A 144,179-nucleotide genomic window follows, 5' to 3' on the forward strand; every position below is an offset into this window, starting at 1 on the left:
CTCGTGACGATGCACTTGGACAGGATTGCTGTTGTACTTCTCCTCAGCAGCCTGCAGATGGCAGCAGAGCCTTTTCATCTCCTGTTGACTATTGCAATTCTCTCTTCACTCTTTTCAACAAGTCACCACTCTTTTGAGACTTCAGACGTTACAAAATGCAGCTGCCAGACTTTAGACCGCTGCACCCAGAACAGTCCAAGTCACCCCCCTTTGATCCAGTCGTCATTGGCTTCCAGTCAAATTCTGCATAGAGTTGAAGATTTTAGTCCTGCCTTTCCGTGCTTTGCATAGTGGGGCCCCTCACTACATCACTGACGTGTTATGCCCCTACTCTTCAGTTGCATGGTGGGGCCCCTCAGTACATCCCAGACTTGTTATGTCCCTACTCTTCAGTTGCGTGGTGGGGCCCCTCTGTACATCACTGACTTGTTATGCCCCTACTCTTCAGTTGCATGGTGGGGTCCCACAGTACATCACTGACTTGTTATGTTCCTACTCTTCAGTTGCGTGGTGGGGCCCCTCAGTACATCACTGACTTGATACGCCCCTACTCTTCAGTTGCATGGTGGGGTCCCACAGTACATCACTGACTTGTTATGTCCCTACTCTTCAGTTGCGTGGTGGGGCCCCTCAGTACATCACTGACTTGTTATGCCCTTACTCTTCAGTTGCATGGTGGGGCCCCTCAGTACATCACTGACTTGTTATGCCCTACTCTTCAGTTGCATGGTGGGGCCCCTCAGTACATCACTGGCGTGTTATGCCCCTACTCTTCAGTTGCATGGTGGGGCCCCTCAGTACATCCCAGACTTGTTATGTCCCTACTCTTCAGTTGCATGGTGGGGCCCCTCAGTACATCACTGACTTGATACGCCCCTACTCTCCAGTTGCATGGTGGGGTCCCACAGTACATCACTGACTTGTTATGCTCCTACTCTTCAGTTGCGTGGTGGGGCCCCTCAGTACATCACTGACTTGATACGCCCCTACTCTTCAGTTGCATGGTGGAGTCCCACAGTACATTACTGACTTGTTATGTCCCTACTCTTCAGTTGCGTGGTGGGGCCCCTCAGTACATCACTGACTTGTTATGCCCCTACTCTTCAGTTGCATGGTGGGGCCCCTCAGTACCTCACTGACTTGTTATTCCCCTACTCTTCAGTTGCATGGTGGGGCCCCTCAGTACATCCCTGACTTGTTATGCACCTACTCTTCAGCTGCGTGATGGGGCCCCTCAGTACATCACTGACTTGGTATGTCCCTACTCTTTAATTGCATGGTGGGGCCGCTCAGTACATCACTGACTTGTTATGGCCCTACTCTTCAGGGTCTTCAGGCCAGGGTCTTCTAAAGATCTAAAAACTCACTTTAAAAGCCGTGGAAACCTGGCATTCCAGGTTACAGTATATCTCCCAGACTCTGAGACAACTTGCACCAGTTCTTGCGTGATCTTGACTGTGTTGACACTTTTAAGAAGCATCTGAAAAGTTCTCTATTTAGTAAAGCTTTTAGTTAATGCACCTATTAACTTTCATTTTTAATCCACGTTGTATCCTTTTTATGATGTTACCCCTGTTGTTTTCATTGAATTGTTGTTTTACTTCACCTATGTTCTCTACAGCGCTTTGTCATTGTATCTGTGAAAAGCGCTTTATAAATAACATTTACTTACTTACTTTTAAATTATAACTATGTACATACAGCTTTCATTCGTAACATTAACAGTTTATTATATCTGCTGCCATCAATAATTCAAGATGTACTAATTAGGTTCTCAATCTGTCAAAATATGATCATAGCAGCAATCCACCCACCCATCCATCAAGATCATAAGCAAAGAGCATGATTATTGCTGGCAGTGGCAGAAGTAGCTTTAATAGCGCCCAAGACAAAGCCCCTTACCCCTTTTAAAAGTGTCTACGTTTTAACCACCACTAATTGACTGGACCGAGGGTACACACCATGTCTTCGTCAATTCTGCCCTGTGAAGGCAAACATAATGGGCATGCCACAAACAACTACTGCCTACAGGATTTTGCAACGTTGCCATTGCGCTAAATCTAATAAAAATGGTCCTTGCTTCATACAATTAGGTGGGGGAAATAGTACATTTTTAGATGCATCGCAATTTGATCATGGACAATTATAAATCCGATTAGTTAAACATCAGATAAAATTTGGCTGGCTGTAGCGAGCCACCTCACCGAGAGATCCGAACAGCTCCTTTATTTATAATCCAGTTTTGCACACACATTTCCATGAATTTAATAAATGTAATGTAAATTAATTTAACTGTTTTTTTAATACAAATGTACTGTACTTAAAGTTGCAAATGATAAACGCTTATTTAGTGAAAGGAAAATAATCAATTTACATCAAATAAATATGCATCAATAATCCATTTTTAATGGAATGGTAGCTTCTGAATCGTAATTGAAGGATACCACCTTCCCTCTTTACAATGACTGAGATGTAGGCTTGAGATTTCAATCTCCTAAGGCAGGGGTGGGCATTACGTCGATCGCGATCGACTGGTCGATCTCGGAGGGTGTGTCAGTCGATCTCAAGCCAGGCATTAAAAAATATACATAAAAATGAGCAATCATCAATCATACCAAGACTTCACTTTCGTCAGTTGTTTGACATTCTCGGCACCCAAGGATCTTGTGAGATGACGCTGGCTGCTGCGAGCTCATATTTAAGAAAAAAAATCACAAACAGGGCGGACGCAGAGAAACACATTTTATTTCTAGAGACTCCGTACCTACTGTCAAAACTCTAAAGACCGACTGCACAGTTCCTGTCTTCACCATAAAAGACCTGTTTCATCCTGCCTGTGCTAACAAAATAAGAGTCTCAGAAAGCTAGCATGCACAAGCTAGCAAGCTACGGAGTTTGATGCCAATGTATTTCTCCCCCACCCTCAGCGACCGCTTTCTCACTTGCTTGCCCACCCGCACACTCACTGACGTCACTCACCTGCTGCCAGACATTAAAGGGCCACACACATATGCTACTCTCACAACAAAGTGTTTAAAAACGAGTATGCAAGTTGGACAAATGAGATGACAAATCCAACCACTTTCCTGTGGTATTGGACAGAAAGGAGGACTTTTTTCCCCTCCATTTGAAAATGCGGAAGTTATCAGCACCACTGTCTAATTCCAATCAATGCAAGTCATCAGAATCAAATACACCAACTTATATTCTTGTCTTCATGAAAGAAAGGAATCTATGTGTGTTAAACATGCTTGTATTATCATTAAACACCATTAACTTGTTAGCAAAAATGTCTCTTTCATAAATAAATAAATATAAATTATAAATAGGAATGAGGTAGATCTCCTCGACTTGGTCAATTGAAAAGTAGCTCACCTGCAGAAAAAGTGTGAGCGCCCCTGTCCTAAGGTCTCCAATTGGTCTGGTTTTATCGATCTGTTAGCAATATTTGAATGTGGGGTGAGGCGGAACACAAATAATAAGGAATATTTGGGGCGGCAGGTCATCCAGAAACTCCACGGTTAACAATTGGAAGCCTGCTTATTCCATCCCAGACACTGATGTTGTCGTAGGATGACAAGGACTTTATGCCTGATAGCCAGCTGGCTGCTGACGCAGATCTTGCTTGCGATTAAGCCCCCGATGTTGAGCTGCAAGATTTTGGACAGTGATAGGCTGCAGGGAACATCTCTAGGTTTGTTACCTCCTGCTGCATGCTCCACCTGCACCTACTCAGTGGCCCAGTGGTTACAGTGTCCGCCCTGAGATGGGTAGGTTGTGAGTTCAAACCCCAGACGAATCATACCAAAGACTAAAAAAATGGGAGCCATTACCTCCCTGGTTGGCATTCAGCATCAAGGGTTGGAATTGGGGGTTAAGTCACCAAACATTATTCCCGGGCGTGGCCACTGGTGCTGCCCCCTGCTGCCTTCACCTCCCAGGGGGTGAACTAAGGGATGGGTCAAATGCAGAGGAAAAATTTCACCGCATCTGGTGTGTGTGTGACAATCATTGGTACTTTAACTTTACTTTATTGGATTTGCTAAATTACTTTAACCAGTCAAACGTCAGTGTAGCAAACTGGGCGGACTACAAATGGAACACGGAATGTCAGGAAAACTATTCCAGACTCCATGATCACATCCCTGAGGCCAGTACATCACCATATGTTTTCCCAGGCCTGCTTGAGTCAGGCTTAATCGCCTTTAGCTCAACTATGTGCAAATGAGGTATGGCTTCATCTGTGGCATGTGAGTGTGGTGCAGAGGAGCAGACTGCAGACCACACCATAAAATCCTGTCCCATTTACCGACATCCTAATGGGAATCGTGGTCTGGCAGCTGTGGACGCTAGCTTGGTCAGTTGGCTGTTAAACACTTGCCCAGCTTTATCAATCAATCAATGTTTATTTATGTAGCCCCAAATCACAAATGTCTCAAAGGACTGCACAAATCATTACGACTACAACATCCTCGGAAGAACCCACAAAAGGGCAAGGAAAACTCACACCCAGTGGGCAGAGAGAATTCACATCCAGTGGGACGCCAGTGACAATGCTGACTATGAGAAACCTTGGAGAGGACCTCAGATGTGGGCAACCCCCCCTCTCTAGTGGTTATATCTCTAATCAACATCTTTATCCAAACGAAGAAGACTGATGTTGTGTCACTGGGCAAGACACTTCACCCACCTTGCGTCAAGTGCCACCTACTGTGGTGGATGAAGGTTTAGTGGTAGTCAGATTGGAGCGAAATAGCATTCACGTTTTGTCAGTCTAACCCGGATAGCGGTGACTACGAATGTAGCTTACCACCACCAATTGTATGGAATGACTAAATTATGAATTTGCGTGTAAAGCGCTTTTGGTTTCTGGAAAAGGGGCTACATAAATACATTTAGTTATCATTATCATTATTATTATTACTACAGTATCTTTTTTCCCTCATCTTTGAGAATGCCACCGTAGACGACTGCCCGTGTGGCCACTATGTTATACAATTAGGGAAAATTAACAATCAACTAATTGGATTTTTTGTGAAATGCCTTGATAAAGCTAGGCTAAACTAAAGCTACACTCAGACTACGGATCAATTCCAATGTTTATACGAGTTTACTGTATAGGATTTTTTACAATAAGTATAAACAGTACAATACAGATTTTCTCAAATCTGCCCAAGGCCTATTTCGTTTGTGCTCATAAATCTTAACGCTTAGGTCACGGTTATTAGACCCATACGTCATCAAAAGGTGACACTTGTCACAACTATTTTGGGGGAAGTTGGGGAAAGGTTCTTTTAGATGCAGGCAAAATTCTTATTGTCATCCAAAAATGATTCAGCACATCAAATGGATGTCAGTGAAGCGGCTCAGGTCAATGTCCCACCATCTGACTCCTCACCCACTTGTTTGTTTGAAGACATGGCAGCAAGTGCTCCACAATCTGCCATAGCCAACATTTTTACACCCTTCCTATTTCATTTCCATCCATCCATCCATTTTCTATACTGCTTATCATCATTAGGGTGGCGGTTGAGTCAGAGCCTATTCCAGATGACTTCAGGCACCCAGTCTGGTCGCCAGCCAATCACAGGACACAAATGAACCAACAACCATTCACACTCCCATTCATGAAAATAGATTCTCCAATCAACCCAACATATGTTTGGCATGTCGGAACCCTACACAGATATGAGGCCCAATCGGACATTCAAATACTGCATGCTAATGAAAGAGAGGCCAGCCGATGTGGCCGAGCTGTGTGTACATTAGTAAACCTCACTCCCTGACCACCTCAGGAGCAGCGCTGGCATTTCGCTCGGTGGCCGAAGTAATATCACATTTTAACAAAAAGATGGGAATTGGCAACCATAACATGCAGTTTGAACATACCGTATTTCCTTGAATTGTCGCCGGGGCGTTATTAATTTAAAACCTCTTCTCCCTCCGGCGTTTACCAAAGGCATGCGGTAAAGGCAAGCATGCGCTAATTATTTTAAAACCTCTTCTCACTCCGGCACTTACCAAAGGCATGCGGTAAATGTAGGCCTGCGCTTATAAATTTGAGTGTTATTTTTGAGGATACCATCATGAAAAGCACATTTAATAAAAAAAAAAACGTTATTATGGTCTTACCTTTACTTATAAATGAAGTCCATGCGGAGCTCCTTCTGATCAAAAGCATCGATAACTTGTTTATAGAAGTCTTCCTTATCTTTCTTCCGTTTTAAAAGTCTCTCTGTCTCGATGGAGATCTTCCTTTTTTACCTCCTGCTTCGATTGAAAGTCCAGTTTAGAAAACTGTTTTATTTTAGATATGTAATCCTCCATGTTAAAAGTGCAAGCGAGAGGAAAAATAAACACACGCTGCTCACTCTTGCTGCTTGTTGTCACTTCTTCTGCAGCCAAGTAGTCGCATGAAGGATCACTAGCGCCCTCTACCACCAGGAGGCGAGAGTCATTTAATGACTCATATTTGACACAAGCAGCTACGGTATATTAATAAAACATAGCTGCTTACTGTTCTTTTTAGCATATTCAATAGTTTGGACCTTAAATCCTACTGAATAGCCCTTAATCTTCTTCCATTTATGCGATATAAAATTATTGAAATCAGCCTCCATTTTGAAAATGATGACTGATGCTAACTATTTTGCAAAACGAGTTTTACCCGGCAGTAATTCTAGGCAGGCGCATACTATATACATGGCGGCAATTCAAGGAAATACGGTAGCCTAATAGGCTGCCATCAACAGCGTCTCTGCTGGTTGCAGGCAAGTAAAGAGCTCCACAATTATTTATGCCTCAAATGATTCAGTAGTCAACGATCATATAAATATACTTATTACGACAATGCATTACATAGCACACTCATAAAGAGTTTAACTTAGAGATGTCCCGATCATGGGATCGGATAATGACCAATATTTTCCTGAAGGAACTCTCCTGCAGGAATCAATAAAGTACTATCTATCTATCCATCTATCTATGTATCTATGTATCTATGTATCTATCTATCCATCTATCTATCTATCTATCTATCTATCTATCTATCTATCTATCTATCTATCTATCTATCTATCTATCTATCCATCTATCTACCTATCCATCCATCCATCTATCTATCTATCTATCTATCTATCTATCTATCTATCTATCTATCTATCTATCTATCTATCTATCTATCTATCTATCTATCTATCTATCTATCTATCTATCTATCTATATTTGCCTTTTTATACTGATCAGCGATCGGTCAATGAGCAGCTAAGTCCCATCTTTGCTGCAGCTGTGTTTACATGGCCAAAGATTGTACTCACCAGAAAGATCCCTTCAAAATGGATGCACCCTCAGGGAGCCACAATTACATTTTCATATTCCTTGTGACACGCATACAGGAGCTAAGGGGAGGGTGCGTGTCTTGCCAGAACAGCTCAATATGAGAGCAAATTGAAATGAGGGCGCCGTCTATGTAGAGTGAGAAGCTACTTCTAATATACTAATCCTCGCCACCAAGTCAGAAAATAAACTGGGTTTCTTCCAATTAACATTATCACTGGAGGACTAGAGGAAAATTAATGGCTAAGCATAGTACACACACGCCGAGCAGGACGACACATAAAGCAAACGGCTAAAGCGTAAATGTAAAGAATGGGTGATCGATCCAGATGCCGATACCTAGTAAAGTGTCACTATATAAACAATACTAAACTAATTTGATTGATATATTTATTGTTCTTTTTATTACAAAATCAATCCAGTTTTGTTTTGTTTTTTATCAAATTCAGGGATTAAGTCTCTGGATACAGAGGGCAATACCCAAATTATTTGAATGGAGCCAATAGTCGATTTTGCTATTGTTAAAGGCATTCAGGCACTTTATACTGTTAAAAAAAATGTATATAGCATTTAATACCACATATTTAATACATCATCTGATTTACAACAATGCTAGCAAATTTCAATTTAATAGGACAGGCTTAATAATAATATGTTTACTTGCTATAAAACATTTTAGTTCTATAATCTTTGTCAAAGTATCGGATCAAGACTCAAAACTGGATCGGATCTGAGGCCAAAAATGTAGTAATGCGCCTTTCGTAGAAATAACTATTTGTTGGCAAAACCTAAATGCAACATAGATTGTTATAATTAAAATAGGTGTAAAACATCGATGGATGATTCGAAGGCAAACAGTTAAGTAGTATAAGTGCAGCTTGTTTATGTTATCTCGTGAATATTTATAATTAAAGCAAAAACCACCCATGCATGATGGACCTTTTCATTTACAGTACTACCCACTATGTGGCACTCAAGCCTCTTCCAGCAGGTACTTAATTACTACTTGAGGACACGGGGCCCTTAAGGAAGCATCACAGGTGGACATTTTCACACCTCGGGCCAAGAATGGTGAGAACAGAGGTTCTATTTTGGAGAGCCACTCACAAGGACGCAGGAATCTATATATCCAGCCTCGTTTTTGCTGTCCCTGTCATCTGAGAAAAGGAACCCTGACAGTATTTGGTCGCTGAATTGTGTAAGGTAAGAAGAAGAATTGAAATGATGGAGTTTGCGTACAAGATTTCAGATGACTGTTAAATGTATGCTCCGTGGTGTCTCGGGTGCATGTTTGACCTAAAGACAAAGTCATTGATTATTTTTGTGGAAAGGTTATCTTGCTGTCTCCTGTCACAGAGACACGGACAAAGAGCTGAAACTATGTCTGACACGTGAGTCTCATTATGTTGCATTCTAACATGGCTCACATTTGGAATGTCAATTGTCAAATATGTAACAAACAATTCTTGTTGTCTCTCAATGTCACCTCTTGTCTTACACGCTCAGGCCTTTGGTGAGTGCCATCATTTGGCAAAAATTTATGTTTGTGTTGTTAATTAGTCAAAACGTCCAAATAGGTCACTAAATTAGGCCTAGCATTGGACAATAGTGTTCCATGCACTGAAATTAGTCTGATTTCTCATATAGTTAGTTGTTTGTATTTTCACACCTACGTGTGAAGTCCAAGTGTCCATGCACTTTCTCTGATGTGACTATTGTGCCTCTCGTACACTGCTTATCTCCTTTAAGCCCGGTTAATTGATTTATTTCCTGGTTGACCTACCGTATTTGACGTCACACTAGGCCTCTGTGGCTTCCAACAAGTTAACAGCCGAGCTATGTTGTGATGTCCGCTGTAATATTGATACAGCTGACAAAGATTAGGTCTCTAATGGCTATGCTGATGTTAAATAGCAAACAGCATCAAGAAATGATCTTATATTGTGCTACCAACATGACGCTACACTGCAAAAAGTCAGTGTTCAAAACAAAGAAAACAAAAACAAAAATGAGGGGTATTTTACTTAACTAAGCAAAATTATCTGCCAATAGAACAAGAGAATTTGGCTTGTCAAGACTTTCCAAAACAAGTAAAATTAGCTAAATTGAATGAACCCAAAACTACCTTAAAATAAGTATATTCTCACTAATAATAAGTGCACTTTTCTTGGTATAAAAAAAAGAAACCTTTTTGCTCAATATGTTGAAAAATATTGTTAAATTAAGTAAATGCTAATGCCATTATCTTGACATAATGATATGCGCCCGGCATTACATTTCTTGAAACCGGCAAACTTCTACTAAAAACTGATTTATTGTTCTTACTGGAAAGACAACAAGGAAAGCGCTTGTTACTCTCGGGGTCTCCTAGCCGCTCAGGCAAATCATATGGTCTAATAATGCATTTTTCCATCGACAACATGACATCATCGCGCCACGTGCGTGCTCTTTCAGTCAATTAGTGCGCATATGTACAGGCAAAATGTCTTTAATTGTAATTTTAAAGAATTCATCTGAATGTGCATGAACTATTTCTGTTCAAAAATTTTAGAAATGTTAAATGTTTAAATAGTACCTGTCAGTTTGCTGTACTGTGCCAACTGTACTACTATACGAGTACGTATTTTCCATTGTTTCATTGAAAATAAAACAGCAAAGTCAATTTGGCTGTCATCTGTTTTAATTATGAGATACAGTTGTGTCAAAGTCATGATTTTCTTTCTTGCTTGAAATAAGAAATTATTACTTTAAAAAAGCAGTTATATACTTGTGAGTGTTGATGACACAGCTTTTCAATAGTTGATATTGTAGTTTCTGTGACAATGTGTCACTTCATTTCTGTTAGTTTTTCGTGTTTTTGTATTTACTTCCTGTTCAGTGCTCTTATTTTGTTGTATTTCCTGTTTTTATTCACGGAGCACTGTTTTTCTCTTTTCGTTGATTGGCAGCGGTTCACACCTGCTGTCAATCACACTAGTGTCTATTTATGTTTCACTCGAGCACTCCTCAGTGCTCGATGATAATATTATGTTGAGAACGTTTATCTGCACGACTGCTTTATGTTTGCTTTAGTTATTTTCTTATGTGTATTAAATTCCTCTTACCTTCACTCAACTCTCCTGGATTCTTGCATACTCGGGGACACACAACAGCAGACATGCGAGTTCCCAACAGTATCATCGAGCCAGAAAGTGTCCTCGCGAGAATCCCTGTCGGCAATCCTCAGCCGACGTTCTGGACCGCACAATTCCTGGAGGACTTGAAGGCCAAGTTTGTGCGGTCCCAGCCAACAGACGCGGACCCTCTCCCCGCGGCAACGCCACCGGCTTAGGCTCTCCGACCGGCGCGTCCCCCGCCGCCATCTTTCCTCTCGGCTCGACAGCTGGCTACGGCTCTCCGACCAGCACGTCCGCCACTTCCTGCATGCCTCGCGGCTCCCGCGGCAACGCTACCGGCTACGGCTCACCGACCGGCGCGTCCTCCGCCGCCATCCTTCCTCTCGGCAACGCTGCCGGCTGCGGCTCACCGACCGGCGCGTTCTCCGCCGCCATCCTTCCTCTCGGCAACGCTGCCGGCTACGGCTCACCGACCGGCGCGCCCGCCTCCTCCCTCACGTCTCGCGGCTCCTGCGGCTCCGTCGCCGACTGCGGCTCTCCGACCGGCACGTCCGCCGCCGCCATCCTTCCCGTCGTCTGCTGAGCTGCTTCTCCCTGCTCCTACGCAGCTTCCAGCGGCTGCTCTTTCTGCCAGCTCCCGCTCTCTTTTTTGGATCGCCGAGAGCTCCAGTGGAGCCAACAGTGAGGTCGCTTTTGTCCTCCTGCTGGGACTCGGCGCGGGACGTGTCTTCGTCCCTTTGTTCTGGCCTCCTCCCGCCCGTCCCTGGTTTTCCCACCGGGGGACTCCGACGAGCAGGCATGTCTTCCCGCAAGTGTGGACGGCTTCTGGCAGCCGCCTAGTGGAGGGGGGCCCACAATACACCGCGGTGCAGCCAGGCACACACCGCTGTCATCTTCGCAAGAGTCTCCCTCCACGGAGCCATCTACGTGCCTGGCGGGCTTTCGCACAGCTCCAACGCCGGTTCCACGCCTAGCCCCAACGCCGGCTCCACGCCTAGCCCCAACGCCGGCTCCACGCCTAGCCCCAACGCCGGCTCCACGCCAAGTTCCAACGCCGGCTCCACGCCAAGTTCCAACGCCGGCTCCACGCCAAGTTCCAACGCCGGCTCCACGCCGAGCTCCAACGCCGGCACTACGCACGGCTCCAACGCCGCCAAGAGCAGCACCACGCCGGGCTTCGTCACCGCCGGCATCCGCTACTCCTCGGCCGGCATTTGCTGCTCCTCGCCCGGCGTCATCTGCCGCTTTCACGCCGCCGATGACATCTGTCGCTTTCACGCCGCCGATGAAATCCGCCACTTTCACGCCGCCGATGACATCCGCCGCTTTCACGCCACCGATGACTTCCGCCGCTTTCACGCCACCGATGACATCCGCCGCTTTCATGCCGCCGATGACATCCGCCGCTTTCACGCCGCCAATGACATCCGCCGCTTTCACGCCGCCGATGACATCCGCCGCTTTCACGCCGCCGATGACATCCGCCGCTTCCATGCCGCCGATGACATCTGCCACTTCCACGCCGTTGATGACGCCTGCCACTACTCGCGGCGGTGCAGCCGAGGACACGCCGCTGTCATCATCCACGCCATCATCATTGTTGTCATCGTCGCCGCCTGCTCCAACGCCGGCATATGCTGCTCCTCAGCCGGCATTTGCTTCTCCTCGCTCGGCGTCTTCATCTGCCGTTTTCACGCCGCAGATGAAGCCAGCAGTTTTTACGCCGCCGGTGACGCCTGCGGTTTCCACGCCGCCGGTTACGTCTTCTGCTTCCCGGCCTGCTTCAGCGCGCCCGTCTCTACGTCGGCCGTGGATGTGGCCGTGCCCTGCGCACTCTCCTCTTTTTCGGCCAGTGATTTGGCCGTTCCCTGGCCGCCCGCCTCGCCAGTATGCGCCGCCGCCACCTGACTTTCCCTCGCTGGCTGCGGGGACACGAGGTTTGGCGACCCTCCACCAAATCCTCCCTCCACCCTCCCTTACATTTTGGACTTTTTTCCATTTTTTTTTTTCTTTCCCAGGGAACATCTGGTATCTGTTCCTTGAGGGGGAGGTCCTGTGACAATGTGTCACTTCATTTCTGTTAGTTTTTCGTGTTTTTGTATTTACTTCCTGTTCAGTGCTCTTATTTTGTTGTATTTCCTGTTTTTATTCACGGAGCACTGTTTTTCTCTTTTCGTTGATTGGCAGCCGTTCACACCTGCTGTCAATCACACTAGTGTCTATTTATGTTTCACTCGAGCACTCCTCAGTGCTCGATGATAATATTATGTTGAGAACGTTTATCTGCACGACTGCTTTTGTTATTTTCTTATGTGTATTAAATTCCTCTTACCTTCACTCAACTCTCCTGGATTCTTGCATACTTGGGGACACACAACTGCAGCCATGCGACATCCCAACAGTTTCAAGCAAGTTTTACTCAATATAGGCCATAAAATCTCAGCAACAAGCTGTAATATCTTACTGACATCATTTAGGACCAAAACCCCTTAAAACAAGTAAAACACTAACATAAAATCTGCTTAGTGAGAACAATTATCTTATCAGACAGAAAGTAAGCAAATATCACCCATATTTGAGATATTTAATGTTACTTAGATTTCAGTTTTTGTAGTGTACTACCAAGAATGTATCGAAGACCCACGGTAAAGTTTTTTCAAAGGAATGTTTGGACCAAGAAAACAAAACTTTTAAAAATCTGGGAGTTCATTCATAAGGCAGCAAAGGCTCTTAGAGTTGACGGAATGAATTTTAAATCCCAAGGAAAAGACCACTGATAGTGTTCCAGATGGACTTGGTTGATATTTGTCTGGACTATCTTGCCAGTTGTGTGGAATACAGAATTGTTGTTAATCAGTTTGGAAAAGCTGCGTGAATAAATTTGTGTATGCTTTATTATTCTCCTTGTAATACGTGCTTCATTTTCTTTCATATTTCCTTACCTTACTAAATAAATCTGTTCATTTTTTTCTACCATTGATGCACTTGAAAATGTTCTGTTCTTTTAATTTGAGAAGCAAATAACCAGTCTCATCGTCATTATAATTGTTGCTGTTTTTATTAAATGGTATCTGCTGCCAGATTATATCCTGCACTTTGAGGCTGATGCATGCCGACACAAAGGGTGCCCTCGGCCGCACACCCCCCTTTCAGAGATGCGGTTTCCAATCGTATTATCCAGGTGTGTAAGTCCGACTTTTCAAAAAACGAACAAGATCGGATAAAGGTGTTTCCATGGGCTGTAGGAGGCCTATTTAGAGCCGAACTGTTTGAGAAATCAGACTAATTTGGTGCATGGACATGTACTGACTGTTCCTGTTATGGTTTAAAACATGGATAACAGTACTTACAGTGTTAGTAAAAATATAACGGGCTATTTTCTTCTCCAGAAACCGCGAATCTCTGCATCTCGCAGACTGTTTTTGAAGGTAAGTCCTGTATTTTCTGTACTTTACACTCATGCAGATTTAAAGTGGCTATAGGGCCAGGGGTTGACTGACAGGATGTCATTTGTGTATTAGACCAAAATGATAAAGAAAGCTATGGTGATGCTTGAGAATGACAAGCAAATAAAAAAGGATGAGCGAGAGAGAATCCTGTCTGAGAGAGTGCCGGCGTTGGAGATGTCTGGCATGTCGGCGCAGGATTTGCAGGTATGAGGACCGGGAAATACAGTACAGACTATCTATTCATGTTTTACCATTCATTTTAAAGACAATTACATTTAAATACACCCCCAAAATTGTTTCATTTACAAAATGCAATGTGTTATACCACCATGATGTCACAATAGTTAAAGATTTAAAGGCTGTTCCAGGACTATTTTGAACATCAAAATATCTCAAATAAAAACAATAAATAACAAGAAGGTAAAATATTGCAGTATGGATAGTTTTCATCCATATCCCACAAGACTGCAATGGTTTAAAAGTCCAGAAACATATCAGACATATACAGTATGCTGCAATAAAAGTGTCAATTAATTGAATATAAGAGCCTCCTATAGTGGTCAGGCATGTGGTTAAAGCAGGGGTTCTTAATCTTTTTGACATCGGGGTCCCTACTTTTTCCACTGAAGAGGGGCCCAGTGTCCACTCAAACAGTAGCACTGAATTAGTCATCTTACTCTTGATCATAATTGTATTCAATAATTATATCTAACTTATTTACAGTTTACAACCGTGTTGAAAGATATAAAATAATTTAAAGTTATTTATTTAACACATAAACTTTAGGCTTGGGTCAGGCTGATTAGAAAAATGAAATACTAACCAAATGTATAAGAACGGACTTGCTGCAGAAGTAATTTTAAATACAAATATGTTGTTCTAAAATAAAACAACTAAATTAATAATGAATATGTGTCTTAACTAAATGGTTAAAAAAAATCAAAGTGCAAATGAAAATATAGCTTCGCCACTTTAGTTATAATTTTTGGGCTTAAGAAACTTTGATATTGTCCTTACTGCCACAAGTGGTGGAGGTGTGTATCGCTGCAGCCCTGCAGCCCATGCAGACCTCAGCTGAGATATATATATATATACACATACATATATATATATATATATATATATATATATATATATATATATATACACATACATACATACCTACCCTACCATATATATATATATATATATATATATATACAAACCCCTTTTCCATATGAGTTAGGAAATTACGTTAGATGTAAATATAAATGGAATACAATGCCAACGTAGTTGGGAAAGGGCATGTTCACCACTGTGTTACATCACATTTTCTTTTAACAACACTCAATAAACGTTTGGGAACTGAGGAATCTAATTGTTGAAGCTTTGAAAGTGGAATTCTTTCTCATTCTTGTTTTATGTAGAGCTTCAGTCGTTCAACAGTCCGGGGTCTCCGCTGTCGTATTTTACGCTTCATAATGCGCCACACATTTTCCATGGGAGACAGTTCTGGACTGCAGGCAGGCCAGGAAAGTACCTGCACTCTTTTTTGCAAAGCCACGCTGTTGTAACACGTGCTGAATGTGGCCTGGCATTGTCTTGCTGAAATAAGCAGGGGCGCTTAGATGGCAGCATATTTTGTTCCAAAACCTGTATGTACCTTTCAGCATTAATGATGCCTTCACAGATGTGTAAGTTACCCATGCCTTGGGCACTAATGCACCCCCATACCATCACAGATGCTGGCTTTTGGACTTTGCGTCGATAACAGTCTGGATGGTTCGCTTCCCCTTTGGTCCGGATGACACAATGTCGAATATTTCCGAAAAACAATTTGAAATGTGGACTCGTCAGACCACAGAACACTTTCCCACTTTGCATCAGTCCATCTTAGATGATCTCGGGCCCAGAGAAGCCGGCTGCGTTTCTGGATGTTGTTAATAAATGGCTTTCGCTTTGCATAGTAGAGCTTTAACTTGCGCTTACAGATGTAGCGACGACCTGTAGTTAGTGACAGTGGTTTTCTGAAGTGTTCCTGAGCCTATGTGGTGATATCCTTTAGAGATTGATGTTTGTTTTTGTTACAGTGCCGTCTGAGAGATCGAAGGTCACGGTCATTTAATGTTGGTTTCCGGCCATGCCGCTTACGTGGAGTGATTTCTCCAGATTCTCTGAACCTTTTGATGATATTATGTAGCGTAGATGTTGAAATCCCTAAATTTCTTGCAATTGCACTTTGAGAAACGTTGTTCTTAAACTGTTTGACTATTTGCTCACGCAGTTGTGGACAAAGGGGTGTACCTCGCCCCATCCTTTCTTGTGAAAGACTGAGCATTTTTTGGGAAGCTGTTTTTATAGCCAATCATGGCACCCACCTGTTCCCAAATAGCCTGCACACCTGTGGGATGTTCCCAATAAGTGTTTGACGAGCATTCCTCAACTTCATCAGTATTTATTGCCACCTTTCCCAACTTCTTGTCACGTGTTGCTGGCATCAAATTCTAAAGTTTATGATTATTTGCAGAAAAAAATGTTTATCAGTTTGAACATCAAATATGTTGTCTTTGTAGCATATTCAACTGAATATGGGTTGAAAATGATTTACAAATCATTGTATTCTGTTTATATTTACATCTAACACAATTTCCCAACTCATATGGAAACAGGGTTTGTATGTATATATATATATATATATATATATATATATATATATATATATATATGCTCCGTATGAAGACTTTTACACATTGACATGAACGCACATATCGATGCTGCTGTGGGCCCCGCCCTCATCTGAAACACTCACAGCTAGCTCTGACTTTGTGACATAGAAAAAAAATAGTTTGTAGTTTTAAACATATTTGTATAGTGTCTCATGTTTTTTTACTACTCAATTTTTGTAAATGTATCACGGCCAATTGCACTAATTGGATGACTACTTTATTATGTGCATGTGCTCTCCACCAGTGTCCTAAACAGATTGCTGCCCTGTGGGAAACATTGCAGTATTTGCTGTCGTAGCAGTTATAGCTATTACAACATTGGTTATTTTGCGACAATGTTGTGCAATATACCTGTTAACATATGACAATCTGGTCAAAGGTTTTCTCATTTCACTTTCTCATGCACTCCAAAACATTGTCAAAAGTTAAATAAAAAAATTCCTATATAAACAACGACAACCCCCTTTTCCATATGAGTTGGGAAATTGTGTTAGATGTAAATATACACAGAATACAATGATTTGCAAATCCTTTTCAACCCATATTCAGTTGAATATGCTACAAAGACAACATATTTGATGTTAAAACTGTTAAACATTTTTTTTTGCAAATAATCATTAACTTTAGAATTTGATGCCAGCAACACTTGACAAAGAAGTTGGGAAAGGTGGCAATAAATACTAATAAAGTTGAGGAATGCTCATCAAACACTTATTTGGAACATCCCACAGGTGTGCAGGCTAATTGGGAACAGGTGGGTGCCATGATTGGGTATAAAAGCAGCTTCCATGAAATGCTAAGTAATTCACAAACAAGGATGGGGTGAGGGTCACCACTTTGTAAGCAAATTGTCGAACAGTTTTAGAAAAACATTTCTCAACGAGCTATTGCAAGGAATTTAGGGATTTTACCATCTACGGTCCTTAAAATCATCAAAAAGTTCAGAGAATCTGAAGAAATCACTGCACATAAGTGATGATATTACGGCCCTTTGATCCCTCAGGCGGTACTGCATCGAAAACTGACATCAGTGTGTAAAGGATATCAGGACATGGGCTCAGGAACACTTCATAAAACTAATGTCAGTAACTACAGTTGGTCGCTACATCTGTAAGTGCAAGTTAAAACTCTACTCTGCAAAGCCAAACCCATTTATCAACAATATCCTGAAACGCCGCCGGCTTGGCTGGGCCCGAGCTCATCTAAGATGGACTGATGCAAAGTGGAAAAGTGTTCTGTGATCTGACGAGTCCACATTTAAAATTATATTTGGAAACAGAGGACATGGTGTCCCAAGGAACAAAGAGGAAAATAACCATTCGGATTGTTATAGGCGCAAAGTTGAAAAGCCAACACCTGTGATGGTATGGGGGTGTATTAGTGCCCAACGTATGGGTAACTTACACATCTGTGAAGGCACCATACAGGTTTTGGAACAACATATGTTGTCATCCAAGTAACGTTATCATAGACGCCCCTGCTTATTTTAGCAAGACAAGTGTTACAACAGCGTGGCTTCGTGAAAAAGAGTGCTGGTACTTTCCTGGCCCGCCTGCAGTCCAGACCTGTCTCCCATGGAAAATGTGTGGCGCATTATGAAGCGTAAAATACGACAGTAGAGACCCCGAACTGTTGAACGACTGAAGCTCTACATAAAACAAGAATGGTAAAGAATTCCACTTTCAAAGCTTCAACAATTAGTTTCCTCAGTTCCCAAACGTTTATTGAGTGTTGTTGAAAGAAAAGGTGATGTAACACAGTCGTGAACATGCCCTTTCCCAACTACTTTGGCACGTGTTGCGGCCATGAAATTCTAAGTTAATTATTATTTGCAAAAAAAATTAAAGTTTATGAGTGTGAACATCAAATATGTTGTCTTTGTAGCATATTCAACTGAATATGGGTTGAAAAGGATTTGCAAATCATTGTATTCCGTTTATATTTACATCCAACACAATTTCCCAACTCATATGGAAACGGGGTTTGTAATAGTTTTCAACTTAAAGTAACCTGTATATTTCTTATTAGTGACATTTTTACAGTGCTTCTGACGAAAAGGTCACTAAGCTAGCGGCGGCCTAAGACTTCCACTATTGTGTTTATGTTTACTGTACATAACATGTTTTTGGTTACCTACTATGTCTACAGAATCTTTGCAAAGAGCTGCACAAGAAGATTGATGTTGTTGATGAGGAACGTTACGACATTGGTTTAAAGGTGGCCAAAAGTGACACAGAGGTATGCTGCGTAACAATTTCTGATCAAATAATTGTTTTTAGCTTCCAAAAACTCTAACTCTTGTGAAAGTGTTTGCTGTATAAATATTTAGTCCAATTGTCTTGACAAGTATTGTTTATTTTTTGGGGGGCGGCGTGGCGCGGTTGGGAGAGTGGCCGTGCCAGCAACCCGAGGGTTCCTGGTTCAATCCCCACCTTCTACCAACCTCGTCATGGCTGTCGTGTCCTAGAGCAAGACACTTCACCCTTGCTCCTGATGCACTTTAAGTACCTTGAAGGTAGAAAAGTGCTATACAAGTATAACCCATTTACCATTTTGGGGCGCTGTTCAATTAAAGGTTAGGGATCTGTCTCAGAAGATCTATGAGTTGAAGGGTAAGATGAAGAGGCCAAACCTGAAGAGAGTGAGGGTGTCGGCAGATGCCATGCTGGGAGCGCTGCTGGGTGCCAAGGTCAAAGAGTCCGTGGACTTTAAGGCCAACCTCAAGACTGTGAAGAAAGAGGACGAGAAGGTGAGGCCGTTATTTTGTCTACTACAGAAACATCAGACAAACTACTGTCGGTAAAATGAAGGTGACATGATTTCATGATGATTTCTGTCATTGCAGAAAGAGGAAGTGACTGACTGGCGTAAGAACGTGGACGCCATGTCGGGCATGGAGGGCAGGAAGAAGCTGTTCAACGCCGGCCAGTAGACGTGTGGGCCTACGGTTTGCAGATGGAGACAATGAGTGGAGGAACTGCAGTTCACCTTATGAAGAACAGAAAAAACTCATGTATACAACATGCATGGTAGTTTTAAATAAGATGCATTAATTACTATGTACTGTAACCGCGCAACGTACAACTCAGCGGGGTATCAATTAAATTGTATTGTATAAGTCACGTTTAGTAGTTTTTAGTAACCTAAAAAATGTGACTATACCATGAAAAGTAAAAACATTTGAGTCCCGCCTTATGATGGAATGATAAAAAAGGCTGAATATTTGTGTTTGTCTTTATTTCAAGTATCCACTACAGTCAATATTGTACTGTACATTAGACCAACTACGTGATATTAATTATTTCACTAGAGCAATGGTGACTACAACCACAAAAATCAAATGAATAATTATACTACTAAGACTTAAAGGCCTACTGAAAGCCACTACTACCGACCACGCAGTCTGATAGTTTATATACAGTATCAATGATGAAATCTTAACATAGCAACACATGCCAATACGCGAAGTATCCTGTTGAAAACGTCACGGTATGATGACACGTATGATGACGCGTGCGCGTGACGTCACGGATTGTAGAAGACATTTTGTTCCAGCCCGATTCCAGTTATAAGTCGTCTGCTTAAATCGCATAATTACACAGTATTCTGGACATCTGTGTTGCTGAATCTTTTGCAATTTGTTCAATTAATAATGGAGACGTCAAAGAGGAAAGATGTAGGTGGAAAGCAATGTATTGCGGCTGCCTTTAGCAACACAAACACAGCCGGTGTTTCCTTGTTTACATTACCGAAAGAGGACTGTGAAGCTTTACTATGGAACAGAGCGGACAAGCAAACATGGTTCCCTACCACATGTCAACCGGCAGGATTCAGTGAGACAATTGTGGTTATAGCGTAGACATGAGCGGAGCTTGCGTCGTTCCTCGTGCACCTGTCAAAGAGGCAGCTGCGGACTCTCTTGCCTCTTCCGACAGGCCGCCCCCGAACGTGGGATGCTTCCACCGTGGAGGAAGGGGAAAAAAAGCTCAGCCCGGCCCCAACGGCCTCCTTCGCTTTGCCTCGTCGAGAAAGGTGGCTTCTCTCAGAAACACTGGCGGTCACCACACCCGTGGTCACACCCCTCTGATTTTCAGGTACGAGTACGACCATATAAATCTCACTAAAACACTAGTAACACTATAAGCAGATAAGGGATTTTCCAGAATTATCCTACTAAATGTGTCTAATAACATCTGAATCGCTCCCACTGCCCTTGTCTTTTTTTCTAGTCCTTCACTCTCACTTTCCTCATCCACAAATCTTTCATCCTTGCTCAAATTAATGGGGAAATTGTTGCTTTCTCGGTCCGGATCGCTTTTGCTGCTGGTGGCCATGATTGTAAACACTGTTCAGATGTGAGGAGCTCCACAACCCGTGACGTCACGCGCACATTGTCTGCTACTTCCGGTACAGGCGAGGCTTTTTTATTAGCGACCAAAAGTTGCGAACTTTATCGTGGATGTTCTCTACTAAAGCCTTTCAGCAAAAATATGGCAATATCGCGAAATGATCATGTATGACACATAGAATGGACCTGCTATCCCTCGTTTAAATAAGAGAATCTCATTTCAGTAGGCCTTTAAACATAAGTAAAGAAACATACACTAGTATCGCCATTTTCTTCATTCCTTCCCCTTACTGCTGAGGACAGCGGTACATAAACTTCTGTCTTTTCATCACATTTCTATCTCATAAAGCTTTAACAACACTTTGACAAAATTAATATTGAAAAAGTAGAAAGTTAATTTAAGTCAAGTAATGCCCTTAAATGCCGCTTGCTAGTCACCTTAGTTAACCTTACATATACGCGCCCTTTCCTCGTCCTCTTTTTCGTTGGTGCCTGCCGCCGTTTCATTATATGGGCAGGCGTCACTCATGGCACCGCCCATCCACGAAGACGTCCATTCTGATTGGCTTCCCGCAGCTGTCAATTACCAGCATCACACAGAAGCTTGCATGGCCGCCCAGACATTGTCAACATCACAATCCAAACATTTTCAACATCACAAGCCGCCGTCGCAGCAACATTCCGAGCGGCTTTAAAACCCACGAAGGGTGAGTCTCAGTCCGCTCTTCACCCTCTATGTTGCTATTTCGCACAAAGCTTTTCACGTGCATGCACGTTTGTTGTTTAAACTCCTGGGGGGGCTTTTCATAGCGTGGGGTGCAAACTAGTCGCCATATTCTCTAATATATTATGTTCTATCATTTTATGATACATTGTGACGGATGTAACTACATACCTGCTAACTCTATGTTCTAATAACATGGTCGTTGAAAATATAGCTTCATTTTCCAACGCGCAAATCTAATAATAGCAGCACTGTGGTGTTCATTTCCAAGCCCCTTTTTATATAACCTTTGACCTTTATCTTGCAGCGCTGACACCAAGGGGGCTCTCAATGGAGTTATGGCATGTAAAGCTGCTATAAACATGACAAATTATCACGTATATCTGACCAAAGTTATGTTAATACAGTGTATCAATCAATCCAAGTAGACTTATATAGCACTTAATCACAATGTCTCAAAGGGCTGCACAAGCCACAACTACATCCTCAGCTCAGAACCCACATCAGGGATCATAATGTGAAAGTCCAGTCCATTGGGATCCGCAGGGGATCGTCTTGCATGTAGACAAGTCGGGGGGGCCGAGACATCACCGACTGATGCATAAGGAGTGGTCTAGACTTGGAACAGCTGGCGCGTCATTTATGGAGGCTGATCCATGGTGTAAAGTATGTGTATACCAGGGGTGTCCAAAGTGCGGCCCGGTGGCCATTTTTTAACGGCCCAGTTTAAAAACACGATTGAAAAAAAAAATGAAAACATAAAAAGTGCAATGAATGAGCAAACAGGTGGAATGTAACAATAAAATGTTGCAATGTTTACTCGAATAACACAAAGCTGCCATGCAGGCTGTTTCTTTCTTTAAAAAATAATATTGAATCAAAATCTATGTCATTATGAATTATTGACCGATTCAAGCCTCCAAAAAAATCACATTAAATATTCCACTTTGAGATATTCTTTGGGGGAAATTTTGCATGTTTTGTGTTTCCCATATATAAACAACAATACAACTTATAAGTGACGGATGGATCTGAAGATGATCTCGAGATTATTGTGTTAAAAGTAAACAGTAAAAAAAAAAATAGAATTTATGTTTTTAAACACTTCAATGAGTAGGACCCTTTTTGACCCCAATAATTTTAATGTGATTTGTTTTTAAGTGTCCTTGCTCCAAAATTTAAAAAAATAAAATCAATGGTGTTATGAGTAATTGACCCTTTAAAGGCTCCAATTCTTATATAATATTAAATATTCCACTTGAAAGTTTTATTAGGTGAAAATATTGCATATTTTGTATTTTTCCATAAAAAACAGGGTTTTCTTTGACCAAAAAGCATACAACTTAAATCTTTAAAAATTGTATATTGACAGAATGACCTAATGTTGATCTAAAGATTTAAAACTTGAAAAATAATACAAATAATAATACTGAATAATGACACATTTTTAATATTTTTCTGCCCAGAATCCTATGGGGACTGAGTGGAGGCCTAAATGTCTATTTTTTATACATATATTGTATTGTTTTTTAAAATCAAAAGAATATCAAAATGGCCCTTGCTTGCTTTGATTTTTCAGTGTGCGGCCCTCAGTGAAAAAAGTTTGGACACCCCTAATGTATAGCTAAATATGTATATAAAAGTATATACAGTACAGGCGTAATATGATCAAACTTTCTTGTTCTTGTCAAAGGTCTAGCAGCCACAAACTGTAATCTTTTAATGCTAGACATAGGGAGACCCCAAAATAAAATGTTGCAGCAAGGAACGCATGAATAAAGATCTTAGCTAATTTTAGCAATCTTGCAGAGATGAAAGAAGGCTTTTTTAGTGACACTCTTAATGTGTTACTCACATGAGAGAGTCGGGTTGGAGATAATACCCAGAGTCTGTACCCACTCACTTTGTGTCACTGTTTGGTTGTCAAATGTTAAAGGCCTACTGAAAGCCACTACTACCGACCACGCAGTCTGATAGTTTATATATCAATGATGAAATATTAACATTGCAACACATGCCAATACGGCCTTTTTACTTTACTAAATTGCAATTTTAAATTTCCCGCAAAGTGTCGTGTTGTAAACGTCGCGGTTTGATGACGCGTGCTTTTGACGTCACCTGTTGTAGTGGACATTATTTTCCAGCCCGATCCAAGCTATAAGTAGTCTGCTTTAATCGCATAATACACAGTATTCTGGACATCTGTGTTGCTGAATCTTTTACAATTTGTTCAATTAATAATGGAGAAGTCAAAGTAGAAAGATGGAGGTGGGAAGCTTTTAGCCTTTAGCCACACAAACACAGCCGGTGTTTCCTTGTTTAAAAGGGAACATTATCACAATTTCTGAAGGGTTAAAACCAATAAAAATCAGTTCCCAGTGGCTTATTTTATTTTTCGAAGTTTTTCTCAAAATTTTACCCATTACGCAATATCACGAAAAACGGCTTCAAAGTGCCTGATTTACACCATCGCTATATCCACCTGTCTATTGTGTTGTGACGTCACTGCGTGAAGCCACCAAAAGCAAACATGTCAGATAGCACAGAAAGGTATGGCATAGTAGCTCGGATTCAGACTCGGATTTCAGCACCGTGAGCGATTCAACAGATTACGCATGTATTGAAATGGATGGTTGGAGTGTGGAAGCAGGTACCGAAAACGAAATCAAAGAAGAAAAAGAAGCTTTTGAGCCATATCACGGCAGACAGCGGCACAGGAGGAAGCACGGACGAATTTGGCGATCGCCTTCTAACCAACGATTGGTATGTGTTTGTTTGGCATTAAATGTGGGTGGAGGGAAAGGCTGGATGCAAATATAGCTACAAATGAGGCATAATGATGCAATATGTACATACTGCTAGCCTAAATAGCATGTTAGCATCAATTAGCTTGCAGTCACGCCGTGACCAAATATGTCTGATTAACACACTACACATAAGTCAATAACATCAACAAAACTCACCATTGGGATTTTGTTGACTTTATCGTTGGAAATGCATCTGCTTTGAGTGTCGCGGGATATCCACATATTCTTGCTATCTCTGTCGTAGCATAGCTCTCGTCTGTAAAGTGTGCAGAACAAACTAGGGACTTTCGCATCTTTCAACCACTGGGGCAACTTGAATCCATCTCTGTTTGTGTTGTTACACCCTCCGACAACACACCGACGAGGCATAATGTCTCCAAGGTACTGGAAAATAGTGGAAAAAATGGAAAATAACAGAGCTGATTTGACTTGGTGTGTGTAATGTGTTAGTCCTTCACTATCAATATCCTCATCCACAAATCTTTCATTTTCGCTCAAATTATTGGGGAAATTGTCGCTTTCTTGGTCCGAATCGCTCTAGCTTCTGGTGGCCATGATTGTAAACAATGTGAGAAGCTCTACAACCAGTGACGTCACGCGCACATTGCCTGCTACTTCTGGTACAGGCAAGGCTTTTTTATTAGCAACCAAAAGTTTCCAACTTCCGCCCGATTGTAGCTGAGATAGGCGCCAGCGACCCCAAAGGGAATAAGCGGTAGAAATGGATGGATGGATGGGAAGTTGCGAAATTTATCGTCGATGTTCTCTACTAAATCCTTTCAGCAAAAATATGGTAATATCGCGAAATGATCAAGTATGACACATAGAATGGACCTGCTATCCCCGTTTAAATAAGAACATCTAATTTTAGTAGGCCTTTAAGGTGGTATTATTAAATAGGTGTGTAATTGTTTGGTTGTCAAATGTTAAGGTGGTATTATTAAATAGGTGTATAATTGTTTAGTTGTCAAATGTTAAGGTGGTATTATTAAATAGGTGTATAATTGTTTAGTTGTCACATGTTAAGGTGGTATTATCAAATAGGTGTATGATTGTTTTATCGTCAAATGAAAAGGCAGTATTATTAAATAAGTGTGTAATTGTTTGGTTGTCAAATGTTAAGGTGGTGTTATTAAATAGGTGTGTCATTGTTTGGTTGTCAAACATTAAGGTGGTATTATTGAATAATAGTAGCAGGACCGATATTAAACATTTTTGTTTCCTCAGTGAAAAGGTCATTTTCCACCCTGTGTATTGTTGAGAATTTTTCACAGGTCTTGTTTTTAAGGTGTAGCATTGTTAAGTTGTGCACGTTATTGTGCAGGTTTGTGGTGCAGCAGATGTCCACGTACAGACTCTTGCTCCTGAGGCATGGCGAGGGGGCGTGGAACCGCGAGAACCGCTTTTGCAGCTGGGTGGACCAGAAGCTGAGCGAGGACGGCGTGAAGGAGGCCCGGGACTGCGGCAGACTCCTGAAGGAGCTGGGCTACAAGTTTGACGTGGTCTTCACCTCCATCCTCAGCCGCTCCATCCAGACGGCCTGGCTGGTGCTGGAAGCCATGGGCCAGGAGTGGGTCCCTGTGGTCAAGTCCTGGAGGCTCAACGAGCGCCACTACGGTGCCCTGATAGGCTTGAACCGGGGGGAAATGGCCCTCCAGCACGGCGAGGAGAAAGTCAAATTGTGGAGGAGGGGCTATGACATTACCCCGCCCCCCATAGAGGAGCAGCACCCGTACTTCCAGGAAATCTATAACGATCGCAGATACACCACCTGCGATGTGGAGAAGGAGAAGCTGCCCCGTGGCGAGAGCTTGAAGGAGGTGTTGCTCAGGCTGCTGCCATACTGGGAAGGCACGGTGGTGCCAGAAATACTGCGAGGAAGAACGCTGCTCATTTCCGCTCATGGAAACAGCTGCAGGGCCCTGCTCAAACACCTGGAAGGTACGCCGCCTCCCCTCATGCTGGGGGGGCCAGTTAGTGGATGCTAACACTTTTATTTAGCAACTTGCAAACTTGAAAAAAACAGTAATTGCACTTTTTTTCTCCATAATTTCCATTTGCGATTTGCGATCGCCGAGGATTCTGGGAGGTGTCGTTTATTTTCAGACCTGGTCAACACTAATGTGCCGGAAAAAAAACGACACACCCAAGTTTTTGTCAGGCGTCACGGTACTCAGCATTAAGGGTTGGAATTGCGTGTTAAATCACCAAAAAATATTCCTGGGCGCTGCCAACACTGCTGCTCACTGCTCCCCTCAGCTCCCAGGGGGTGATCAATGGTGATGGGTCAAACAAATGCAGAGAATAATTTCGCCACACCTAGTGTGTGTGTGACATTCATGGATACTTTAACTTTAATTATTGTGAAAACTTTGAAACCGAATGTGGAAAACCGTCACACATCTATGTTATAATGTTTAAAAATGTATAAATAATGGAATGGTATGCCCTGAATCATACTCAAATGGCGAGATGGCCAAAAATTCCCACCTTTAATAGACAGGGGTTACAGTATTTCCTTGAATTGCCGCTGGGGCGCTAATTATTTTAAAACCTCTTCTTACTCCGGTGCTTACCAAAGGCATGCAGTAAATTTAGGCATGTGCTTATAAATATGAGTGTGATGTAAGGATACCATCATGAAAAGCACATTTATTAAAAAAAAACGTTATTATGGTCTTACCTTTACTTATAAATGAAGTCCATGCGCAGGTCCTTCTGATCAAAAGCATTGACAACTTGTTTATAGAAGTCTTCCTTAACTTTCTTCAGTTTTAAAGGTCTCTCTGTCTCGATGGAGATCTTCCTTTATTACCTCCTGCTTTGATTGAAAGTCCAGTTTAGAAAACTGTTTTATTTTAGATATGTAATCCTCCATGTAAGAAGTGCAAGCGAGAGGAAAAAATAAACCATCGCTGCTCACTCTTTCTGCTTGTTGTCACTTCTTCTGCAGCCGAGTAGTCGCAAGAAGGATCACTAGCGCCCTCTACCACCAGGAGGCGGGAGTCATAATGACTCTTATTTGACACACGCAGCTACGGTATATTAATAAAACATAGCTGCTTACTGTTCTTTTTAGCATATTCAATAGCTTGGACCTTAAATCCTACTGAATAGCTCTTAATCTTCTTCCCTATATGCGATTTCGAATGATTGAAATCAGCCTCCTCCGTTTTGAAAATGACGACAGTTGAAGTGTCACTCGTGACGTGACGAATTTGACCCGGTGGAAATTCTAGGCATATGCTAATTATTTAGCAAAACGAGTTTGACCCGGCGGAAATCCTAGACATGCGCTATAAAAATAATATTTTACGAAACGAGTTTGACCCGGCAGTAATTCTAGGCAGGCGCATACTATATACAATTCAGGGAAATGGAGTAGCTTCTTTTTGCACTTGTATGACAGCTAACCTTGTTATTTAAAAGTTTGCCAATGCAGCTAACGAGCTCTTCGTCTTCTTACCCGATCACATCAGGAATATCGGACGAGGACATCGCCAGCGTGACTTTGCCCACGGGGATTCCCGTCTTGCTGGAGCTGGACAAAGACCTGCGGCCCGTGAAGGCTCGCCAGCTGCTGGGAGACCAAGAGAAGATCCAGGCTGCCATTAAAAAGGTGGAGGATCAGGGGAAAGCCAAGGCAAGCACTTGAAACGCACGCCAGACCTCCTGAAGTCACGCTTGTTACTGGAAAACTGTTGCTCTGACCTGCCACTGTGTGCAAGCTTCCTGTTGTTTGGTCTCTAAATGTGCTTTAGGTACTAAATCATCATTTATTTCATGTTGGATGTACCGCTAGTCGTGTGTAGATATGTTTTGTCATACACTTTACTGCTAGTCGTGTGTAGAAATGTTTTGTCATCCACTCTAAGTAGACACGTTTACATAGTCGTCATGCTGACAAAATCAAGTCTTAAGAGCAGACTTGTGATACGTCTGCTTGCCCGTGAACTCTGTTAGCTTTTCCTCAAATAGCCCACTGGAAGAAACGAACGCCACACCTCAAATAGACTCCTCAGGAAAATGGTGGTCCAATAACAGGCGGCTGTCATTATACCAAGTCAGACTGGCATCTGTAAAGCTGACACATCTCTTGAAGAGACAGAGCAGAGATTGCTGAGGACTATGTGAGAGTATTTGGATGACACTGTATGCATTTCCTTTGTACTTGAAAGTGGTTTGAATGTGTTCATATTGTTACTGCTTCTGATTGGAAGAATGAATATTATTTCTTTCCAAAGCCTTCAGCTTTTTTTCACCTTACGGTGCACACCTGTGCTCTTCAACGTGTTCCAATGTGCCTGGGGTCACAGGTCATGTTGTTATGGCACTTATTTGCTTGTATCTGTTACAAAAGGCCAAAAGTCCCTCCTGAGTCTGCAGATCTGCTGCTGCTGCTCCCACTCACATGGACCAGGGTAACACGGGATATTTCAAACATCTTCTCAAGACTTTAGTAGGAGATGGTGTAAAAAGTCAACATGTTTCACCACCAAAACAATGTGTGCTTTACCTTTTAGACCCCTCCAAAACAATCACTGTTACTTTGTCACTGATCTGAAGTGTCGTCCAAGACTAAATGTCAGCTTTTTGTGACCTAATTAAAGACATTTGATGGAAAATGGGCGTGTATCTATTGTTGCTTTGGTCGTTTTTATCCAGCACCATTTCATCCAATCTGAGCCATTTGCTTGTCAGAACTTCTCAAAAACATCTTTTGTCTGCTACAAATCCATCCATCCATCCATTTACCACTGCTTGTCCCTTTTTGGGGTCGTGGTGGTGAGGGGTGCTGGAGCCTATCTCAGCTGCATTCAGGCGGAAGGCGGCGTACACCCTGGACAAGTTTCCATATCATCACAGGGCCAACACAGATAGACAACATTCACACACTAGAGACCATTTAGTGTTGCCAATCAACCTATCCCCAGGTGCATGTCTTTGGAGGTGGGAGGGGCCTATCCCCAGGTGCATGTCTTTGGAGGTGGGAGGGTCCTATCCCTAGGTGCATGTCTTTGGAGGTGGGAGAGGCCTAACCCCAGGTGCATGTCTTTGGAGGTGGGAGGGGCCTAACCCCAGGTGCATGTCTTTGGAGGTGGGAGGGGCCTAACCCCAGGTGCATGTCTTTGGAGGTTGGAGGGGCCTATCCCCAGGTGCATGTATTTGGCGGTGGGAGGGACCTATCCCCAGGTGCATGTCTTTGGCGGTGGGAGGGGCCTATCCCCAGGTGCATGTCTTTGGTGGTGGGAGGGGCCTATCCCCAGGTTCATGTCTTTAGAGGTGGGAGGAAGCCGGAGTAGAACCCACGCAGTCACAGGGAGAACATGCAAACTCCACACAGAAAGATCCTGAGCCTAGGATTGAACCCAGTACTACTCAGGACCTTCGTATTGTGACGTACATACACTAACCCCTTTATCACCGTGCTGCCCCCGATCCAAATCAACCACTCCAAATTAGAATTGGCCCATTTCAGTTGGGCGATCAATGACTTTAAGTAAGCTATCAGTGATTACAGACTCAATGTCTATTTCAGGGAAAATTGTTGAAATAAATATTATCTTTGCCATAAAGCTTTATTCTTTTTTTCAACAAATGCCTATAAAGATGTGTGCATTAATCAAAGTTCCACTGTTTGTCACACGCAATGACTTCATTCAAGTAAAAGACGTTGAAGAATGTTCCTGAAGGACATTCTGATGGAGTCAACATCTAAAAAGATGCACACAGCAACCTATCATCTGCTAGCCAAGAATGTACCACACTGTACGGACCATAGGGCTCACTGGATTATAAGGCGCACTTATAACTTTTTTTCAAACTATCTTTTCTCATATATAAAGCGCATTTAAGGAGTTTTTTTTTTTTTTTTTTACATATACAATACTTCTTTGTGGTCTACATAACATGTAATGGTGCTTCTTTGCTCTAAATGTTGCATAGATGATGTTTTACTCACCATCTTCAACTCACTTTCTGACAGTCTCTCCAGGATGCGCCGTTTTGTGGGCGCTCTTATTTATGTGCCTCCACTTGGACAGCGTCAGCTTGGTTGTAGCGGTGTAGCGTGCAAGGACGGTAGTGGAAGAAGTCTCAAAAGATGGTGCTAACTGTTTTAATGACATTCAGACTTTACTTCAATCAATAACGGAGCAGCATCTCCTCATCTGTGGCTCACTAGTGCAACAACAACGCCCAAAATGTGTCTTGTGACCGAAACTCTCTAATAACTTTTTGGGTGAATCATGTAAAGTCACTAAGTTTTAGTGCTTTCATGGCGAGTTTACTGACAGATATAAGTAAGAACTTTACACTACTTTATGTAAATGGGAGCAAATGTTGTTCTTGAGAAAAATGCAGTTTTGTCACTTTACGATGTTTTGTGCCTTTATTGTGAAGAGCCCACTCTTATTCTGTTACTTCCTTTATTGCTGATGCTTGACTTCCTGCTGCCGTTCCATCTGACATCAACGGCATACTCACGTTACTCCAGGACTGGTAAAACATGCTGACACAGATATATTTATCATGTTCTATGTGAATATTTGTGAGAAGTTATCTCATTGTGCCTCATGTTTGTGTTGTCTATGTGTCACATTTAAGCAGAGTCACTAGGAGCTGTGTGTGGAAGCTAAGCTAACAAGCTGAGCAAACTTGGCGCCCTTGCAAGCAGAAGCAGGTAGGAGGAGACTAATAGTTGATTTATTTACAACAAGTGGTTCGTTTCATTTAAAACAAATGGGAAAATGTCATTATTTTTTATTTACTAAAAAAGATGTGTTCATAAGTTTAAAGGCCTACTGAAATGAGATTTTCTTATTTAAACGGGGATAGCAAGTCCATTCTATGTGTCATACTTGATCATGTCGCGATATTGCCATATTTTTGCTGAAAGGATTTAGTAGAGAACATCCACGATAAAGTTCGCAACTTTTGGTCGCTAATAAAAAAGCCTTGCCTGTACCGGAAGTAGCAGACGATGTGCGCGTGACGTCACAGGTTGTGGAGCTCCTCACATCTGAACATTGTTTACAATCATGGCCACCAGCAGCAAGAGCGATTCGGACCAAGAAAGCAACGATTTCCCCACAAATTTCAGAGAGGATGAAATATTTGTGGATGAGGAAAGTGAGAGTGAAGGACTCCAAAAAACAAAAAAAGACGAGGGCAGTGGGAGCGATTCAGATGTTATTAGACACATTTACTAGGATAATTCTGGAAAATCCCTTATCTGCTTATTGTGTTACTCTTGTTTTAGTGAGATTATATGGTCGTACCTGTACAACCTGAAAGTCGGAGGGGTGTGGCCACGGGTGTGATGACCGCCAGTGTCTTCGAGGGAAACCACGTTTCTCGACAAGGCGAAGGCAGCCAGTGGGGCCGGGCTGAGATTTTTTTTTTTTCTTCCCTCCTCCACGGTGGAATCATCCGACGGTCGGGGGCAGCCGGTGGGAGGAGGCAAGAGAGTCCGCAGCTGCAGGAGGAATGACGCAAGCTCTCCGCTCATGTCTACTGTTATGTATGTTCCTATTATTTGTAAGCTTGTCTACGACCCATTAAGTAGACGGGCACGGAGCTATTTCTTAGCGTGTCTTTATTTCAGTCGCACTTCAATACAACGACACAACATCCGGATTCCCATCATGCATTGCTTACAACTACGGCAAGTTGCGATGTCCAAAAACATAACATCTCCTCCCCCCTTAGAAAAAATCCCCCCCCCCAACAACAAAATCCTTATAGCAAAACACCATAACTCAACTGTATTATGGGCACTTCACCAATTTTTTTATTTTTTTATTTTTTTTTTACATTGTTTGGTAACAGTTACCCAACATAACTCTGAGATGAGGTTAAACGGCCTCACCCCGTGACCACACCCATGGGGATTATTCTGCCCCAGTTGGTTTGGGTTGGTCTCTAAACATAGAGTCTATAAATTCAGGCGTTCTGGAGGACGGCGTTCTCTTACCGGATAACGGGGCTCAACAGAATGTTCAGTCTTACGGTCTCCGCTGGGTGACTCTGGAACAGCCGTGCGTGTTGGAACATCCATCACAGGATCTTGTAGTGAAGAGTCAAAAGCAGAAGTCTCACCAGTATATTCCATTGTTCTTTGGGGTGGTGGCAGCAGGATATGGGGTGCGCTGAACTCTAACTCGTTCGGAGTATCCACCGACGGCTGGTTGGGGGCCGATGCTGTCGCCTGAAGAAGTTGATCGATGTGTCTTTTCCATACCACGCCAGCAGCAGTACTGACGGTGTAAGAGACAGGACCAGATTGCTTGACTATAGTTGCAGGGACCCATCGGGGGCCAGTACTGTAGTTCCTTGCTAACACTGGCTCATCCGGAAAGAAGACTCTTTCTTTAGCCTTCTGCATTCTTTGTTGAATCTGTTTCTCCTGTTGATGCTGAACAATATCCTTCACCTTTGTCGGCTTCAGAAAGTCAAAGTTTGTTCGAAGGTTTCTTTTGAACATCAGAGAAGCGGGGGAAACTTTAGTAGTGGCATGGGGGGTATTCCTATAGCTCAACAGGAATCTATGCAATCTCTGATGAAATGATCCTTGCTCTTGAGATGTCTTCAAAGCTTTCTTCATGGTCTGCACAAACCTTTCAGCCAGACCGTTGGTCGCAGGGTGAAATGGTGCGGATCGAATGTGTTGTACGCCATTTGCTTCAAGGAAGGTAGTCATTTCTTGTGACACCAGTTGTGGCCCGTTATCTGAGACCAACTGAAGAGGAGAACCGAACCGGCTGAAAATCTCTCCCAGCCTCTCAATCGTCTTTGTAGTGGTAGTGGTTTTCATTATGGCCACTTCCGGCCACTTACTGTGGGCGTCCACACACACAAGGAGCATACAACCCTCTACAGGTCCTGCAAAATCAATGTGCACCCGTTGCCATGGTTCTTCGGGAAACTTCCAGGGATGTAGAGGAGCTAGTTGGGGTGCCTTCCTAACTTCTTGGCATGAGGAACAGGTTTTGGCGGTAGTCTCTATCTCTCTGTCCACTCCTGGCCACCAGAAGTAACTCCTTGCTATCTCCTTCATTCGAACTATTCCACTGTGACCTGCATGGAGCTGCTGCAGAACAGATTTACGCAATGATGGGGGAAATAACCACCCTCCTCCCCCACAGTAAGCAACCAGATTGCACAGACAGTTCTGCTCTCCTGGAGAGATAAGGTTGAATACTGGGGCCATCGCTACCTGATCTACCCCCCATCACCATGTCCATCACCGCAGACAGGACAGGGTCCGTGCGAGAGGCCCTCCTCACATGAGCAGCAGAAACTGGCGCACCATCCACCTGACTGAAGTAAAATATTTCTGCTGCCCGTGGCTCAGCCTGTTGATAGGAAGAGGCAACCTGGACAGTGCATCGGCATTGCCGTGCAGGTCGGCCTTGCGATACTTGATGTCATACGAGTGAGCCGACAGAAGCAACGCCCACCGCTGCATGCGACTCGCGGCAAGTGAGGGTAACCCAGTGTGCGACCTCAGGATGGTCGTCAGGGGTCGGTGATCCGTCAGCAGTGTAAACTGTCTCCCATACAGGTACTGATGGAACTTGCGAACCCCATAGACGATGCTCAACGCCTCCCGCTCTATCTGAGCATAGTTAGTCTCTGCTTTGTTCAAGGTCCGTGATGCAAATGCTATGGGCCTCTCTACCCCGTTCGGCATTAAATGTGAAATGACCGCCCCCACTCCATACGGGGATGCATCGCAGGCCAACTGAATGGGGAGTGATGGATCAAAATGGGTCAGAACCCCTGATGTCACTAATGTCTCCTTTGGTTTCTGAAAAACCTCTTGACAGGCATCATTCCAATTCCACTTCTTTCCTTGACAAAGCAGGTCATGTAGCGGCTTGAGCATGGATGACAAGTTCGGTATAAAGCGGCCATAATAATTCAGTAAGCCCAAGAATGAACATTCTCTGGCGTCGGGGGCATCGACTATCGCTCTAACCTTTGATGGCGCAGTATGCAACCCTCGGGCATCAATTACATGTCCCAAATATTCAACAGACAGTTGAAAAAATTCGCATTTGTCTTTGCGAACCCTGAGCCCATACTCTTTCAGCCTTTGAAGAGCAGCATCCAAATTGTCCAGATGTTCTTGGTCCGTACTTCCTGTGCACAGAATATCGTCCAAATAGCACTGTACACCAGGGAGGCCATGTAGGATCTGATCCATGGCACGTTGGAAAAGTGCAGGGGCTGATGTGATCCCAAAAGGGAGTCGACAATATCTGAAAAGCCCCTTTTGCGTAGTTATGGTGAGCAAGTCTTTAGAATCCTCATGAACGTGCATCTGTAAGTAGGCTTGGTTCAGGTCTATTTTGCTAAACTTTTGCCCCTTACTCAGCCCGGCAAACAAATCGTCAATGCGGGGAAGAGGATACTGCTCTGCTGACAGTACAGGGTTCAGTGTCACCTTAAAATCTCCACAGATTCGTATTTCTCACGTTTTCTTGGGTACGGGCACTATGGGCGTGGCCCACTCGCTGACAGTCACCGGTTCCAAAACACCGCTTTTAACTAAGGCGTCCAACTCATCCCCCACTTTTGATAGAATAGCATATGGTACAGACCTGGCCTTCATAAACTTTGGTGTTGTTTTCGGTTTAATGTTTAGCTTAACAGTAATGTCCTTCATACTGCCCAACTCCTTCCGGAAAACCTCATCATGTTTCCTCAAAATAGCAGCTAGACTAGTAGCCGTTGGTGATACCATTTTTACAGTGTGCCAGCTTAGCTTCATTTCCTCTAGCCACACACGTCCCAGAATAGCCGGGTAATTACCTTTAACAATATAGATGGGGAGCTTCCTCACCTGATTGTTACTCTGGACCACGACATCAGTCATTCCTGCCATGGGTACAGGTTCCCCTAGATAGGTTTTGAACCTAGTATCAGACGGTCGCAGCGTAAGGTGTCCCAAAACTTTTTTGTAGACCCCCTCTGAGATAATGGATGCTTTTGAACCAGTGTCTATTTGCATACTCACTGGGTGCCCCTCCAGCATGGGCTCCACCCAGTAACCCTCTGAATCTTCATCCATCTTCATTATATTCAGTGTGTGTACACTCATCTCCTGTTCTCCTTCCGAAGAATCGCTGGACACAGTCTCCCGTTGTCTCACAGTGTGCACCTGTGTTTTCCTCCTGTTCTTCACAGAGTCATGTATGTTGGCAGACTTTGATGTTTTCTCCTTGTTCTTTTTTTTTAAGCAGGCCCGCTCGATATGGCCTCTTCTTCCACAACTGCGACAGTCCATATCCTTACACCGGCATGACATGGCTAGGTGTCCTGATTTTCCACAACGGAAACATGTCCCTTGTCCACTAGGTCTATCCGTTTGAACTGTATGCACTCCGCCTGTAGCGTTCATTTGGTGAGCCTCCTTTGAGGCCATTTCCATGGCGACACTGATTTCAATGACTTTCTGCAACGTCGGGTTACTTTCAGTCAGCAGTTTTTTCTGAGCCGCTTCATTTCTCAGTCCGAGGACCAATCTGTCTCTTAATGCATCATTTAAACCTTGCCCAAATTCACAATGCTCAGCTAATTTCCTCAGCGCTGCAACAAACATGGTAACAGATTCTCCCTCTTCTTGATTTCGTCTGTGGAATCTAAACCTCTCAGTGAGCATTAATGGTTTGGGTGAAAAATGTTGGGTCAGAACATCCACTGTTTCTGCATAGGTTTTGGTCCCCGGTTTGGTGGGCTGCAGCAGGTCACGCAACAAATTATATGTCTTTGGACCCATCACTGACAAAAATGTGGGTACTACTTTATCATTAGCAATGTCATTTGCCAATACAAAATAGTCAAAACGTTCTGCATATGCACTCCACTGTTCCACGTGCTCATCAAAAGGGCCAATATTACCAACAACTCCTGCCATTTTCCTTTCAGGCTCTTGGTTATAAGCAATATCTTCTGACAATTCCTCCTCCTCAGACGGGTCCTCCCTCCGGCGATGTCACGCGTCTCCTCTTCTCTTTTTTTTTTTCTTCGCGCTGTTCACAACAGACGCAGGCTGTGACGCGCCAAATGCTAACTAGCCGCGTTAGCTTCTCTTCAGTAAATCACCGCCACTCATAAAACTTGACCACACACACACAATCCAAACATACCGCGCCCGTGGGATCTCAAACCACCTCGTCGCCACTTGTTATGTATGTTCCTATTATTTGTGAGTTTGTCTACGACCCATTAAGTAGACGGGCACGGAGCTATTTCTTAGCGTGTCTTTATTTCAGTCGCACTTCAATACAACGACACAACATCCGGATTCCCATCATGCATTGCTTACAACTACGGCAAGTTGCGATGTCCAAAAACATAACATCTACGGTAAGGGCTGACTTATTGCCACCATTTTCTCACCAAAACCTGCCGGTTGACATGTGGTAGGGAACCGTGTTCGCTTGACCGCTCTGTTCCATAGTAAAGCTTCACCGTCATCTTTCGGGAATCTAAACAAGGAAACACCGGCTGTGTTTGTGTTGCTAAAGGTAGCCGCAATACACTGCTTCCCACCTACATCTTTCTTCTTTGACGTCTCCATTATTGATTGAACAAATTGCAAAAGATTCAGCAACACAGATGTCCATAGTACTGTGTAATTATGCGATATAAAGAGACGACTAATAGCTGTAAACAGTGCTGGACCAAAATGTCCTCTACAATGCGTGACGTCACACGCACACGTCATCATACCGCAACGTTTTCAACAGGATACTTTGCGCAAAATTTAAAATTGCAATTTAGTAAACTAAAAAGGCCGTATTGGCATGTGTTGCAATGTTAAGATTTCATCATTGATATATAAACTATCAGACTGCGTGGTGGGCAGTAGTGGGTTTCAGTAGGCCTTTAAAAATGTAAACGTGATTCATGCTTTGTTTGTGGAAATATGGTACGGTAGCATTTGTATTTTCTGTCCATCTTCATAGTTTTCACGGGGTCAAAATTGTGAGAAGAAAAGGAGGAGAGAATTAAAGTTGCACCAGTGGAAGCTCTCTGCATCTTGTGTCATGACTCCACGTGGGCCGCTACACTTTATATTAGAACAACATGGCAACATGAATGTCACATAACAAGAAAATAGAGAAAAAAGAAGATTATCGATTACGATGTTTCCACAGACTACAAAGGGGGACACGCGCAATTTTTTAGGACATACGCAGATCCCAAATACAGATCAGCAGGTACCAGAAGGTAAGAAAAGTTGCTTTTGCATAATATTGTGACACAAAAGAGCAGATAATATGTTTTACCTTATACACACTGCATAATAATACTCCTATGTTGAAGCACAGTACGATCCAGCAAGCGGTGTGGCTTCATAACTTACCAAAGTCCTACTTAAACATTTTGATTTGTAAGTGCTGTGTGTAATATTCTATATTTTCAATGGAACATTTAAAATGTTGGTGTTGTTTACTTGAGTCATATTGCAGTCTACACATATTTCTTATGTGTGACTGCCATCATATTGCAGTCTAGAATATCTCTTATGTGTGAATGCCATCTACTGGTCACATTTATCATTACACCATGTACCAAATAAAATAGCTTCAAGGTAGATAAGCACACCCAGAATTATTCTGTACATTAGGTGCACCGGGTTATGGGGCGCACTGTCGAGTTTTGAGAAAAAACAAGAATTTTAAGTCTGCCTTATATAGAGCATTTCTATCTTCAAGGGACTCAAAGCGTTTTGACACTATTTCCACATTCACCCATTCGCACACTGATGGAGGGAGCTGCCACGCAATGCCCTAACCACCACCCATCAGGAGCAAGGGTGAAGTGTCTTGCTCAAGGACACAAGAGATGTGACTAGGTTGGTAGAAGCTGGGGATCAAACCAGGAACCCTCAGGTTGCTGGCGCGCCACGCCGTTCCATATCAGTATGTGGAATTAAATAATGGAATGGATGAAGTAAAGCAATCCAACAATGTACTAATATGATCCACTTCAAGAAACTCTTCAAAATGTCCACAAAGTAGAAAGAAGAAGATAAACATTCTGAATGTATTTCATCCATCCATTCCTTTACTAGATCATCTTATTCATCTCACCACGTGAAATATGACTTACTTATTTATTTTCAATGTTATGTGAAATATAACTTACTTATTTAATTTTAATGTTATTACTTATGGAGTATATTGCGTGTCCAAATATTGGTGGGAGTTCATTTAGATTTTGTTACAGTTTGATGAACCCAAATTCAAAATTGTGATCAAACCGAGAAACAAACAAACACATCATTGACAGCACACAAATGTTCATAAGATTGTTGGATGACTCCTTTAAGGAGACTTTTTAGCGTACAATTATCAAGTAGCGACCTGGCATTGATATTGACAGCAGGCACGCTCAATACTTCCACGAGGATTCACGTGCTGACATGGTTTCCTTTTCAGTGGACAACAAATGGGAAAAGGAGGCAACTTTTCCAAAGCAGCATGAAGGAGGCAGGCGGGGCTCTGAGCTGACTTAAAACATCTCTCTGCTCTCCTGCTCCTCTTTCCTACTTGGAAACATCTTCTCATCCACTTATCGGGTAAGTCTTTATATTAATACTACATACATTAATACTATTCATATATTAATACTATATACATTAATATTGTGTGTACATATATATATATATCCATCCATCCATCCATTTCCTACCGCTTATTCCCTTTGGGGTCGCGTATATATATATATACTAGATACACTAATACTAGTTACATTAATACTATATATATATATATATACATTAATACTATATATATAAATATATTAATAATATATATATTAATACTATATATTTTAATACTAGATATATTAATACTACATACATGAATACTATATATATATCAATACTAGATACATTAATACTAGACATATTAATACTAGATACATTAATACTATATATATATTAATACTAGATATATTAACCCTAGATACATTAATCCTAGATACATTAATACTATATATATATTAATACTAGATATATTAATACTACATACATGAATACTATATATATATCAATACTATAAATGGGTTGTACTTGTATAGCGCTTTTCTACCTTCAAGGTACTCAAAGCGCTTTGACACTACTTCCACATTTACCCATTCACACACACATTCACACACTGATGGAGGGAGCTGCCATGGAAGGCGCCAACCAGCACCCATCAGGAGCAAGGGTGAAGTGTCTTGCTCAGGGCACAACGGACGTGACGAGGTCGGTACTAGGTGGGATTTGAACCAGGGACACTCGGGTTGCGCACGGCCACTCTCCCACTGCGCCACGCCGTCCCAATACTAGATACATTAATACTAGATATATTAATACTAGATACATTAATACTATATATATATTAATACTAGATATATTAACCCTAGATACATTAATCCTAGATACATTAATACTATATATATATATATATATATATATATATATATATATATATATTAATACTAGATATATTAATACTAAATACATTCATCCTAAATACATTAATACTATATACAGGTGCATCTTACTCAACTTAAATATCACACAAAAGGTGATTTAATTTTCATCTGAGTAAGTGACTAAGTGACTGATTTAATAAATGTATATACACACACACACATATATATATATATATATATATATATATATACATAGTCAGTTCATTTTCTGATTCAAGTGTGAAAATGTAGTTAACAATATTCGACTTTTTGACCAATTTTCAAATTTGATGATCCGCTGCATTGGGGGCAGAATAAAAAGAAACGAAGAGTCACATTCTTGAAAGGCTCCAGGAGGAGTGTAAGTCATGTAGAGGTCATAAGGGCTTTCACCTTTGGAGTTGTACTCCTAAAATGAAGATGTATGGAGGACAGGTGAAGTTGTACAATATATGGACTTCACTTCATTTCTTTTCACTCGGAAGAAAAAAAGCAGAGATTTTTCCCAGTAGAAAAAAAAAAAAAATTTTGGGACTATGTGTACTATGTATGTTCAGTGTATTGAATGTAATGGACAATGGATCAACAATGGCATGGACAACATGTCCCGCCTCTCTTCCTTATATGGTCGTGAAGGTCGGCTGCTGTGTTTATGATGTGTTGGCTTAGAGACCTCCTCCCACAAACTTCTTTCATCAGCAACTTGGACCAGAAATGCCTCTTTTCTAAGTCCTTCTATTCTGACAGCAGACATATTAGATTGTTGTTTTGTACGGGAGAATTGTAGCAGACGTGGTAGAGGGGCCAACATTGTACTCAGTACCAGTACTTCCACTTGAAAGAGGTGGTAGAGGGGCCAACATTGTACTCAGTACCAGTACTCCCACTTGAAAGCAGCGCTTCTCAATTATTAAGGCAGAAGAAAAGCAATTATAATATTTTAAATATCCTTTGTTTATAAAATTGTTACAAATACAGTATTGCATTATGTCCCTACTCTTCAGTTGCATGGTGGGGCCCCTCACTACATCACTGACTTATGTCCCTACTCTTCAGTTGCATGGTGGGGCCCCTCACAACATCACTGACTTGTTATGTCCCTACTCTTCAGTTGCATGGTGGGGCCGCTCACTACATCACTGACTTGTTATGTCCCTACTCTTCAGTTGCATGGTGGGGCCCCTCACTACATCACCGACTTGTTATGCCCCGGGAAACATGCTTTATCAGTATCATGTTTCAACTCAAAATAGCCGTGTACTACAAAACGTGCTCATTAATTCTGACTTTCTCATTTTTTATTTATAAAACTAAATCAGCACAAGTTTCATTCATTTTTGTTTTTTTTTGGTTCAAATGTCTCCGAAGTTAATAATACTGATCACTTTAAATTCATGATATGATTTATTTTTCAGTATCAAATGGCTCAAGTGCACAAAAAAATATTTATAGTTGAAACACCATTTTTATTATTATTATTTTTAAAATATGACGCAAATTGATGCACTTAAAATATTTTGTTTTACAGACTAAAAAACTATTTGTTGTAAATTGATTGATACGTCTTTATTCTTATTTGGTGTTTTTTTTATGGTAACGAGGACACAATACGGCCAATCCTGAGGCACCGCCCCTACTATATATATAAATGTATATATATATATATATGTATGTATATATATATATATATATATATATTCCAAAGACATGCACCTGGGGATAGGTTGATTGGCAACACTAAATGGTCCCTAGTTTGTGAATGTGAGTGTGAATGTTGTCTGTCTATCTGTGTTGGCCCTGCGATGAGGTGGCGACTTGTCCAGGGTGTACCCCGCCTTCCGCCCGATTGTAGCTGAGATAGGCGCCAGCGCCCCCCGCGACCCCAAAAGGGAATAAGCGGTAGAAAATGGATGGATGGATGGATATATATATATATATATTAGGGCTGGGCAACGATTAAAAATTTTAATCGAAGTTAATCGCACTATTCCGATTAATCGCGATTAACTGCATTGTATACGCAAAGCCCAATAATGAATTCAAAAGTAGTGTGTAATGCACCTTTATTGGAATATTCTCCCCCATGAACAAAAGCGCCAAAACATTTGTTGTGCAAACATAATTTAAATCAGTCCTTGTTAAACAGTAGCAGTTAAATAGCATATTTTATGAAAATCAACTCAAAAAATGTAAATACAAACATTTAATCTTATTGCCACTGCCAGGGTATTTAAGTTATCCTGTTTGTTATGGAAAATAAATATAATCTACATACAAATCTCTGAGCCACAATCATAACATCTGAACAGGCAATTTCTGAGGTAACAGCAGAAACATTTTTTTTTATCAGGGATCTTATGTTTGAAAAACCTATATTATAGGTAGTTGGCTTTTTTAGGGAATTTTTGATCAAATTATCCGTAGTAGCAATATTAATAATGTTGTGTTTATTCTGCGTAGTGCACTTAAAATAATTATGACCATATCTAGGAATTGATATGATGTGAATTTTCCGATTGTTTGCTTGGTGCTTTGATAAACTGAACGCATATACATGGTACTATTTGTGATGTTATGAGCCAGGGAAAAAAAGAACTACCCTACCCAGCATGCAACAGGAGTGACGAGCATGCGCGGTAGCCAGGTATAGGTTGTGTCGCCATGACGGCATCTTGTATGTTGTGATATGCACGCTCTGAAAGCAAACATTAAGAACTCAGCCAACACTCCTCGTCTGCATTATTCATAAATAGACAGACAACACATATACTCCACGGATTCACAGGCCGCTAGATGTAGCCGGCAAAGTATTCCCATGCTAGCTAGCCGGTCTAGCAAGCACGCGTCATTCAGTCCAAAACGGCCCGATCTATCCACATTCAGAATTGTCTGGCGGTGGTAAGTGATCCCGGAGTGACCACGCTGTAAGCCAGCCATGAAATTTGCAGAATTGTCCGGTATTTTTGCCAAATGTTCCATCTTTACCAACAACCCCTCCACGCCGAAGTACATCCGGGAGATGCCATCTTGTTAAGAAAAGGCGTTAACAAAATAAAAGCATGTAAACAACATATGCAAATGTGCGATAAAATAATTGTCGGCGTTAATAGATTGATGAGTTAACGCGTAATTAACGCATTAATTTCCCCACCCCTAATATATATATATATATATATATATATATATATATACATATATACATAGTAGGGGCGGTGCATCAGGATTGCACCACCCTAATATATATATATATATATATATATATATATATATATATATATATATATATATATATATATATATATATATATATATATATATATATATGTTAGGGCTGTGAATTTTTGGGTGTCCCACGATTCGATTCAATATCGATTCTTGGGGTCACGATTCGATAATATATCGATTTTTTTCGATTCGATTCTTGATTCAAAAACGATTTTTTTCCCGATTCAAAAGGATTGTGTAATCATTCAATACATAGATTTCAGCAGGATCTACCCCAGTCTGCTGACATGCTAGCAGAGTAGTATATATATATTTTTAAAAGCTTTTATAATTGTAAAGGACAATGTTTTATCAACTGATTGCAATAATGTAAATTTGTTTTAACTATTAAACAAACCAAAAAATGACTTATTTTATATTTGAGAAAACATTGGACACAGTGTGTTGTCAAGCTTATGAGATGCCATGCAAGTGTAAGCCACTGTGACACTATTGTTCTTTTTTATTATTTTTATAAATGTCTAATGATAATGTCAATGAGGGATTTTTAATCAATGCTATGCTGAAATTATAACTAATATTGATACTGTTGTTGATAATATTAATTTTTATTTCACTACTTTTGGTTTGTTCTGTGTGGTGTTTGTGTCTCCTCTCAATTGCTCTGTTTATTGCAGTTCTGAGTGTTGCTGGCTCAGCTTTGCTTTTGGAATTGGATTGCATTGTTATGGTATTGCTGTGTAGTAGTTTGTTGGATTGATAAATTCCCAAAAATAAAAAGAAATTTAAAAAATAAAAATTGATTTTTATAAAATGAGAATCGATTCTGAATCGCAGAACTTATTTGATTTGATTCGATTCGTATTCGAATCGATTTTTCCCCACACCCTTAATATATATATATATAAATATACTTCCGCCCGATTGTAGCTGAGATAGGCGCCAGCACCCCCCGCCACCCCAAAAGGGAATAAGCGGTAAAAATGGATGGATGGATGGATGGATGGATATGTATATATGTCTGTGTGTGTGTGTGTGTGTGTGTGTGTGTGTGTGTGTGTGTGTGTGTGTGTCTACTGAAGAGTAGAGACATACATAACAAGTCAGTGATGTAGTGAGGGGCCTCACCATGCAACGCACGGAAAGTCAGGACTAAAATCTTCAACTGAATTAGACAGGAAGCCAAATTGGATGAAATGGGGGAACGTGGACTGGTCTTTAAATGAATATGACAAAATGTCAAAGTCAAAATTAGTCATGAAAATACTTATTTACCGGTAAGTAAGACTATGCAGTGGAAAAAATACTCAAAAATCCTGTCAGCACTCTTATTTTGGTTCTGTTTCCTGTTTGTCTCCCTAAGTGCTGTGTCCCCTCAGCTGTGGCTGATTGGCACCTGGCCACACCTGCTGTCAATCAGCCAGCCACTATTTAGACCTGCTTTCTCCTCCAGTCAGTGCTGGATTATTGTCAATACCTCTTGTCGCTAATACCTGTCGATGTCGTGCTCCTACTTGTCGCTGTTCCTGTATGCCGTGGACTGCTTTCCTGTTTGCTGATTCCTGTTCCCTGTTTCCAGTTTGTCCGTTCCTGGTTTGTGTTCTTTTCGTTATTTTTGAAGATGAAATAATGTTTCCCCGCACAATGCCTGCCGCCTTCTCTGCATCTTGGGGTTCGTCACCAACCCAACCTGACAGTAACATCATTTTTTATTTTGTGTGGCGCTATTATTGTGAAGCCGGAAGAGTGTGAAAGGTTTGAGACGCGTTGTATACAAATGTCTCTAGGCTTCCTGCCCACCGTCTTTCTTTTCTGCTGAGCTTTTGTTCCATTTTACTAAAGTAATTAGTGTACCCATTCCCTCCCTGCGCCGCACTCAGCATCAAAGGTTGGAATTGGGGGTTAAATCACCAAAAATTATTCCTGGGCGCGGCCACCGCTGCTGCTCACTGCTCCCTCCCAAGGTGTGATCAAGGGTGATGGGTCAAATGCAGAGAATAATTTCGCCACACCTAGTGTGTGTGTGTGTGTGTGAGACTATCATTGCTACTTTAACTTTAACCAATTTTCAAGTGATGTTAGCAATGCACTTGCTTGTGACGTAAACACACAAGTAAAGCTCCATCTCGCCGCAAGCAGCAAAACAGCGCCAGCACGCGTTTGCACCAACGCCAACTAAGATAAAACGGTCTTGACTTGTCAGGAAAACCACGAGTCATTGCTTTGGACAGGAGATAATAATAATAATACTGGATTAGATTTATATCGCGCTTTTCTATTGTTAGATACTCAAAGCGCTCACAGAGAAGTGGGAACCCATCATTCATTCATACCTGGTGATGGTAAGCTACATTTGTAGCCACAGCTGCCCTGGGGTAGACTGACGGAAGCGTGGCTGCCAGTTTGCGCCTACAGCCCCTCCAACCACCACCTATCATTCATTCATCTTTCATTCACCAGTGTGAGCGGCACCGGGGGCAAGGGTGAAGTGTCCTGCCCAGGGACACAACGGCAGCGAATTGGCTGTCAATAGGTGGGAAGCCCTCAGGTTTCTGGCTCGGCCGCTCTACCCACTACGCCATGCCGCCCCAGGAGATTTCCACAGTGTACATTTTTATCCTTGTGCATTTTCTGCTGGCTATTTTCCTGCTGGAGGCTCAACAGTAACTTAACAGCATTACATTTCCCACGCTACGTAACGGGCCGAGGGTCAAACAGGCGTCAGAAGTCGTACGTGGTAAATCGTGCTAAAATATAGTGCCGTTAAAGCAACTTGTAGTTAGCGCGTTAACTTTGACAACTCTCGTTATTTACAGTAGCAGCCCCACTTTGGTCGTGAGTGCTCGTCACTGCCATAGTTAGAATAGACTAGAATAGAATAGAATGGACTTTATTGTCATTATATTTGCATATATAGAGATTAAGGACTCCAGCTGAAGGGGGAGTAGTGGGAACAAATATGGGGTAAAAATAAATAACACAAGAGATAATAAAGGAAAAACTCACAATTGAAATAAACAGACTACTATCTAGTAAAAATAATAAGCAATTCTATACAATATACAAAACACTATAGAAATACAAAATACTGTACAATATATAGAACAAGACAAGAGTACCGGAGTAATAAATAACAATCAGTGTCGGACGTATTGCACTCGAAGGGTAGTATTGCACAGTAGGTTATTAGGGCAGGATATTGTATAGGGGTGAATTATTATTATTATTTTAAGTTAAAATTCAACATGATAACAGCTTTGGGAAAGAAGCTGTCTCTGAGCCTGTTTCTTCTGGTTCTAATGCACCTGTAGCGCTTGCCCGATGGTAGCAGGTGGAACATGTGCTAGCCAGGGTGTGTGCTGTCCTTGGTGATTTTTTTTGCTGGAGTTGTGTAAATCCTTCAGGGAGGGCAGGGGGCAGCCGATGATTTTTTGTGCAGACTTTCTGATCCTCTGAATGGCCTGTTTGTCTACTTAAGTGTAGCTGGCGTACCACACCGTTATGCAGTATATCAGCAGGCCCTCGACAGTTGTTGGGAGTAGATTTCTGCAAGAAACCTCTCTGACTTCCTGTTTTTGGCCGCCTCTTCCTGTCATTCCTCACCTGTGTCAGGCAACCTTTGCAGGGAAGCGCCATAAAGTCACCTTTTTTTCCACTGCAAGGGGCAGCCATGATTGTGCCCTCTAAATTCTGTCTAGCAATCAGTGAAATCTACTTTCCTGGCTCTGCTAACGACTTCACAGGCCTTGTCGAACTGGGACATCAATCTTACAATTTGTACAACAAAAACATTTGGAAGATGAAGCAAACACCCGGGAGTGCACCTGGCGATTAGCCTGCTCTTTGTGTTTTCCTCCCCGAAACGAGGAAGCGGCCGGATTGCCGCTTGGATCTGAATGGAAAGAAGTTATTTTTAGGATTGTCACATTTGCAGGAGTTTACTCTTGCAGCTCTCCATCCTCGGCCTTGTAGCCCTGCCAGAGCTGCTCCACACTCGGCTGACAACAAGACATGTTTGCTTCCTTAAAAGGAGGCCAGATGATGACGATGACGATGATGATGGTGATGATGATGATGATGATGGCGTGCTGCAGCGTCTGACCAAAAACTCAACACTCAGACGTGGATTTGGGGAAACAAAAAAGGCATTTTTTGAAGCATGGACGAGTGAAGAGTAAAAGTGGAAGTTCCCCCGACACAAAAGAGCCACAAGACTCCAAGGTGCACAGCAACTTTTGACGAGCCAGTGAAGAAGAGATGACGACATGAGACATGACATGTAAACTGTTTGGATCCTATCTCCTGCTGGAGACCATGTTTGGTCATGTGGAGCAGGCCGTCCTGACTTTTGGGTGCATGGTAAAGTCCTCTCCAGGCACTCCTCATCCATAACTCTTCATTAGTACATGACTTCAACTTTGCATGAAGTTTGTGTTTGAGAACCTGGCAATGACATCCGTGCTGCCCGCCAGGGGGCACTCGCAATAATAGGCAGAGCACAGGGCAGCTACTTTTTAATGGAGGGGATCATTCATATACATCCTTTATATTCATTTATTTATTTAAGAGAAGTGAAATGTGTTTAATGATAATACCAGCATGTTTATTCCATGAAGACAAGAATATAAGTTGGTATGATTGTGATGACTTGCATTGATTGGAATCAGACAGTAGTGATGAGAACCTCCTGATGGCCCGTTTACACTGCACACCAAATTGGATTGTTTTGCCCTCAAGTAACACAGATCGGATTTAGTTTGCCAGTCTAAACGCTCCAAAGTGCTTCAAATCTGATCTATTGCCAACAGATTCAGACCACACCCAATCAACTTTTCACTTTATGGAAGTGTTTCTGCAAGTGATGTCGAGGCCATATTGGGACCACATTGGGGCCACATTGGGACCACATTGGAGCCACATTGAAGCCACATTGGGCCCACATTGGGGTCACATTGAAGCCACATTGGGGCCACATTGAAGCCAGGTTGAAACCACATTGGGCCCACATTGAAGCCACATTGGGCCCAGATTGGGGCCACATTGGGACCACATTGAGGCCACATTGAAGCCACTTTGGGACCACATTGAGGCCACATTGAGGCCACATTGGGACTACATTGGGACCACATTGAGGCCACATTGAAGCCACGTTGGGCCCACATTGAGGCCACATTGAAGCCACATTGGGGTCACATTGAGGCCAGATTGAAGCCACATTGAGGTCACATTGAAGCCACATTGGGGCCATCATTGAAGCCACATTGGGCCCACATTGAGGCCACATTGAAGCCACATTGGGACCACATTGGGCCCACATTGAGGCCAGATTAAAGCCACATTGAGGTCACATTGGGGCCACATTGAGGCCAGATTGAAGCCACATTGGGCCCACATTGAGGCCACATTGGGACCACATTGAAGCCACATTGGTGCCACATTGGGGCCTGTGTGTGTTTACACTGGAGTCTGATGAGAGTCAGATAAAAAAAACACATTTTACTTGCAGTTTAAACAGGAATATGAGTTCTGAAAAAAAATCCAATGTGTGCCACTTTGGCCTGTAGTGGAAACATAGTCCGGGGTCTGAATCTGATGCCAAAAGGTGAGATTTGAAGCACTTTGGAGCATTTAGACTGCCAACAAAACCCAGATCTGTGTCACTTGAGGTAAAAAGAAATATTCAAACTTAGACTTTAGACTTAGACTTCTTTTTTGTTGTCATTCAAATTTGAACTTTACAGCACAAATAAGAACAACATTTCGTTACACAAGCTCATGGTAGTGCAGGATAAAACAAAAAGCAATAAGGTGCATATATAATTAAATAAATATATATAAATAATATATATAGAAAATAAATATATATATAAATAAATAAATATATAGATTACTGTACAGATAAATATATTGCCCTTTTTCACATGCGCCCACGTTTATGTATGTATGTTATATTATCTTTTTTATTCCAGCGAGTTATTCCATTTTGGGGGGAGTTGAGGGGATAATTTAATTATGATGCGTTCAAGAGTCTTACGGCCTGAGGGAAGAAGCTGTTACAGAACCTGGAGGTTCTGCTTCGGAGGCTGCGGAACCTCTTTCTAGAGTCCAGCAGTGAAAACAGTCCTTGGTGGAGGTGGGAGGAGTCTTTGCAGATTCTCTGAGCCCTGGTCAGGCAGCGGCTTTTTGCGATGTCCTCTATAGGAGGAAGAGGAGTCCTGAAGATCTTTTCCGCCGTCCTCACCACTCTCTGGAGAGACTTCCAGTCTGAGGCATTGCAGGCTCCAGTCCAGACAGAGATGCTGTTGGTCAGCAGGCTCTCTGTAGTGCCTCTGTAGAATGTGCTGAGAGTGGGGGGAGGGGGCTGTGCTCTTTTTATCCGACACAAAAAGTGCATGCACTGCTGAGCTCTTGTAGTGTGTAGGGACCAGGTTGTATTGTCAGTTATCTGCACCCCCAGGAACTTGGTGTTGCTTACCATCTCCACCGCTGTGCCATTGATGTAGAAATGTAGAATTTCAGACGTTACTAATCAATCAACACTGATTGTTGTGAGCATGGATCCAAGCGTCGTGTGCAGACAACTTTGAGGGACTCTCCCTCGCTAGTGAGGACTTGGAATGTTAGAAATCCAGAACCGAGCGGAGCCATGCTGGACCCTGGCCAACACAAGCAGCAAAGGATCACGGCGCTGACAAGTCTGAGAACTGTTAGGTGGCTGACTTCCTGTCTGCCACAGTACAACATGACAAACACATCAGCACTGACTTACTTTCAGCTCTTAGAGCATTTATTTGGTTATTGTCTCCTCCAGTGTTTCTCAACCTTTTTGGAGCCGAGGCACATTTTCTTCATTGAAAAAATGCTGAGGCACACCAAAAGCAGAAATCATTAAAAAACCAAACTCAGCAACAGATATTGACAGTAAAAAGTGGTTGTTGCAATTGTTGGATATGACTTAAAGCATAAGAAGCATGCATGACTATAGCTCTTGTCTCAAAGTAGGTGTACTGTCATCACCTGTCACATCACACCCTGACTTATTTGCACTTTTTTGCTGTTTTCCTGTGTGTAGTCTTTTACTTCTTGTCTTGCGCTCCTATTTTGGTGTTTTTTCCTGTTTTGTTGGTATTTTCCTGTAGCAGTTTCATATCTTCCTTTGAGCAACATTTCCCGCATCTACTTGGTTTTAGCAATCAAGAAAATTTCAGTTGTTTTTGTCCTTCTTTGTGGGGACATTGTTGATTATCATGCCATGTTTGGATGTACATTGTCTTTGCTCGACAGTAAGTCTTTGCTGTCGTCCAGCTTTCTGTTTTGTTGACTTTGTAGCCAGTTCAGTTTTAATTTGGTTCTTCATAGCCTTCCCTAAGCTTCAATGCCTTTTCTTAGCGGCACTCAGTTTTGTTTATTTTTGGTTTAGGTATAAGACACCTTTTTACCTGCACACTGCTTCCCGCTGTCGACTGCATATTGTGATCACAACACGACGTGTTCCCGACATCTACAAAGCAATTAGCTACTTGCTGCCACCTACTGACATGGACAAGTATAACATGGTTACTCTGCCCACATTATTTACGGATTCTAACTACTTGTGTGCAAAAAAATACTTGTAACCCAATTAGGTGAAATGACATAATCTCCCACGGCACACCAGACTGTATTTCACGGCACACTAGTGTGCCGCGGCACAGTGGGTGAAAAACACTGGTCTAGTAGACATGCAGGAACACCACTGATGTTAAATCAATGTTTCAATCAATCAATGTTTATTTATATAGCCCTAGATCACAAGTGTCTCAAAATGCTGCACAAACCACAACGACATCCTCGGTAGAGCCCACATAAGGGCAAGGAAAAACTCACCCCAGTGGGACGTCGGTGACAGTGACAATGATGACTGTGAAAAACCTTGGAGAGGACCGCATATGTGGGCATCTAATCCAAGAGGTGACAGGTTGACAAAAATGTTTTTATCAAGCGAATGTAAGACGACACTGGATGTAGGACGATGCCTTCTTTTAGAAAAATAGTTTGAGTCAAAATGAAAGAAGAAATACATTAAATTGATTACCATTACTATGAATTGATTAACGTGGACCCCGACTTAAACAAGTTGAAAAACTTATTGGGGTGTTACCATTTAGTGGTCAATTGTTTGGAATATGTACTGTACTGTGCAATCTACTATTACAAGTTTTAATCAATCAATCAAAAATACCAATGAAATAACTGCAGTAAACAAACTCATCAGGTGTCTTAGCTTGTCCACATTTTATTGTAAAATCCTCACCAATGTTGTCAAATTTTCATTTTTTTCTCCTTTTCTGTTGTTTGCTAACCTGCTGTGTGTGTGTGTATGCGTGTGAGCGACAGGAAGAAAAGCTCTGCAAAGAAGTCATTTAATCCCCCTCGCTGGTTTGCATTCGTAAATTTTAAAACCTCCAAATATAACATCCATCCATCCATCCATTTTCTACCGCTGATTCCCTTTTGGGGTTGCGGGGGGCGCTGGCGCCTATCTCAGCTACAATCGGGCGGAAGGCGGGGTACACCCTGGACAAGTCGCCACCTCATCGCAGATATAACATCCAGTTTTTCCCAATTGTATTCTTTTTTTTTTTTTTTTGGGACAACGCACAATGAAAAAGAGGAACTTGCTGCACGTGTGCAACGTTGAACAGGGAGGTTAAAAAAGCAACTTCATGTAACTGAGTTTTTATGCAAGTCACTCCCTTAAGGCTCCGACTCGCTTTGAGGGAGAAGTTGTTTTAAGTTGCCACCTGTTGGTTTCAATGAAGAAAAATACTTTTTGAACCTGAGTAGAAAATGACCTTTTACATTTCTTTAAAAAAAACATTTTTTACCCAGAGAACTTTAACCAAGCTACATGTTACTCTCTATTAAATGTAACTAAGATAGAAGTTACCCTCCATTAAATGTAACTAAGCTCCAAGTTACTCTCCATTAAATGTAACTAAGACAAAAGTTACTCTCCATGAAATGTAACTAAGCTCCAAGTTACTCTCCATTAAATGTAACTAAGCTCCAAGTTACTCCATTAAATGTAACTAAGCTACAAGTTACTCTCCATCAAATTAAATGTTAAATGGGTTGTACTTGTATAGCGCTTTTCTACCTTCAAGGTACTCAAAGCGCTTTGAGACTACTTCCACATTCACCCATTCACACACTGATGGAGGGAGCTGCCATGCAAGGCGCTAACCAGCACCCATCAGGAGCAAGGGTGAAGTGACTTGCTCAGGACACAACGGACGTGACGAGGTTGGTACTAGGTGGGGATTGAACCAGGGACCCTCGGGTTGCGCACGGCCACTCTCCCAACTGCGCCACGTAACTAAGATAGAAGTTACTCTCCATTAAATGTAACTAAGATAGAAGTTACTCTCCATTAAATGTAACTAAGCTCCAAGTTACTCTCCATTGAATGTAACCAAGCTACAAGTTACTCTCCATTAAATGTAACTAAGATATAAATTTCAATCCATTAAATGTAACTAATCTCCAAGTTACTCTCCATTAAATGTAGCTAAGCTACAAGTTACTCTCCATTAAATGTAACTAAGCTACAAGTTACTCTCCATTAAATGTAACTAAGATATAAGTTATTCTCCATTAAATGTAACTAAGCTCCAAGTTACTCTCCATTAAATGGAACTAAGCTCCGAAACATGGGAAGCTATCCCTGGAGAATTGTAGCAAGCTACACTACAAAATACAGGACAAGAGTAACTAGCTGCATGAAAGCTACATTGATCAACATTTCTATCTATGGTCCACATGAGCTGAATTTCCCCCAGGGATCAATAAAGTATTTTCTATTCTATTCTATGTATAATATCAATGTTGATGTAAGTGTACAAATATTACTATCAATTATCTGTCATTTGCCTCTAGGGGTCACTCTATGTATTTATTGAGTTTGCCTTTTCTTTGGCCCACCCCTATAATGTTATTCATGTGGTCTACCTCCAGTAAAAAAGAGCATATGTTGACAAAGAAAGAAAGAAAGACTTGTGTGTAGTTTGGGAAGAGTTGTTCATGGTTACGTGCAGTAAAACTTTCCACTGAATGTGTGTTCCTACATTTGTGTTCCATGTCTTAGATGAAGAGAGCACTTGTGAGTGTGCTTTACAGGGTCAACAACTAAGGCATTGTTTTCTCTAAATGTGTGTAAATATGGCCAAGGACAAGCATTATTGTGGCTTTTATCTTCATCACTCAAGGAAAAATCTCATTTGTCAGCTTGAAGCGTCCCTCTGTCTCGGACTCCCTCCTGGTCATGTGACATGAGTGTCTGTTATGATTGGAGGAGCCGCCTTATCTTGCCTCTGATTGGCCACTTTCACCCTAACCTTAGCCAATTGGGCCTCATCATAGGAACACCAAGCAGTCACCATGGATCTTCTCTTTTCTACCTTCTCCATATTTTATTGTCCTGGAGTCACACTCCATCTTCTCTCTTTGGAGCTTTCATCTTCGCTGCCTCGCTACATTTGTCTACAAGTAGCTGAGCTGCCACCCAGCTACTGGAAAATGCCAACCTAAGACTGAGGGAAGGTAGATGTTTATTGTTCTGCATTTCCAGGAAGAAATGAGGGTGGCGTGTGGATGTTGGCAGTAAGTGAAAGGAGCGTAGCTGTAAGGAGAGTGGATGAGGGAGGAGGAGAAGAAAGGAGGCGAGGGGGAGTCAGAGTCGGAAGGATCAGCTTTGCCTTTTGTGGTAGTTGAAGTTGTTGAAAGCAGCAGCAGGAATGTTCCAGAAGGTCTGAGATATGAAGCAGGCTCAGGCTGAATGATAAATGAAGAAAGGACCACGACGGTACTTCACCTCTTCATCTTCAATCATCTTGTCTGATCTAAGTCCTGGCTTCATGTAAATCTTCTCCTGTCAACGTGTCATGTGACTGAATCTATTGTAATATTCCCCACAAAGTGGCTCTAGTGAGGTGAATTATGTTTATATAGCACTTTTCTCTAGAACGGGGGTCGGCAACCGCATGCGGCTCTTTAGCGCCGCCCTAGTGGCTCTGGAGCGTTTTCAAAAATGTATGAAAAATTGAAAAAGATGAGGGGAAAAAAATATAAAATATATATTTTTTGCTTTAATATGGTTTCTGTAGGAGGACAAACATGACACAAACCTCACTAATTGTTATAAAGCACACTATTTACATTAAACATGCTTCACTGATTGGAGTATTTGACAAGCGCCATTTTGTCCTACTAATTTGGTGGTCCTTGAACGCACCATAGTTTGTTAACATTTATAACTTTCTCCGACTTTCGAGGACGTGTTTTATGCCACTTCTTTTTCTGTCTCATTTTGTCAACCAAACTTTGAACGTTGTGCATGAATGCCCAAAGGTGAGTTTTGTTGACGTTATTGACTTGTGTGGAGTGCTAATCAGACATATTTGGTCACTGCAAGCTAATCGATGCTAACATGCTATTTAAGCTAGCTATATGTACATATTGCATCATTATGCCTCATTTGTAGTGTTGCGTTCTGACCCGTTCTTCCTTCGGTCAACGGCCCCAGGTTCTTTTATGACACATAAGCTGGTTTTAAATCAATCAGAGACAGATGTTGCTCATTTTGATATTTTATGACCAAAGCGCTTTGGGAGATCAATCTAGATACAACATTTGAAAAGCACGGTCCAAATTGATCTAATCCTAAAATGGCAGTTTCTCCCTCCTCACTCACTCTCACCCGCCCCTCTTCTTCTCCTCCCTACCTCGGACAGTTGAGATAACAGATTGTTATGGCTTCATTCCGACATTCCAAATTCAAGGTCTATGTAAAAGGCTCACACTTTAGCTGTTCTAAAATCTGACTAGGAAATAAAAAGACAACCAAATCCAACAGTAGCTATATTTGAGCTCATTTAATTTTCTTTAATATGGTTTCTGTAGGAAATGGAATTTATATCTCATCTCACACTATCTGGATGTAATTTGGCTTTTAATTTTTTGCGACTCCAGACAGATTACTTTTTGTATTTTTGGTCCAATATGGCTCTTTCAACATTTTGGTTTGCCGACCCCTGCACTACACCAATACATCATCCCACAACCATAAGGGCGCAGGTACACAATTAGCAAATTCCAGAGGGCCCGCCTCGGGAAAAGCCTTATCTCTGCAGCTAAAGCCGCCCTAAACAGCAAGCCCAGCCGACCTGTCTGACAAGCCTGTAAATGTGTTGGTCATGTATGATGTCTTCTTGTTATTTTTGTTTGTCATGTGTAATGTCTATTGTTCAAATGTACGGCAGTGAACATCAATTTCCCCAACGGGGACCAATAAATTGAAATCAAATCAAATCAAACATCAGTTTGCTATGCTCACCTGTAAATTGCACCATTCCCACTAAATCCTACTTTGGCGTCTGGCAGAGAGAACCTTTGGCACATGATGGACGAGGACTTTGAGCGCCGCATGGAGCTGAGAAGGCAGAGGAGGGAGCAGATGCGCCTGGACTCTGAGAAGTGAGCGACGCTGCAGTCACTCCAGCAGGACACCTACAGTACTGTAACACTCCCTTGCAACCTCCTAGGATGGCGTACACCAACGAGGATGACGAAGAGGCCGCCCGGGATCAAAGGCGACGTGCCAGGGAGGAGAGGAAGAAGATGAGAGAAGTGGAAGATTCCGGAAGCAGCGAAGTGCTGGACAACAACAAGTAAGGAACATCACTTCTAAAGCTGAAGACCGTCCCATACAGCGTGACGCCTTGCAGCATCAACATGGCCGACGACGACCAGGCTCTGCTGGAGCGCCTGGCCAAGAGGGAGGAGCGCCGGCAGAAGAGGGTGCAGGAGGCCATCGAGAGACAGAAGGAGTTGGACCCCGACTTTGCTGCCGCCAACGGCATGGACCACTCGGTGCAGGAGGAGCGGGAGACCTCGGTCCAGGAGCAGCGGGAGACCTCGGTCCAGGTGGAGCATGGGGTGGAGAGGGAGACCTCGGTCCAAGAGGAGAGGGAGACCTTGGTCCAGGAGGGCGTGTCTGAAACCAACTCTTGGAATGCGGTAGAAGACTCAAAGAATGAAGAAGTGAAGGTGAGAGGAACACACGCCTCGTTCGATCATGTGCTTCTGCCAGTGGGCAGGACCAGCAAGACCTTCTCTGCTGGCCTAACATAAGCAGAAATCATCATCCTAATTCAAGATAATTGACTTTCCTCAAGTGGAGGAGTTCAAGTACCTGGGAGTCTTGTTCACGAGTGAGGGAAGAGTGGATGGTGAGATGAACAGGTGGATCGGTGCGGCGTCTTCAGTAATGCGGACGCTGTATCGATCCGTTGTGGTGACGAAGGAGCTGAGCCGCAAGGCAAAGCTCTCAATTTACCAGTCCATCTACGTTTCATCCTCACCTATGGTCATGAGCTTTGGGTTATGACCGAAAGGACAAGATCACGGGTACAAGCGGCCCAAATGAGTTTCCTCTGCCGGGTGGCGGGTCTCTCCCTTAGAGATAGAGTGAAAAGCTCTGCCATCCGGGAGGAGCTCAAAGTAAAACCGCTGCTCCTCCACATGGAGAGGAGCTAGATGAGGTAGTTCAGGCATCTGGTCAGGATGCCACCCGAACGCCTCCTTAGGGAAGTGTTTAGGGCACATCCGACTGGCAGGAGGCCAAGGAGAAGACCCAGGACACGTTGGAAAGGCTATGTCTCCCGGCTGGCCTGGGAACGCCTCGGGATCCCCCGGGAGGAGCTGGAACAAGTGGCTGGGGAGAGGGAAGTCTGGGCTTCCCTACTTAGGTTGCTGCCCCCGCGACTCCACCGCAGATAAGCGTAAGAAAATAGATGGATGGAGGGATGACTTTCCCTAAATATGTAAAATTATTCAAATTGTCTTCATGTCATATTTTGCTGCTTCCACTGTTGTTTTTTGGTCTGAGTTTTTATCCAATCAGTATTCAGCTAGCTTATGTTGCCATGCTGTACTAAATCTGCCTTCAGTTTCAACAATGTGTGTGCACTGTACGTGACCGGGCACATACAGTTGATATACAATTGTCATAGCCAATCAGATCAGAAGTCATTGACAGTAAGGCCTTTTAGCTGGCCTCACCTTGAACGTGACATTGACGCCTCCTGTGATTGGATACTCACTGGTTTGCTATGCAGATCAGCAGAGCCACACCCGGGACCGTTAGCAGCTCTTTGAGAACACATACAGTTGATAGACAGTTACGATAGCCAATAAGATCACAAGTTGTTGACAGTATTCTATCTTGGTAGCCTGATGTTAACCCGACTGATACTCCCGTGTCACTCCAAATTGAGTATCCAATCACAAGTTGCAATTTAGCAGGAACAGGAAGTGTTGCGCCCTAGCAGAGAAATCACTTTTTTTTTAACCCACAAAGAAGGAGAACAAAACGTTGATTAGGTGGCAGATATATATTTGCAAGGCCATTTTCAAGAAGGATATTCAAAGAGAAACTACATCTTGTGAGAAATGGAGAAATGCTGGCCACTTCCACACGAATCAACCGCCGACGAGCCGTACCACTGGCTTAAGCGGCGTCGAATGGGTGCTACAAAGTGTGAGTTCAAATATTTTATTTCTAAATTTTTGTCACGTTTGTTATGTTTTTTGCAATTCTAATTTTGACAGCACCACATAAGATATGTTTTAATTGCTGATGCGGGTTTATTGATTTTTAAATGCGGCAGAAAATAACCTGTTTTGTACACTGTTGATGTGCTTCAATGGACCAGTAGTGTGTAAATGTGTTACTGTACAGCAGGGGTCAGTAGCATGCGGCTCTTTAGCGCCACCCTAGTGGCTCTCTGGAGCTTTTTCTAAAATGTTTGAAAAATGGAAAAAGATGAGGGGAAGAAACATATTTTTTGTTTTAATATGGTTTCTGTAGGAGGACAAACATGGCACAAACCTCCCCAACTGTTATAAAGCACACTGTTTGTATTAAACATGCTTCACTGATTCGAGTATTTGGCGAGCGCCTTTTGTTCTACTAATTTTGCTGGTCCTTGAACTCACCCTAGTTTGTTTACATGTATAACTTTTTCTGACTTTCGAGGACGTGTTGTATGCCACTTATTTTTCTGTCTCATTTTGTCCACCGAACTTTTAACTTGCATGAATGCACAAAGGTGAGTTTTGTTGACGTTATTGACTTGTATGGAGTGCTAATCAGACATATTTGGTCACTGCAAGCTAATTGATGCTAACATGCTATTTAGTCTAGATGTATGTACATATTGCATCATTATGCCTCATTTGTAGCTATATTTGAGCTCATTTAAGTCATCTTAATTCAATTTATATCTCATGACACACTATCTGTATGTGATATGGCTTTTAATTTTCTTTTGCGGCTCCAGACAGATTTGTTTTTGTATTTTTGGTCCAATATGGCTCTTTCAACATTTTGGGTTGCCGACACCTGCACTACAGTAACAAACTAGGCCTAAGTATTCATAAAACACAAGGCAGAGTTGTGTATTTTATACTTTTGGCCACTGTAACATTGCAGACAGTTTGAACAGTCACACTGTGTTTGAATACAGGAAATTAATGAAGTGATTCTTTGACTGGATGCAGGAGTGGTACGCGCACCACACTGTTGTTCACCCGCGTCCACGGCTATGAGAATGAAAACATTAATTAGGGCAAATCTCGTTAAGTCAGGTTGGAGTTTTGCATTTAAATCCAGAACTTGGATGGAAGTCTTCATGTTTTTTTCCTCTGTGGGGCGGTATAGCTCGGGTGGTAGAGTGGCCGTGCCAGCAACTTGAGGGTTGCAGGTTCGATTCCCGCTTCTGCCATCCTAGTCACTGCCGTTGTGTCCTTGGGCAAGACACTTTACTCACATGCTCCCAGTGCCACCCACACTGGTTTAAATGTAACTTAGATATTGGGTTTCACTATGTAAAGCGCTTTGAGTCACTAGAGAAAAGCGCTATACAAATATAATTCACAATTCACTCTCTCGACAGGAGTCTGCTGAGGTTCCAGTTCAGGAACAAGGTTGGACGTCCCGTTCTTCTGTCAACTAACTGAACTTGTCTTTGTCACAGGACCGCAGCCAGGAGGACGAGGAGGAGGAGGCTGTTCCTCACAAGGAGGAAGAGGAGCGACAGCGGAGAGAAATGGAAGAAAAGCAGAGGATGGAGGAGGAAGAGAGGCGACAAAAAGAGGAGGATAGGAAGAAGAGAGAGGATGATGAAAAACAACAAAAGGAAAGGTTGAAGGAAGAAAGGCTGCAAAGGGAAATGGAAGACAGGAGGAGAGAAAAGGAAGAAGAAGAAGAGAAGCAGGCGATGGAGGAGAGACGCAGGAAAGAGGAAGAAGAACGGAAGAAGGAGGTGGTGGAGAGACTCAGAACAGAAGAGGCAGAAAAAAGAAAAAGAGAGTTGGAAGCAAATAAGAGAAAAGAGGAGGAAAAGCATCAGAAAGAATTGGAGAAGAAGAAAAAGGAAGAGGAAGAAAAGCATCAGAAAGAATTGGAAAAGAAGAAGAAAAAGGAGGAGGAGGAAAAGCAGAAGAGAGAGCTGGAGGAGAAGAAGAAAAAGGAGGAGGATGAAAGGCGCAAACAAAGCGGGATGGAGGACAAGAAGAAGAAAGATGAGGTTTATTTTCTTTCAAACTACATCCTTCTTCTTCTTCTTCTCCTTCTTCTATGGTATTTGATTGTCTTTGTTTCCTTTCTGCAGGAGGAGAAGAAGAAGAGATCGGCCCTGAAAGAAAAGGTGACGGAATAATGTTCTTTGTGATTTGTTCCTTGAAATGTTCCATGACATTCTGTTGTCCCCGTACCAACACACCACTACCATACCAATACACCACTACCATACCATACCACCACTACCATACCAACACACCACTACCATGACAATACACCACTACCATACCATCCCACCACTACCATGACAATACACCACTACCATACCAAACCAATATACCACTACCAATACCACCACTACCACACCAATACACCACCACCATACCATACCACCACTACCATACCATACCACCACTACCACACCAACACACCACTACCATACCAATACACCACTACCATACCAAACCAACACACCACTACCACACCAATACACCACCACCATACCATACCACCACTACCATACCATCCCACCACTACCATAACATCCCACCACTACCATACCAACACACCACTACCATACCAATACACCACTACCAAACCAATACACCACTACCAATACCACCACTACCATACCAATACACCACTACCAATACCACCACTACCATACCAATACACCACTACCAAACCAATACACCACTACCAATACCAACACTACCATACCAATACCACCACTACCATACCAATACACCACTACCATACCACACCAATACACCACTACCGCTACCAACATCTATTTCTGTACTATTCACTACTTTTCCAAATGAAGAGGACAACAAAAAATGTCATTATTGTCTTTATCGTAACAACAAATGTTAGTGTAGATGAAACATATGTTTATTATTCTCATTTAGTCCTTCAATAAAATACTAGACAGCTTGTCTTCTGGTAGTAAGTAAACAAACAAAGACTCCTAATTAGACTGCAGTAAAATATTTTGTCATTTATACACCTATTATTTTATACACATTTTGAAGGACAAACTGTAAAAAATGATTATTAATCCACTTGTTCATTTACTGTTAATATCTGCTTATTTTCCGTTTCAACATGTTCTATCTACACTTCTGTTCAAATGTAATAACCACTTATTCTTCTCTTCTTGGATACATGACATTAGTTTTGGGTGATACCACACATTTAGGTATGGATCATGTCGATACCAAGTAGTTACAGGATCATACATTGGTCATATTCAAAGTCCTCATGTGTCCAAGGACATATTTACTGACTTTATAAACATAATATACGTTTTAATCAATATATCAATGTAATCATAGTAGTATCAACAGGATACTCTCTTGTACTTGGTATAATTACAGTGGATGTCAGGTGTAGATCCATACATGGCATATGTTTACATTCAGGAACGTTAGATTTAGTTAGCGGTGAGCTATTGTATCTTCCTATGGTGTGTAGTGAAGCATGTTTAGCTATTCCTCGTCCTACAGTGATAATGCTACTTTAAAAAAAAATATATTATTTGTAAATCACTGCGAATGGATGTTAGCTGCACCTCTTCCTGAAGGTGTTTCAGTGTTATAACTTCACCTTTATCTTGACTTTTTACACCAAAATGCGTCCATTCTCCCTTTTCTGTCTACACGCTGTGTCTGCTTGTAAGTACTCGGTGTGTGTGCGCTGCCCAACATGCGTTGCTCCTAAAACCAGCAATATTTACTGACTTTATAAACATAATATGAAATTTTAAAAAACAAAAAAAGATTTTGTGACGATAAAAATTATCGATGTAATCATAGTAGTCTCGACTAAATACGGTCTTGTACTTGGTATCATTACAGTGGATATTGTGAGCTATTGTATCCTCCTACGGTGTGTAGTGAAGCATGTTTAGCTTTTCCTCGTCCTCCAGTGGTAATGGTACTTGTAAGAATCTTACTTTGTCACCAGGATTAGTGATTTCGAAGTAGCTGAAACACTGCAGATGGACGTTAGCCAATAGCTAGCTTGCCATGTTTTGAAGCAGCTCTTCCTGAGGGTGTTTCAGTGTTGTAACTTCACCTTTATCTTGACTTTTTACGCCCAACATGCTCCTCTGCTCCTAAAAGCAGCAATGTCTGCTCATGGCGATGACATGCCGTCATGCCCGGTCCGAGGGGGCCACATTGGGTATTGGGATTTAAGCTGTGTAGCGAAGCCCAAAGGCGTGTGAGAAGTGAAAGAGGATGACAATTGACCAATCCAGTTTTCTTTTGTTCCATCAGAAGGAGGCGGCCCTCGCTGAGAACAAAGTGAAGAAAGCAGAGCAGCCATCAAGGTGAAAAAAGATGTGACATGTTCTTCCCGTCTTGGAGAAACTCCACCTTATTTGCACGCGTGTCAGAGAAGTTCCAGGACTCAAAAGATAGCGAGTACAGCTTTTCCACCTCAAACCACAAATGTTGCCCTCGGAGGCGCCGTGTCACGGTAATGCAGCTGCCACAACTCTCACCTCTTTTCGCCAGCGCCGCGTGATCCATGGTCTGGCCTCGTGGACCATGGCGGTCCTGGAACTTTGCTGACACACGTCCCTTGCGGCCTGTTGCTTAGCAACGTGTCACAGCGCCTTTCCCCCCCCCTCCTCGCAGGGACGACGGCGAGTCGCAAGAGCGCGAGCGGCTGGAGGCCGAGCGCAAGCTGCAGGAGCTGAAGCGGCAGAGAAACCACGCCGAGAGCGAGGAGATGGAGAAGATGAAGCAGAAGCAGCAGCAAGCCGAGGTCGAGCTGGAGGAGCTGAAGAGGAAGCGGGAGGAGAGGAGGAAGGTCCTGGAGGAGGATGAGCGGCGGAGGAAGCAAGACCTGGAAGACAAGAAGAGTCGAGAACAGGTGAGTGTCCTTGGAGACACTCTGACCTGCTGGACTCAAGGTGGACTCTTGCTCCACAGGAGGAGAGGAAGAGGATGAGGGAGGAGATCGAGAAGAGGAGGGCGGAGGCTGCGGAGAAGAAGAAGCAGCTGGAGCAGGAACCCGTCAAGCCCTCCTTCTCCATCAGCCCTAAAGGCTCGTCCAAGGTGACTCACAAAGTTTTCACACTACGCTCCAGTTGAGAAGCAGCAGCTGAGCTCACATGAGTGTACTACTTGGGCGCCGCCAGAAGAGGCGCTGTTGTCTCCGTCATGAAGTGGAACGACATCTTCATCATTAACTCTCACGATGACAGACAAGAGCACACAATCGTCTTCTTTTCATGCACTCTGATAACAGTCCATCTGACAACAATCTATTCGATAACACTCTGATAACAGTCTATTTGATAACAGTCTATTTGATAACACTCTTTCCATGCACTCTGATAACCATCTATTAGATAACACTCTTTTAATACACTCTGATAACAGCCTATTTGATAACACTTTTAATACACTCTGGTAACAGTCTATTTGATAAATTTCTTTTAATACACTCTGGTAACAGTCTATTTGATAACACTCTTTTAATACACTCTGATAACAGTCTATTTGATAAGTCTCTTTTCATACACTCTGATAACAGTCTATTTGATAACACTCTTTTCATACACTCTGATAACAGTCTATTTGATAACACTATTTTCATACACTCTGGTAACAGCCTATTTGATAACACTCTTTTCATGCACTCTGTTAACAGTTTATTTGATAACACTCTTTTAATACACTCTGGTACCAGTCCACTTACAATGGAGCCTCGACTCCGCCCACAAAGACTCCTAAATAACTTCCAAAAACAAGCCCACAAAACTCCATTCATGATGTGAAGTACAGTAACAGTCATATTGTTATTATAAATATTAACAAGTATTAGTCATATTGTTAATATAAATATTAACAAGTATTAGTTATATTATTATAAATATTAACAAGTATTAGTCATATTGTTATTAGAAATATTAACAAGTATTAGTCATATTGTTATATATATTAACAAGTATTACTGATATTATTATACATATTAACAAGTATTAGTCATACTGTTATTATAAATATTAACAAGTATTAGTCATATTGTTATAAATATTAACATATATTAGTGATATTGTTATTATAAATATCAACAATTATTAGTCATATTGTTATTATAAATATTAACAAGTATTACTGCTATTGTTGTTATAAATATTAACAAGTATTAGTGATATAGTTATTATAAATATTAACAAGTATTAATCATATTGTTATTATAAATATTGACAAGTATTAGTCCATCCATCCATTTCCTACCGCTTATTCCCTTTTGGGGTCGCAGGGGGTGCTGGCGCCTATCTCAGCTACAATCGGGTGGAAGGCGGGGTTCACCCTGGACAAGTCGCCACCTCATCGCACAAGTATTAGTCATATTGTTATTATAAATATTAACAAGTAATTGTGATATAGTTATTATAGATATTAACAAGTATTAGTCATATAGTCATTATAAATATTAACAAGTATTAGTCAAGTTGTTGTCATGAGTGCCAATATTTAGCATCGTCACAGAGAGCTAACTAGCTTGTTGCTGCTATAGTGACGTCATGAGCTGCTCTCTCGCCTGGGAGCTGGTGAAAGTTTATTCTGGATCATAACAAAAGGCCTCTCACCTGGATAGTAGAAGGATGAAGACATAATCTGACTAGTTGGTCAACTTCGGCATCCAGTTTAGAGAAAGACAGGAAAAGACGCATGGTTCCATCCTGTTTTTTTCTTTGCGAGGATCATGACTAATTCTTCATCTAAATAGGAATATATGAACATCCTAGCAGTCTGCATGCTAATGACAGCAGACACTGTACATTAAGTAATGTTTTATTATGTTTGTTGGCTCTTGTGAAGTCTGCAATGAATAATAATCTGTTTCGTAGTCGAAGGAAAAAGATAATTTAGTGATGCGTTTTTTTAAATTAATGTACCCCGTATGATTAGAATTATCAAAATATGTAAATATTACATGTTATTATGAATGTTACTACATGACATATATACTTACATCATGTATATATTACATGTTATTATGAATGTTACTACATGACATATATACTTACATCATGTATATATTACATGTTATTATGAATGTTACTACATGACATATATACTTACATCATGTATATATTACATGTTATTATGAATGTTACTACATGACATATATACTTACATCATGTATATATTACATGTTATTATGAATGTTACTACATGACATATATACTTACATCATGTATATATTATATGTTATTATGAATGTTACTACATGACATATATATACTTACATCATGTATATAAAACAGTAATGGTTGTGTTTGGATGATTTTTAAGCGCTTTAGAGGCTTAATCCTGCGACTCCCTTCGACTGCATTGTAAGTGGACATTTGCTCAGAACATGGGCATAGAAACAGGAGCTCAGAACATTCATGGGGGGTAAAAAAAACCTGACATTTTCCTAGCTATTTATCGTCCAATGAGCATACTGGTGAAGCCCCATCTCACTGGAGTTGTTTATGCGGCATGAAGTAGACACTTGTGATGTTTGTGTCCACTCAAGTGTTCCCAGGATCTTTATGTGCTTCAACTCAAAATTACCCGTAGCCTCGCCAAATTTCAAGTTTGAGGAATTTTCCATCCAATAGTGAGTATTTGTGGGGGCAGTGAGAGCCAATAGTGTGTGTTTGTGGGGGCAGTGAGAGCCAATAGTGTGTTTCTGGGGGCAGGGAGAGCCAATAGTGTGTGTGTTTGTGGGGGCAGTGAGAGCCAATAGTGTGTGTGTTTGTGGGGGCAGTGAGAGCCCATAGTGTGTGTTTGTGGGGGCAGGGAGAGCCAATAGTGTGTGTTTGTGGGGGCAGTGAGAGCCAATAGTGTGTGTTTGTGAGGGCGGTGAGAGCCAATAGTGTGTGTTTGTGGAGGCAGTGAGAGCCAATAGTGTGTGTTTGTGGAGGCAGTGAGAGCCAATAATGTGTGTTTGTGGGGGCAGCGAGAGCCAATAGTGTGTGTTTGTGGGGGCAGCGAGAGCTAATAGTGTGTGTTTGTGGGGGCAGTGAGAGCCAATAGTGTGTGTTTGAGGGGCAGTGAGAGCCAATAGTGTGTGTTTGTGGGGGCAGTGAGAGCCAATAGTGTGTGTTAGTGAGGGCAGTGAGAGACAATAGTGTGTGTTTGTGAGAGCAGTGAGAGCCAATAGTGTGTGTTTGTGGGGGCAGTGAGAGCCAATGTGTGTTTTTGGGGGCAGTGAGAGCGAATAATGTGTGTTTGTGGGGGCAGCGAGAGCCAATAGTGTGTGTTTGTGGGGGCAGCAAGAGCCAATAGTGTGTGTTTGTGGGGGCAGTGGGAGCCAATAGTGTGTTTTAGTGAGGGCAGTGAGAGACAATAGTGTGTGTTTGTGAGAGCAGTGAGAGACAATAGTGTGTGTTTGTGGGGGCAGTGAGAGGCAGGCATTATTAGCACAGTATTAGTATGAAAACAATCATTACAGTCAGTCCTGCGCTATTTGTGTCCATGTTTGGGAATCACACACACTATGCAGCATGTTTACATACTACACCTTACTTTAATATACATAACTATAACACAATATGCAGCCCTGTTTACATGTTACACCTTACTATAATATACATAATTTGTAACCACTGATGGCAAGCTACTTGGAAAATGTAGTAAGCTTAGCTACAAGTTACTCTCCATTAAATGTAACTAAGCTACAAGTTACTCTCCATTAAATGTAACTAAGCTACAAGTTACCCTCCATTAAATGTAACTAAGCTACAAGTTACTCTCCATTAGATGTAACTAAGCTACAAGTTACTCTCCACTAAATGTATCTAAGCTACAAGTTACCCTCCATTAAATGTAACTAAGGTACAAATTACTCTCATTACATGTAGCTAAGCTACAAGTTACTCTCCATTAAATGTAACTAAGATGTAAGTTACTCTCCATTAGATGTAAATAAACTGTGAAATGAATATTTTTAATAAATCCTGAAAGACCAGTGGTCGCGGTGCTGGAGTGAGATGTGTGATCTGGTGTTATTGTAGCCAATATCGGCACAATGTTGTGGAACAGACTACTCCCACTTTGGGAACGAGCAGCAGGACGACTCCACCTGAGTAGATTAGTCCTCCTCCAGGACTCTTGGACAACCTAACACTTGATTGTCTTCCTGCAGATCGGGGAGAAGGCGGAATTCTTGAGCAAATCGGCTCAGAAGAGGCAAGTCATTTTTTTAGCTAAGTATGATAAACTTTGTTATATTGACACCTTCCCAGTGAGGGTTGGACTCCGCCAAGGCTGCCCTTTGTCACCGACTCTGTTCACAACTTTTATGGACAGAATTTCTAGGCACAGTCAAGGCGTTGAGGGGATCCGGTTTGGTTGCTGCAGGATTAGGTCTCTGCTTTTTGCAGATGATGTGGTCCTGATGGCTTCATCTGGCCAGGATCTACAGCTCTCACTGGATCAGTTCGCAGCAGAGTGTGAAGTGACTGGGATGAGAATCAGCACCTCCAAGTCCGAGTCCATGGTTGTCGCCCGGAAAAGGGTGGAATGCCACCTCCGAGTTGGGGAAGAGACCTTGCCTCAAGTGGAGGAGTTCAAGTACCTGGGAGTCTTGTTCACGAGTGAGGGAAGAGTGGATGGTGAGATCGACAGGCGGATCGGTGCGGCGTCTTCAGTAATGCGGACGCTGTATCGATCTGTTGTGGTGAAGGAGCTGAGCCGGAAGGCAAAGCTCTCAATTTACCGGTCGATCTACGTTTCCATCCTCACCTATGGTCATGAGCTTTGGGTCATGACTGAAAGGACAAGATCACGGGTACAAGCGGCCCAAATGAGTTTCCTCCGCCGGGTGGCGGGTCTCTCCCTTAGAGATCGGGTGAGAAGCTCTGTCATCCGGGAGGAACTCAGAGTAAACTGCTCCTCCACATGGAGAGGAGCCAGATGAGGTGGTTCGGGCATCTGGTCAGATTGCCACCCAAACGCCTCCCTAGGGAGGTGTTTAGGGCACGTCCGACTGGCAGGAGGCCACGGGGAAGACCCAGGACACGTTGGGAAGACTTATGTCTCCCGGCTGGCCTGGGAAGGCCTTGGGATCCCCCTGGGAAGAGCTGGACCAAGTGGCTGGGGAGAGGGAAGTCTGGGCTTCCCTACTTAGGTTGCTGCCCCCGCGACCCCACCTTGGATAAGCGGAAGATGATGGATGGATGTTGATCTTTCATCATGTCTGCTTGTGTTCCAGCGTCAGATCCTCACACTCCCCAGTGGTCTCCAAGATCGGCGGCAGAATCGAACAATACGCATCCGCCATCCAGGTGAGACTGGGCCGCATTTTAGATTATTTTATTAATTTTTTTATCTATTGTGCTTAAAAAGCCCTTTAAAAAGAATTTAAAAAACCCCAACAATATTCCATTTACATATCGTGACCTGAATATTAACAAGTATTAGCAATATTGTTATTATAAGCGCTAACGCAGAGGAACTACTTTTAGCGGCGGAGTGATTACAGAGAGCTAACTAGCTTATGTTGCTATTTTGACATATTGAGCTGCTGCATGGCCTATTGGTTGGTGAAAGTTTGTGCTAGATGATAAATCATGTCTCTCACCTGGATAGTAGAAGGTGGTGCCCATAAGTCAAGGAGTTGGTAAACTTTGACATCCAATTTAGACCCGGGGACCGCTAGAAAGAAACATTTGTTTGCGCCCACCTTTTTTTTTTTTTTTTTAAACTGGAGGACACAAACAGCTCATCAGTTGGCATCCCAGTGAGAGCAGACATTATACAGTAAGCGACCTTTTTATTATGTTCTTAATTAGAATTTCTTGAGTGTGTTTCTTGAACGCACCACATTTATTTGCTACTTTTTACCAGCTTCTTTTAAAGTCCTGTCAGGGGTAAATTAGCGACTGAGCTTGTGCTACTTGCTTGATCTGCGTATTACTCAGCTTCTAAAACCTGCAATGCATCCTTCTTATGTTCATACTCAAAAATACCAGGTCCTGGATCATCGTTTGTGCCAAACTAAACTCTCATTAAGTCCGCCATAATAAAAGCGGTTGTTAATGAAATGTCTTTGAGATTAATAAATGCTTAAAATGACCAAAATGTCCTCAATATGACATGTTATTATGGATTCATACTTCAAGGGGGTATATCAGACTCCATTGGAGGTTTTAACAGGCGGAATAGACCCAAGTCCATTAGCTCCATTCTTAGCTGACTCTAACAAATGTTTGTTAACGTGCATTCAGAAAGAAAACCATGTGCATTACAAACACAATTTGAAAAAAAGAAAGTGCAGTTCCCCTTTAAAAAATATTTATCCAACATTTAAAGAGACTTGCAAGCACTTCTTCTGCTGCTTTGATACGACTTGACCACACTTTGTCTGCAGGTCAGATACTTTTCAATGTAGCAAGTGGAGGATCATTCATATATATACTTTATATTCATTTATCTATGAAAGAGAGGTCAGCAAATGAAATGTGTTTAATGATAACACAAGCATGTGTCTTTCATGAAGACAAGAATATAAGTTGCTGTGATGGTGATGACTTGCATTGATTGGAATCAGACAGTAGTGATAAGCTCCACCTTTTCAAAATGAGGAGAAAAAAAGTCCTCCTTTCTGTCCAATACCACATGAAAGTTTGTCCAGCTTCCATACTCCTTTTTATACACTTTACAAGAAATACATTTGCGGCAAACTTCCTAACTTGCTAGTTTTCTGAGACTCTTATTTTGATAGCGCTGGCAGGATGAAGCAGGGCTTTTATTGTGAAGACAGGAACTGTGCAGTCGTTCTTTAGAATAGAGTTTTATTGTCATTATTGGAGTGAACAGATTCAAAGAACAATGAAATTGGAGCAGATCCCCTAAGGTGCATATACAATTTGGTAATATAAATATGCACGGTTTGCGGTCTCATCCGCGGAGTCCGCGGATAAACCGCGGGTCGGGAGGGTGACAAGACGAAAAAATAGATTTTAAGTAGATTTGGGCAGGTGGCGGTTGAATCATGCGGAAAAAATTGATATACATAGCTAAGGGATCGGTAGCCTTTACCATTCAAAGAGCCATTTAGGACCCGTGTCACAGAGCGAAGAAGACAATAGGAGGCGCAAACATTCTCTAGAAGGACTTCCGGCAATCACCCAGTCAATAAATATTAGGGCGTGCTATGAAACCATTGGCTTTGTCACCTTCTACAACATGTACAATTTACTTGCAAGTCCAGCAACATGTGTGTGGTTTCCACTAACACACGCACACGACTGCAAGGCATACTGGGTGACACAGAGTACACTAATGGTTGTGATATAAACAAATTTAACACTCTTAGTAATATGCGCCACGCTGTGGAGCCACACCAAACAAGAATAACCAACACATTTCGGGAGAACATCCTCCTAGTAACACAACATAAACACAACACAACAAATACCCAGAATCCTTTGCATCCATGACAATTCCTGCCTATTTTGTACACCCCTAGTATAGACAAATGGTGATGGACTGCAACACCTTCCTCCATCCACGTGATGGACACCCCTGGTATAGACAAATGGTGATGGACTGACACACCTTCCTTCATCCACGTGATGGACACCCCTGGCATAGACAGATGGAGATGGACTGACACACCCTCCACCATCCACGTGATGGACACCCCTGGTATAGACAAATGGTGATGGACTGACACACCCTCCACCATCCACGTGATGGACACCCCTGGTATAGACAAAGGGTGATGGACTGACACACCCTCCACCATCCACGTGATGGACATCCCTAGTATAGACAAATGGTGATGGACTGACACACCCTCCATCCACGTGATAGACACCTCTGGTATAGACAAATGGTGATGGACTGACACACCCTCCACCATCCACGTGATGGACACCCCTGGTATAGATAAATGGTGATGGACTGACACACCCTCCACCATCCACGTAATGCACACCCCTGGTATAGAAAAGTGGTGATGGACTGACACACCTTCCACCATCCACATGATGGACACCTCTGGTATAGACAAATGGTGATGGACTGACACACCCTCCACCATCCACGTGATTGACACCCCTGGTATAGACAAATGGTGATGGACTGACACACCCTCCACCATCCACATAATGCACACCCCTGGTATAGACAAATGGTGATGGACTGACACACCCTCCACCATCCACGTGATGGACACCCCTGGTATAGACAAATGGTGATGGACTGACACACCCTCCACCATCCACATGATGGACACCCCTGATCTAGATCAACATGATAACTGTCTGAAAGAAAGGAATGTATGTGTTAAACATGCTTGTATTATCATTAAACACATTTAACTTGTTAACATCTCTTTCATAACTAAATGAATAAAAATGATGTATATGAATAATCCTCCACTTGGTCAACCGAAAAGTATCTGGCCTGCAGACAAAGTTTGGACACCCCCGGTCTAAATGATGCAAGTAATTACCTGTTATTAATCAAGATGAATCCATATTAAAAGGTGTGATGGATGTGATTTGAGATCCTTTGCCAGTGCTACTTTCTGCAAGTCCATCTTGTGTGTCCCACAGGGACACAAGGAGGTCAAATCCCCCCGCCCCCTCATGGCCGACATCCCCTCAGGGGGCACGCGCAACATCAAGAGCATGTGGGAGAGCGCCAACATCTCCCAGGTGTCTGCTGACAAGGTGAGCGCACCGCAAACAGCAGTCTGATTCCCCGCCAAATGTCCCTCCTCTTCTCCAGGACCCGCTGTCCGCTCAAAGAGGGCCGGTCAGTGGCGCCAGCACTAAGACCGCCAAGCCCGTGGAGGCCCAGAAGGCACCGGTTGCCATGCCGACAACAACAAAGTCTGCGGTACGTATGGGGCCCAAACAATCCCAACCTCTTATCCTCAGATATCCACTGTCACCCGGGTCCAGTACACACAGTAATACTGAGTACTACTACACAGTATTACTGTTTTACACAGTACTACTGTGTACTAGTACACAGGAATACTGTGTAGTAGTACACAGCAATACTGTGTAATAGTACACAGTATTACTGTGTACTACTACACAGTTGTCAAACTCAAGACCCGGGGGCCAAGTTGATCATTAAATGTGGCCCCCTAGGAATAATGTGCATGTATCATGTTACTAAATGTTTTCATTGTTTCCATTTTGACCAAAAAAATGTGTATGATACATGAAATTTCATATGTTTTAACTTTGAAATACAAACCCTGTTTCCATATGAGTTGGGAAATTGTGTTAGATGTAAATATAAATGGAATGCAATGATTTGCAAATCCTTTTCAACCCATATTCAGTTGAATATGCTACAAAGACAACATATTTGATGTTCAAACTCATAAACTTTATTTTTTTTTTGCAAATAATAATTAACTTAGAATTTCATGGCTGCAACACGTGCCAAAGTAGTTGGGAAAGGGCATGTTCACCACTGTGTTACATCACCTTTTCTCTTAACAACACTCAATAAACGTTTGGGAACTGAGGAAACTAATTGTTGAAGCTTTGAAAGTGGAATTATTTCCCATTCTTGTTTTATGTAGAGCTTCAGTCCTTCAACAGTCCGGGGTCTCCGCTGTCGTATTTTACGCTTCATATTGTGCCACACATTTTCCATGGGAGACAGGTCTGGACTGCAAGCGGCCCAGGAAAGTACCCACATTCTTTTTTTTTTACGAAGCCACGCTGTTGTAACACTTGTCTTGCTGAAATAAGCAGGGGCGTCCATGATAACGTTGCTTGGATGACAACATATGTTGCTCCAAAACTTGTATGGACCTTCCAGCATTAATGGTGCCTTCACAGATGTGTAAGTTACCCATGCCTTGGTTATTTTCCTCTTTGTTCCGGAGGACACCACGTCCTCTGTTTCCAAATATAATTTGAAATGTGGACTCGTCAGACCACAGAACACTTTTCCACCATGCATCAGTCCATCTTTTATGAGCTCGGGCCCAGCCAAGCCGGCGGCGTTTCAGGATATTGTTGATAAATGGGTTTGGCTTTGCATAGTAGAGTTTTAACTTGCACTTACAGATGTAGCGACCAACTGTAGTTACTGACAGTGGTTTTATGAAGTGTTCCTGAGCCCATGTGGTGATATCCTTTACACACTGATGTCAGTTTTTGATGCAGTACCGCCTGAGGGACCAAAGGTCTGTAATATCGCTTATGTGGATTGACTTCCCCAGATTCTCTGAACCTTTTGATGATTTTACGGACCGTTGATGGTGAAATCCCTAAATTCCTTGCAATAGCTCGTTGAGAAATGTTGTTCTAAAACTGTTTGACAATTTGCTTACAAAGTGGTGACCCTCACCCCATCCTTGTTTGTGAATTACTTAGCATTTCATGGAAGCTGCTTTTATACCATACTTGCCAAACTTGAGACCTCCGATTTCGGGAGGTGGGGGGCGTGGTCAGGGGTGGGGCGGAAGCGTGGTTTGGGCAGGGGGCATGGTTAAGAGGAGAGTATATTTACAGCCAATTCACCAACTCGAGTATTTCATATATATATATATATATATATATATATATATATATATATATATATATATATATATATATATATATATATATATATACATGCGGGCTTCAGAGGGGTTAGTGCGTCTGCCTCACAATACGAAGGTCCTGCAGTCCTGGGTTCAAATCCAGGCTCGGGATCTTTCTGTGTGGAGTTTGCATGTTCTCCCCGTGAATGCGTGGGTTCCCTCCGGGTACTCCGGCTTCCTCCCACTTCCAAAGACATGCACCTGGGGATAGGTTGATTGGCAACACTAAATTGGCCCTAGTGTGTGAATGTGAGTGTGAATGTTGTCTATCTGTGTTGGCCCTGCGATGAGGTGGCGACTTGTCCAGGGTGTACCCTGCCTTCCGCCCGATTGTAGCTGAGATAGGCGCCAGTGCCCCCCGCGACCCCGAAAGGGAATAAGCGGTAGAAAATGGATGGATGGATGGATATATACATGCACACATATATATATATATATATATATATACATACACACATACACATATATATATATATATATATATATATATACATACACATTCGACCGTGTCCCTCGGGAAGTCCTGTGGGGAGTGCTCAGAGAGTATGGGGTATCGGACTGTCTTATTGTGGCGGTCCGTTCCCTGTACGATCAGTGCCAGAGCTTGGTTCGCATTGCCGGCAGTAAGTCGAACACATTTCCAGTGAGGGTTGGACTCCGCCAAGGCTGTCCTTTGTCACCGATTCTGTTCATAACTTTTATGGACAGAATTTCTAGGCGCAGTCAAGGCGTTGAGGGGTTCCGGTTTGGTAACGGCAGGATTAGGTCTCTGCTTTTTGCAGATGATGTGGTCCTGATGGCTTCATCTGACCGGGATCTTCAGCTCTCGCTGGATCGGTTCGCAGCCGAGTGTGAAGCGACCGGAATGAGAATCAGCACCTCCAAATCCGAGTCCATGGTTCTCGCCCGGAAAAGGGTGGAGTGCCATCTCCGGGTTGGGGAGGAGACCCTGCCCCAAGTGGAGGAGTTCAAGTACCTAGGAGTCTTGTTCACGAGTGAGGGAAGAGTGGATCGTGAGATCGACAGGCGGATCGGTGCGGCGTCTTCAGTAATGCGGACGTTGTACCGATCCGTTGTGGTGAAGAAGGAGCTGAGCCAGAAGGCAAAGCTCTCAATTTACCGGTCGATCTACGTTCCCATCCTCACCTATGGTCATGAGCTTTGGGTCATGACCGAAAGGATAAGATCACGGGTACAAGCGGCCGAAATGAGTTTCCTCCGCCGTGTGGCGGGGCTCTCCCTTAGAGATAGGGTGAGAAGCTCTGCCATCCGGGAGGAACTCAAAGTAAAGCCGCTGCTCCTCCACATCGAGAGGAGCCAGATGAGGTGGTTCGGGCATCTGGTCAGGATGCCACCCGAACGCCTCCCTAGGGAGGTGTTTAGGGCACGTCCAACCGGTAGGAGGCCACGGGGAAGACCCAGGACACGTTGGGAAGACTATGTCTCCCGGCTGGCCCGGGAACGCCTCGGGATCCCCCGGGAAGAGCTAGACGAAGTGGCTGGGGAGAGGGAAGTCTGGGTTTCCCTGCTTAGGCTGTTGCCCCCGCGACCCGACCTCGGATAAGCGGAAGATGATGGATGGATGGATGGATATACATACATACATATATATATATGTATATATATATATATATGAAATACCTAACTTTCAGTGAATTCTAGTTGTATATATTTATTTTATTATATATATAAATAAAATAAATAGTTGAATTTCAGACGGCACTTATCAAATACACAGTAATAAAAACACGGTTGTTCTACTAACTGTACTGTGCTTGCTGGTTACTAAAAAAAAAAACAGCACTTACTTTTCACTATTTGAGTAACGTCACTTCCGAGTTTCCAGAAGATGGCGCCAGTATTTGCTTTGCCCTGCTGTCTCTCGCTGTCAGCTCTGTTAGTTTTTGTTTTGTTTGCGTCTATTTTCGTCCATGTCAGCACACTGCTTGTGTATGACCGCCAAACACTGTTGGATCTTTGCCCCTTTCCCACTGATATGATCAACTTTGACGTTGGTTTTTTAACGTCCCAGTCAGCTTTTTCACATGGCAGGATTCCTGCCTTCCTTTCCCGCCTCGTGGCTCCTCTCCCGGGCTGTGTGTCGGGCCACACCTGGAGTAGCTGCGCCCTTGGACGTGCTGGCCCCCGCCAAGTTCAGTCTTGTAAATGCAAGATCTTTGATGAACAAAACGTTTATCTCCGCGGTCGTCTGGTCGAAAAGGAGGAGGATTAGCAGTCCTTTTTAAAAATGACTTTGAAGGTTGAGGAATGATCAATAGTGACACACAACACTGTGATACAACACCATGATCAATAGTAACACACAACACTGTGATACAACACCATGATCAATAGTAACACACAACACTGTGATACAACACCATGATCAATAGTAACACACAACACTGTGATACAACACCGTGATCAATAGTAACACACAACACTGTGATACAACACCATGATCAATAGTAACACACACCACTGCGATACAACACCATGATCAATAGTAACACACAACACTGTGATACAACACCATGATCAATAGTAACACACAACAATGTGATACAACACCATGATCAATAGTATCACACAACACTGTGATACAACACCATGATCAATAGTAACAAACAACACTGTGATACAACACCATGATCAATAGTAACAAACAACACTGTGATACAACACCGTGATCAATAGTAACACACAACACTGTGATACAACACCGTGATCAATAGTAACACACAACACTGTGATACAACACCATGATCAATAGTAACACACAACACTGTGATACAACACCATGATCAATAGGAACACACAACACTGTGATACAACACCATGATCAATAGTAACACACAACACTGTGATACAACACCATGATCAATAGTAACACACAACACTGTGATACAACACCGTGATCAATAGTAACACACAACACTGTGATACAACACTGTGATCAATAGTAACACACAACACTGTGATCAATAGTAACACACAACACTGTGATACAACACCATGATCAATAGTAACACACAGCACTGATACAACATCATGATCAATAGTAACACACGACACTGTAATACAACACCATGATCAATAGTAACACACAACACTGTGATACAACACCATGATCAATAGTAACACACAACACTGTGATACAACACCATGATCAATAGTAACACACAACACTGATACAACACCATGATCAATAGTAACACACAACACTGATACAACACCATGATCAATAGTAACACACAACACTGTGATACAACACCATGATCAATAGTAACACACAACACTGTGATACAACACCATGATCAATAGTAACACACAACACTGTGATACAACACCAATCTGTACTGAGTGAAAACATGAAAAATCATATTATAGTATGTGTAAAGTATTATCTCATGTTGTGTTAGTACACAGCTAGCCAGACAGTGTATGTAGTGTAGTGTACGCTGATGTGCTGCATGTATCATGATCAATAGTATAGTCACTCACTTCAGTAAATTTGGTCCAGCAGGCCGGGGATGTTTCCAGTTGATTTGGGTAAGCACTCCATTAATTTGACACAGTTTGGCTCAAAAGTTTGAGATTTGCAGCGTGACCTTGTCACACTCTATCAGCTTCTGTCTGCTCCAACGTTTCAGCCTCTTCTTCTTGCTCACTTCTATAAGCAGCAGGTCTTCCTCCCTATATTCAGCTTCAAAAGGATAAGGTTGTGAATCCTCATTTGTCCAAAAATAGTTGTCTTTGTTTTCTGTTACCAAGTCTGCCATTTAAAGCAGTGTGGGTGGCACTGGGAGCAGGTGGGTAAAGTGTCTTGCCCAAGGACACAATGGCAGTGACTAAGATGGTGAAGGTGGGAATCGATCCTGCAGCCTTCAAGTTGCTGGCACGGCTGCTCTACCAAGCTAGCTATGACCGCCCCACCTTTTAATGATGATTTTGAATGACAAGCAACATTCCAAAAGAAAAGTGCACTTTCCTTTAAATAGTCCTGTTACTTACTGCTAGTTCCTACCCCGACCAACAGGGGGCGTCACAAATGCTGTGATGTGATTCTGCACCTCTATTTGAAACATAAACATGCTCTTTGACTCTTCTTCTTCTTCTTCTTCTTCTTTTTGTACCCACTAAAAGGAAGTGAATAAACAAAGGGACGTTGGCAACAAGCGTAACATGTGGGAAACCAAGAAGAGCTCCACACCTGCCAAGGTAACACACACACACACACACAAAATCAGACACACACAGAAGACACACACACAAACGTAAACAAGCACACACAGACACACACGTAGACAAGCACACACACAGACACACATAGACACACGCACACAGACACGCACACACAGACACGCACACACAGACAGAGACAAGCACACACAGAAAACACACACACACGTAGACAGACACACACACGTAGACAAGCACACCCACGCACACACACACACATGTAGACAAGCACACCCACGCACACACACACACACAGAGACACATGCACAGACACACACACACATGCACACTGACACACACGCACACACAGACACACACAGACACACACAAAAACAGACACACAAACACACACACGCACAGGACTATTTCCAAGCATAAGTATGACACACATCTTCTTGTGTGTTTGTGTTGTGTCTGAAGGTGTCAGTTGGACTGAAGAGCAAGTTTGGCAACTGAAAGTAAGTTGCAGATGATTTTATGGAAGAAATGAAAAAAAAAGTCAAACACAGCTCTTGTTTCGTTCAATAAAAAGTGTGTTGCACAACAAAGCAGGCATGGAAGTAATGATGGACCTGACTTGTGTGATGACTTTGTGCAACCTGGTCGTAACACAGTGACTTTATTCTATTATTTATGTTTTTATACACACAACAGGTGCTGTTTAGTACTCTTTTTTTACTTGACTAGTTACACATGTGCGCTGCCACCACATAATTTCTTACTTGACTAGTTACACATGTGCGCTGCCACCACATAATTTCTTACTTGACTAGTTACACATGTGCGCTGCCACCACATCATTTCTTACTTGACTAGTTACACATGTGCGCTGCCACCACATAATTTCTTACTTGACTAGTTACACATGTGCGCTGCCACCACATCATTTCTTACTTGACTAGTTACACGTGCGCTGCCACCACATCATTACTTACTTGACCAGTTACACATGTGCTCTGCCACCACATAATTTCTTACATGACTAGTTACACATGTGCGCTGCCACCACATAATTTCTTACTTGACTAGTTACACGTGTGCGCTGCCACCACATCATTTCTTACTTGACTAGTTACACGTGTGCGCTGCCACCACATCATTTCTTACTTGACTAGTTAAACGTGTGCGCTGCCACCACATAATTTCTTACTTGACTAGTTACACATGTGCGCTGCCACCACATAATTTCTTACTTGACTAGTTACACGTGCGCTGCCACCACATCATTTCTTACTTGACTAGTTACACGTGCGCTGCCACCACATCATTACTTACTTGACCAGTTACACATGTGCGCTGCCACCACATAATTTCTTACATGACTAGTTACACATGTGCGCTGCCACCACATAATTTCTTACTTGACTAGTTACACGTGTGCGCTGCCACCACATCATTTCTTACTTGACAGGTTACACGTGTGCGCTGCCACCACATCATTTCTTACTTGACTAGTTACACGTGTGCGCTGCCACCACATAATTTCTTACTTGACTAGTTACACGTGTGCGCTGCCACCACATAATTTCTTACTTGACTAGTTACACGTGTGCGCTGCCACCACATCATTTCTTACTTGACTAGTTACACATGTGCGCTGCCACCACATCATTTCTTACTTGACCGGTTACACATGTGCGCTGCCACCACATAATTTCTTACTTGACTAGTTACACATGTGCGCTGCCACCACATAATTTCTTACTTGACTAGTTACACATGTGCGCTGCCACCACATAATTTCTTACTTGACTAGTTACACATGTGCGCTGCCACCACATAATTTCTTACTTGACTAGTTACACATGTGCGCTGCCACCACATAATTTCTTACTTGACTAGTTACACATGTGCGCTGCCACCTAATAATTTCTTACTTGACTAGTTACACATGTGCGCTGCCACCACATCATTTCTTACTTGACTAGTTACACGTGCGCTGCCACCACATAATTTCTTACTTGACCAGTTACACATGTGCGCTGCCACCACATCATTTCTTACTTGACTAGTTACATGTGCGATGCCACCACATAATTTCTTACTTGACTAGTTACATGTGTGCGCTGCCACCACATAATTTCTTACTTGACTAGTTACACGTGTGCGCTGCCACCACATCATTTCTTACTTGACTAGTTACACATGTGCGCTGCCGCCACATAATTTCTTACTTGACTAGTTACACGTGCGCTGCCACCACATAATTTCTTACCTGACTAGTTACACATGTGCGCTGCCACCACATAATTTCTTACTTGACTAGTTACACATGTGCGCTGCCACCACATCATTTCTTACTTGACTAGTTACACATGTGCGCTGCCACCACATCATTTCTTACTTGACTAGTTACACGTGCGCTGCCACCACATAATTTCATACTTGACTAGTTACACATGCGCTGCCAACACATCATTTCTTACTTGACTAGTTACACATGTGTGCTCCCACCACATCATTTCTTACTTGACTAGTTACACATGTGCGCTGCCACCACATAATTTCTTACTTGACCAGTTACACGTACGCTGCCACCACATAATTTCTTACTTGACTAGTTACACATGTGCGCTGCCACCACATCATTTCTTACTTGACTAGTTACACATGTGCGCTGCCACCACATCATTTCTTACCTGACTAGTTACACATGTGCGCTGCCACCACATAATTTCTTACTTGACTAGTTACATGTGCGATGCCACCACATAATTTCTTACTTGACTAGTTACACATGTGCGCTGCCACCACATAATTTCTTACTTGACTAGTTACATGTGCGATGCCACCACATAATTTCTTACTTGACTAGTTACACGTGCGCTGCCACCACATTATTTCTTACTTGACTAGTTACACATGTGCGCTGCCACCACATCATTTCTTACCTGACTAGTTACACATGTGCGCTGCCACCACATCATTTCTTACTTGACTAGTTACATGTGCGATGCCACCACATAATTTCTTACTTGACTAGTTACACGTGCGCTGCCACCACATAATTTCTTACTTGACTAGTTACACGTGCGCTGCCAACACATCATTTCTTACTTGACTAGTTACACATGTGCGCTGCCACCACATCATTTCTTACTTGACTAGTTACACATGTGCGCTCCCACCACATCATTTCTTACTTGACTAGTTACACATGTGCGCTGCCACCACATAATTTCTTACTTGACTAGTTACACGTGCGCTGCCACCACATAATTTCTTACTTGACTAGTTACACATGTGCTGCCAACACTTCATTTCTTACTTGAATAGTTACACATGTGCGCTCCCACCACATCATTTCTTACTTGACTAGTTACACATATGCGCTGGCACCACATCATTTCTTACTTGACTAGTTAGACATGTGCGCTGCCACCACATCATTTCTTACTTGACTAGTTAGACATGTGCGCTGCCACCACATAATTTCTTACTTGACTAGTTACACATGTGCGCTGCCACCACATAATTTCTTACTTGACTAGTTACACGTGCGCTGCCACCACATAATTTCTTACTTGACTAGTTACACATGTGCGCTGCCACCACATAATTTCTTACTTGACTAGTTACATGTGCGATGCCACCACATAATTTCTTACTTGACTAGTTACACGTGCGCTGCCACCACATCATTTCTTACTTGACTAGTTACACGTGCGCTGCCCACACATAATTTCTTACTTGACTAGTTACACATGTGCGCTGCCACCACATAATTTCTTACTTGACTAGTTACATGTGCGATGCCACCACATAATTTCTTACTTGACTAGTTACACGTGCGCTGCCACCACATAATTTCTTACTTGACTAGTTACATGTGCGATGCCACCACATAATTTCTTACTTGACTAGTTACACGTGCGCTGCCACCACATAATTTCTTACTTGACTAGTTACACATGCGCTGCCAACACATCATTTCTTACTTGACTAGTTACACATGTGCGCTGCCACCACATCATTTCTTACTTGACTAGTTACACATGTGCGCTCCCACCACATTATTTCTTACTTGACTAGTTACACGTGCGCTGCCACCACACAATTTCTTACTTGACTAGTTACACATGTGCGCTGCCACCACACAATTTCTTACTTGACTAGTTACACGTGCGCTGCCACCACATAATTTCTTACTTGACTAGTTACACATGTGCTGCCAACACTTCATTTCTTACTTGACTAGTTACACATGTGCGCTCCCACCACATCATTTCTTACTTGACTAGTTACACATGTGCGCTGCCAACACATAATTTCTTACTTGACTAGTTACACGTGCGCTGCCACCACATCATTTCTTACTTGACTAGTTACACGTGCGCTGCCACCACATCATTTCTTACTTGACTAGTTACACGTGTGCGCTGCCACCACATCATTTCTTACTTGACTAGTTACACGTGTGCGCTGCCACCACATCATTTCTTACTTGACTAGTTACACATGTGCGCTGCCACATCATTTCTTACCTGACTAGTTACACATGTGCGCTGCCACCACATCATTTCTTACTTGACTAGTTACATGTGCGATGCCACCACATAATTTCTTACTTGACTAGTTACACGTGCGCTGCCACCACATAATTTCTTACTTGACTAGTTACACATGCGCTGCCAACACATCATTTCTTACTTGACTAGTTACACATGTGCGCTGCCACCACATCATTTCTTACTTGACTAGTTACACATGTGCGCTGCCACCACATAATTTCTTACTTGACTAGTTACACATGTGCTGCCAACACTTCATTTCTTACTTGACTAGTTACACATGTGCGCTCCCACCACATCATTTCTTACTTGACTAGTTACACATATGCGCTGGCACCACATCATTTCTTACTTGACTAGTTACACATGTGCGCTGCCACCACATCATTTCTAACTTGACTAGTTACACGTGCGCTGCCACCACATCATTTCTTACTTGACTAGTTACACATGTGCGCTGCCACCACATAATTTCTTACTTGACTAGTTACATGTGCGATGCCACCACATAATTTCTTACTTGACTAGTTACACGTGCGCTGCCACCACATCATTTCTTACTTGACTAGTTACACGTGCGCTGCCAACACATAATTTCTTACTTGACTAGTTACACATGTGCGCTGCCACCACATCATTTCTTACTTGACTAGTTACACATGTGCGCTGCCACCACATAATTTCTTACTTGACTAGTTACACATGTGCGCTGCCACCACATAATTTCTTACTTGACTAGTTACACGTGCGCTGCCACCACATAATTTCTTACTTGACTAGTTACACATGTGCGCTGCCACCACATAATTTCTTACTTGACTAGTTACATGTGCGATGCCACCACATAATTTCTTACTTGACTAGTTACACGTGCGCTGCCACCACATCATTTCTTACTTGACTAGTTACACGTGCGCTGCCAACACATCATTTCTTACTTGACTAGTTACACATGTGCGCTGCCACCACATCATTTCTTACTTGACTAGTTACACGTGTGCGCTGCCACCACATCATTTCTTACTTGACTAGTTAAACGTGTGCGCTGCCACCACATAATTTCTTACTTGACTAGTTAAACGTGTGCGCTGCCACCACATAATTTCTTACTTGACTAGTTACACATGTGCGCTGCCACCACATAATTTCTTACTTGACTAGTTACACGTGCGCTGCCACCACATCATTTCTTACTTGACTAGTTACACGTGCGCTGCCACCACATCATTACTTACTTGACCAGTTACACATGTGCGCTGCCACCACATAATTTCTTACATGACTAGTTACACATGTGCGCTGCCACCACATAATTTCTTACTTGACTAGTTACACGTGTGCGCTGCCACCACATCATTTCTTACTTGACAGGTTACACGTGTGCGCTGCCACCACATCATTTCTTACTTGACTAGTTACACGTGTGCGCTGCCACCACATAATTTCTTACTTGACTAGTTACACATGTGCGCTGCCACCACATAATTTCTTACTTGACTAGTTACACGTGTGCGCTGCCACCACATCATTTCTTACTTGACTAGTTACACATGTGCGCTGCCACCACATCATTTCTTACTTGACCGGTTACACATGTGCGCTGCCACCACATAATTTCTTACTTGACTAGTTACACATGTGCGCTGCCACCACATAATTTCTTACTTGACTAGTTACACATGTGCGCTGCCACCACATAATTTCTTACTTGACTAGTTACACATGTGCGCTGCCACCACATAATTTCTTACTTGACTAGTTACACATGTGCGCTGCCACCACATAATTTCTTACTTGACTAGTTACACATGTGCGCTGCCACCTTATAATTTCTTACTTGACTAGTTACACATGTGCGCTGCCACCACATCATTTCTTACTTGACTAGTTACACGTGCGCTGCCACCACATAATTTCTTACTTGACCAGTTACACATGTGCGCTGCCACCACATAATTTCTTACTTGACTAGTTACACGTGTGCGCTGCCACCACATAATTTCTTACTTGACTAGTTACACGTGTGCGCTGCCACCACATCATTTCTTACTTGACTAGTTACACATGTGCGCTGCCGCCACATAATTTCTTACTTGACTAGTTACACGTGCGCTGCCACCACATAATTTCTTACTTGACTAGTTACACATGTGCGCTGCCACCACATAATTTCTTACTTGACTAGTTACACATGTGCGCTGCCACCACATTATTTCTTACTTGACTAGTTACACATGTGCGCTGCCGCCACATAATTTCTTACTTGACTAGTTACACGTGCGCTGCCACCACATAATTTCTTACCTGACTAGTTACACATGTGCGCTGCCACCACATAATTTCTTACTTGACTAGTTACACATGTGCGCTGCCACCACATCATTTCTTACTTGACTAGTTACACATGTGCGCTGCCACCACATAATTTCTTACTTGACTAGTTACACGTGCGCTGCCACCACATAATTTCATACTTGACTAGTTACACATGCGCTGCCAACACATCATTTCTTACTTGACTAGTTACACATGTGTGCTCCCACCACATCATTTCTTACTTGACTAGTTACACATGTGCGCTGCCACCACATAATTTCTTACTTGACCAGTTACACGTACGCTGCCACCACATAATTTCTTACTTGACTAGTTACACATGTGCGCTGCCACCACATCATTTCTTACTTGACTAGTTACACATGTGCGCTGCCACCACATCATTTCTTACCTGACTAGTTACACATGTGCGCTGCCACCACATAATTTCTTACTTGACTAGTTACATGTGCGATGCCACCACATAATTTCTTACTTGACTAGTTACACGTGCGCTGCCACCACATAATTTCTTACTTGACTAGTTAGACATGCGCTGCCAACACATCATTTCTTACTTGACTAGTTACACATGTGCGCTGCCACCACATTATTTCTTACTTGACTAGTTACACATGTGCGCTGCCACCACATCATTTCTTACCTGACTAGTTACACATGTGCGCTGCCACCACATCATTTCTTACTTGACTAGTTACATGTGCGATGCCACCACATAATTTCTTACTTGACTAGTTACACGTGCGCTGCCACCACATAATTTCTTACTTGACTAGTTACACATGTGCGCTGCCACCACATCATTTCTTACTTGACTAGTTACACATGTGCGCTCCCACCACATCATTTCTTACTTGACTAGTTACACATGTGCGCTGCCACCACATAATTTCTTACTTGACTAGTTACACGTGCGCTGCCACCACATAATTTCTTACTTGACTAGTTACACATGTGCTGCCAACACTTCATTTCTTACTTGACTAGTTACACATGTGCGCTCCCACCACATCATTTCTTACTTGACTAGTTACACATATGCGCTGGCACCACATCATTTCTTACTTGACTAGTTAGACATGTGCGCTGCCACCACATCATTTCTTACTTGACTAGTTAGACATGTGCGCTGCCACCACATAATTTCTTACTTGACTAGTTACACATGTGCGCTGCCACCACATAATTTCTTACTTGACTAGTTACACGTGCGCTGCCACCACATAATTTCTTACTTGACTAGTTACACATGTGCGCTGCCACCACATAATTTCTTACTTGACTAGTTACATGTGCGATGCCACCACATAATTTCTTACTTGACTAGTTACACGTGCGCTGCCACCACATCATTTCTTACTTGACTAGTTACACGTGCGCTGCCCACACATAATTTCTTACTTGACTAGTTACACATGTGCGCTGCCACCACATCATTTCTTACTTGACTAGTTACACATGTGCGCTCCCACCACATTATTTCTTACTTGACTAGTTACACATGTGCGCTGCCACCACACAATTTCTTACTTGACTGGTTACACGTGCGCTGCCACCACATAATTTCTTACTTGACTAGTTACACGTGCGCTGCCACCACATCATTTCTTACTTGACTAGTTACACATGTGCGCTGCCACCACATCATTTCTTACTTGACTAGTTACACATGTGCGCTGCCACCACATAATTTCTTACTTGACTAGTTACATGTGCGATGCCACCACATAATTTCTTACTTGACTAGTTACACGTGCGCTGCCACCACATAATTTCTTACTTGACTAGTTACACATGCGCTGCCAACACATCATTTCTTACTTGACTAGTTACAAATGTGCGCTGCCACCACATCATTTCTTACTTGACTAGTTACACATGTGCGCTCCCACCACATTATTTCTTACTTGACTAGTTACACGTGCGCTGCCACCACACAATTTCTTACTTGACTAGTTACACATGTGCGCTGCCACCACACCATTTCTTACTTGACTAGTTACACGTGCGCTGCCACCACATAATTTCTTACTTGACTAGTTACACATGTGCTGCCAACACTTCATTTCTTACTTGACTAGTTACACATGTGCGCTCCCACCACATAATTTCTTACTTGACTAGTTACACATGTGCTGCCAACACTTCATTTCTTACTTGACTAGTTACACATGTGCGCTCCCACCACATCATTTCTTACTTGACTAGTTACACATGTGCGCTGCCAACACATAATTTCTTACTTGACTAGTTACACGTGCGCTGCCACCACATCATTTCTTACTTGACTAGTTACACGTGTGCGCTGCCACCACATCATTTCTTACTTGACTAGTTACACATGTGCGCTGCCACCTTATAATTTCTTACTTGACTAGTTACACATGTGCGCTGCCACCACATCATTTCTTACTTGACTAGTTACACGTGCGCTGCCACCACATAATTTCTTACTTGACCAGTTACACATGTGCGCTGCCACCACATAATTTCTTACTTGACTAGTTACACGTGTGCGCTGCCACCACATAATTTCTTACTTGACTAGTTACACGTGTGCGCTGCCACCACATAATTTCTTACTTGACTAGTTACACATGTGCGCTGCCGCCACATAATTTCTTACTTGACTAGTTACACGTGCGCTGCCACCACATAATTTCTTACTTGACTAGTTACACATGTGCGCTGCCACCACATAATTTCTTACTTGACTAGTTACACATGTGCGCTGCCACCACATTATTTCTTACTTGACTAGTTACACATGTGCGCTGCCGCCACATAATTTCTTACTTGACTAGTTACACGTGCGCTGCCACCACATCATTTCTTACTTGACTAGTTACACATGTGCGCTGCCACCACATCATTTCTTACTTGACTAGTTACACGTGCGCTGCCACCACATAATTTCATACATGACTAGTTACACATGCGCTGCCAACACATCATTTCTTACTTGACTAGTTACACATGTGTGCTCCCACCACATCATTTCTTACTTGACTAGTTACACATGTGCGCTGCCACCACATAATTTCTTACTTGACCAGTTACACGTACGCTGCCACCACATAATTTCTTACTTGACTAGTTACACATGTGCGCTGCCACCACATCATTTCTTACTTGACTAGTTACACATGTGCGCTGCCACCACATCATTTCTTACCTGACTAGTTACACATGTGCGCTGCCACCACATAATTTCTTACTTGACTAGTTACATGTGCGATGCCACCACATAATTTCTTACTTGACTAGTTACACGTGCGCTGCCACCACATAATTTCTTACTTGACTAGTTAGACATGCGCTGCCAACACATCATTTCTTACTTGACTAGTTACACATGTGCGCTGCCACCACATTATTTCTTACTTGACTAGTTACACATGTGCGCTGCCACCACATCATTTCTTACCTGACTAGTTACACATGTGCGCTGCCACCACATCATTTCTTACTTGACTAGTTACATGTGCGATGCCACCACATAATTTCTTACTTGACTAGTTACACGTGCGCTGCCACCACATAATTTCTTACTTGACTAGTTACACATGCGCTGCCAACACATCATTTCTTACTTGACTAGTTACACATGTGCGCTGCCACCACATAATTTCTTACTTGACTAGTTACACATGTGCGCTCCCACCACATCATTTCTTACTTGACTAGTTACACATGTGCGCTGCCACCACATAATTTCTTACTTGACTAGTTACACGTGCGCTGCCACCACATAATTTCTTACTTGACTAGTTACACATGTGCTGCCAACACTTCATTTCTTACTTGACTAGTTACACATGTGCGCTCCCACCACATCATTTCTTACTTGACTAGTTACACATATGCGCTGGCACCACATCATTTCTTACTTGACTAGTTAGACATGTGCGCTGCCACCACATCATTTCTTACTTGACTAGTTAGACATGTGCGCTGCCACCACATAATTTCTTACTTGACTAGTTACACATGTGCGCTGCCACCACATAATTTCTTACTTGACTAGTTACACGTGCGCTGCCACCACATAATTTCTTACTTGACTAGTTACACATGTGCGCTGCCACCACATAATTTCTTACTTGACTAGTTACATGTGCGATGCCACCACATAATTTCTTACTTGACTAGTTACACGTGCGCTGCCACCACATCATTTCTTACTTGACTAGTTACACGTGCGCTGCCCACACATAATTTCTTACTTGACTAGTTACACATGTGCGCTGCCACCACATCATTTCTTACTTGACTAGTTACACATGTGCGCTCCCACCACATTATTTCTTACTTGACTAGTTACACATGTGCGCTGCCACCACACAATTTCTTACTTGACTGGTTACACGTGCGCTGCCACCACATAATTTCTTACTTGACTAGTTACACGTGCGCTGCCACCACATCATTTCTTACTTGACTAGTTACACATGTGCGCTGCCACCACATCATTTCTTACTTGACTAGTTACACATGTGCGCTGCCACCACATAATTTCTTACTTGACTAGTTACATGTGCGATGCCACCACATAATTTCTTACTTGACTAGTTACACGTGCGCTGCCACCACATAATTTCTTACTTGACTAGTTACACATGCGCTGCCAACACATCATTTCTTACTTGACTAGTTACACATGTGCGCTGCCACCACATCATTTCTTACTTGACTAGTTACACATGTGCGCTCCCACCACATTATTTCTTACTTGACTAGTTACACGTGCGCTGCCACCACACAATTTCTTACTTGACTAGTTACACATGTGCGCTGCCACCACACCATTTCTTACTTGACTAGTTACACGTGCGCTGCCACCACATAATTTCTTACTTGACTAGTTACACATGTGCTGCCAACACTTCATTTCTTACTTGACTAGTTACACATGTGCGCTCCCACCACATAATTTCTTACTTGACTAGTTACACATGTGCTGCCAACACTTCATTTCTTACTTGACTAGTTACACATGTGCGCTCCCACCACATCATTTCTTACTTGACTAGTTACACATGTGCGCTGCCAACACATAATTTCTTACTTGACTAGTTACACGTGCGCTGCCACCACATCATTTCTTACTTGACTAGTTACACGTGTGCGCTGCCACCACATCATTTCTTACTTGACTAGTTACACATGTGCGCTGCCACATCATTTCTTACCTGACTAGTTACACATGTGCGCTGCCACCACATCATTTCTTACTTGACTAGTTACATGTGCGATGCCACCACATAATTTCTTACTTGACTAGTTACACGTGCGCTGCCACCACATAATTTCTTACTTGACTAGTTACACATGCGCTGCCAACACATCATTTCTTACTTGACTAGTTACACATGTGCGCTGCCACCACATCATTTCTTACTTGACTAGTTACACATGTGCGCTGCCACCACATAATTTCTTACTTGACTAGTTACACATGTGCTGCCAACACTTCATTTCTTACTTGACTAGTTACACATGTGCGCTCCCACCACATCATTTCTTACTTGACTAGTTACACATATGCGCTGGCACCACATCATTTCTTACTTGACTAGTTACACATGTGCGCTGCCACCACATCATTTCTAACTTGACTAGTTACACGTGCGCTGCCACCACATCATTTCTTACTTGACTAGTTACACATGTGCGCTGCCACCACATAATTTCTTACTTGACTAGTTACATGTGCGATGCCACCACATAATTTCTTACTTGACTAGTTACACGTGCGCTGCCACCACATCATTTCTTACTTGACTAGTTACACGTGCGCTGCCAACACATAATTTCTTACTTGACTAGTTACACATGTGCGCTGCCACCACATCATTTCTTACTTGACTAGTTACACATGTGCGCTCCCACCACATTATTTCTTACTTGACTAGTTACACATGTGCTCTGCCACCACACAATTTCTTACTTGACTAGTTACACGTGCGCAGCCACCACATAATTTCTTACTTGACTAGTTACACATGTGCGCTGCCACCACACAATTTCTTACTTGACTAGTTACACGTGCGCAGCCACCACATAATTTCTTACTTGACTAGTTACACATGTGCGCTGCCACCACACAATTTCTTACTTGACTAGTTACACATGTGCGCTGCCACCACATAATTTCTTACTTGACTAGTTACACATGTGCGCTGCCACCACATAATTTCTTACTTGACTAGTTACATGTGCGATGCCACCACATAATTTCTTACTTGACTAGTTACACGTGCGCTGCCACCACATAATTTCTTACTTGACTAGTTACACATGCGCTGCCAACACATCATTTCTTACTTGACTAGTTACACATGTGCGCTGCCACCACATCATTTCTTACTTGACTAGTTACACATGTGCGCTCCCACCACATTATTTCTTACTTGACTAGTTACACGTGCGCTGCCACCACACAATTTCTTACTTGACTAGTTACACATGTGCGCTGCCACCACACAATTTCTTACTTGACTAGTTACACGTGCGCTGCCACCACATAATTTCTTACTTGACTCGTTACACATGTGCTGCCAACACTTCATTTCTTACTTGACTAGTTACACATGTGCGCTCCCACCACATCATTTCTTACTTGACTAATTACACATGTGCGCTGCCACCACATAATTTCTTACTTGACTAGTTACACGTGCGCTGCCACCACATAATTTCTTACTTGACTAGTTACACGTGCGCTGCCACCACATCATTTCTTACTTGACTAGTTACACGTGTGCGCTGCCACCACATAATTTCTTACTTGACTAGTTACACGTGTGCGCTGCCACCACATCATTTCTTACTTGACTAGTTACACGTGTGCGCTGCCACCACATCATTTCTTACTTGACTAGTTACACATGTGGGCTGCCACCACATAATTTCTTACTTGACTAGTTACACGTGCGCTGCCACCACATAATTTCTTACTTGACTAGTTACACGTGCGCTGCCACCACATCATTACTTACTTGACCAGTTACACATGTGCGCTGCCACCACATAATTTCTTACATGACTAGTTACACATGTGCGCTGCCACCACATAATTTCTTACTTGACTAGTTACACGTGTGCGCTGCCACCACATCATTTCTTACTTGACAGGTTACACGTGTGCGCTGCCACCACATCATTTCTTACTTGACTAGTTACACGTGTGCGCTGCCACCACATTATTTCTTACTTGACTAGTTACACATGTGCGCTGCCACCACATAATTTCTTACTTGACTAGTTACACGTGTGCGCTGCCACCACATCATTTCTTACTTGAGTAGTTACACATGTGCGCTGCCACCACATCATTTCTTACTTGACCAGTTACACATGTGCGCTGCCACCACATAATTTCTTACTTGACTAGTTACACATGTGCGCTGCCACCGCATAATTTCTCACTTGACTAGTTACACATGTGCGCTGCCACCACATAATTTCTTACTTGACTAGTTACACATGTGCGCTGCCACCACATAATTTCTTACTTGACTAGTTACACATGTGCGCTGCCACCTAATAATTTCTTACTTGACTAGTTACACATGTGCGCTGCCACCACATCATTTCGTACTTGACCAGTTACACATGTGCGCTGCCACCACATAATTTCTTACTTGACTAGTTACATGTGCGATGCCACCACATAATTTCTTACTTGACTAGTTACACGTGTGCGCTGCCACCACATCATTTCTTACTTGACTAGTTACACGTGTGCGCTGCCACCACATCATTTCTTACTTGACTAGTTACACATGTGCGCTGCCACCACATAATTTCTTACTTGACTAGTTACACGTGCGCTGCCACCACATAATTTCTTACCTGACTAGTTACACATGTGCGCTGCCACCACATAATTTCTTACTTGACTAGTTACACTTGTGCGCTGCCACCACATCATTTCTTACTTGACTAGTTACACGTGCGCTGCCACCACATCATTTCTTACTTGACTAGTTACACATGTGCGCTGCCACCACATCATTTCTTACTTGACTAGTTACACATGTGCGCTGCCACCACATCATTTCTTACTTGACTAGTTACACGTGCGCTTTCACCACATAATTTCATACTTGACTAGTTACACATGCGCTGCCAACACATCATTTCTTACTTGACTAGTTACACATGTGCGCTCCCACCACATAATTTCTTACTTGACTAGTTAGACATGTGCGCTGCCACCACATAATTTCTTACTTGACCAGTTACACGTGCGCTGCCACCACATAATTTCTTACTTGACTAGTTACACATGTGCGCTGCCACCACATCATTTCTTACTTGACTAGTTACACATGTGCGCTGCCACCACATCATTTCTTACCTGACTAGTTACACATGTGCGCTGCCACCACATCATTTCTTACTTGACTAGTTACACGTGCGCTGCCACCACATAATTTCTTACCTGACTAGTTACACATGTGCGCTGCCACCACATAATTTCTTAATTGACTAGTTACACATGTGCGCTGCCACCACATCATTTCTTACTTGACTAGTTACACGTGCGCTGCCACCACATAATTTCTTACTTGACTAGTTACACATGTGCGCTGCCACCACATCATTTCTTACTTGACTAGTTACACATGTGCGCTGCCACCACATCATTTCTTACTTGACTAGTTACACATGTGCGCTGCCACCACATAATTTCTTACTTGACTAGTTACACATGTGCGCTGCCACCTAATAATTTCTTACTTGACTAGTTACACATGTGCGCTGCCACCACATCATTTCGTACTTGACCAGTTACACATGTGCGCTGCCACCACATAATTTCTTACTTGACTAGTTACATGTGCGATGCCACCACATAATTTCTTACTTGACTAGTTACACGTGTGCGCTGCCACCACATCATTTCTTACTTGACTAGTTACACGTGTGCGCTGCCACCACATCATTTCTTACTTGACTAGTTACACATGTGCGCTGCCACCACATAATTTCTTACTTGACTAGTTACACGTGCGCTGCCACCACATAATTTCTTACCTGACTAGTTACACATGTGCGCTGCCACCACATAATTTCTTACTTGACTAGTTACACTTGTGCGCTGCCACCACATCATTTCTTACTTGACTAGTTACACGTGCGCTGCCACCACATCATTTCTTACTTGACTAGTTACACATGTGCGCTGCCACCACATCATTTCTTACTTGACTAGTTACACATGTGCGCTGCCACCACATCATTTCTTACTTGACTAGTTACACGTGCGCTTTCACCACATAATTTCATACTTGACTAGTTACACATGCGCTGCCAACACATCATTTCTTACTTGACTAGTTACACATGTGCGCTCCCACCACATAATTTCTTACTTGACTAGTTAGACATGTGCGCTGCCACCACATAATTTCTTACTTGACCAGTTACACGTGCGCTGCCACCACATAATTTCTTACTTGACTAGTTACACATGTGCGCTGCCACCACATCATTTCTTACTTGACTAGTTACACATGTGCGCTGCCACCACATCATTTCTTACCTGACTAGTTACACATGTGCGCTGCCACCACATAATTTCTTACTTGACTAGTTACACGTGCGCTGCCACCACATAATTTCTTACCTGACTAGTTACACATGTGCGCTGCCACCACATAATTTCTTAATTGACTAGTTACACATGTGCGCTGCCACCACATCATTTCTTACTTGACTAGTTACACGTGCGCTGCCACCACATAATTTCTTACTTGACTAGTTACACATGTGCGCTGCCACCACATCATTTCTTACTTGACTAGTTACACATGTGCGCTGCCACCACATCATTTCTTACTTGACTAGTTACACGTGCGCTGCCACCACATAATTTCATACTTGACTAGTTACACATGCGCTGCCAACACATCATTTCTTACTTGACTAGTTACACATGTGCGCTCCCACCACATAATTTCTTACTTGACTAGTTACACATGTGCGCTCCCACCACATAATTTCTTACTTGACTAGTTACACATGTGCGCTGCCACCACATAATTTCTTACTTGACCAGTTACACGTGCGCTGCCACCACATAATTTCTTCCTTGACTAGTTACACATGTGCGCTGCCACCACATCATTTCGTACTTGACTAGTTACACATGTGCGCTGCCACCACATAATTTCTTACTTGACTAGTTACACATGTGCGCTGCCACCACATCATTTCTTACCTGACTAGTTACACATGTGCGCTGCCACCACATCATTTCTTACTTGACTAGTTACATGTGCGATGCCACCACATAATTTCTTACTTGACTAGTTACACGTGCGCTGCCACCACATAATTTCTTACTTGACTAGTTAGACATGCGCTGCCAACACATCATTTCTTACTTGACTAGTTACACATGTGCGCTGCCACCACATTATTTCTTACTTGACTAGTTACACATGTGCGCTGCCACCACATCATTTCTTACCTGACTAGTTACACATGTACGCTGCCACCACATCATTTCTTACTTGACTAGTTACATGTGCGATGCCACCACATAATTTCTTACTTGACTAGTTACACGTGCGCTGCCACCACATAATTTCTTACTTGACTAGTTACACATGCGCTGCCAACACATCATTTCTTACTTGACTAGTTACACATGTGCGCTGCCACCACATCATTTCTTACTTGACTAGTTACACATGTGCGCTCCCACCACATCATTTCTTACTTGACTAGTTACACATGTGCGCTGCCACCAAATAATTTCTTACTTGACTAGTTACACATGTGCGCTGCCACCACATCATTTCTTACTTGACTAGTTACACGTGCGCTGCCACCACATCATTTCTTACTTGACTAGTTACACATGTGCGCTGCCACCACATCATTTCTTACTTGACTAGTTACACATATGCGCTGGCACTACATCATTTCTTACTTGACTAGTTACATGTGCGATGCCACCACATAATTTCTTACTTGACTAGTTACACGTGTGCGCTGCCACCACATCATTTCTTACTTGACTAGTTACACGTGTGCGCTGCCACCACATCATTTCTTACTTGACTAGTTACACATGTGCGCTGCCACCACATAATTTCTTACTTGACTAGTTACACGTGCGCTGCCACCACATAATTTCTTACCTGACTAGTTACACATGTGCGCTGCCACCACATAATTTCTTACTTGACTAGTTACACTTGTGCGCTGCCACCACATCATTTCTTACTTGACTAGTTACACGTGCGCTGCCACCACATCATTTCTTACTTGACTAGTTACACATGTGCGCTGCCACCACATCATTTCTTACTTGACTAGTTACACTTGTGCGCTGCCACCACATCATTTCTTACTTGACTAGTTACACGTGCGCTTTCACCACATAATTTCATACTTGACTAGTTACACATGCGCTGCCAACACATCATTTCTTACTTGACTAGTTACACATGTGCGCTCCCACCACATAATTTCTTACTTGACTAGTTACACATGTGCGCTGCCACCACATAATTTCTTACTTGACCAGTTACACGTGCGCTGCCACCACATAATTTCTTACTTGACTAGTTACACATGTGCGCTGCCACCACATCATTTCTTACTTGACTAGTTACACATGTGCGCTGCCACCACATCATTTCTTACTTGACTAGTTACACATGTGCGCTGCCACCACATCATTTCTTACTTGACTAGTTACACATGTGCGCTGCCACCACATAATTTCTTACTTGACTAGTTACACGTGCGCTGCCACCACATAATTTCTTACCTGACTAATTACACATGTGCGCTGCCACCACATAATTTCTTACTTGACTAGTTACACATGTGCGCTGCCACCACATCATTTCTTACTTGACTAGTTACACATGCGCTGCCACCACATCATTTCTTACTTGACTAGTTACACATGTGGGCTGCCACCACATCATTTCTTACTTGACTAGTTACACATGTGCGCTGCCACCACATCATTTCTTACTTGACTAGTTACACGTGCGCTGCCACCACATAATTTCATACTTGACTAGTTACACATGCGCTGCCAACACATCATTTCTTACTTGACTAGTTACACATGTGCGCTCCCACCACATAATTTCTTACTTGACTAGTTACACATGTGCGCTGCCACCACATAATTTCTTACTTGACCAGTTACACGTGCGCTGCCACCACATAATTTCTTACTTGACTAGTTACACATGTGCGCTGCCACCACATCATTTCTTACTTGACTAGTTACACATGTGCGCTGCCACCACATAATTTCTTACTTGACTAGTTACACATGTGCGCTGCCACCACATCATTTCTTACCTGACTAGTTACACATGTGCGCTGCCACCACATAATTTCTTACTTGACTAGTTACATGTGCGATGCCACCACATAATTTCTTACTTGACTAGTTACACGTGCGCTGCCACCACATAATTTCTTACTTGACTAGTTAGACATGCGCTGCCAACACATCATTTCTTACTTGACTAGTTACACATGTGCGCTGCCACCACATCATTTCTTACTTGACTAGTTACACATGTGCGCTCCCACCACATCATTTCTTACTTGACTAGTTACACATGTGCGCTGCCACCAAATAATTTCTTGCTTGACTAGTTACACGTGCGCTGCCACCACATAATTTCTTACTTGACTAGTTACACATGTGCTGCCAACACTTCATTTCTTACTTGACTAGTTACACATGTGCGCTCCCACCACATCATTTCTTACTTGACTAGTTACACATATGCGCTGGCACCACATCATTTCTTACTTGACTAGTTACACATGTGCGCTGCCACCACATCTTTTCTTACTTGACTAGTTAGACATGTGCGCTGCCACCACATAATTTCTTACTTGACTAGTTACACATGTGCGCTGCCACCACATAATTTCTTACTTGACTAGTTACACGTGCGCTGCCACCACATCATTTCTTACTTGACTAGTTACACATGTGCGCTGCCACCACATAATTTCTTACTTGACTAGTTACATGTGCGATGCCACCACATAATTTCTTACTTGACTAGTTACACGTGCGCTGCCACCACATCATTTCTTACTTGACTAGTTACACGTGCGCTGCCAACACATAATTTCTTACTTGACTAGTTACACATGTGCGCTGCCACCACATCATTTCTTACTTGACTAGTTACACATGTGCGCTCCCACCACATTATTTCTTACTTGACTAGTTACACATGTGCGCTGCCACCACACAATTTCTTACTTCACTAGTTACACATGTGCGCTGCCACCACACAATTTCTTACTTGACTAGTTACACGTGCGCTGCCACCACATAATTTCTTACTTGACTAGTTACACATGTGCTGCCAACACTTCATTTCTTACTTGACTAGTTACACATGTGCGCTCCCACCACATCATTTCTTACTTGACTAGTTACACATGTGCGCTGCCACCACATCATTTCTTACTTGACTAGTTACACGTGCGCTGCCACCACATCATTTCTTACTTGACTAGTTACACGTGCGCTGCCACCACATAATTTCTTACTTGACTAGTTACACACGTGCGCTGCCACCACATCATTTCTTACTTGACTAGTTACACATGTGCGCTGCCACCACATCATTTCTTACTTGACTAGTTACACGTGCGCTGCCACCACATAATTTCTTACTTGACTAGTTACACGTGTGCGCTGCCACCACATCATTTCTTACTTGACTAGTTACACACGTGCGCTGCCACCACATCATTTCTTACTTGACTAGTTACACATGTGCGCTGCCACCACATCATTTCTTACTTGACTAGTTACACGTGCGCTGCCACCACATCATTTCTTACTTGACTAGTTACACATGTGCGCTGCCACCACATCATTTCTTACTTGACTAGTTACACGTGCGCTGCCACCACATAATTTCTTACTTGACTAGTTACACGTGCGCTGCCACCACATCATTTCTTACTTGACTAGTTACACACGTGCGCTGCCACCACATCATTTCTTACTTGACTAGTTACACGTGCGCTGCCACCACATCATTTCTTACTTGACTAGTTACACATGTGCGCTGCCACCACATCATTTCTTACTTGACTAGTTACACATGTGCGCTGCCACCAGATCATTTCTTACTTGACTAGTTACACATGTGCGCTGCCACCACATCATTTCTTACTTGACTAGTTACACATGTGCGCTGCCACCACATAATTTCTTACTTGACTAGTTGCACGTGCGCTGCCACCACATCATTTCTTACTTGACTAGTTACACATGTGCGCTGCCACCACATCATTTCTTACTTGACTAGTTACACATGTGCGCTGCCACCACATAATTTCTTACTTGACTAGTTACACGTGCGCTGCCACCACATCATTTCTTACTTGACTAGTTACACACGTGCGCTGCCACCACATCATTTCTTACTTGACTAGTTACACGTGCGCTGCCACCACATCATTTCTTACTTGACTAGTTACACATGCGCGCTGCCACCACATCATTTCTTACCTGACTAGTTACACATGTGCGCTGCCACCACATCATTTCTTACTTGACTAGTTACATGTGCGATGCCACCACATAATTTCTTACTTGACTAGTTACACGTGCGCTGCCACCACATAATTTCTTACTTGACTAGTTAGACATGCGCTGCCAACACATCATTTCTTACTTGACTAGTTACACATGTGCGCTGCCACCACATTATTTCTTACTTGACTAGTTACACATGTGCGCTGCCACCACATCATTTCTTACCTGACTAGTTACACATGTGCGCTGCCACCACATCATTTCTTACTTGACTAGTTACATGTGCGATGCCACCACATAATTTCTTACTTGACTAGTTACACGTGCGCTGCCACCACATAATTTCTTACTTGACTAGTTACACATGCGCTGCCAACACATCATTTCTTACTTGACTAGTTACACATGTGCGCTGCCACCACATCATTTCTTACTTGACTAGTTACACATGTGCGCTCCCACCACATCATTTCTTACTTGACTAGTTACACATGTGCGCTGCCACCAAATAATTTCTTACTTGACTAGTTACACGTGCGCTGCCACCACATAATTTCTTACTTGACTAGTTACACATGTGCTGCCAACACTTCATTTCTTACTTGACTAGTTACACATGTGCGCTCCCACCACATCATTTCTTACTTGACTAGTTACACATGTGCGCTCCCACCACATCATTTCCCTACTTGACTAGTTACATGTGCGATGCCACCACATAATTTCTTACTTGACTAGTTACACGTGTGCGCTGCCACCACATCATTTCTTACTTGACTAGTTACACGTGTGCGCTGCCACCACATCATTTCTTACTTGACTAGTTACACATGTGCGCTGCCACCACGTAATTTCTTACTTGACTAGTTACACGTGCGCTGCCACCACATAATTTCTTACCTGACTAGTTACACATGTGCGCTGCCACCACATAATTTCTTACTTGACTAGTTACACTTGTGCGCTGCCACCACATCATTTCTTACTTGACTAGTTACACGTGCGCTGCCACCACATCATTTCTTACTTGACTAGTTACACATGTGCGCTGCCACCACATCATTTCTTACTTGACTAGTTACACATGTGCGCTGCCACCACATCATTTCTTACTTGACTAGTTACACGTGCGCTTTCACCACATAATTTCATACTTGACTAGTTACACATGCGCTGCCAACACATCATTTCTTACTTGACTAGTTACACATGTGCGCTCCCACCACATAATTTCTTACTTGACTAGTTACACATGTGCGCTGCCACCACATAATTTCTTACTTGACCAGTTACACGTGCGCTGCCACCACATAATTTCTTACTTGACTAGTTACACATGTGCGCTGCCACCACATCATTTCTTACTTGACTAGTTACACAATTGCGCTGCCACCACATAATTTCTTACTTGACTAGTTACACATGTGCGCTGCCACCACATCATTTCTTACTTGACTAGTTACACATGTGCGCTGCCACCACATAATTTCTTACTTGACTAGTTACACGTGCGCTGCCACCACATAATTTCTTACCTGACTAGTTACACATGTGCGCTGCCACCACATAATTTCTTACTTGACTAGTTACACATGTGCGCTGCCACCACATCATTTCTTACTTGACTAGTTACACGTGCGCTGCCACCACATCATTTCTTACTTGACTAGTTACACATGTGCGCTGCCACCACATCATTTCTTACTTGACTAGTTACACATGTGCGCTGCCACCACATCATTTCTTACTTGACTAGTTACACGTGCGCTGCCACCACATAATTTCATACTTGACTAGTTACACATGCGCTGCCAACACATCATTTCTTACTTGACTAGTTACACATGTGCGCTCCCACCACATAATTTCTTACTTGACTAGTTACACATGTGCGCTCCCACCACATAATTTCTTACTTGACTAGTTACACATGTGCGCTGCCACCACATAATTTCTTACTTGACCAGTTACACGTGCGCTGCCACCACATAATTTCTTACTTGACTAGTTACACATGTGCGCTGCCACCACATCATTTCTTACTTGACTAGTTACACATGTGCGCTGCCACCACATAATTTCTTACTTGACTAGTTACACATGTGCGCTGCCACCACATCATTTCTTACCTGACTAGTTACACATGTGCGCTGCCACCACATAATTTCTTACTTGACTAGTTACATGTGCGATGCCACCACATAATTTCTTACTTGACTAGTTACACGTGCGCTGCCACCACATAATTTCTTACTTGACTAGTTAGACATGCGCTGCCAACACATCATTTCTTACTCGACTAGTTACACATGTGCGCTGCCACCACATCATTTCTTACTTGACTAGTTACACATGTGCGCTGCCACCACATCATTTCTTACTTGACTAGTTACACATGTGCGCTGCCACCACATAATTTCTTACTTGACTAGTTACACATGTGCGCTGCCACCACATCATTTCTTACTTGACTAGTTACACATGTGCGCTGCCACCACATAATTTCTTACTTGACTAGTTACACGTGCGCTGCCACCACATAATTTCTTACCTGACTAGTTACACATGTGCGCTGCCACCACATAATTTCTTACTTGACTAGTTACACATGTGCGCTGCCACCACATCATTTCTTACTTGACTAGTTACACGTGCGCTGCCACCACATCATTTCTTACTTGACTAGTTACACATGTGCGCTGCCACCACATCATTTCTTACTTGACTAGTTACACATGTGCGCTGCCACCACATCATTTCTTACTTGACTAGTTACACGTGCGCTGCCACCACATAATTTCATACTTGACTAGTTACACATGCGCTGCCAACACATCATTTCTTACTTGACTAGTTACACATGTGCGCTCCCACCACATAATTTCTTACTTGACTAGTTACACATGTGCGCTCCCACCACATAATTTCTTACTTGACTAGTTACACATGTGCGCTGCCACCACATAATTTCTTACTTGACCAGTTACACGTGCGCTGCCACCACATAATTTCTTACTTGACTAGTTACACATGTGCGCTGCCACCACATCATTTCTTACTTGACTAGTTACACATGTGCGCTGCCACCACATCATTTCTTACTTGACTAGTTACACATGTGCGCTGCCACCACATCATTTCTTACCTGACTAGTTACACATGTGCGCTGCCACCACATCATTTCTTACCTGACTAGTTACACATGTGCGCTGCCACCACATCATTTCTTACCTGACTAGTTACACATGTGCGCTGCCACCACATCATTTCTTACTTGACTAGTTACACATGTGCGCTGCCACCACATCATTTCTTACCTGACTAGTTACACATGTGCGCTGCCACCACATCATTTCTTACCTGACTAGTTACGCATGTGCGCTGCCACCACATAATTTCTTACTTGACTAGTTACACATGTGCGCTGCCACCACATCATTTCTTACTTGGCTAGTTACACATGTGCGCTGCCACCACATAATTTCTTACTTGACTAGTTACACATGTGCGCTGCCACCACATCATTTCTTACCTGACTAGTTACACATGTGCGCTGCCACCACATAATTTCTTACTTGACTAGTTACACGTGCGCTGCCACCACATAATTTCTTACTTGACTAGTTAGACATGCGCTGCCAACACATCATTTCTTACTCGACTAGTTACACATGTGCGCTGCCACCACATCATTTCTTACTTGACTAGTTACACATGTGCGCTCCCACCACATCATTTCTTACTTGACTAGTTACACATGTGCGCTGCCACCAAATAATTTCTTGCTTGACTAGTTACACGTGCGCTGCCACCACATAATTTCTTACTTGACTAGTTACACATGTGCTGCCAACACTTCATTTCTTACTTGACTAGTTACACATGTGCGCTCCCACCACATCATTTCTTACTTGACTAGTTAGACATGTGCGCTGCCACCACATAATTTCTTACTTGACTAGTTACACATGTGCGCTGCCACCACATAATTTCTTACTTGACTAGTTACACGTGCGCTGCCACCACATCATTTCTTACTTGACTAGTTACACATGTGCGCTGCCACCACATAATTTCTTACTTGACTAGTTACATGTGCGATGCCACCACATAATTTCTTACTTGACTAGTTACACGTGCGCTGCCACCACATCATTTCTTACTTGACTAGTTACACGTGCGCTGCCAACACATAATTTCTTACTTGACTAGTTACACATGTGCGCTGCCACCACATCATTTCTTACTTGACTAGTTACACATGTGCGCTCCCACCACATTATTTCTTACTTGACTAGTTACACATGTGCGCTGCCACCACACAATTTCTTACTTGACTAGTTACACATGTGCGCTGCCACCACACAATTTCTTACTTGACTAGTTACACGTGCGCTGCCACCACATAATTTCTTACTTGACTAGTTACACATGTGCTGCCAACACTTCATTTCTTACTTGACTAGTTACACATGTGCGCTCCCACCACATCATTTCTTATTTGACTAGTTACACATGTGCGCTGCCACCACATCATTTCCTACTTGACTAGTTACACGTGCGCTGCCACCACATCATTTCTTACTTGACTAGTTACACGTGCGCTGCCACCACATCATTTCTTACTTGAGTAGTTACACACGTGCGCTGCCACCACATCATTTCTTACTTGACTAGTTACACGTGCGCTGCCACCACATCATTTTTTACTTGACTAGTTACACGTGCGCTGCCACCACATAATTTCTTACTTGACTAGTTACACACGTGCGCTGCCACCACATCATTTCTTACTTGACTAGTTACACATGTGCGCTGCCACCACATCATTTCTTACTTGACTAGTTACACGTGCGCTGCCACCACATCATTTCTTACTTGACTAGTTACACGTGCGCTGCCACCACATCATTTCTTACTTGACTAGTTACACACGTGCGCTGCCACCACATCATTTCTTACTTGACTAGTTACACGTGCGCTGCCACCACATCATTTCTTACTTGACTAGTTACACATGTGCGCTGCCACCACATCATTTCTTACTTGACTAGTTACACATGTGCGCTGCCACCACATCATTTCTTACTTGACTAGTTACACATGTGCGCTGCCACCACATCATTTCTTACTTGACTAGTTACACATGTGCGCTGCCACCACATAATTTCTTACTTGACTAGTTGCACGTGCGCTGCCACCACATCATTTCTTACTTGACTAGTTGCACGTGCGCTGCCACCACATCATTTCTTACTTGACTAGTTACACATGTGCGCTATCACCACATCATTTGTTACTTGACTAGTTACACATGTGCGCTGCCACCACATCATTTCTTACTTGACTAGTTACACGTGCGCTGCCACCACATCATTTCTTACTTGACTAGTTACACACGTGCGCTGCCACCACATCATTTCTTACTTGACTAGTTACACGTGCGCTGCCACCACATCATTTCTTACTTGACTAGTTACACATGTGCGCTGCCACCACATAATTTCTTACTTGACTAGTCACACATGTGCGCTGCCACCACATCATTTCTTACTTGACTAGTTACACATGTGCGCTGCCACCACATCATTTCTTACTTGACTAGTTACACATGTGCGCTGCCACCACATCATTTCTTACTTGACTAGTTACACATGTGCGCTGCCACCACATCATTTCTTACTTGACTATTTACACATGTGCGCTGCCACCACATCATTTCTTACTTGACTAGTTACACATGTGCGCTGCCACCACATCATTTCTTACTTGACTAGTTGCACGTGCGCTGCCACCACATCATTTCTTACTTGACTAGTTGCACGTGCGCTGCCACCACATCATTTCTTACTTGACTAGTTACACATGTGCGCTATCACCACATCATTTCTTACTTGACTAGTTACACATGTGCGCTGCCACCACATCATTTCTTACTTGACTAGTTACACGTGCGCTGCCACCACATCATTTCTTACTTGACTAGTTACACATGTGCGCTGCCACCACATAATTTCTTACTTGACTAGTTACACATGTGCGCTGCCACCACATAATTTCTTACTTGACTAGTTACACATGTGCGCTGCCACCACATCATTTCTTACTTGACTAGTTACACGTGCGCTGCCACCACATCATTTCTTACTTGACTAGTTACACATGTGCGCTGCCACCACATCATTTCTTACTTGACTAGTTACACATGTGCGCTGCCACCACATCATTTCTTACTTGACTAGTTACACATGTGCGCTCCCACCACATTATTTCTTACTTGACTAGTTACACATGTGCGCTGCCACCACACAATTTCTTACTTGACTAGTTACACATGTGCGCTGCCACCACACAATTTCTTACTTGACTAGTTACACGTGCGCTGCCACCACATAATTTCTTACTTGACTAGTTACACATGTGCTGCCAACACTTCATTTCTTACTTGACTAGTTACACATGTGCGCTCCCACCACATCATTTCTTACTTGACTAGTTACACATGTGCGCTGCCACCACATAATTTCTTATTTGACTAGTTACACGTGCGCTGCCACCACATAATTTCTTACTTGACTAGTTACACATGCGCTGCCACCACATAATTTCTTACTTGACTAGTTACACACGTGCGCTGCCACCACATCATTTCTTACTTGACTAGTTACACGTGCGCTGCCACCACATAATTTCTTACTTGACTAGTTACACGTGCGCTGCCACCACATCATTTCTTACTTGACTAGTTACACGTGCGCTGCCACCACATCATTTCTTACTTGACTAGTTACACACGTGCGCTGCCACCACATCATTTCTTACTTGACTAGTTACACGTGCGCTGCCACCACATAATTTCTTACTTGACTAGTTACACACGTGCGCTGCCACCACATCATTTCTTACTTGACTAGTTACACACGTGCGCTGCCACCACATCTTTTCTTACTTGACTAGTTACACGTGCGCTGCCACCACATCATTTCTTACTTGACTAGTTACACGTGCGCTGCCACCACATCATTTCTTACTTGACTAGTTACACACGTGCGCTGCCACCACATCATTTCTTACTTGACTAGTTACACGTGCGCTGCCACCACATCATTTCTTACTTGACTAGTTACACATGTGCGCTGCCACCACATCATTTCTTACTTGACTAGTTACACATGTGCGCTGCCACCACATCATTTCTTACTTGACTAGTTACACATGTGCGCTGCCACCACATCATTTCTTACTTGACTAGTTACACATGTGCGCTGCCACCACATCATTTCTTACTTGACTAGTTGCACGTGCGCTGCCACCACATCATTTCTTACTTGACTAGTTGCACGTGCGCTGCCACCACATCATTTCTTACTTGACTAGTTACACATGTGCGCTATCACCACATTTCTTACTTGACTAGTTACACATGTGCGCTGCCACCACATCATTTCTTACTTGACTAGTTACACGTGCGCTGCCACCACATCATTTCTTACTTGACTAGTTACACATGTGCGCTGCCACCACATCATTTCTTACTTGACTAGTTACACATGTGCGCTGCCACCACATCATTTCTTACTTGACTAATTACACATGTGCGCTGCCACCACATCATTTCTTACTTGACTAGTTACACATGTGCGCTGCCACCACATCATTTCTTACTTGACTAGTTACACATGTGCGCTGCCACCACATCATTTCTTACTTGACTAGTTACACACGTGCGCTGCCACCACATCATTTTTTACTTGACTAGTTACACGTGCGCTGCCACCACATAATTTCTTACTTGACTAGTTACACACGTGCGCTGCCACCACATCATTTCTTACTTGACTAGTTACACACGTGCGCTGCCACCACATCTTTTCTTACTTGACTAGTTACACGTGCGCTGCCACCACATCATTTCTTACTTGACTAGTTACACGTGCGCTGCCACCACATCATTTCTTACTTGACTAGTTACACACGTGCGCTGCCACCACATCATTTCTTACTTGACTAGTTACACGTGCGCTGCCACCACATCATTTCTTACTTGACTAGTTACACATGTGCGCTGCCACCACATCATTTCTTACTTGACTAGTTACACATGTGCGCTGCCACCACATCATTTCTTACTTGACTAGTTACACATGTGCGCTGCCACCACATCATTTCTTACTTGACTAGTTGCACGTGCGCTGCCACCACATTATTTCTTACTTGACTAGTTGCACGTGCGCTGCCACCACATCATTTCTTACTTGACTAGTTACACATGTGCGCTATCACCACATCATTTCTTACTTGACTAGTTACACATGTGCGCTGCCACCACATCATTTCTTACTTGACTAGTTACACGTGCGCTGCCACCACATCATTTCTTACTTGACTAGTTACACATGTGCGCTGCCACCACATCATTTCTTACTTGACTAGTTACACATGTGCGCTGCCACCACATCATTTCTTACTTGACTAGTTACACATGTGCGCTGCCACCACATCATTTCTTACTTGACTAGTTACACATGTGCGCTGCCACCACATCATTTCTTACTTGACTAGTTACACATGTGCGCTGCCACCACATCATTTCTTACTTGACTAGTTACACATGTGCGCTGCCACCACATCATTTCTTACTTGACTAGTTACACATGTGCGCTGCCACCACATCATTTCTTACTTGACTAGTTACACATGTGCGCTGCCACCACATAATTTCTTACTTGACTAGTTGCACGTGCGCTGCCACCACATCATTTCTTACTTGACTAGTTGCACGTGCGCTGCCACCACATCATTTCTTACTTGACTAGTTACACATGTGCGCTATCACCACATCATTTCTTACTTGACTAGTTACACATGTGCGCTGCCACCACATCATTTCTTACTTGACTAGTTACACGTGCGCTGCCACCACATCATTTCTTACTTGACTAGTTACACATGTGCGCTGCCACCACATCATTTCTTACTTGACTAGTTACACATGTGCGCTGCCACCACATCATTTCTTACTTGACTAGTTACACATGCGCTGCCACCACATAATTTCTTACTTGACTAGTTACACATGTGCGCTGCCACCACATCATTTCTTACTTGACTAGTTACACGTGCGCTGCCACCACATCATTTCTTACTTGACTAGTTACACACGTGCGCTGCCACCACATAATTTCTTACTTGACTAGCTGCACGTGCGCTGCCACCACATCATTTCTTACTTGACTAGTTGCACATGTGCGCTGCCACCACATCATTTCTTACTTGACTAGTTGCACATGTGCGCTGCCACCACATCATTTCTTATTTGACTAGTTACACACGTGCGCTGCCACCACATAATTTCTTACTTGACTAGTTGCACGTGCGCTGCCACCACATCATTTCTTACTTGACTAGTTACACATGTGCGCTGCCACCACATCATTTCTTACTTGACTAGTTACACATGTGCGCTATCACCACATCATTTCTTACTTGACTAGTTACACATGTGCGCTGCCACCACATCATTTCTTACTTGACTAGTTACACGTGCGCTGCCACCACATCATTTCTTACTTGACTAGTTACACATGTGCGCTGCCACCACATCATTTCTTACTTGACTAGTTACACATGTGCGCTGCCACCACATCATTTCTTACTTGACTAGTTACACATGCGCTGCCACCACATAATTTCTTACTTGACTAGTTACACATGTGCGCTGCCACCACATCATTTCTTACTTGACTAGTTACACATGTGCGCTGCCACCACATCATTTCTTACTTGACTAGTTACACATGTGTGCTGCCACCACATTATTTCTTACTTGACTAGTTACACATGTGTGCTGCCACCACATTATTTCTTACTTGACTAGTTACACATGTGTACTGCCACATAATTTCTAACTTGACTAGTTACACATGTGTACTGCCACATAATTTCTTACTTGACTAGTTATACATGTGAGCTGCCACCACATCATTTCCCAGCGTGCGCTGACAAAGTGCATCTTGTCCTGCTGAGTCAGCGTTCATGCTGCTGATGTTGTCGACAACAGTACGACAAATGTCACACACGTGACCTTCATATCAACAGGAGGTTGCCTACAGCCGCCGCTGCCAATGTTTTTGATTGGAGGTGATTTGTGTTCATGGACTCAAGGAGTCAGGCCTGCGGTTGTTGGAACATTTGCAACAGTGATAATCTGGGATTTTTATTCAGAGGCCCTCACATTAAAAATGTTTTATTCAAGGTGGTCTCGGTCTTGTTGAGGGGCTGGGAATCAAACCCACGGTCGGTGTGTTTCTGTATTTAAACAACAAGTGGTCACCTTGACCTTGTTTCCAAGTATAAAGAACCTTGGCGCTCTCTCTGGGCGTGACGGGGGTGTTGTGGTGTTGTCGCCACCCGGGCCCCCCGGCACATGCCGCAGTGCAGCTGCTTAGGTTGTCACCTCCCAGCTGGGGGGCTTGCAGGCTTACACTAAGACCCCCGAGATTATTCACTTGCTGTTAACGATAAAAAAGCTTTACCGGCTTCGGCAGTGGATTTTTTGGAGCTAATTTGCTAACTTCAGACGACAGTTTTGGAGCCACGGCCTCAAGTTTAAATACTCTGTGCTTCAGGCGCTCGGCATTTATCTGAAATAGAAAGGTTGAGGAATGTCGTAAAGGGCAAACGGCAGAGTTACACCTTCCAGTCACACAACACATGCATCATATACTGACCTGTCTCTCTCTTTCTATTCGCTCTCTAGCCTGGCCAGCTCCGTGAGGTCACATGACCAGGATGAAGACGTCCAGCAGGCTTCAGATCTTCACCTCGCATGTTTTAAAGGCCAATTGGAGCTGAAATGTCCCACTTTTGTGTTAGCTTTTCTGCTTTTATGGCCGCACACTCGGTGATTTAATAATAATAATGTTGCAGGTCCCAGGTAGGCAGGACAAGCAGTCAGATAATAATGTCCTGTTAAACAGGAGGAAAAAGCACACACACACGTCTCAATTGTTCACAGACTGCTCGCTCTCATCAGAACTTATTAACAGAAATTACAAATCCACAAATCACTTAATTTCCCACATCTTTTGTCACTTTGTATTATCAAGTCAATGTATTTTACTTTATCTTCACCTCTATTTTCAGCAAAACACTCAATAAACTATCATTAAACTGTTACTGTATCACTGGAGTTATAATTACCATAACAATACTGTATGCCTTTTTCACATATCCACATCATCACTCCTAAACATACAAAATAGTGCTCAATTACATTTATTTCACTGTCTTGTCTTCCTCAGGAATATCCACCTTTAACTTCATGCACTTTTTAGTAACATTCATTTAAGCACTTTTCTTTTCTTCAGATTCTTCTTCTTATAATAGCAGCTTTTAGTTACTGTACTTGAAATTTTCGTTGACCATTCCTGAGCGCTTAAAAGCCTACTAAAAGCCACTACTAGCGACCACGCAGTCTGATAGTTTATATATCAATGATGAAATATTAACATTGCAACACATGCCAATACGGCCGCTTTAGTTTATTAAATTGCAATTTTTCATTTCGCGCGGAAGTATCATGCTAAAACGTCGCGGTATGATGACGTGTGTGCGTGACGTCACACATTGTAGAGGACATTTTATCCCAGCACCACTCACAGCTATAAGTCGTCTCTTTTCATCGCATAATTACACAGTATTCTGAACATGTGTTGCTGAATCTTTTGCAATTGGTTCAATTAAGAATTGAGACGTCAAAGAAGAAAGATGTAGGTGGGAAGCGGTGTATTGATGTAAACACAGATGTTGTTTTCCTTGTTTACATTCCCGAAAGATGACGGTGAAGCTTTACTATGGAACGGAGCGGTCAAGCGAACATGGTTCCCTACCACATGTCACCCAGTAGGTTTCGGTGAGAAAATGGTGGTAAAAAGTCGGCTTTGACTGTAGACATGAGCGGAGAGCTGCGTCGTTCCTCCTGCACCTGTCAAAGAGGCAACTGCGGACTCTCTTGCCTCCTCCCTCTGGCCGCCCCCAACCGTCGGATGCTTCCACTGTGGAGGAAGTATCGGCTGCCTTCGCCTCGTCGAGAAACATAGCTTTCCTCGGAGACACTGGCGGTCACCACACCTGTGGCCACACCCCTCCAACTTTCATGTTGTACAGGTACGAGCATATAATCTCACTAAAACACTAGTAACACAATAAGCAGATAAGGGATTTTCCAGAATTATCCCAGTAAATGTGTCTAATAACATCTGAATCGCTCTGCCGTCTAGTTTTCTTTTTTCTTTCTAGTCCTTCACTCTCACTTTCCTCGTCCACAAATCTTTCACCCTCACTCAAATTAATGGATAAATTGTCGCTTTCTCAGTCCGAATCAATCTACCTCCTGCTGGCCATAATTGTAAACAATGTTCAGATGTGAGGAGCTCCACAACCCGTGACATCACGCGCACATTGTCTGCTACTTCCGGTACAGGCAAGGCTTTTTTATTAGCGACCAAAAGTTGCAAATTTTATCGTGGATGTTCTCTACTAAATCCTTTCAGCATGAATATGGCAATATGGCAAAATGATGAAGTATGACACATAGAATGGACCTGCTATCCCCGTTTAAATAAGAACATCTCATTTCAGTAGGCCTTTAACTTATATAACCATGTCTAAACATGATAAAATAGCATGTAAAACATTTTTCAGAACACACACATTATACAAAATATATTAGAAAATCAATAAGTAAACGGGAGCTGTAATTTAGGAGTGTGAATTAGGAACAGAAGTTTCTACACAAACATTGTGCACTCACGTCGCCATTTTGTATTCATTGACAAACACTAACTACACCTTGCAAACACTTTAGAGTTAGACTCCACCATCACAAGGTGTACTTCAAATGATAATGAGCACATAGATATCATTAAATGAGTTGATTCACCAGAACTAACCTCTTAAAGAAGAGGAAAAAGCACACAGAAGGTTTCAGTTGTTCACAGACTGCTGGCTCTCATCACAATGAACACACACTTCCGGTCTGCAGGTAATAACATTTAATTAGGAAGAAACGCTCTACTGCCCCCTGCTGACCAAGGTGAATATTGACAAATGTGGAATGACTGCTCCAAAAAACATTTCAAAACACAAAATAAATAAATAAATCAACACCAAAATGTGACACATTATGGGTTGGTCCCAATAATAATAATATATGATACTTTCTTTTCTTTTACCGTCACGTTGATGTTGTTAAAGCTACTGAACACAAAGTGGATATAGAAGTACTTGCAGGTAAATGGAGTGATATCTCTGTTTGTTGCCAAAAGCATCAGTTTGACTGTCATTGATGGAGCAATATGAACCAAAAGGAGGAACTTCACTGTAAATAGTGCTAATGCTAACATGGCCATGTTAGCGTACCAGCTAGCAAAATGTTGGTTGCTAATGAACCCTCAGTACCACCGTCCCTTCAGGGTTCAAACACAAACACCAAAAATATGCGCAACCTTTTGAACAAGCCAGCAGTTACTTTTCACTTTTGGAGTCTTCAGACATTTTCTGCAAAAACAGACATGATGTGGCAATGATGTCACCATATGTCATCCAATCAGAGGGCTGACAATCATCTGTCACTTTTCTACAAACCACACCTTCTCAAACCTTTGCTCACCACCGCAGAAATCACCTCCCGGTACCACATCATTAAATACAGTAGTATAGTAGACCTAAGTATTCATTAAGTACCACCATCATGACAACATTCAATACAGTAGTGTAGTAGACCTAAGTATTCATTAAGTACCACCATCATGACAACATTAAATACATTGGTGTAGTAGACCTAAGTACTCATTAAGTACCACCATCATGACAACATTAAATACAGTAGTGTAGTAGACCTAAGTACTCATTAAGTACCACCTTCATGACAACATTAAATACAGTAATGTAGTAGACCTAAGTATTCATTAAGTACCACCATCATGACAACATTCAATACAGTAATGTAGTAGACCTAAGTATTCATTAAGTACCACCATCATGACAACATTCAATACAGTAGTGTAGTAGACCTAGGTATTCATTAAGTACCACCATCATGACAACATTAAATACAGTAATGTAGTTGACCTAAGTATTCATTAAGTACCACCATCATGACAACATTCACTACAGTAGTGTAGTAGACCTAAGTACTCATTAAGTACCACCATCATAACAACATTAAATACAGTAGTGTAGTAGACCTAAGTATTCATTAAGTACCACCATCATGACAACATTAAATACAGTAGTGTAGTAGACCTAAGTACTCATTAAGTACCACCATCATGACAACATTAAATACAGTAGTGTAGTAGACCTAAGTACTCATTAAGTACCACCATCATGACAACATTCAATACAGTGGTGTAGTAGACCTAAGTATTCATTAAGTACCACCATCATGACAACATTCAATACAGTAGTGTAGTAGACCTAAGTATTCATTAAGTACCACCATCATGACAACATTAAACACAGTAGTGTAGTAGACCTAAGTATTCATTAAGTACCACCATCATGACAACATTAAATACAGTAGTGCCGTGGCCCGATTGGTACCGGGCCGCAGAAGAATTTTTTATAAAAAAGAAAAAAAAATTTTTTTTTTTTTAAATCAACATAAAAAACACAATATACACTTACAAATAGTGCACCAACCACAAAAAACTCCCTTTTTCATGACAAAAACGTCCCTTTTTCATGACAAAGAAGGAAAAAAAAAAAAAAAGGACACCCCCCCCCCGGGCCGCGGGACAAATTATTAAGCGTTGACCGGTCCGCGGATACAAAAAGGTTGGGGACCACTGCAGTAGTGTAGTAGACCTAAGTATTCATTAAAAACAAGGCAGATGTTTTATTTAAGAAGTATATTTCATAGTTTTGGCAACTGTCCCATCACACACAGTTTGAACAGTAACACTGTGTTGGAATAAAGGACAATACAACACCGCACTTTAATGAAGTGATTCTCTGGTGTACCACTAGGTGGAGCCCGTGTAGCAGTCTGACAATGTGTGTGTGCTTCACACAGCAATGTCAAGTCAACAAGTGAAGGAACATGTGTGATGTGCACTGCTAGTGTGTCCATGATGATGATGTGTACTTTCACACTTGTGTCTGCAGGTCATGATGTCATGTTCTAAGTGCATGATGTCATCTTTTAAGTGCATGTTGTCCTGTTCTAAGTGCATGTCGTCCTGTTCTAAGTGCACGATGTCATCTTTTAAGTGCATGTTGTCCTGTTCTACGTGCATGTCGTCGTGTTCTAAGTGCATGATGTCGTGTTCTAAGTGCATGATGTCATGTTCTAAGTGCATGATGTCGTGTTCTAAGTGCATGATGTCATCTTTTAAGTGCATGTTGTCCTGTTCTAAGTGCATGATGTCATGTTCTAAGTGCATGATGTCATCTTTTAAGTGCATGATGTCATCTTTTAAGTGCATGATGTCATCTTTTAAGTGCATGATGTCATGTTCTATGTGCATGATGTCGTGTTCTACGTGCATGATGTCGTGTTCTACGTGCATGATGTCGTGTTCTAAGTGCATGATGTCATCTTTTAAGTGCATGTTGTCCTGTTCTAAGTGCATGATGTCATGTTCTAAGTGCACGATGTCATGTTCTAAGTGCACGATGTCATCTTTTAAGTGCATGTTGTCCTGTTCTAAGTGCATGTCGTCATGTTCTAAGTGCATGAGGTCGTGTTCTACGTGCATGATGTCGTGTCCTAAGTGCATGATGTCATCTTTTAAGTGCATGTTGTCCTGTTCTAAGTGCATGATGTCATGTTCTAAGTGCACGATGTCATCTTTTAAGTGCATGTTGTCCTGTTCTAAGTGCATGTCGTCATGTTCTAAGTGCATGATGTCGTGTTCTAAGTGCATGATGTCGTGTTCTAAGTGCATGATGTCATGTTCTAAGTGCATGATGTCATCTTTTAGGTGCATGTTGTCCTGTTCTAAGTGCATGATGTCATGTTCTACGTGCATGATATCGTGTTCTAAGTGCATGATGTCGTGTTCTAAGTGCATGATGTCATCTTTTAAGTGCATGTTGTCCTGTTCTAAGTGCATGATGTCATGTTCTAAGTGCATGATGTCATGTTCTAAGTGCATGATGTCATCTTTTAAGTGCATGTTGTCCTGTTCTAAGAGCATGATGTCATGTTCTAAGTGCATGATGTCATCTTTTAAGTGCATGATGTCGTGTTCTACGTGCATGATGTCGTGTTCTACGTGCATGATGTCGTGTTCTAAGTGCATGATGTCATCTTTTAAGTGCATGTTGTCCTGTTCTAAGTGCATGATGTCATGTTCTAAGTGCATGTCATCATCTTTTAAGTGCATGTTGTCCTGTTCTAAGTGCATGTTGTCATGTTCTACGTGCATGATGTCATCTCCTATGTGCATGTCATGTTCTAAGTGCATGATGTCCTGTTCTAAGTGCATGATGTCATCTTCTAAGTGCATGTCGTCATGTTCTAAGTCCATGATGTCGTGTTCTAAGTGCATGATGTCATGTTCTAAGTGCATGATGTCATCTTTTAAGTGCATGTTGTCCTGTTCTAAGTGCATGACGTCATGTTCTACGTGCATGATGTCGTGTTCTAAGTGCATGATGTCGTGTTCTAAGTGCATGATGTCATGTTCTAAGTGCATGATGTCACCTTTTAAGTGCATGTTGTCCTGTTCTAAGTGCATGATGTCATGTTCTAAGTGCATGATGTCATCTTTTAAGTGCATGTTGTCCTGTTCTAAGTGCATGATGTCATGTTCTAAGTGCATGATGTCATCTTTTAAGTGCATGTCATGTTCTACGTGCATGATGTCGTGTTCTAAGTGCATGTCGTCATCTTTTAAGTGCATGTTGTCCTGTTCTAAGTGCATGTTGTCATGTTCTACGTGCATGATGTCATCTTCTATGTGCATGATGTCATGTTCTAAGTGCATGATGTCCTGTTCTAAGTGCATGTTGTCATGTTCTACGTGCATGATGTCATCTTCTATGTGCATGATGTCATGTTCTAAGTGCATGATGTCCTGTTCTAAGTGCATGATGTCATCTTCTAAGTGCATGTTGTCATGTTCTAAGTGCATGATGTCGTGTTCTAAGTGCATGATGTCGTGTTCTAAGTGCATGATGTCATCTTTTAAGTGCATGTTGTCCTGTTCTAAGTGCATGATGTCATGTTCTAAGTGCATGATGTCATCTTTTAAGTGCATGATGTCATCTTTTAAGTGCATGATGTCATGTTCTACGTGCATGATGTCGTGTTCTACGTGCATGATGTCGTGTTCTACGTGCATGATGTCGTGTTCTAAGTTCATGATGTCACCTTTTAAGTGCATGTTGTCCTGTTCTAAGTGCATGACGTCATGTTCTACGTGCATGATGTCGTGTTCTAAGTGCATGATGTCGTGTTCTAAGTGCATGATGTCATGTTCTAAGTGCATGATGTCATCTTTTAAGTACATGTTGTCCTGTTCTAAGTGCATGATGTCATGTTCTAAGTGCATAATGTCATCTTTTAAGTGCATGTTGTCCTGTTCTAAGTGCATGATGTCATGTTCTAAGTGCATGATGTCATCTTTTAAGTGCATGATGTCATGTTCTACGTGCATGATGTCGTGTTCTAAGTGCATGTCATCATCTTTTAAGTGCATGTTGTCCTGTTCTAAGTGCATGTTGTCATGTTCTACGTGCATGATGTCATCTTCTATGTGCATGATGTCATGTTCTAAGTGCATGATGTCCTGTTCTAAGTGCATGTTGTCATGTTCTACGTGCATGATGTCATCTTCTATGTGCATGATGTCATGTTCTAAGTGCATGATGTCCTGTTCTAAGTGCATGATGTCATCTTCTAAGTGCATGATGTCATCTTCTAAGTGCATGTTGTCATGTTCTAAGTGCATGATGTCGTGTTCTAAGTGCATGATGTCGTGTTCTAAGTGCATGATGTCATGTTCTAAGTGCATGATGTCATCTTTTAAGTGCATGTTGTCCTGTTCTAAGTGCATGATGTCATGTTCTAAGTGCATGATGTCATCTTTTAAGTGCATATTGTCCTGTTCTAAGTGCATGATGTCATGTTCTAAGTGCATGATGTCATCTTCTACGTGCATGATGTCATGTTCTAAGCGCATAATGTCATGTTTTAAGTGCATGTTGTCCTGTTCTAAGTGCATGATGTCATGTTGTAAGTGCATGATGTCATCTTCTACGTACATGATGTTCGGTTCTAAGTGCATGATGTCATCTTTTAAGTGCATGTTGTCCTGTTCTAAATGCATGATGTCATGTTCTAAGTGCATGTCATCTTTTAAGTGCATGTTGTCCTGTTCAAAGTGCATGATGTCATGTCCTAGGTGCATGATGTCATGTTCTAAGTGCATGATGTCATGTTCTAAGTGCATGTCATGTTCAAAGTGCATGATGTCATGTTCTAAGTGCATGATGTCATGTTCTAAGTGCATGTTGTCATGTTCTAAGTGCGTGCATGTTTTCATGTTCCAAAGGCATGTTTTCATGTTCAAAGTGCATGATGTCATGTTCTAAGTGCATGTTGTCATGTTCTAAGTGCATGATGTCATGTTCTAAGTGCATGATGTCATGTTCTAAGTGCATGATGTCATGTTCAAAGTGCATGATGTCATGTTCTAAGCGCATGTTTTCATGTTCCAAAGGCATGTTTTCATGTTCAAAGTGCATGATGTCATGTTCTAAGTGCATGTTGTCATGTTCTAAGTGCGTGCATGTTTTCATGTTCCAAAGGCATGTTTTCATGTTCTAAGTGCATGATGTCATGTTCTAAGTGCATGTTGTCATGTTCTAAGTGCGTGCATGTTTTCATGTTCCAAAGGCATGTTTTCATGTTCTAAGTGCCTGATGTCATGTTCTAAGTGCATGTTGTCATGTTCTAAGTGCGTGCATGTTTTCATGTTCCAAAGGCATGTTTTCATGTTCAAAGTGCATGATGTCATGTGTAAGTGCATGTTGTCATGTTCCAACGGCATGTTTTCATGTTCTAAGTGCATGATGTCATGTTCTAAGTGCATGTTGTCATGTTCTAAGTGCGTGCATGTTTTCATGTTCCAAAGGGATGTTTTCATGTTCTAAGTGCCTGATGTCATGTTCTAAGTGCATGTTGTCATGTTCTAAGTGCGTGCATGTTTTCATGTTCCAAAGGCATGTTTTCATGTTCTAAGTGCCTGATGTGATGTTCTAAGTGCATGTTGTCATGTTCTAAGTGCGTGCATGTATTCATGTTCCAAAGGCATGTTTTCATGTTCAAAGTGCATGATGTCATGTTCTAAGTGCATGTTGTCATGTTCTAAGTGCATGTTTTCATGTTCTAAGTGCATGTTTTCATGTTCCAAAGGCATGTTTTCATGCTCCAAAGGCATGTTTTCATGTTCAAAGTGCATGATGTCATGTTGTAAGTGCATGTTGTCATGTTCTAAGTGCGTGCATATTTTCATGTTCTAAGTGCATGATGTCATGTTCAAAGTGCATGATGTCATGTTCTAAGTGCATGATGTCATGTTCTAAGTGCACGTTTTCATGTTCCAGAGGCATGTTTTCATGTTCAAAGTGCATGATGTCATGTTGTAAGTGCATGTTGTCATGTTCTAAGTGCGTGCATGTTTTCATGTTCCAAAGGCATGTTTTCATGTTCAAAGTGCATGATGTCATGTTCTAAGTGCACGTTTTCATGTTCCAAAGGCATGTTTTCATGTTCAAAGTGCATGATGTCATGTTGTAAGTGCATGTTGTCATGTTCTAAGTGCGTATATGTTTTCATGTTCCAAAGGCATGTTTTCATGTTCTAAGTGCATGATGTCCTGTTCAAAGTGCATGATGTCATGTTCTAAGTGCATGTTGTCATGTTCTAGGTGCATGTTGTCATGTTCTAAGTGCGTGCATGTTTTCATGTTCCAAAGGCATGTTTTCATGTTCTAAGTGCATGATGTCATGTTCAAAGTGCATGATGCCATGTTCTAAGTGCATGTTGTCATGTTCTAAGTGCGTGCATGTTTTCATGTTCCAAAGGCATGTTGTCATGTTCTAAGTGCATGATGTCATGTTTTAAGTGCATGTTGTTGTATTTTAAGTGCATGATGTCATGTTCTAAGTCCATGTTTTCATGTTCCAAAGGCATGTTTTCATGTTCAAAGTGCATGTTGTCATGTTCTAGGTGCATGTTGTCATGTTCTAAGTGCGTGCAGGTTTTCATGTTCCAAAGGCATGTTTTCATGTTCCTAGTGCATGATGTCATGTTCAAAGTGCATGATGTCATGTTCTAAGTGCATGTTGTCATGTTCTAAGTGCGTGCATGTTTTCATGTTCCAAAGGCATGTTTTCATGTTGTAAGTGCATGTTGTCATGTTCTAAGTGCATGATGTCATGTTCTAAGTGCATGATGTCATGTTCTAAGTGCATGTTGTCGTATTTTAAGTGCATGATGTCATATTTGATACACATGAACACAAGTCCTAAAAATGTGACTTTTTCCACGCTTGTTTGGTCCTTTTTAGCGACGCAAATGTACGCCACTGAAATATTTTGGCCGAAGTTGAACCTCCATTGTGTCACGCCTCAGTAGTTGGGTGCTTGGGATTTCAGGGAAAGTGTTTGCCGCAGTTTTGGTGTGGTGTCACCGTCACGGTACGACCAACTTTTAGTCAAGGCTGTTTTCTGTTTCATGATGGAAGTTAGACAAATACACAAGTTTGGAAGTTAGACAAATACACAAGTTTGTTCCACCTGGATGGTGCACACACTACAGCTGTCAATCATTGGGCACCACACTTTTCCATTTTTGAAGGTCACCATTCCATTCACAATCTATTATCGATTTGAAACAACTCTCATTTCAAAATCCATATTCTTTAATAACTTTGGCTGCTAGTTCTATGATGAACTACATTCCTACATAAGACAGATAAACAGCTGTGATATATGTCTATATGACTTACAATAAGACTGGTTTGTTGAATAAAATTAAACCAGACATTTAATAAAGTCAAATACAAATAAGACAACAAGAGAAATATCCAACTCTTCTGTAAATGCTAAATAAAAAGAGAATACAACAAATCCTTTTCAACTTATATTCCATTGAATAAACTGCAAAGACAAGATATTCATCTTCACACTGACAAACTTTGTTATTTTTTGCAAATATTAGCTCGTTTGGAATTTGATGGCTGCAACATGTTTCAAAAAAGCTGTCACGAGTGGCAAAATAGAGTGAGAACATTGAGGAATGGTCATCAAACACTTATTTGGCACATCCCACAGGTGAACAGGCTAACTGGGAACAGGTAGGTGCCATCCTGAGGTGGGTGTTCCACTTGGATGTTTAAAGGTGACGATCACCTCAGTTTTCTTGGCAATGAGCCAAAGTCCAACCTTGGTGGACTCTGACTCCACTCGGTTCAAGAGCTCCTGTGCTTGCTTCATGTGGTTGGAGAGCAGACTGATGTCATCCATGTAAGTCTAGGTCTGTCAAGACTACTGCAGGTCTGTCTAGGTCTGTCAAGACTACTGCAGGTCTGTCTAGGTCTGTCAAGACTACTGCAGGTCTGTCAAGACTACTGCAGGTCTGCCTAGGTCTGTCAAGACTACTGCAGGTCTGCCTAGGTCTGTCAAGACTACTGCAGGTCTGTCAAGACTACTGCAGGTCTGTCTAGGTCTGTCAAGACTACTGCAGGTCTGTCTAGGTCTGTCAAGACTACTGCAGGTCTGTCAAGACTACTACAGGTCTGTCAAGAGTACTGCAGTTCTGTCAAGACTACTGCAGGTCTGTCAAGATTACTGCAGGTCTGTCAAGACTACTGCAGGTCTGTCTAGGTCTGTCAAGACTACTACAGGTCTGTCAAGATTACTGCAGGTCTGTCTAGGTCCGTCAAGACTACTACAGGTCTGTCAAGACTACTGCAGGTCTGTCAAGACTACTGCAGGTCTGTCTAGGTCTGTCAAGACTACTACAGGTCTGTCAAGACTACTGCAGGTCTGTCTAGGTCTGTCAAGACTACTGCAGGTCTGTCAAGACTACTGCAGGTCTGTCTAGGTCTGTCAAGACTACTACAGGTCTGTCAAGACTACTGCAGGTCTGTATAGGTCTGTCAAGACTACTGCAGGTCTGTCTAGGTCTGTCAAGACTACTACAGGTCTGTCAAGACTACTGCAGGTCTGTCTAGGTCTGTCAAGACTACTACAGGTCTGTCAAGACTACTGCAGGTCTGTCAAGACTACTGCAGGTCTGTCTAGGTCTGTCAAGACTACTACAGGTCTGTCAAGACTACTGCAGGTCTGTCTAGGTCTGTCAAGACTACTGCAGGTCTGTCAAGACTACTGCAGGTCTGTCTAGGTCTGTCAAGACTACTACAGGTCTGTCAAGACTACTGCAGGTATGTATAGGTCTGTCAAGACTACTACAGGTCTGTCAAGACTACTGCAGGTCTGTCAAGACTACTGCAGGTCTGTCTAGGTCTGTCGAGACTACTGCAGGTCTGTCTAGGTCTGTCGAGACTACTACAGGTCTGTCAAGACTACTGCAGGTCTGTCTAGGTCTGTCAAGACTACTACAGGTCTGCCAAGACTACTGCAGGTCTGTCAAGAGTACTGCAAGTCTGTCAAGACTACTGCAGGTCTGTCTACGTCTGTCAAGACTACTGCAGGTCTGTCTAGGTCTGTCAAGACTACTGCAGGTCTGTCAAGACTACTGCAGGTCTGTCAAGACTACTGCAGGTCTGTCAAGACTACTGCAGGTCTGTCTAGGTCTGTCAAGACTACTGCAGGTCTGTCAAGACTACTACAGGTCTGTCAAGACTACTGCAGGTCTGTCTAGGTCTGTCAAGACTACTGCAGGTCTGTCAAGACTACTGCAGGTCTGTAAAGACCACTGCAGGGTGTCTTCTCGACCTCCTGGTGTAATGGTAAGGCCAAGATCCTGCTAATCTCCTTTGAAGGCCTTCCTTAAAGGCCTACTGAAATGAGATGTTCTTATTTAAACGGGGATAGCAGGTCCATTCTATGTGTCATACTTCATCATTTCGCCATATTGCCATATTTTTGCTGAAAGGATTTAGTAGAGAACATCCATGATAAAGTTTGCAACTTTTGTTCACTACTAAAAAAGCCTTGCCTGTACCGGAAGTAGCAGACAATGTGCGCGTGACGTCACGGGTAGTGGAGCTCCTCACATTGTTTACAATCATGGCCACCAGCAGCCAGAGCGATTCGGACCGAGAAAGCAACAATTTCCCCATTAATTAGAGCGAGGATGAAAGATTCGCGGATGAAGAAATTTAGAGTGAGGGACTGGAAAAAAATAAATAAAAAAGTAAAAAAGAAAAAAGGTGATTGCATTGGTTATGATTCAGAAGTTTTTAGACACATTTACTAAAACCTGCCGGTCGACATGTAGTCGAGATCCATGTTCGCTTGACCGCTCTGATCCATAGTAAAGCTTCACCTCTGGGAATTTTAAACAAGAAAACACCGGCTGTGTTTGTGTGGCTAAAGACTAAAGCTTCCCACCTCCATCTTCTACTTTGACTTCTCCATTATTAATTGAACAAATTGCAAAAGATTCAACAACACAGATGTCCAGAATACTGTGGAATTGCGCGATGAAAAGAGAAGACTTTTAGCCCCAAGTGGTGCTGAGCTAATATGTCCCCTCCAACCAATAACGTCACGCGCACGTGTCATCATTCTGCGATGTTTTCAACAGGAAACTCCGCGGGAAATTTAAAATTGTAATTTAGTCAACTAAAAATAGGATCCTGGGGGGGTGGCTTGGGGACACTGAGGTTCAGTCGCACCCTCATGGTGACCACGCGGTGAGCTGAATGTGCTGTACGGCTCAGCATTTAGGATAGAGTCCCTCCACTTTTGCCTCACTAGGATGTAGTCTAGCTGACGTTGTGTACCTGAGGCTCAGTCTCGGAAACTCCAGCTCTTGCCTGTTCTTTTCTGGAACAAGGTGTTCGCTGCCAAGAGCTGGTGTTCCATGAAAAGGGTGGTGAGGTATGCGCCATTGCGGTTAGTAGTGTTGTGATAAGGGAAGGGAGCATACTCTTGTTCAATCCTAGCGTTGAAGTTGCCAAGGATTGCCAGGAAGTTGTGGGCTGGAACATCCCGGACCGCTGTTGTGAGTTCCTAGTAGAACTTCTCCACCTCCTCAGATAGTGTCACATTGGTGGGTGAGTACACAACTATTAGCGTTGTTACTGGGTTGCTTGGGAATTCTGCAATAGGGATCCTGTCGGTATGGTGGTAAACCCGACGGAGAGCCTTACGCGCCAGAGAACCAAGCAACAGCCTACGGCCCCTGTTGCTGCCTGGGCCTCGTTTTGCCACGATGATGCAGAGATGAACATGGTCTGGTCATCAGTTTGGACTCTTTTGTGTTCCTTGATCCCCAGGATCTCCACTACCCATTCCTCAGCACAGTGTGTCAGCTCAATCAGCCTCGCTTCTTCTCTTGCTGTGCATGCTTTGAAGATTCCCATAACGAATGGCCTCCCACAGCGCATGAGGTGCTGTGATCAAACAGAAACCTCCCTGGTACACTCCCAGGTTATGAGGTCCTGTCGTCATGGTGCCCTCCAGAAGGAGCACCAGCACCACCGTCCGCCGCGATATTCCTGCGGACTCCCACCGCTGGAAGTATAGGTTTTGGGAGACTGTGTACTCCATAATTGACTTCACTATGCTGAAAGCGGACTGTGGGGCGCAACTCCTCGCAGTCCCGGTTTTAGTTCAGAGTGTCCTTCTCCTAAACGGGTTGCCATCCAAGGCTATGAGCCCCATCGACCCAAGCTATTTCAACCATAGCTTGGACAGTGATTGGCAGATGCCAGGGCGTGTCCACACACTGGTGGGCCTGATTGCCTCACCTCTGGGGCCCACTGCTGCTCCGAGATCTCCTACAGTTAGGCCGTGTGTGGCCACGAGGAGACACTGCAGAAGTCTTGACCCAGACTGGGTTGGTCAGCAGCTTGAACTAAGGCAGGGGGGTAACATGCATGTCTACAAGCAACGTCTCTCTAGTATGCTGCACTAGACGCATCAATACACTCTGCGAGCTCTCGCCCACTCAGACACAACTGGTCATGAACCAGTGGCCATGGTCTCCTTAAAGACAAGGTGGACCCTCCATGTGACCTCCAACAACATTGGCCATGGTCTCCTTAAAGACAAGGTGGACCCTCCATGTGACCTCCAAAAAGAGTGGCCATGGTGTCCTTAAAGACAAGGTGGACCCTCCATGTGACCTCCAACAAGAGTGGCCATGGTCTCCTTGTAGACAAGATGGACCCTCCATGTGACCTCCAACAAGAGTGGCCATGGTCGCCTTCTAGACAAGGTGGACCCTCCATGTGACCTCCAAAAAGAGTGGCCATGGTCTCCTTAAAGACAAGGTGGACCCTCCATGTGACCTCCAACAAGAGTGGCCATGGTCTCCTTAAAGACAGGGCGGACCCTCCATGTGACCTCCAACAAGAGTGGCCATGGTCTCCTTAAAGACAAGGTGGACCCTCCATGTGACCTCCAACAAGAGTGGCCATGGCCTCCTTCTAGACAAGGTGGACCCTCCATGTGACCTCCAACAAGAGTGGCCATGGTCTCCTTGTAGACAAGATGGACCCTCCATGTGACCTCCAACAAGAGTGGCCATGGTCTCCTTCTAGACAAGGTGGACCCTCCATGTGACCTCCAACAAGAGTGGCCATGGTCTCCTTCTAGACAAGGTGGACCCTCCATGTGACCTCCAACAAGAGTGGCCATGGTCTCCTTTTAGACAAGGTAGACCCTCCATGTGACCTCCAACAAGAGTGGCCATGGTCTCCTTCTAGACAAGGTGGACCCTCCATGTGACCTCCAACAAGAGTGGCCATGGTCTCCTTCTAGACAAGGTGGACCCTCCATGTGACCTCCAACAAGAGTGGCCATGGTCTCCTTCTAGACAAGGTGGACCCTCCATGTGACCTCCAACAAGAGTGGCCATGGTCTCCTTCTAGACAAGGTGGACCCTCCATGTGACCTCCAAAAAGAGTGGCCATGGTCTCCTTAAAGACAAGGTGGACCCTCCATGTGACCTCTAACAAGAGTGGCCATGGTCTCCTTGTAGACAAGGTGGACCCTCCATGTGACCTCCAACAAGAGTGGCCATGATCTCCTTGTAGACAAGGTGGACCCTCCATGTGACCTCCAACAAGAGTGGCCATGGTCTCCTTCTAGACAAGGTGGACCCTCCATGTGACCTCCAACAAGAGTGGCCATGGTCTCCTTCTAGACAAAGTGGACCCTCCATGTGACCTCCAACAAGAGTGGCCATGGTCTCCTTCTAGACAAGGTGGACCCTCCATGTGACCTCCAACAAGAGTGGCCATGGTCTCCTTTCTAGACAAGGTGGACCCTCCATGTGACCTCCAACAAGAGTGGCCATGGTCTCCTTCTAGACAAGGTGGACCCTCCATGTGACCTCCAACAAGAGTGGCCATGGTCTCCTTCTAGACAAGGTAGACCCTCCATGTGACCAACAAGAGGGGCCATAGTCTCCTTCTAGACAAGGTAGACCCTCCATGTGACCAACAAGGGTGGCCATGGTCTCCTTCTAGACAAGGTGGACCCTCCATGTGACCTCCAACAAGAGTGGCCATGGTCTCCTAAAGACAAGGTGGACCCTCCATGTGACCTCCAACAAGAGTGGCCATGGTCTCCTTCTAGACAAGGTGGACCCTCCATGTGACCTCCAACAAGAGTGGCCATGGTCTCCTTCTGGACAAGGTGGACCCTCCATGTGACCTCCAACAAGAGTGGCCATGGTCTCCTTCTAGACAAGGTGGACCCTCCATGTGACCTCCAACGAGAGTGGCCATGGTCTCCTTCTAGACAAGGTGGACCCTCCATGTGACCTCCAACAAGAGTGGCCATGGTCTCCTTGTAGACAAGGTGGACCCTCCATGTGACCTCCAACAAGAGTGGCCATGGTCTCCTTCTAGACAAGGTGGACCCTCCATGTGACCTCCAACAAGAGTGGCCATGGTCTCCTTCTAGACAAGGTAGACCCTCCATGTGACCAACAAGAGTGGCCATGGTCTCCTTCTAGACAAGGTAGACCCTCCATGTGACCAACAAGAGTGGCCATGGTCTCCTTCTAGACAAGGTGGACCCTCCATGTGACCTCCAACAAGAGTGGCCATGGTCTCCTTAAAGACAAGGTGGACCCTCCATGTGACCTCCAACAAGAGTGGCCATGGTCTCCTTCTAGACAAGGTGGACCCTCCATGTGACCTCCAACAAGAGTGGCCATGGTCTCCTTCTAGACAAGGTGGACCCTCCATGTGACCTCCAACAAGAGTGGCCATGGTCTCCTTCTAGACAAGGTGGATCCTCCATGTGACCTCCAACGAGAGTGGCCATGGTCTCCTTCTAGACAAGGTGGACCCTCCATGTGACCTCCAAAAAGAGTGGCCATGGTCTCCTTGTAGACAAGGTGGACCCTCCATGTGACCTCCAACAAGAGTGGCCATGGTCTCCTTCTAGACAAGGTGGACCCTCCATGTGACCTCCAACAAGAGTGGCCATGGTCTCCTTCTAGACAAGGTGGACCCTCCATGTGACCTCCAGAAAGAGTGGCCATGGTCTCCTTCCAGACAAGGTAGACCCTCCATGTGACCTCCAATAAGAGTGGCCATGGTCTCCTTCTAGACAAGGTGGACCCTCCATGTGACCTCCAACAAGAGTGGCCATGGTCTCCTTCTAGACAAGGTGGACCCTCCATGTGACCTCCAACAAGAGTGGCCATGGTCTCCTTCTAGACAAGGTGGACCCTCCATGTGACCTCCAATAAGAGTGGCCATGGTCTCCTTGTAGACAAGATGGACCCTCCATGTGACCTCCAACAAGAGTGGCCATGGTCTCCTTCTAGACAAGGTGGACCCTTCATGTGACCTCCAACAAGAGTGGCCATGGTCTCTTTGTAGACAAGGTGGACCCTCCATGTGACCTCCAACAAGAGTGGCCATGGTCTCCTTCTAGACAAGGTGGACCCTCCATGTGACCAACAAGAGTGGCCATGGTCTCCTTCTAGACAAGGTGGACCCTCCATGTGACCTCCAACAAGAGTGGCCATGGTCTCCTTGTAGACAAGGTGGACCCTCCATGTGACCTCCAACAAGAGTGGCCATGGTCTCCTTGTAGACAAGGTGGACCCTCCATGTGACCTCCAACAAGAGTGGCCATGGTCTCCTTCTAGACAAGGTGGACCCTCCATGTGACCTCCAACAAGAGTGGCCATGGTCTCCCTCTGGACAAGGTGGACCCTCCATGTGACCTCCAACAAGAGTGGCCATGGTCTCCTTCTAGACAAGGTGGACCCTCCATGTGACCTCCAACAAGAGTGGCCATGGTCTCCTTGTAGAGAAGATGGACCCTCCATGTGACCTCCAACAAGAGTGGCCATGGTCTCCTTCTAGACAAGGTAGACCCTCCATGTGACCAACAAGAGTGGCCATGGTCTCCTTCTAGACAAGGTGGACCCTCCATGTGACCTCCAACAAGAGTGGCCATGGTCTCCTTCTAGACAAGGTGGACCCTCCATGTGACCTCCAACAAGAGTGGCCATGGTCTCCTTCTAGACAAGGTGGACCCTCCATGTGACCAACAAGAGTGGCCATGGTCTCCTTCTAGACAAGGTGGACCCTCCATGTGACCTCCAACAAGAGTGGCCATGGTCTCCTTCTAGACAAGGTGGACCCTCCATGTGACCAACAAGAGTGGCCATGGTCTCCTTCTAGACAAGGTGGACCCTCCATGTGACCTCCAACAAGAGTGGCCATGGTCTCCTTGTAGACAAGATGGACCCTCCATGTGACCTCCAACAAGAGTGGCCATGGTCTCCTTCTAGACAAGGTGGACCATCCATGTGACCTCCAACAAGAGTGGCCATGGTCTCCTTCTAGACAAGGTGGACCCTCCATGTGACCTCCAACAAGAGTGGCCATGGTCTCCTTCTAGACAAGGTGGACCCTCCATGTGACCAACAAGAGTGGCCATGGTCTCCTTTTAGACAAGGTGGACCCTCCATGTGACCTCCAACAAGAGTGGCCATGGTCTCCTTCTAGACAAGGTGGACCCTCCATGTGACCAACAAGAGTGGCCATGGTCTCCTTCTAGACAAGGTGGACCCTCCATGTGACCAACAAGAGTGGCCATGGTCTCCTTCTAGACAAGGTGGACCCTCCATGTGACCTCCAACAAGAGTGGCCATGGTCTCCTTCTAGACAAGGTGGACCCTCCATGTGACCAACAAGAGTGGCCATGGTCTCCTTCTAGACAAGGTGGACCCTCCATGTGACCTCCAACAAGAGTGGCCATGGTCTCCTTAAAGACAAGGTGGACCCTCCATGTGACCTCTAACAAGAGTGGCCATGGTCTCCTTGTAGACAAGGTGGACCCTCCATGTGACCTCCAACAAGAGTGGCCATGATCTCCTTGTAGACAAGATGGACCCTCCATGTGACCTCCAACAAGAGTGGCCATGGTCTCCTTCTAGACAAGGTGGACCCTCCATGTGACCTCCAACAAGAGTGGCCATGGTCTCCTTCTAGACAAGGTGGACCCTCCATGTGACCTCCAACAAGAGTGGCCATGGTCTCCTTTTAGACAAGGTAGACCCTCCATGTGACCTCCAACAAGAGTGGCCATGGTCTCCTTCTAGACAAGGTGGACCCTCCATGTGACCTCCAACAAGAGTGGCCATGGTCTCCTTCTAGACAAGGTGGACCCTCCATGTGACCTCCAACAAGAGTGGCCATGGTCTCCTTCTAGACAAGGTGGACCCTCCATGTGACCTCCAACAAGAGTGGCCATGGTCTCCTTCTAGACAAGGTGGACCCTCCATGTGACCTCCAAAAAGAGTGGCCATGGTCTCCTTAAAGACAAGGTGGACCCTCCATGTGACCTCTAACAAGAGTGGCCATGGTCTCCTTGTAGACAAGGTGGACCCTCCATGTGACCTCCAACAAGAGTGGCCATGATCTCCTTGTAGACAAGGTGGACCCTCCATGTGACCTCCAACAAGAGTGGCCATGGTCTCCTTCTAGACAAGGTGGACCCTCCATGTGACCTCCAACAAGAGTGGCCATGGTCTCCTTCTAGACAAAGTGGACCCTCCATGTGACCTCCAACAAGAGTGGCCATGGTCTCCTTCTAGACAAGGTGGACCCTCCATGTGACCTCCAACAAGAGTGGCCATGGTCTCCTTTCTAGACAAGGTGGACCCTCCATGTGACCTCCAACAAGAGTGGCCATGGTCTCCTTCTAGACAAGGTGGACCCTCCATGTGACCTCCAACAAGAGTGGCCATGGTCTCCTTCTAGACAAGGTAGACCCTCCATGTGACCAACAAGAGGGGCCATAGTCTCCTTCTAGACAAGGTAGACCCTCCATGTGACCAACAAGGGTGGCCATGGTCTCCTTCTAGACAAGGTGGACCCTCCATGTGACCTCCAACAAGAGTGGCCATGGTCTCCTAAAGACAAGGTGGACCCTCCATGTGACCTCCAACAAGAGTGGCCATGGTCTCCTTCTAGACAAGGTGGACCCTCCATGTGACCTCCAACAAGAGTGGCCATGGTCTCCTTCTGGACAAGGTGGACCCTCCATGTGACCTCCAACAAGAGTGGCCATGGTCTCCTTCTAGACAAGGTGGACCCTCCATGTGACCTCCAACGAGAGTGGCCATGGTCTCCTTCTAGACAAGGTGGACCCTCCATGTGACCTCCAACAAGAGTGGCCATGGTCTCCTTGTAGACAAGGTGGACCCTCCATGTGACCTCCAACAAGAGTGGCCATGGTCTCCTTCTAGACAAGGTGGACCCTCCATGTGACCTCCAACAAGAGTGGCCATGGTCTCCTTCTAGACAAGGTAGACCCTCCATGTGACCAACAAGAGTGGCCATGGTCTCCTTCTAGACAAGGTAGACCCTCCATGTGACCAACAAGAGTGGCCATGGTCTCCTTCTAGACAAGGTGGACCCTCCATGTGACCTCCAACAAGAGTGGCCATGGTCTCCTTAAAGACAAGGTGGACCCTCCATGTGACCTCCAACAAGAGTGGCCATGGTCTCCTTCTAGACAAGGTGGACCCTCCATGTGACCTCCAACAAGAGTGGCCATGGTCTCCTTCTAGACAAGGTGGACCCTCCATGTGACCTCCAACAAGAGTGGCCATGGTCTCCTTCTAGACAAGGTGGATCCTCCATGTGACCTCCAACGAGAGTGGCCATGGTCTCCTTCTAGACAAGGTGGACCCTCCATGTGACCTCCAAAAAGAGTGGCCATGGTCTCCTTGTAGACAAGGTGGACCCTCCATGTGACCTCCAACAAGAGTGGCCATGGTCTCCTTCTAGACAAGGTGGACCCTCCATGTGACCTCCAACAAGAGTGGCCATGGTCTCCTTCTAGACAAGGTGGACCCTCCATGTGACCTCCAGAAAGAGTGGCCATGGTCTCCTTCCAGACAAGGTAGACCCTCCATGTGACCTCCAATAAGAGTGGCCATGGTCTCCTTCTAGACAAGGTGGACCCTCCATGTGACCTCCAACAAGAGTGGCCATGGTCTCCTTCTAGACAAGGTGGACCCTCCATGTGACCTCCAACAAGAGTGGCCATGGTCTCCTTCTAGACAAGGTGGACCCTCCATGTGACCTCCAATAAGAGTGGCCATGGTCTCCTTGTAGACAAGATGGACCCTCCATGTGACCTCCAACAAGAGTGGCCATGGTCTCCTTCTAGACAAGGTGGACCCTTCATGTGACCTCCAACAAGAGTGGCCATGGTCTCTTTGTAGACAAGGTGGACCCTCCATGTGACCTCCAACAAGAGTGGCCATGGTCTCCTTCTAGACAAGGTGGACCCTCCATGTGACCAACAAGAGTGGCCATGGTCTCCTTCTAGACAAGGTGGACCCTCCATGTGACCTCCAACAAGAGTGGCCATGGTCTCCTTGTAGACAAGGTGGACCCTCCATGTGACCTCCAACAAGAGTGGCCATGGTCTCCTTGTAGACAAGGTGGACCCTCCATGTGACCTCCAACAAGAGTGGCCATGGTCTCCTTCTAGACAAGGTGGACCCTCCATGTGACCTCCAACAAGAGTGGCCATGGTCTCCCTCTGGACAAGGTGGACCCTCCATGTGACCTCCAACAAGAGTGGCCATGGTCTCCTTCTAGACAAGGTGGACCCTCCATGTGACCTCCAACAAGAGTGGCCATGGTCTCCTTGTAGAGAAGATGGACCCTCCATGTGACCTCCAACAAGAGTGGCCATGGTCTCCTTCTAGACAAGGTAGACCCTCCATGTGACCAACAAGAGTGGCCATGGTCTCCTTCTAGACAAGGTGGACCCTCCATGTGACCTCCAACAAGAGTGGCCATGGTCTCCTTCTAGACAAGGTGGACCCTCCATGTGACCTCCAACAAGAGTGGCCATGGTCTCCTTCTAGACAAGGTGGACCCTCCATGTGACCAACAAGAGTGGCCATGGTCTCCTTCTAGACAAGGTGGACCCTCCATGTGACCTCCAACAAGAGTGGCCATGGTCTCCTTCTAGACAAGGTGGACCCTCCATGTGACCAACAAGAGTGGCCATGGTCTCCTTCTAGACAAGGTGGACCCTCCATGTGACCTCCAACAAGAGTGGCCATGGTCTCCTTGTAGACAAGATGGACCCTCCATGTGACCTCCAACAAGAGTGGCCATGGTCTCCTTCTAGACAAGGTGGACCATCCATGTGACCTCCAACAAGAGTGGCCATGGTCTCCTTCTAGACAAGGTGGACCCTCCATGTGACCTCCAACAAGAGTGGCCATGGTCTCCTTCTAGACAAGGTGGACCCTCCATGTGACCAACAAGAGTGGCCATGGTCTCCTTTTAGACAAGGTGGACCCTCCATGTGACCTCCAACAAGAGTGGCCATGGTCTCCTTCTAGACAAGGTGGACCCTCCATGTGACCAACAAGAGTGGCCATGGTCTCCTTCTAGACAAGGTGGACCCTCCATGTGACCAACAAGAGTGGCCATGGTCTCCTTCTAGACAAGGTGGACCCTCCATGTGACCTCCAACAAGAGTGGCCATGGTCTCCTTCTAGACAAGGTGGACCCTCCATGTGACCAACAAGAGTGGCCATGGTCTCCTTCTAGACAAGGTGGACCCTCCATGTGACCTCCAACAAGAGTGGCCATGGTCTCCTTCTAGACAAGGTAGACCCTCCATGTGACCAACAAGAGTGGCCATGGTATCCTTCTAGACAAGGTGGACCCTCCATGTGACCTCCAACAAGAGTGGCCATGGTCTCCTTGTAGACAAGATGGACCCTCCATGTGACCTCCAACAAGAGTGGCCATGGTCTCCTTCTAGACAAGGTGGACCCTCCATGTGACCTCCAACAAGAGTGGCCATGGTCTCCTTCTAGACAAGGTGGGCCCTCCATGTGACCAACAAGAGTGGCCATGGTCTCCTTCTAGACAAGGTGGACCCTCCATGTGACCTCCAACAAGAGTGGCCATGGTCTCCTTCTAGACAAGGTAGACCCTCCATGTGACCTCCAACAAGAGTGGCCATGGTCTCCTTCTAGACAAGGTGGACCCTCCATGTGACCTCCAACAAGAGTGGCCATCGTCTCCTTCTAGACAAGGTGGACCCTCAATGTGAACTCCAACAAGAGTGGCCATCGTCTCCTTCTAGACAAGGTGGACCCTCCATGTGACCTCCAACAAGAGTGGCCATGGTCTCCTTCTAGACAAAGTGGACCCTCCATGTGACCAACAAGAGTGGCCATGGTCTCCTTCTAGACAAGGTGGACCCTCCATGTGACCTCCAACAAGAGTGGCCATGGTCTCCTTCTAGACAAGGTGGACCCTCCATGTGACCTCCAACAAGAGTGGCCATGGTCTCCTTGTAGACAAGGTGGACCCTCCATGTTACCTCCAACAAGAGTGGCCATGGTCTCCTTGTAGACAAGGTGGACCCTCCATGTGACCTCCAACAAGAGTGGCCATGGTCTCCTTCTAGACAAGGTGGACCCTCCATGTGACCAACAAGAGTGGCCATGGTCTCCTTCTAGACAAGGTGGACCCTCCATGTGACCTCCAACAAGAGTGGCCATGGTCTCCTTCTAGACAAGGTAGACCCTCCATGTGACCAACAAGAGTGGCCATGGTATCCTTCTAGACAAGGTGGACCCTCCATGTGACCTCCAACAAGAGTGGCCATGGTCTCCTTGTAGACAAGATGGACCCTCCATGTGACCTCCAACAAGAGTGGCCATGGTCTCCTTCTAGACAAGGTGGACCCTCCATGTGACCTCCAACAAGAGTGGCCATGGTCTCCTTCTAGACAAGGTGGACCCTCCATGTGACCTCCAACAAGAGTGGCCATGGTCTCCTTCTAGACAAGGTGGACCCTCCATGTGACCAACAAGAGTGGCCATGGTCTCCTTCTAGACAAGGTGGACCCTCCATGTGACCTCCAAAAAGAGTGGCCATGGTCTCCTTAAAGACAAGGTGGACCCTCCATGTGACCTCTAACAAGAGTGGCCATGGTCTCCTTGTAGACAAGGTGGACCCTCCATGTGACCTCCAACAAGAGTGGCCATGATCTCCTTGTAGACAAGGTGGACCCTCCATGTGACCTCCAACAAGAGTGGCCATGGTCTCCTTCTAGACAAGGTGGACCCTCCATGTGACCTCCAACAAGAGTGGCCATGGTCTCCTTCTAGACAAAGTGGACCCTCCATGTGACCTCCAACAAGAGTGGCCATGGTCTCCTTCTAGACAAGGTGGACCCTCCATGTGACCTCCAACAAGAGTGGCCATGGTCTCCTTTCTAGACAAGGTGGACCCTCCATGTGACCTCCAACAAGAGTGGCCATGGTCTCCTTCTAGACAAGGTGGACCCTCCATGTGACCTCCAACAAGAGTGGCCATGGTCTCCTTCTAGACAAGGTAGACCCTCCATGTGACCAACAAGAGGGGCCATAGTCTCCTTCTAGACAAGGTAGACCCTCCATGTGACCAACAAGGGTGGCCATGGTCTCCTTCTAGACAAGGTGGACCCTCCATGTGACCTCCAACAAGAGTGGCCATGGTCTCCTAAAGACAAGGTGGACCCTCCATGTGACCTCCAACAAGAGTGGCCATGGTCTCCTTCTAGACAAGGTGGACCCTCCATGTGACCTCCAACAAGAGTGGCCATGGTCTCCTTCTGGACAAGGTGGACCCTCCATGTGACCTCCAACAAGAGTGGCCATGGTCTCCTTCTAGACAAGGTGGACCCTCCATGTGACCTCCAACGAGAGTGGCCATGGTCTCCTTCTAGACAAGGTGGACCCTCCATGTGACCTCCAACAAGAGTGGCCATGGTCTCCTTGTAGACAAGGTGGACCCTCCATGTGACCTCCAACAAGAGTGGCCATGGTCTCCTTCTAGACAAGGTGGACCCTCCATGTGACCTCCAACAAGAGTGGCCATGGTCTCCTTCTAGACAAGGTAGACCCTCCATGTGACCAACAAGAGTGGCCATGGTCTCCTTCTAGACAAGGTAGACCCTCCATGTGACCAACAAGAGTGGCCATGGTCTCCTTCTAGACAAGGTGGACCCTCCATGTGACCTCCAACAAGAGTGGCCATGGTCTCCTTAAAGACAAGGTGGACCCTCCATGTGACCTCCAACAAGAGTGGCCATGGTCTCCTTCTAGACAAGGTGGACCCTCCATGTGACCTCCAACAAGAGTGGCCATGGTCTCCTTCTAGACAAGGTGGACCCTCCATGTGACCTCCAACAAGAGTGGCCATGGTCTCCTTCTAGACAAGGTGGATCCTCCATGTGACCTCCAACGAGAGTGGCCATGGTCTCCTTCTAGACAAGGTGGACCCTCCATGTGACCTCCAAAAAGAGTGGCCATGGTCTCCTTGTAGACAAGGTGGACCCTCCATGTGACCTCCAACAAGAGTGGCCATGGTCTCCTTCTAGACAAGGTGGACCCTCCATGTGACCTCCAACAAGAGTGGCCATGGTCTCCTTCTAGACAAGGTGGACCCTCCATGTGACCTCCAGAAAGAGTGGCCATGGTCTCCTTCCAGACAAGGTAGACCCTCCATGTGACCTCCAATAAGAGTGGCCATGGTCTCCTTCTAGACAAGGTGGACCCTCCATGTGACCTCCAACAAGAGTGGCCATGGTCTCCTTCTAGACAAGGTGGACCCTCCATGTGACCTCCAACAAGAGTGGCCATGGTCTCCTTCTAGACAAGGTGGACCCTCCATGTGACCTCCAATAAGAGTGGCCATGGTCTCCTTGTAGACAAGATGGACCCTCCATGTGACCTCCAACAAGAGTGGCCATGGTCTCCTTCTAGACAAGGTGGACCCTTCATGTGACCTCCAACAAGAGTGGCCATGGTCTCTTTGTAGACAAGGTGGACCCTCCATGTGACCTCCAACAAGAGTGGCCATGGTCTCCTTCTAGACAAGGTGGACCCTCCATGTGACCAACAAGAGTGGCCATGGTCTCCTTCTAGACAAGGTGGACCCTCCATGTGACCTCCAACAAGAGTGGCCATGGTCTCCTTGTAGACAAGGTGGACCCTCCATGTGACCTCCAACAAGAGTGGCCATGGTCTCCTTGTAGACAAGGTGGACCCTCCATGTGACCTCCAACAAGAGTGGCCATGGTCTCCTTCTAGACAAGGTGGACCCTCCATGTGACCTCCAACAAGAGTGGCCATGGTCTCCCTCTGGACAAGGTGGACCCTCCATGTGACCTCCAACAAGAGTGGCCATGGTCTCCTTCTAGACAAGGTGGACCCTCCATGTGACCTCCAACAAGAGTGGCCATGGTCTCCTTGTAGAGAAGATGGACCCTCCATGTGACCTCCAACAAGAGTGGCCATGGTCTCCTTCTAGACAAGGTAGACCCTCCATGTGACCAACAAGAGTGGCCATGGTCTCCTTCTAGACAAGGTGGACCCTCCATGTGACCTCCAACAAGAGTGGCCATGGTCTCCTTCTAGACAAGGTGGACCCTCCATGTGACCTCCAACAAGAGTGGCCATGGTCTCCTTCTAGACAAGGTGGACCCTCCATGTGACCAACAAGAGTGGCCATGGTCTCCTTCTAGACAAGGTGGACCCTCCATGTGACCTCCAACAAGAGTGGCCATGGTCTCCTTCTAGACAAGGTGGACCCTCCATGTGACCAACAAGAGTGGCCATGGTCTCCTTCTAGACAAGGTGGACCCTCCATGTGACCTCCAACAAGAGTGGCCATGGTCTCCTTGTAGACAAGATGGACCCTCCATGTGACCTCCAACAAGAGTGGCCATGGTCTCCTTCTAGACAAGGTGGACCATCCATGTGACCTCCAACAAGAGTGGCCATGGTCTCCTTCTAGACAAGGTGGACCCTCCATGTGACCTCCAACAAGAGTGGCCATGGTCTCCTTCTAGACAAGGTGGACCCTCCATGTGACCAACAAGAGTGGCCATGGTCTCCTTTTAGACAAGGTGGACCCTCCATGTGACCTCCAACAAGAGTGGCCATGGTCTCCTTCTAGACAAGGTAGACCCTCCATGTGACCAACAAGAGGGGCCATAGTCTCCTTCTAGACAAGGTAGACCCTCCATGTGACCAACAAGGGTGGCCATGGTCTCCTTCTAGACAAGGTGGACCCTCCATGTGACCTCCAACAAGAGTGGCCATGGTCTCCTAAAGACAAGGTGGACCCTCCATGTGACCTCCAACAAGAGTGGCCATGGTCTCCTTCTAGACAAGGTGGACCCTCCATGTGACCTCCAACAAGAGTGGCCATGGTCTCCTTCTGGACAAGGTGGACCCTCCATGTGACCTCCAACAAGAGTGGCCATGGTCTCCTTCTAGACAAGGTGGACCCTCCATGTGACCTCCAACGAGAGTGGCCATGGTCTCCTTCTAGACAAGGTGGACCCTCCATGTGACCTCCAACAAGAGTGGCCATGGTCTCCTTGTAGACAAGGTGGACCCTCCATGTGACCTCCAACAAGAGTGGCCATGGTCTCCTTCTAGACAAGGTGGACCCTCCATGTGACCTCCAACAAGAGTGGCCATGGTCTCCTTCTAGACAAGGTAGACCCTCCATGTGACCAACAAGAGTGGCCATGGTCTCCTTCTAGACAAGGTAGACCCTCCATGTGACCAACAAGAGTGGCCATGGTCTCCTTCTAGACAAGGTGGACCCTCCATGTGACCTCCAACAAGAGTGGCCATGGTCTCCTTAAAGACAAGGTGGACCCTCCATGTGACCTCCAACAAGAGTGGCCATGGTCTCCTTCTAGACAAGGTGGACCCTCCATGTGACCTCCAACAAGAGTGGCCATGGTCTCCTTCTAGACAAGGTGGACCCTCCATGTGACCTCCAACAAGAGTGGCCATGGTCTCCTTCTAGACAAGGTGGATCCTCCATGTGACCTCCAACGAGAGTGGCCATGGTCTCCTTCTAGACAAGGTGGACCCTCCATGTGACCTCCAAAAAGAGTGGCCATGGTCTCCTTGTAGACAAGGTGGACCCTCCATGTGACCTCCAACAAGAGTGGCCATGGTCTCCTTCTAGACAAGGTGGACCCTCCATGTGACCTCCAACAAGAGTGGCCATGGTCTCCTTCTAGACAAGGTGGACCCTCCATGTGACCTCCAGAAAGAGTGGCCATGGTCTCCTTCCAGACAAGGTAGACCCTCCATGTGACCTCCAATAAGAGTGGCCATGGTCTCCTTCTAGACAAGGTGGACCCTCCATGTGACCTCCAACAAGAGTGGCCATGGTCTCCTTCTAGACAAGGTGGACCCTCCATGTGACCTCCAACAAGAGTGGCCATGGTCTCCTTCTAGACAAGGTGGACCCTCCATGTGACCTCCAATAAGAGTGGCCATGGTCTCCTTGTAGACAAGATGGACCCTCCATGTGACCAACAAGAGTGGCCATGGTCTCCTTCTAGACAAGGTGGACCCTTCATGTGACCTCCAACAAGAGTGGCCATGGTCTCTTTGTAGACAAGGTGGACCCTCCATGTGACCTCCAACAAGAGTGGCCATGGTCTCCTTCTAGACAAGGTGGACCCTCCATGTGACCAACAAGAGTGGCCATGGTCTCCTTCTAGACAAGGTGGACCCTCCATGTGACCTCCAACAAGAGTGGCCATGGTCTCCTTGTAGACAAGGTGGACCCTCCATGTGACCTCCAACAAGAGTGGCCATGGTCTCCTTGTAGACAAGGTGGACCCTCCATGTGACCTCCAACAAGAGTGGCCATGGTCTCCTTCTAGACAAGGTGGACCCTCCATGTGACCTCCAACAAGAGTGGCCATGGTCTCCCTCTGGACAAGGTGGACCCTCCATGTGACCTCCAACAAGAGTGGCCATGGTCTCCTTCTAGACAAGGTGGACCCTCCATGTGACCTCCAACAAGAGTGGCCATGGTCTCCTTGTAGAGAAGATGGACCCTCCATGTGACCTCCAACAAGAGTGGCCATGGTCTCCTTCTAGACAAGGTAGACCCTCCATGTGACCAACAAGAGTGGCCATGGTCTCCTTCTAGACAAGGTGGACCCTCCATGTGACCTCCAACAAGAGTGGCCATGGTCTCCTTCTAGACAAGGTGGACCCTCCATGTGACCTCCAACAAGAGTGGCCATGGTCTCCTTCTAGACAAGGTGGACCCTCCATGTGACCAACAAGAGTGGCCATGGTCTCCTTCTAGACAAGGTGGACCCTCCATGTGACCTCCAACAAGAGTGGCCATGGTCTCCTTCTAGACAAGGTGGACCCTCCATGTGACCAACAAGAGTGGCCATGGTCTCCTTCTAGACAAGGTGGACCCTCCATGTGACCTCCAACAAGAGTGGCCATGGTCTCCTTGTAGACAAGATGGACCCTCCATGTGACCTCCAACAAGAGTGGCCATGGTCTCCTTCTAGACAAGGTGGACCATCCATGTGACCTCCAACAAGAGTGGCCATGGTCTCCTTCTAGACAAGGTGGACCCTCCATGTGACCTCCAACAAGAGTGGCCATGGTCTCCTTCTAGACAAGGTGGACCCTCCATGTGACCAACAAGAGTGGCCATGGTCTCCTTTTAGACAAGGTGGACCCTCCATGTGACCTCCAACAAGAGTGGCCATGGTCTCCTTCTAGACAAGGTGGACCCTCCATGTGACCAACAAGAGTGGCCATGGTCTCCTTCTAGACAAGGTGGACCCTCCATGTGACCAACAAGAGTGGCCATGGTCTCCTTCTAGACAAGGTGGACCCTCCATGTGACCTCCAACAAGAGTGGCCATGGTCTCCTTCTAGACAAGGTGGACCCTCCATGTGACCAACAAGAGTGGCCATGGTCTCCTTCTAGACAAGGTGGACCCTCCATGTGACCTCCAACAAGAGTGGCCATGGTCTCCTTCTAGACAAGGTAGACCCTCCATGTGACCAACAAGAGTGGCCATGGTATCCTTCTAGACAAGGTGGACCCTCCATGTGACCTCCAACAAGAGTGGCCATGGTCTCCTTGTAGACAAGATGGACCCTCCATGTGACCTCCAACAAGAGTGGCCATGGTCTCCTTCTAGACAAGGTGGACCCTCCATGTGACCTCCAACAAGAGTGGCCATGGTCTCCTTCTAGACAAGGTGGGCCCTCCATGTGACCAACAAGAGTGGCCATGGTCTCCTTCTAGACAAGGTGGACCCTCCATGTGACCTCCAACAAGAGTGGCCATGGTCTCCTTCTAGACAAGGTAGACCCTCCATGTGACCTCCAACAAGAGTGGCCATGGTCTCCTTCTAGACAAGGTGGACCCTCCATGTGACCTCCAACAAGAGTGGCCATCGTCTCCTTCTAGACAAGGTGGACCCTCAATGTGAACTCCAACAAGAGTGGCCATCGTCTCCTTCTAGACAAGGTGGACCCTCCATGTGACCTCCAACAAGAGTGGCCATGGTCTCCTTCTAGACAAAGTGGACCCTCCATGTGACCAACAAGAGTGGCCATGGTCTCCTTCTAGACAAGGTGGACCCTCCATGTGACCTCCAACAAGAGTGGCCATGGTCTCCTTCTAGACAAGGTGGACCCTCCATGTGACCTCCAACAAGAGTGGCCATGGTCTCCTTGTAGACAAGGTGGACCCTCCATGTTACCTCCAACAAGAGTGGCCATGGTCTCCTTGTAGACAAGGTGGACCCTCCATGTGACCTCCAACAAGAGTGGCCATGGTCTCCTTCTAGACAAGGTGGACCCTCCATGTGACCAACAAGAGTGGCCATGGTCTCCTTCTAGACAAGGTGGACCCTCCATGTGACCTCCAACAAGAGTGGCCATGGTCTCCTTCTAGACAAGGTAGACCCTCCATGTGACCAACAAGAGTGGCCATGGTATCCTTCTAGACAAGGTGGACCCTCCATGTGACCTCCAACAAGAGTGGCCATGGTCTCCTTGTAGACAAGATGGACCCTCCATGTGACCTCCAACAAGAGTGGCCATGGTCTCCTTCTAGACAAGGTGGACCCTCCATGTGACCTCCAACAAGAGTGGCCATGGTCTCCTTCTAGACAAGGTGGACCCTCCATGTGACCTCCAACAAGAGTGGCCATGGTCTCCTTCTAGACAAGGTGGACCCTCCATGTGACCAACAAGAGTGGCCATGGTCTCCTTCTAGACGAGGTGGACCCTCCATGTGACCTCCAACAAGAGTGGCCATGGTCTCCTTCTAGACAAGGTAGACCCTCCATGTGACCTCCAACAAGAGTGGCCATGGTCTCCTTCTAGACAAGGTGGACCCTCCATGTGACCTCCAACAAGAGTGGCCATCGTCTCCTTCTAGACAAGGTGGACCCTCAATGTGAACTCCAACAAGAGTGGCCATCGTCTCCTTCTAGACAAGGTGGACCCTCCATGTGACCTCCAACAAGAGTGGCCATGGTCTCCTTCTAGACAAAGTGGACCCTCCATGTGACCAACAAGAGTGGCCATGGTCTCCTTCTAGACAAGGTGGACCCTCCATGTGACCTCCAACAAGAGTGGCCATGGTCTCCTTCTAGACAAGGTAGACCCTCCATGTGACCTCCAACAAGAGTGGCCATGGTCTCCTTCTAGACAAGGTGGACCCTCCATGTGACCTCCAACAAGAGTGGCCATCGTCTCCTTCTAGACAAGGTGGACCCTCCATGTTACCTCCAACAAGAGTGGCCATGGTCTCCTTGTAGACAAGATGGACCCTCCATGTGACCTCCAACAAGAGTGGCCATGGTCTCCTTCTAGACAAGGTGGACCCTCCATGTGACCTCCAACAAGAGTGGCCATGGTCTCCTTCTAGACAAGGTGGACCCTCCATGTGACCTCCAACAAGAGTGGCCATGGTCTCCTTCTAGACAAGGTGGACCCTCCATGTGACCTCCAACAAGAGTGGCCATGGTCTCCTTCTAGACAAGGTGGACCCTCCATGTGACCTCCAACAAGAGTGGCCATGGTCTCCTTCTAGACAAGGTAGACCCTCCATGTGACGACCAACAAGAGTGGCCATGGTCTCCTTCTAGACAAGGTGGACCCTCCATGTGACCTCCAACAAGAGTGGCCATGGTCTCCTTGTAGACAAGATGGACCCTCCATGTGACCTCCAACAAGAGTGGCCATGGTCTCCTTCTAGACAAGGTGGACCCTCCATGTGACCTCCAACAAGAGTGGCCATGGTCTCCTTCTAGACAAGGTGGACCCTCCATGTGACCTCCAACAAGAGTGGCCATGGTCTCCTTCTAGACAAGGTAGACCCTCCATGTGACGACCAACAAGAGTGGCCATGGTCTCCTTCTAGACAAGGTGGACCCTCCATGTGACCTCCAACAAGAGTGGCCATGGTCTCCTTGTAGACAAGATGGACCCTCCATGTGACCTCCAACAAGAGTGGCCATGGTCTCCTTCTAGACAAGATGGACCCTCCATGTGACCTCCAACAAGAGTGGCCATGGTCTCCTTCTAGACAAGGTGGACCCTCCATGTGACCTCCAACTAGAGTGGCCATGGTCTCCTTCTAGACAAGGTGGACCCTCCATGTGACCTCCAACAAGAGTGGCCATGGTCTCCTTCTAGACAAGGTAGACCCTCCATGTGACCAACAAGAGTGGCCATGGTCTCCTTCTAGACAAGGTGGACCCTCCATGTGACCTCCAACAAGAGTGGCCATGGTCTCCTTGTAGACAAGATGGACCCTCCATGTGACCTCCAACAAGAGTGGCCATGGTCTCCTTCTAGACAAGATGGACCCTCCATGTGACCTCCAACAAGAGTGGCCATGGTCTCCTTCTAGACAAGGTGGACCCTCCATGTGACCTCCAACAAGAGTGGCCATGGTCTCCTTCTAGACAAGGTGGACCCTCCATGTGACCTCCAACAAGAGTGCCATGGTCTCCTTCTAGACAAGGTAGACCCTCCATGTGACCTCCAACAAGAGTGGCCATGGTCTCCTTCTAGACAAGGTAGACCCTCCATGTGACCAACAAGAGTGGCCATGGTCTCCTTCTAGACAAGGTAGACCCTCCATGTGACCAACAAGAGTGGCCATGGTCTCCTTCTAGACAAGGTGGACCCTCCATGTGACCTCCAACAAGAGTGGCCATGGTCTCCTTCTAGACAAGGTAGACCCTCCATGTGACCAACAAGAGTGGCCATGGTCTCCTTCTAGACAAGGTGGACCCTCCATGTGACCTCCAACAAGAGTGGCCATGGTCTCCTTGTAGACAAGATGGACCCTCCCTGTGACCTCCAACAAGAGTGGCCATGGTCTCCTTCTAGACAAAGTGGACCCTCCATGTGACCTCCAACAAGAGTCGCCATGGTCTCCTTCTAGACTAGGTGGACCCTCCATGTGACCTCCAACAAGAGTGGCCATGGTCTCCTTCTAGACAAGGTGGACCCTCCATGTGACCTCCAACAAGAGTGGCCATGGTCTCCTTCTAGACAAGGTGGACCCTCCATGTTACCTCCAACAAGAGTGGCCATGGTCTCCTTTTAGACAAGGTGGACCCTCCATGTGACCTCCAACAAGAGTGGCCATGGTCTTCTTGTAGAAAAGGTGGACCCTCCATGTGACCTCCAACAAGAGTGGCCATGGTCTCCTTCTAGACAAGGTGGACCCTCCATGTGACCTCCAACAAGAGTGGCCATGGTCTCCTTCTAGACAAGGTGGACCCTCCATGTGACCTCCAACAAGGGTAGCCATGGTCTCCTTCTAGATAAGGTAGACCCTCCATGTGACCAACAAGAGTGGCCATGGTCTCCTTCTAGACAAGGTGGACCCTCCATGTGACCTCCAACAAGAGTGGCCATGGTCTCCTTCTAGACAAGGTGGACCCTCCATGTGACCTCCAGAAAGAGTGGCCATGGTCTCCTTCCAGACAAGGTAGACCCTCCATGTGACCTCCAATAAGAGTGGCCATTGTCTCCTTCTAGACAAGGTGGACCCTCCATGTGACCTCCAACAAGAGTGGCCATGGTCTCCTTCTAGACAAGGTGGACCCTCCATGTGACCTCCAACAAGAGTGGCCATGGTCTCCTTCTAGACAAGGTGGACCCTCCATGTGACCTCCAATAAGAGTGGCCATGGTCTCCTTGTAGACAAGATGGACCCTCCATGTGACCTCCAACAAGAGTGGCCATGGTCTCCTTCTAGACAAGGTGGACCCTTCATGTGACCTCCAACAAGAGTGGCCATGGTCTCTTTGTAGACAAGGTGGACCCTCCATGTGACCTCCAACAAGAGTGGCCATGGTCTCCTTCTAGACAAGGTGGACCCTCCATGTGACCAACAAGAGTGGCCATGGTCTCCTTCCAGACAAGGTGGACCCTCCATGTGACCTCCAACAAGAGTGGCCATGGTCTCCTTGTAGACAAGGTGGACCCTCCATGTGACCTCCAACAAGAGTGGCCATGGTCTCCTTGTAGACAAGGTGGACCCTCCATGTGACCTCCAACAAGAGTGGCCATGGTCTCCT

General features: G+C 44.2%; 4 protein-coding genes across 6 annotated transcripts; 3 read left to right on the forward strand and 1 right to left on the reverse strand.

Moving 5' to 3' along the window:
- The first annotated feature begins 13,646 nt into the window (after positions 1–13,646).
- On the forward strand, positions 13,647–19,829 carry LOC133563085 (troponin I, slow skeletal muscle-like). Its single transcript, XM_061917016.1, has 5 exons — positions 13,647–13,879; positions 13,973–14,104; positions 18,754–18,843; positions 19,181–19,354; positions 19,451–19,829. Exons 1-5 carry the CDS (start codon positions 13,784–13,786, stop codon positions 19,535–19,537), a joined length of 579 nt encoding a protein of 192 aa, XP_061773000.1. The 5' UTR covers positions 13,647–13,783; the 3' UTR covers positions 19,538–19,829.
- Positions 19,830–21,503: 1,674 nt separating this feature from the next.
- On the forward strand, positions 21,504–29,109 carry bpgm (2,3-bisphosphoglycerate mutase). The gene is made up of 3 exons (XM_061917019.1): positions 21,504–21,660; positions 25,809–26,425; positions 27,964–29,109. Exons 2-3 carry the CDS (start codon positions 25,825–25,827, stop codon positions 28,137–28,139), a joined length of 777 nt encoding a protein of 258 aa, XP_061773003.1. The 5' UTR covers positions 21,504–21,660; positions 25,809–25,824; the 3' UTR covers positions 28,140–29,109.
- A 1,812-nt stretch (positions 29,110–30,921) lies between these two features.
- Positions 30,922–110,225, forward strand: LOC133563091 (caldesmon-like). 3 transcript variants are annotated; one of them, XM_061917023.1, is made up of 20 exons: positions 30,922–30,985; positions 31,094–31,166; positions 37,462–37,552; positions 37,654–37,726; positions 38,941–39,080; positions 55,610–55,702; positions 55,771–55,896; positions 55,954–56,275; positions 59,266–59,817; positions 59,902–59,937; positions 62,093–62,145; positions 62,456–62,693; positions 62,753–62,878; positions 66,972–67,015; positions 68,040–68,112; positions 71,392–71,508; positions 71,567–71,677; positions 77,538–77,612; positions 78,054–78,091; positions 109,807–110,225. In XM_061917023.1, exons 6-19 carry the CDS (start codon positions 55,626–55,628, stop codon positions 78,087–78,089), a joined length of 1,986 nt encoding a protein of 661 aa, XP_061773007.1. In that variant the 5' UTR covers positions 30,922–30,985; positions 31,094–31,166; positions 37,462–37,552; positions 37,654–37,726; positions 38,941–39,080; positions 55,610–55,625; the 3' UTR covers positions 78,090–78,091; positions 109,807–110,225. The 3 variants fall into 3 exon arrangements, with proteins under 3 accessions (XP_061773007.1, XP_061773006.1, XP_061773008.1); XM_061917022.1 differs by having other exon boundaries at positions 30,938–30,985; positions 31,091–31,166; positions 37,462–37,726; XM_061917024.1 differs by lacking the exons at positions 30,922–30,985; positions 31,094–31,166; positions 37,462–37,552; positions 37,654–37,726; positions 38,941–39,080 and adding an exon at positions 47,291–47,548.
- LOC133563749 (uncharacterized protein K02A2.6-like) lies at positions 32,253–34,952 on the reverse strand. Its single transcript, XM_061918046.1, has 3 exons — positions 33,862–34,952; positions 33,711–33,805; positions 32,253–33,664 (listed from the first exon to the last, which is right to left on the reverse strand). The coding sequence occupies exons 1-3, from the start codon at positions 34,809–34,811 to the stop codon at positions 32,421–32,423; spliced, it is 2,289 nt and encodes a 762-aa protein (XP_061774030.1). The 5' UTR covers positions 34,812–34,952; the 3' UTR covers positions 32,253–32,420.
- Positions 110,226–144,179: the final 33,954 nt, after the last annotated feature.

This window comes from Nerophis ophidion, linkage group LG12 (assembly GCF_033978795.1).
Source record: "Nerophis ophidion isolate RoL-2023_Sa linkage group LG12, RoL_Noph_v1.0, whole genome shotgun sequence".
Taxonomy (NCBI): Eukaryota; Metazoa; Chordata; class Actinopteri; order Syngnathiformes; family Syngnathidae; genus Nerophis; species Nerophis ophidion.

Coding starts and splice junctions, on each gene's coding strand:
- LOC133563091 (XM_061917023.1), top strand. CDS start 55,626: ATGATGGACGAGGACTTTGAGCGCCGCATGGAGCTGAGAAGGCAGAGG. Junction 62,879..66,971: donor GCCCTAAAGGCTCGTCCAAG/GTGACTCACAAA, acceptor GTCTTCCTGCAG/ATCGGGGAGAAGGCGGAATT. Junction 68,113..71,391: donor AATACGCATCCGCCATCCAG/GTGAGACTGGGC, acceptor TGTGTCCCACAG/GGACACAAGGAGGTCAAATC.
- LOC133563749 (XM_061918046.1), bottom strand. CDS start 34,811: ATGCACGTTCATGAGGATTCTAAAGACTTGCTCACCATAACTACGCAA. Junction 33,806..33,861: donor AATGCCGATGCACTGTCCAG/GTTGCCTCTTCC, acceptor ATTTTACTTCAG/TCAGGTGGATGGTGCGCCAG. Junction 33,665..33,710: donor GATGGACATGGTGATGGGGG/GTAGATCAGGTA, acceptor TTATCTCTCCAG/GAGAGCAGAACTGTCTGTGC.
- bpgm (XM_061917019.1), top strand. CDS start 25,825: ATGTCCACGTACAGACTCTTGCTCCTGAGGCATGGCGAGGGGGCGTGG. Junction 26,426..27,963: donor CCTGCTCAAACACCTGGAAG/GTACGCCGCCTC, acceptor CGATCACATCAG/GAATATCGGACGAGGACATC.
- LOC133563085 (XM_061917016.1), top strand. CDS start 13,784: ATGGATAACAGTACTTACAGTGTTAGTAAAAATATAACGGGCTATTTT. Junction 13,880..13,972: donor CTCGCAGACTGTTTTTGAAG/GTAAGTCCTGTA, acceptor TTTGTGTATTAG/ACCAAAATGATAAAGAAAGC. Junction 14,105..18,753: donor TGTCGGCGCAGGATTTGCAG/GTATGAGGACCG, acceptor CTATGTCTACAG/AATCTTTGCAAAGAGCTGCA.